The following is a 127,649-nucleotide window of genomic DNA, read 5'->3' on the forward strand; positions in this document are numbered from 1 at the left end:
CAGATCTCAGCCTCCTGAGTAGCTAGGATTACAGACATGTGTACCAGCACGCGGCTACACATTTCCCCTTCCTCCTGGAGTCTTCAAGCTAGCTAGCTAGAGGCAGGGCTACTGGTTCCACAAGTTGCAAGAAATCCTGAGCCATGTCACCTTTCAAAGCAGCAGACATGCAGCTGGGCATGGTAGCACCCGCCTGTCTCCTTAGCACCCAGGGACATCAAGGCAAGGGAACGCGAGTGCTTGGCTGGTTGGGGCTACAGAGAATTGCAGATCAGCCTAGGCTATGTAGCATGGGGAGACCTTGTCTCCAAACCACAAAATAAATTTTAAAATAATAATTGCCGGGCACGGGTGGCTCACGCCTGTAATCCCAGCTACTCAGGAGGCTGAGATCTGAGGATTGAAGCTCAAGGCCAGCCCCAGCAGGAAAGTCCTTGGAGACTCATCTCCAAGGAACCACCAGAAAACTGGAAGTGGTGCTGTGGCTCAAGTGGTAGGGCACTCACCTTGAGCTAAAGAGCTGAGGGACAGCGCCAGGTCCAGAGTTCAAGACCCACGACCGACAAAGAAAATAAATAAAAAATAACCAAGAAAAGTCAGTATTTCTCTGAAATAAAATGAGAGATACACCTTGGATTTGAAAATCTGATCCCCCCCCCCATTCTCTCTCTCTGTGGTAGTGGGACTTAAACTCAGTACTTCACAATCATAAACTCTACTACTTAAATTATGACCCCTAGCCCTTTTTTGTTTAGTCCCTCCCCCCCCCCCCCCCCCCCCAGGCATGGGACTTGAACTCTGGGCCTGGGCACTGTCCTCAGCTCTTCAGCTCAAGGCAAGTACTCTACCCCTTGAGCCACAGCGCCACTTCCAGTTTTCTGGTGGTTTATTGGATATAAGAGCCTCATGGACTTTCCTGCCCAGGGTGGCTTTGAACCGTGATCCTCAGATCTCAGCCTCCTGAGTAGCTAGGATTGCAGGCGTGAGCCACTGGTGCCGGGCTTCTGTTCTTGAACACGCAGAGCCTAGGGCTGCGTGCCACCTGCTGACCTGAGCCTGGCAGATCCCTGCCGCCGATAGCGCCCTATCCTGCTCATTACCACCCACTGCCCTGATTCCAGGCTGCGTCTAACCCTTAAGGCCATGGGTGCTCCCCAGATAAGGACTTGGGGCGACACCAAGGCGGCCCTGTGGGTCAGGCATTTCAGAGTCTCACTGTCTACAAGCACACAAGCCTGCGGGCCAATGCAAAGTAAATGCTGTCTCTCTCTGAGTCTGACTAGCCAGGCAATGCCCAGCACATTCTGCTGCTTTGCCTCCATCGATGATGGGAAACATCTCTTTATTTTTCCCACAGTCCTGGGGATTTGAACTCAGGGCTTCTCCTTTGCTAGGCAGACATTCTTTATCACTGGAGGAGCCATACCCCCAGTCCTGTAGGTATTTTTGGATAACAGGCTAGGTTTCTTTTTCACCTGGTCTAGTCTGATCCTCAATCCTATTTTATTTATTGTGGTTGTGGGGCCTAAACTCTGGGCCTGGGCTCTGTCCCTCAGCTCTTCAGCTCAAGGCGAGTGCTCTACCACGTGAGCCGCAGCACCACTTCTGGCTTTTTCTGCTTATGTGGTGCTGAGGAATGGAACCCAGGGCCTCATGCATGCAAGGCAAGCGCTCTACCACTGAGCCACCTTCACAGCCCCTGTTTTCATTTTTTTAAATGTGTGAAGCCAGGTTGGTTGCACACACCTGCAAGCATTTAGTAGCATGAGTGAGAGGCTGAGGTAGAAGAATTCAAGACCAGCCTGGGCAGCACAGCAAAACCCATTTCCAAAATAAAATAGAGGGTTAGAGGCATGATTCAAGTGGTAGCTCCTCAGCCAATCAGTGAAAACATCAGATCAAGAGTTCGAATCCCTGTCCCAGACCAAAAGGAAAAAAATAACCAAAATAGTATAAAGTTTTTTTTAAAAAAAGCAGGCGGGCACCAGTGGCTCACGCCTGTCATCCTAGCTTACTCAGGAAGCTGAGATCTGAGGATCATGGTTCAAAGCCAACCCGGGCAGGAAAGTCCCCATGAAACTCTTATCTTCCATGAACCACCAAAAAGCTGTAAGTGGAGCTATGATTCAGTGTTAGGGCACTAGCCTTGAGTGCAAAAGCTTAGCAACAGCACCCAGGCCCTGATTTCAAGCCCCATGACTGACCAAAAAAAAAAAAAAAAAAGTCTCAGACTTCCTTGCCCAGGCTGGCCTCGGACTACGATCCTCAGAACTCAGCCTCCCGAATGGCTAGAATTAGTGGCCTTGCCCCAGTAATGTTTTCACACCACGCTGACGGAGCTAACCAAAGTAATTGTCCACAGGTGGCTTCCATGAGCACCAGCCAGCTCTGCCCTGGGCCAGAGTACCAGGGGGGTGGGGGGGAGGGTGGGAAGGACACTGAGTAGGGTTGCTGGCACCCCGTTCCTAGCAAGGATGAAATCCAGATGTGTAAGACCCCTTTGCAACAAACAGGGTGGAGACCGGTCATATCCGGTGTGGAGAAGGCAGGCTGGGAGGAGGGGGGTGGCGGGGGTCACCCGAGACCCCTCTGGGAGGTCCTGGCGGTGGAAGACGGAGCAGCTGCTCAATCATGTGAGCGATGGAGGGGGCGGCATTGGGCTCAGCACGGAGGGGGGAGAAGGCCTGAGTCACCCCCTTTTCTCAAGGAAAACTGAGCCTTTAGAGGGGGGATGGTTGGGGGGGAGAAGGCCTTTGTGGGCAGGGAGAAAGAAAAACTCACAACAGGGCCAGTTTGGGGGTGCAGAAGTGGGGTGGGGGGGGTGGTTAGAGGAAGGAGGAAACATCAGCCTTTAGCTAAATGGAGGAAAACGGGGTGTGTGTGTGTGTGTGTGTGTGTGTGTGTGTGTGTGTGTGTGTGTGTGTGTGTGTGTGTGTGTGTGTGTGTGTGTGTAGGGGCGGTGGGGGTGATTACAGCCAAAAACCCCGCCCCTGTCCCTGGAAACAAGCCCGGGGCCACTTGACAGTTCCAAAAAAAAAAAAAGAAAAGGCTGGTTAGGCCAGTTTCTAGTGAGCCCTAGAAATAGTGGGGGGCTTCCAGGGTCTCCCAGCCATCATCTCACTTCCCGGATGCGTGGTCCCCGCTACAGGAGTGGCAGCTGCTCTCCCCCCCTCCAGGCGAAGGGACATCCGTCCTAGTTTTGGAAAACAGAGAAGAGCTTGTACGTGTCCTTGGGGACAGCTGCCCCGCCCAGATCTCCAAACAGAGGCCCCCTTGTTCCCCTCACCGGACAGGGCCCCGGGCACCCCATGCCCTCTGAAACCCATCTCAGGCTGGCTTGGCCCAGTCGACCGGCCTTACCAGAACCAAGCTGTGGGGACGGACGGACACACACACACACACACACACACACACACACACACACACCCAGGACGGACACACACACACACACACACACCCAGGACGAACACACACACACACACACACACACACACACCAGGACGGACACACACACACACACACACACACACACACACACACACACACCAGGACGGACACACACACACACACACACACACACACCAGGACGGACACACACACACACACACACACACACACACACACACACCCTTCCAAACAGCCTGATTGGCCTATTTTTCAATCCCAGGCACTGAACCATTTTCTTATTGGTCAGAGCGGTCCATCCTCAGCCTCTGATTGGTCCACTCTATGGTTAGTCTGGCCATGAGGGAGTTTATAGCTCTTAGAACTAAGAAGTTAAAGCGGTGTGGATGTTTCCCGGCTGGACCATCTCAACCCTAGCCTGACCACTGGGTCACCCCTCCCCTCCCCATCAGAGGCCTCCCCCAAGCTGCTGCTGCTGGGTGCCTGAGGCCTCCCTCCTGGAGTTGATAACTGAGAATCAAGGCTCTCCATTGCATGCCTGTTTCCCCAAGAAAGCAAGCAAGCCTGGGTACGTCCCACAGCCCCTCCCTCTGCGGCTCACATGGGGGCTGCAGAGAAAGATTTATGGCTATTTCCTGTATGCTGCCCTGTGCACCCTAGAGACTAAGCCAGAAAAGTCGATCTTCTTCCCTGGGGAAGATTGTGGAAGATTGTGGGTGCTGAGCTTCCTTCCTATTTTCTGCAGACCCAGGGAGCTAAGATGTCTGAAAGAAAAGGGCAGATCTCTGTTAGAGGAGAAACTGAGGCCTGCACTATCTCTTCATCACATCATACCCAACTAGAACATTACTTATGAAGGCAGGAGCTTGGACAGGTTGAAGTTTTCCCGGCAGGGCCCCTGTGGCTCAAGCCTGTCATCCTAGCTACTCAGGAGGCTGAGATCTGAGGATCGAGCTTCAAAGCCAGCCTGGGCAGAAAAGGCTATGAGACTCTTATCTCCAATCAACTACTCAGAAAAAGCGGGAAATGGCACTGTGGCTCAAGTGGTAGAGCACTAGCCTTGAGTACAAAGAGGCTCAAGAACCATGCCCAGGCCCTGAGTTCAAGCCCCAGGACTTGGGGTGGGGAGAGGGGGAGTTTTCCCAAGAGAAAACTGGGCCCTGGGCCCTAGAAGCTGGAGAAGGGCACAGATGCCTGGCTGTCTAAAAAATGCACGTACTGTGGGATCGCCTCCACCAGGGTGCTCTGAGCCCCTGTGCTCAGACACAGTGCCCCCCTCCCCAAGCTCCCAAGATTCCATTGCCCGTACTGAGAGAGGTAATGGCCAGGCTTCCAGTGGAACAAAGAGAAAGTGACAGGAGGAAGGGAAGAGAAATACACCCAGACTTGACTGTTTGTTGAAGAAGATTAGGAGAGACATCCTACATCCCTCACCTTCTCATTCTTTTGGTCCCTCCCCCCCCCACACACACACACACATTTTGCCATTCTCCATCAAGCAGTTGGGGGGGGAGAGGGATTTCTACTCAAGCAAGACATCCTTCTAAGCTGGGCACCAATGGCTCACGCTTATCATCCTAGCTACTCTGGAGGTTGGAGATCTGAGGATTGTGGTTCCAAGCCTGCCTGGTTAGGAAAGTCCACGAGACTCTTATCTCCAATGAACCACCAAGAAACAGGATGTGGCCCTGCGGCTCCAAGTGGTAGCAAAAAAGAGCTCAGGGACAGCACCCAGGCCCTGAGTTCAAGACCCACAACCATCACCACCACCACCACCAACAACAAAAAGCTTTCTATGGATTCTACTTCCTACAGTTCCTGTGCCTTAGTTCCTGGCACGGGGGCTCTGCCCACCCCTCCCACCTACCCCAGGGAGGTACCATTCTAATCTCACTAGTTTTCTATGGACCACTTAAATCCCACCCTCAAGGCTCTTGCTTGTGTTAACCCACCTATCCCCCTGAATATCTTTAGATGACTGTCTTTTTCACTTGTTAGGTTTCTATTTACTTGTTAACTTTTTCCCCTGACCTTTAGTCTCAGAAAAAAGTAGCAGCAGCCTTCAATTCCAAGGAGAATCTAAGCAAACCTTAGATTCTAATTAGACCTCAGATTCACAGTTGTTGGGCTGGTTTTTGTTGTTGTTGTTTGACAGTCCTGGGGCTTGAACTCAGGGCCTGGGCACTTCCCTGAGTTTCTTTTGCTCAAGGCCAGCACTCTACTATTGAGCCACTAGGCTACTTCTGTTTTGTGTGTGTGTGTGTGTAGGGGCGGGGGGGGGGGGGGGGGGGGGGGGGGTAAGGGGGGAGAAGCTGAGGAATCGAACCTAGGGCTTCATGCATGCTAAGCAAGCACTCTACCACTAAGCCACATCCCCAGCCCTGGGGTTTTTGTTTTGCCAGTCCTGGGGCTTGAACTCAGGGCCTGGGCACTGTCCCTGAGACTCTTTTGCTCAAGGTTAGCACTCTACCACTTGAGCCACAGCACCACTTGCATCTTTTTCTGAGTAGTTTCTTGGAGATAAGCGTCTCACAGACTTTCCTGCCCAGGCTGGCATCGAACTTTGATCCTCAGCTCTCAGTCTCCTAAGTAGCTAGGATGGCAGATGTGAACCACCAGTGCCGGGCTAGATGGGCAGTTTGAAAGGAAGATGATGTCGGCCTCACTTCCCACCCCAGGGGGAAAATGTTTTATTTTTCGCTGTTCCTTTTCTCCCTAGCTTCACCACGGAGAAGTTATAACTTCGCTGCCCCTCCGAGGATGCCTGGAGCCAAAAAAGATGAAACTCCGGAAACGTGGGGGGGGGGGAGAAGGAGAGAGAGAGAGGGAGGGAGGGAGGGAGGGGAGGGGACAGATGGACGAATGATTGAGTGAAAGAATGAATGAGGGAGGGAATGGATGAATGGAACTGGAAGGCCCAGGCCCCAAAGTACTACAGCCCCGCCCTCCCCCACCACAGAGAGGGTGGGAGACGCAGCCGTGGTCCCCTGGATGGCCTGTCCCCCCCCCCACATCCCACCAGGCCGAAGCCCAGCGTCTCCATGGAGACGGCGGCCCCGCCCCGCCCCGCCCCGCCCCTGCGCTCCCGGCCTCCTTATCTGGCCTAGGAATGCGCGGTATCCACTCTCCAAGGCCCGGGCGCGCGCGCGTGCGCTGGGGCGGCGCCTCCTCCCCCTCCCCGCGCCCCCCACCCCATCACCAAGCCACGGGGTGCGGGACGACCCCCCTCCCCCGGCCCTGACACCTCCCAAATGGGGGGGGGGGGGGGTGGACGACTCTTCCAGATCTCTCTTCAAGATCCCGCTTCTAGATTCCTGGGGAGATGGAGTAGGAGGATTGGGGGGGGGCCCCCAACCGTACCCATCCCTCCCCAACTGCGCCCCTCGGGGGAAAGGGCACCCGCGTGGGCTCAGCGAGTGTCACCCGGGGGCGTCTGACAAGGACAGTTGTCGGGGGGAGGCAGGGAGTGGAAAATCCCCGGCTGAGTCAGCCGCCCCCCCCCGCCCCGCGCGGGGCCTGAGGGTCCGGGGCTCCAGGCTGCCCACGCCACGCGCGTCTCCACCCACGGCCCCATCGCTCGGCCCGTGGGCAGAGAGGAGCCACGCAGTCCATCTCCCTCGCCTTCCAGGACCAAGCCACGCCCCCTCCCTCCACGAAGGGACCGGAGGCAGACAGACAGCTCGGGGAAACTGAGGCACAGGGCGATCAGCGACCGCCCTCCCTCCGCACCCCCTTGGAGGCCGGGCTATCACTCCGGCTCAGCCAGACACAGCCAGAAAGCGCGGGGTCCGGGGGGGGGGCACAGCCAGGCGGCACCCGCCCCCCACGATCCCCGCACACGCTCCCCCGAACCCTGGGCCCAGGGAGGCACCGGCCCCGGCCCGGCGACGCCGCCAGCCCGCAGCGCGCGGATTCCGCCTTCCCTTCGGCGCCAACTTCCTGCCCCGCGGGAAGGCGGGGAGCGCGGTCTGGGGGTTCGCGGGCCGCGTCCTCGGGGGGGGGCCGCGGCGCGTGCGCGCGGGGGGCGCCCGCGGAGGGGGTGCGGAGGGGGTGCGGGGCCCCCGGCCGGGGCCCCTGCGCGCCGCCCACCGCGCGGGGGAACCCGGGCCCCGCCCCGCCGCCGCTCCGAGCGCGCGCTCACCTGGCGGAGCCGGCCCCGGTCCCTGCCCGGCCGGAGCGGCCTCGGCGTCGGCGTCCCCGGGCGGCCGCGGCTGGGGCTGCTGGCCCGGGCTCCGCGGCGTCCCCTCCCGGGCTCGGGGACCCGGACGGGGAAGGGGGCGGGGAGAGCCGCGCCGGCCCCCTGCCCCGCCCTCTCCCCGCCCCTTTCCGGCGGCGGCGGCTGCAATGAATTCCAGATGTGGCCGCCGTGGGGAGGGAGGGGAGGAGGGAGGAGGGAGGGGAGGAGGGAGGGGGAGGAGGAGGTGAGGGTGAGGAGGAGAGGGAGGGAGGGAGGGGGAGGAAGGGGAGGAGGAGGAGTGGAGGGGGGAAGGAGGAGGGAGGGAGGGGGAGGAGGGAGGGGGAGGAGGGAGAGGGAGGGAGGGGGAGGAGGAGAGGGAGGGGAGGGGGGAGGAGGAGGAGGGAGGGGGAGGAGGAGAGGGAGGGAGAGGGGGGAGGAGGAGGAGGGAGGGGGAGGAGGGAGGGGAGGAGGAGGAGGGAGGGGGAGGAGGAGGAGGGAGTGGAAGGAGGAGGAGGGGGAGGAGGGAGGGGGAGGAGGAGGAGGGAGGGGGAGGAGGAGGAGGGAGGGAGAGGGGGGAGGAGGAGGAGGAGGGAGGGGGAGGAGGAGGGAGGGGGAGGAGGAGGGAGGGGGAGGGGGAAGAAATCCCGCCCGGGCCCCTTTGTCCGCCCCGCCCCGCCCCTCCCCGTGAGAACCGACCGGCGTGTGACGTCACACGCGCGCCCATGACGTCACTGCCCGTTCCCCCCCCCAAAAAAAAAAAAATACCCAAACAGCAGCCGTCTCCCAAAGCCCCTGGAAATGGAGGCCGGGTTCGCCCGTCGGCAAAAAGCACCTACTGTGTGTCGAGCCCGGGCCCGGTCTGCGCATGTCACCCAGAGCACGGACCCCCCCCACCCCCCCCCCACCCCCCCCCATCCCCCCACCCCCCCCCACCCCCCTTCAGATCTCAGGAGGCTGGCTTGTTTTTCCTTGAAAAACTCTTCAGGTGAGGCCACAGTCCATCCCGATTTCCCTGGGCCACGAGCCAGTGGGGGGGGGTATGGGGGCGGGCGGGGACGACGCCTCATTACCGCGCACCCCCCACCCCTGCTCACATCCAGCTTTGCCTGGGCTTTGGCGAGCGCCCGCCCGGATGCGGAGGGGCCTCACCCCCGCTGCGGGAGCCACGCCCCTCGACTGGCCACGCCCCTTTGATTGCCACGCCCCGCAAGCCAGCCCCGCCTCCAGCCCACCTCGGTAGGGCGCTTGCGGGTACCTGTCCCAGGCCAGCAATAAATTAATGGAGGCCCCTCCACACCCAGAGGAGAGACGAGGGCATGGCCAGGAGAGCGGCCCACATCTGTAAGCCGACATACCCAGGAGGCTGCGATCTGAAAAGCCAACCCAAGTAAAGAGGTCAGATTTTGTTGGTGGTGGCAGTGGTGGTCGTGGGGCCTGAACTCTGGGCCTGGGCGCTATCCCTCAGCTCTTTAGATCAAGGCGAGCGAGCGCTCTACGACTTGAGCCACAGCCCCACTTCCAGCTTTTTCTGCTTATGAGGTGCTGAGGAATGGATCCTAGGGCCTCAAGCATGCAAGGCAAGCACTCAACCCCAGAGCCACCTTCCCAGCCCCTCCTATCAGATTCTTATCTCCAATTAATCACCAAAATGCTGGAAGTGGAGCTGTGGTTCAAGTGGCAGATCTCTAGCCAAAAAAAAAAAAGTGAAGGAGAGTGCTCCAGCCCTGAGTTCAAGCCCCAGAACTGGTACCAAATAAACAAATAAATTTAGAATTGAGCCATTGACACCTATTAAAAATGAAAATGAAAAAAATAAAAATGTTTGCTAGACACCAAGCTTACCTACTCAGGAGGCTGAGATCTGAAGGATTGGGATTCAAAGACAGCCCAGACAGAAAAGCTTGTGAGATCCTGTCTCCAATGAGCCAGCCAGTCACCCAGCTGGGGGTGTGGCTTTAGTGGTAGAGGTGTGGCTCCCCAGGCAGGGGCGTGGCTCAACTGGCACTGTACTTGCCTAGCAAGCCAAAGTTGTATGTTCAAACCCCACTACTGCCAAATTGCAATCTTCTCTGCACAGCAAGATTGCCAAAATGCAATCTTCTCTGCACAGCAAGACCCTCTTGGGAAAATGAACAAATGACTGTAATAAAAAATGTGAGTTGGGCCAGCTGCTGATGGCTCACACCTGTACTCCTAGCTAGGGTTGAGACCTGAGGATCAAGATTCAAAGCCAACCTAGGCAGGAATGTCTGTGAGACTATTTCTATTTGTTGGTCATGGGGCTTGAACGCAGGGCCTGGGTGCTGTCCCTGAGCTCTTTTGCTCAAGCAAGACTAGCGCTCTACTACTTTGAGCCACAGCTCCACTCTGTTTTCAGGTTCACTGGAGATTAAGTCTCAGTAACTTTCCTGCCCAGGCTGGGGCTTCTAACCAGAATCCTTGCGTCTCAGCCTCCTGAGTAGCTAGGATGACAGGCCTGAGTCACCAGCTCCCAGCTGGGTGTGAGATTCTTATCTCCAATCGCCCACTGAAAAGCTGGAAGTGGAGCTGTGGCTCAAGAAGTAGAGCGCTACTAGCCTTGAGCAACCACGTTGAGGGAAAATGCACAGGCCTTGAATTCAAGCACATGCACACACACACAGAGTGAGGCACACACACATTGCTTACGTGCGTTTCTGGGTGTATTTATAAAGACATTTGCCTGCAGACTTGCTGGTTATGTCTCTTTTAGGCATCAGTCATAGTGAGCTCAGAGGGAGGAAGGGGGGGGACAGGGAAATTAGGTAAAATGAGGCCAGCTATTCCCCCCAGCCCCCTGGGGAAACCATTGGAAGGCTTCAGCTTGTGCTACTAATTCTAAACATTTACAGATCTGAGATAACAAGTTCCCAGACAACTAATTGCAAAAGGGTTTTCTTTTGTTTTTGTGTTTTTTTTTTCTTCTTGGCTTGTGTTTTGTTATTTTGTGGTGCTGGGGCTTGAACTCAGAGCTTGGTACTTGCCAGGCAGGCGCTCTACCCCTTCAGCTATCAGTTCCAGCCTGCAAATTGAACCTTGTAATAATTATTGTGCACAGGAAAAATTACTAAACTTTGTGAATGCTAAGGACCAACCTCAGGGCCTCACACGTGGGAGGCAATGAACTCCATTCCTGACTGCAAACATCACTAAGGAACACTTCAACTCCCGTCTAAAATACTGACCTTCTGCTGGGCGCCAGTGACTTACGCCTATAATCCTAGCTACTCTGGAGGCTGAGATCTGAGGATCAAGGTTTGAGGCCTGAAGGGAGGCAGGAAAGTTTCCAAGACTCTTATCTCCACAAATCTACCAAAAAAGCCGGTATTGCAGCCATAGCTTAAGTGCCAAAACACTAGCCTTAAGCCCAGAGTTCAAGCCCCAGGCCCAGGAAAAGAAAGAAAGAGAGAGAGAGGGAAGGGAGAAGGGAAGGGAAAGGAAGGAAGGAAGGAAGGAAAGAAGGGAGGGAGGAAGGGAGGGAGGGAGGAAGGAAGGAAGGAGGAAGGGAGGAAGGCAGGGAGGGAAAAAGGGAAAAAGGGAGAAAAAGTATATTGCTAGGTGTGGTAGCACATGCCTTTAATCCCAGTGACTCCAGAGATGAAAACAGATAAATGGTAGTGAGCTCTTACTGCTAAAGCAAATTTGTTAAGCCAAGAAGGGTTGAGTGAAGTCGTGGCTCAGTGAAGCCCTGGGTCCAGTCTGTAGTATCCTGGTGGGGCGTGGAGGCGGGGGGGGGGGGGCGGGGGGGGGGCGGGGGGGGGACAGGGATATAGGAAGCTGAGGGGGGGAAAAGAGGGCCCAAAGATGGAGTCAACTGAAGGGGCTTGGATGGGGGCACGTGAGGAAAGTCGGACGGGCTGGGAGGGTGGCTCAGTGGTAGAGCGCTTGCCTCGCATGCCTGAGGCCCTGGGTTCGATTCCTCAGCACCACATAAGCAGAAAAAATTAAAAAAAAGGAAAGTCAGAGAATGGCTGATCATTCTAGACTTGACTCCCCCCCCCCCTTTAACTAGATTTAAAGGTTGCCAACCAAATCTTGGGGTGGGGGTCCCCACTGAGCCCCTCACCAAATCCCCTTTGAAGGATGATAGGTTTCCCAGGCAACCTAAAGAAGCCAGGTGATTCAACTCACCGGGGGAAAAGATTAAAAAAAAAAAATCTGGGCCATGGCGCTGGGCGAATGGGGTATCGGAGCGGAAATCGCCCTGGAGGACCTTCGAGGGGGGAGGGGAGGAAATGCCCTCCCCCCCACGCAGGCCCCGGCTGGCTCAGCAGTTTGCCATGGGGGGGGATGGGGGGGGCGTGGCACACATGTCAAGGCCACAGACATATCCGGGTGTCTGCTGCAGTCTGGGGGGTATGGGAGGAAACGGCGGCTCCCACTTAAAAGGTGAGGTCCCTAGGGGGCCATTCTCCTAAGGAAACTTCTAGAAGGTCAGAGCCAGGTCAGCTGGACAGTACCTGAGCAATACCATCTCATAATCTAAGAGAGATGGGAGAGAGACAGACACAGAGAGACAGACAGAAACACAGAGACAGAGATAGAGAGACAGACAGAGAGAGCGAGAAAGCCCCAGGGCCTGGTCCCCAGCGCTGCGCAGGACAGGGAAAGCAGAAGAGGAAGGAAATAGGACTTTTATTTTTTTATTTTTTTGAGAACTCGAAGCTGGGAAATAAAGGGAAAGGAAGTACTTGGACCAGTTCAGAGAATTTTTACTAATTATAGGGCGCACCCACATCCTTGTGAACACTCACCCACACACACGTGTGTGTGTGTGTGCGTGTGTGTGCGTGTGTGTGTGCGTGTGTGTGTGCGCGCGTGTGTGTGTGCGCGCGTGTGTGTGTGTGTGTGTGTGTGTGTGTTGTATGTACCGGGTGTGGTTTAGTGAACCCTCCACTAGCTGAGGGATGGATATTGTCTTCATTGTCTTCAACCCATTTCAAAGATGAGGAAAACTGAGGGCTACAGCATGGATGTGCCTTGAGTGCGTCTCCCTAGGCCCCTTGATGTAAATTGTGGGGTGTAGGGGCTGGGGGCGGGGTTGGGAGGCTTGAAGTCAGGGCCTCTGAGTTCCTCTTGCTTGGTTTTTTTTTGCTCAAGGCTGGCACTCTACCACCTGAGCCACAGCTCCACTGCTGGTTTTTGGGTGGTTGGTTGGAGATAAGAGTCTCACAGACTTTCCTGCCAGGGCTGGTTTGGATATCACCCTTCAGTTCTCAGCCTTCTGAGCAGCTGGGATTACAGGTGTGAGCCATCGGCCCCCTGCTTCATTCATATTACATTTAGTCCTCTTTGTGAGGTATGAAGACAGTCGATTTTTCTTTCTATTTTCTTTTTGTTTCTTTCTTTTATTCTTTGTGCCAGTCTTGGGGCTAGAATCATGGTTCAAATGGCAGAGTTACTGCCTAACCAGCTCGAGGTCCTGAGTTCAAACCTCTTTTCACCAAAAAAGAAAGAAAAGAGGGGGGGGAGAAGAAAGGAGGGAAGGAAGGAAGGAAGGAAGGAAGGAAGGGAGCTACTTAGAAGACTGAGATCTGATGATCAAGGTTTGAAGCCAGTCCAGGCAGGAAAGTCTGAGAAACTCTTATCTCTAATAAACTACACAGAAAAAGCTGGACGTGGAGCTCTGGCTCAAGTAGTAGAGCACTAGCCTTGAGTACAAAGAAGCCCAGGACCTGAGTTCAAGCCCCAGGACTGGGGAAAGAAAGGAAGGAAAGAAGAGAGAAAAGGAAGGAAGGAAGGAAGGAAGGAAGGAAGGAAGGAAGGAAGGAAGGAAGGAAGGAAGGGGCGAGCGATCATCACGCTGAGAGCATAGCCCAGTAGAAGAGCGACTACTTGATATGCATGAAGTTTCATTCCCCAGTTCCCAGAAAAATAAAAGAGGAAGAGAAGCCAGAAGGGAAACAAGACACGTGTTCCTGTCTCTTGCTATGCAACAGGGTTGTGCCAGCAAGGAAGTCATTATCTGATGTAGTGGCTTGGGCTTGAACCAGATCCTGAGCTAAGTGACCGGCCTCAGGCCTTTTGTCACAGTCACGGGTAACAGACCAAAGACACAGGCGCAGAAGAAAGTGGGATTTGAACCACGCGCCTCCTCTTCCTTCAGCAGCCCTGGCCTTGCCCTCCTGTTCTTCCCATCTGCTCACTCCAGTCTCCTGATCTAGTCCTTGTCCCTGCCCCTCTGGAGGCTTGGAACCCAAGGGTAAGGATTAGCACCCAGGACCATGCAGATAAAAAGAAAAGGGCGGAGCTGGCAAGGTGGCTCAGTGGCAGAGCGCTTGCCTTGCATGCATGAGGCCCTGGGTTCGATTCCTCAGCACCACATAAGCAGAAAAGGCTGGAAGTAGCACTGTGGCTCAAGTGGTAGAGCACTTGCCTTGAGCTGATGAGCTGAGGGACAGCGCCCCGACCCAGAGTTCAGGCCCCATAACCGACAAAATAAAGAAAAGGAAAGGAAAGGAAAAGAAAGGAAAGGAAAGGGTGGAATGTTCTCAATTATCCACTGGAGCCAGGTGCTAATGGCTATGCCTATAATCCCAGCTACTTAGGAGGTTGATCTAAGGATCATAATTCAAAGCCAGTTGGGCATGAAAGTCTCTGAGACATTCTTTTGCTCAAGACTAGCACTCTACCGCTTGAGCCACAGTGCCACTTCTGGCTTTTTCTGAGTAGTTTCTCGGAGATAAGAGTATCACAGATTTTTCCTGCCTGGGCTGGATTTAAACCTTGATCCTCAGATCTCAGCCTCCTGAGTAGCTAGGATAACACACCAACACTCAGCTGAGACTCATCTCTATTGACCACGAAAGGGGGAAGGAAAGGGTTAAGTGGAGCTGTGGCTCAAATAGTAGAGTGAAAAAGCTCAGGGAAGCCGGGCGCTGGTGGCTCAGGCCTGTCATCCTAGCCACTCAGGAGGCTGAGATCTGAGGTTCTCGGTTCAAAGCCAGCCCAGACAAGAAAGACTGTGAGACTCTTATCTCCAATAAACCACTAGAAAACCAGAAGTGGCGTTGTAGCTCAAGTGGTAGAGCGCTCGCCTTGAGCTGAAGAGCTGAGGGACAGCGCCCAGGCCCAGAGTTCAGGCCCCACAACCGACAAAATAAATAAACAAATAAACAAATAGCAAGCTCAGGGAATAGTGACCAGGCCCTGAGTTCAAGCCCCCAAACCCAGGACCAGCATAAAAGAAGAAGAGGAGGAGGAAGAGGAGGAGGAGGAGGAGGAGGAGGAGGGCGAGGGGGAGGGGGAGAGGGAGGGGGGAGGAGGGGGAGAGGGAAGAGAAGGATGGGAAGGAGAGGAAAGAGGAGAGGGAGGAAGAGGTGAGGGGGAGAAAGGGAGGGAGGAGGAGGGGGAAGAGGGGGAAGAGGAGGAGGAGGAGAAGAAGAAGAAGAAGAGGAGGAGGAGGAGGAGGAGATAATTATAATAATGATGATGATAATAATATTATCCAGGTGAGACGGTCCCTCAGCTCTCTGCTGATCCCCTACCCCATAAATTGCTGACTCCCCCAAACGATCGCGGCAGCCTGTGCTCCTCTTGTTCCCTGGCCCCACCCTGGGCTCTGGGCCTTTGGCAGGAAGAGCCGCGTTAGAGGAGGTTTTCTTTTTCCCATCCTGGCTCAGTCCTGGGGGGAAGGGGCCCCAGCGCCGAGGAGCTGCAGAGAAGCCTTCCAGATGCTGACCTTGGCAGCTTGCGCAGCTGCAGCTGCCTGAGCTCAGCCAGGGGCCCACGCGGAGCTACGGGTAGAGGGAGCGGGAGGAGGCCCCTGCCACCTCTCCAACAGCTGCAGGCTTAGCCCCACACGCCTGGGAAGGGGAGACGGCTTCTCTAGCCCAGGCAGACTTGTGGGAATGGAGAGAGGGCCATGCGCTTTCCGGCAACCCCCCCCCCTTGCACAATAACGCTAACATGTGTACAATGTGCCAATTCCTGTCTTGAGTACGTGTGTGTATGTGACAGCTCTTCATGGATCAGCCGGGCGTGGTAGTGCCTGCCTGGAATCCTGACACTCGGGAAATGGAGGTGGGGGGATTGAGAACTCATAAGGCTAGCCGGAGGCCACAGCTCTGCTTCAAAACAAGACGCCGGGCGCTGGGGGCTCCACATTGGTCAACCTAGCTCCTCAGCAGGCTGAGATCTGAAGATTGAGGTTCGAAAGCAACCTGAGCAGACAAGCCCATGAGACTCTTATATCTAAAGAACCAGCAAAACAGCCAGAAGTGGAGCTGTGGCTCAAATGACCCAGGGCCAACCTTGAGCAAAATAAAATAGCCCAGGGACAGCGCCCAGGCCCTGAGTTCATGCCCTAGGATTGGCATACCCCCCCCAAAAAATAAATGAAAATAAACAGGGAAAAGTCAGAGCTTGGCAGCACACACCTGTAATCCCAACACTAGGGAGGCTGAGATAGGCGGATCATGAATTGGAAATTAATTGAGGCTACATAGCCAGTCCCCTGTGTCTCAAATAAACAAGTTAATAAATTATACATCTCTGCCTAGATGAGCCTATTCCAAAAGAGGCTGCCTGTCCTTTCCAAAACAGAAAACAAAGATTTCTAAGCTCAGTTCTGACCAGTATCTGATCACAGCAACCAAAACAAGAGCTAAATGTTGTCAACACTCTGGTCAGGGGTGCAGCCATTCTGTGAAGGCCAGAAGGTTTAGCTTCCACAACTTTTTTTTTTTTTGGTTGGTCGTGGGGATTGAACTCCAGGTCTGGACGCTGTCCCTCAGCTCTTCAGCTCAAGGCGAGCGCTCTACCACTTGAGCCACAGAGCCACTTCTGATTTTCTGGTGGTTCATTGGAGATAAGAGTCTCATGGGCTTTCCTGCCTGGGTTGGCTTTGAACTGCTATCCTCAGCTCTCAGATCTCAGTGTCCTAAGTAGCTAGGAAGACAGGCATGAGCCACCAGCACCCGGCTAACTTCTTCCTTCCTTCCTTCCTTCTTTGTTTGTTTGTTTCTTTCTTTCTTTCTGCGCCACTTCTGACTTTTTCTGTTTATGTGGTACTGAGGAATCAAACCCAGGGTTTCATGCATGCAAGGCAAGCACTCTACCACTAAGCCACCTTCCCAGTCCCTCAACAACAACCTCTTCTTCTTCTTCTTCTTCTTCTTCTTCTTCTTCTTCTTCTTCTTTCTTTCTTTCTTCTTCCTCCTCCTCCTCCTCTTCCTCCTCTTCCTCCTCCTCTTCCTCCTCCTCTTCTTGTTTATGTGGTACTGAGGAATTAAACCCAGGACTTCATACATACAAAGCAAACACTCTTCCAGTAAGCTACACTCCCAGATCCTTCCTCTTCCTCCTTTGACTTCACTGGGATTTGAACTCAGGGCTTTATACTTGCTAGGCAGAAGCTCTACCACCTGCGCCATACCTCCTACAGCCTTTTTTTTTTTTTTTGCCAGTTGTGGGGCCTGAACTCAGGGCCTGGACACTGTCCCTCAACTCTTGTGCTCAAGGCGAGCGCTCTACCACTTGAGCCACAAGTTACTTCCGGCTTTTTCTGCTTATGTGGTGCTGAGGAATCGAACCCAGGGTCTCATGCATGCAAGGCAAGCGCTCTACCACCGAGCCACCTTCCCAGCCCTCTCCTACCCTTTTTTCTGCCTTGTTTATTTTCAAGGCAGGAGTTCATTTGCTACCAGGAATGGCCTGGGTTGTGATGCTCCTACTGGTGCTTCCATACAGAGCTGGTATCACAGGCATGAACCACCACATCCAGCCACAGGTTGACATGGGGTTCCATAAATGTCCATGCCTGGGCTGGCCTCAAATTTCCATCCTCTGTTCTAAGCCTCCAAAGTAGATAGGATTATAGGAGTGAGCTACCTCACCTGGTTTTAACCACCTGTGGATTTAAATGTTACTGTCAAAATCAGGACCATGCACGCTAGGTATAATGGTGTACATCTGTTCATTCTAGCACTTAGCAGGCTGAGGCAGGAGAATCCCTATTCTTGGGTCAGACTTAGAAACTTATGTAATCTCTCAAAAATAATGACAATATCTTTATTGCAGGGGGGGCTGGTGGCTCACACTTGTCATCCTAGCTACTCAGGAGGCTGAGATCTGAGGATCACGGTTCAAAAGCCACCCTGGGGCAGGAAAGTCTGAGAGATTCTTATCTCCAATTAAAACCAAAGTGGTAGCCCACTATCCTTGAGCAAAAGAGCTCAGGGACAGCACAAAAAAATAAATAAATAAAAAATAGAATTTCTTTAATCACCAAAACCCAAAACAAAACCTTCACAGTCTTAACTTGGGGATAGAAAGACAAACTGTAGAAAATATATGTTCTTGGGCTGGGCGCCAGTAGCTCATGCCTGTAATCCTAGCTACTCAGGAAGCTGAGATCTGAGGATCACAGTTCAAAGCCAGCCTGGGCAGGAACATCCATGAGACTCTTATCTCCAATAAACCACCATCGAACCAGAAATGGCACTGTGGCTCTAGTGGGAGAGCACTAGCCTTGAGCTGAAGAGCTGAGGGTCAGCTTCCAGGCCTGGAGTTCAAGATCCATGACTGACAAAAAGAAAGGAAAGAAAGAAAGAAAGCTATGTCATGCAAGACCATGGAGCAGACAAAAGAGAGAGAGAGAGATTTGGGTACTGGTGGCTCATGCCTATAATCCTGGCTACTCAGGAGGCTGAGACCTACAAGACTGATGTTAATTCCATTTTATAAAGGTTGAAAGCCAGCCAAGACAAGACAGTCCATTTCTTGGGAATCTTCTCTCTTATCAGTGGAGGTGTGGCTCAAATGGTAGAACACCAGCCTTGATAGAAATAAAGCTGAGTTAGCCGAGCGCTGGTGGCTCACGCCTGTCATCCTAGCTACACAGGAGGCTGAGATCTGAGGATCGCAGTTCAAAGCCAACCCAGGCAGGAAAGCCCATGAGACTCTTATGTCCAATGAACCACCAGAAAACCAGACGTGGCGCTGTGACTCAAGCGATAGAGTGCTCGCCTTGAGCTGAAGAGCTGAGGGACAGCGCCAGGCCCAGAGTTCAAGCCCCACGACCAATGGGAGAAAAATAAGGAAAGAGAGAAAGAAAGAAAGAAAGAAGGAAAAGAAAGAGAGAAAGAAAGAGAAAGCAGAGTGAGAATATGCGGACCTGAGGTCAAGCCCCAGTACCTGCATCTTAGTGTAGGGTTGCTTACAAACGTGAGAAATGTAAGAATTAAGAGATTACTTAACAATTAGAAGATTGGGGTTGGGGATGTAGATCCAGTGGTAGGGTGTCTGCCTACCAAGGGCCAGGCCATCAGTATTGCCCCAAAACAAAAACCACAAACCAATCACAATAATAGTAATACTTACTTTGGCTGGGCATGGTGGTATATGACTATAATCTCAGTAGTTGGGCAAAAAGAAAGTGTGAGGCCAGCCTGGCACAAAGATAGACTCTTTGTCAAAAAAATCCATAAAATAAACAAATGAAACTGGGTGCTGGTGGCTCACGCCTGTCATCCTAGCTACTCAGGAGGCTGATATCTGAGGATCCCAGCTCAAAGCCAGCCCAGGGAGGAAAGTCCATGAGACTCTGATCTCCAATGAGCCACCAGAAACCCAGAAGTGCCACTATGACTCAAAGTAGTAGTTTGCTAGCCTTGAACAAAAAAAAAGCTCAGAGGTTCAGTACCCAGGCTCTGAGTTCAAGCCTCACAACTGTCCAAAAATAAATAAAAACAAACAAATGAATAAACACGAGGAAAAGTAAAACTTAGCGCACAAAGGCCAGGATGTAGCTTGTTGAGGCCCCGGGCTCCATTTCTAGCACTACAAAACACAGAATTAAAAGAATGGAAACGAAGCTGGATTGTGTTACAATGGCAACGAGAGACCCACTTTACTGGGAAGGAAACTGAGGCCCAGAGACCAGCTGTGACTCCCCCAGATGTTCCAGCCCCTCCGCTGACTGGAAACACCTGGCTGAAAAGCCTGAGTCTCTCCGCATCTCTGTTGTGGTTGCCCTGGAAACTGCAGCCAATGGTGATGCCCATGCAAATGAACCCAGGCAGACAATGGACATACAGTATGCAAATGAGCACTGGCCGCCAATGGGGCATTGCCCACGCGAATAAGCCCCCTGGGCAGTAAATGGACAGGCACATGCAAATGAGCCCAGGGGCTGCTCGTGGGTTACCTCAATGGGAAATTTCTCCTGGGGTTTGTCAGTTACCCACAAACGGAGCCAAAAACAAAGCCGCAGCAGGTGTGTGAACCGTTGGTGGGGGAGGGGAGCCTAGGCAATCTGATACATGGGGGGGGTAGTCTCCCCAATATGTATGAGTCCTGAGCTTTGAAAAAGGAGGCAGATTAGGGGTGAGTGGGGGGTGTACTTCCAGAGTTCAGTGTTGTACCCTCTAATTTGCTGTGAAATCCACAGGCGTGGAAGACCCTCTGGGATCTGTGAGGCTGATGTTGGTCCCACTTTAATGGGGACGGAGGTCAGGCCAATAATCTTTGACCCACTGGAAATGGAGGATTACATCGACCTTTGACCTCCACTCAAACTGGAGCCAAAATGGTCAAATTTTAAGCCTTGGTATGTAGGTGTCCACATCGCCATTTGTGTTCTATTAAAATCATTGCCCACTGGGCTGGGAAGGTGGCTCAGTGGTAGAGCGCTTGCCTTGCATGCATGAGGCTCTGGGTTCAAGTCCTCAGCACCACATAAGCAGAAAAATACAGAAGTAGCGCTGTGGCTCAAGTGGTAGAGCGCTAGTCTTCAGCTGAAGAGCTGAGGGACAGCGCCCAGGCCCAGAGTTCAGGCCCCACGACCAGCCAAAATAAATAAATAAATGAAATCATTTTTTTCTGGTGATGGTTGTTGGGCTTGAACTCAGGGCCTGGGCACTGTCCATGAGCTTGTTTTGCTCAAGGCTAGCACTCTACCAGTTTGAGCCACAGCTCCACTTCTGGTTTGTTTTCTCTTCTGTCCAGACTGACTTCAAACTGTGATCCTCAGATCTAAGTCTCCTGAGTAGCTAGGGTTACAGGAATGAGCCTTTGGCACCCAATGGGAGCTGGGATTTGTTTGTTTGTTGCCAGTCCTGGGGCTTGAACACAGGGCCTGGGCATTGTCCCTGAGCTTCTTTTGCTTAAGGCTAGCACTCTACCACTTGAGCCACAGCATCACTTCTGGCTTCTTCTGTGTATGTGGTGCTGAGGAATGGAACTCAGGGCTTCATGCATGCTAGGCAAGCACTCTACCACTGAGCCACCTTCCCAGCCCTTATTTATTTATTTTTAACCTAGCATTCACAAGTCCCTGGGTTCAATTCCCACCATCAGGGAAAACACACACACACACACACACACACACACACACACACACACACACACAAGTTGGCAATGTGGCTTAGTAGTAGAGCAGGCCTAGCCTGAGTAAGGCCCTGAGTTCAATACCTAGTACTCCAAAACAACAGATTCTGTTTTTGTTGTTTTCTTAGAATGTGAGGAAAGTTCTACAGATAATGCAACAAAGAAGGTAAATGAATGAGGAGAAGAAGGGAAAAGAGACATACAAGTATTGGGGGAATTGGAGCAGAGTGAACAGGGCAGAAGGAACACACGACCTGTGCAAAGGCCCTGAGGTTGAAACGTGAAAGGGAGGAGGTTGCTATCATTTTAGCCATGGGGGGGGGGGGGGGTGTTAGAGACAGAGGTGGGAAGTGGAGGAGAAGATCCTGCTGGAGTCTACTGGGTGTAAGAGAAATGAGACATGAGCTAAGTGAGGTATTTACAAACCCTTCAGGGGAAATCGACTCCAGCTGCAAGCACTGTGTGGGAGAGCCAGTGAATAGCCACTTACAGATTACAAGGCGGAATCTCTACTCACTGCTTTCCCAAGACATCCAGCCAATAAGTGGCAGCCCTTGGATTTGTCCCTGTGTGTGTGTGTAGGACTTTGGAGCCATTGGGGAAAAAAATCATTTCTGGGCACTGGTGGTTCATACCTGTAATCCTAGCTACTCAGGAGGCTAAGATGGGAGGATCACTGTTTGAGGCCAGCCCAGGCCTATGAGATTCTTTTTTTCTTTTCTCCTGCTAGTGCTGGGTTTTGAACTCAGGGCCTGAGTACTGTCTCTGAGCTTCTTTTGCTCAAGGCTAGAGCTCTACCACTTGAGCCACAGGTTCCACTTACAGCATTTTCTGAGTAGCTTATCACAGATAAGTCTCATGGAATTTCCTGCCAGGCTGGCTTCAAGCCACGATCCTCAGATCTCAGCCTTCTGGGTAGCTAGGCTGACAGGCATGAGCCCGGCCATTACACTCTCATCTCTAAGTAAATATCAAAAAGCCTGAAGTGGAGCTATGGCTCAAGTGGTAGAGCACCAGCTTGAAGGGAAAAAATAACTGCAGCCACAGGCCCTGAGTTCAAGCCCCAATACTGGCACAGTACAAAAACCATTGAAGTAGATGACTTTTGTGCTGGTCAGGACCTAGGATCCTGCAACCAGATGATGAAGGAAGGAACTTCACTCAAGAGCATTTGTTAAGCACCAGGGTGTTTCAGGCATGGGCACATGCCTCACACTGAGGCTGCAGCTGGAGACCAGGAAGGAGGAAATTTGGCAGGTTTTGGAGGAAGAGCCCTGGGCTAACAAGCCTGAAGCACTTGGTTCCATCCCCAGCATTGGATTTGGGGGGAAGAAGGGGGAGAGAAGGCTTCAGGGAACCAGTGCCGAGTATGGTAGTGCACACCTGTAATCCTGGTAGGTAGCAATCCCTGCTACTTGTGAGGCAGAAGGAGGACTGTGGACCAAGTCAGCTCCAGATAAAAGTACAGGAACCTATCTGAAACCACAACTAGTGCAAAAAGGACTGGAGAGCGTGGTTCAAGTGGGAGAGCACCTACCCAGCAAGTACCTAGGCAATGAGCTTAAGGCCCAGTACGACCGAAAACAAAAAAGAAAAGCAAAAGTAATGCTGGGTGCTGGTGGCTCACGCCTGTCATCCTAGCTTTTCAGGAGGCTGAGATCTGAGGATTGAAGTTCAAGGCCAACCCCAGCAAGGAAGTCCATGAGATGCTTATCTCCAATGAACCACTAGAAAACCAGAAGTGGTGGTGTGGCTCAAGTGGTAGAGCGCTTGCCTTGAGCTGAAGAGCTGAGGGACAGCGCCCAGACCCAGAGTTCAAGTCCCATGACAAAAAGAAAAAAAGAAAAACTGAAGTGGAGCTGTGGCTCAAGTTGGAGAACTCCAGCCTTGAGCAGAAAAGCTCAGGGATAGTGCCCAGGCCCTAAGTTCAAGTCCCAGGACCGACACACACAGAAAATAGAGTTGTTAAGCCGGGCGCTTGTGGCTCACGCCTGTAATCCTAGCTACTCAGGAGGCTGAGATCTGAGGATCACGATTCCAAGTGAGCACAGGCAGCAAAGTCGGTGAGATTTTTTATCTCCAATAACCCACTAGCAAACCAGGAATGGGGCTGTGGTTCAAAGTGGTAGAGCGCTAGCCTTGAGCACAAAAGCTCAGAGCCACGCCCAGGTGCTGGGTTCAAGCCCCATGATTGGCAAAAAAAAAAAAAAAAAAAAATAGCAAAGTGAAAGGATCACAAGAATATGAAAAATACTCAGCATTGTTCATCATCGGGGAGATGCAAATCAAAACCACATTAATGCAGCCTCTGGCTCAATTTAGCCTAGTTATAAGCCAAAAGTGAAAAAGCAATGAATGTACCAGGGAGATGTAGAGGAGGAAAGAGGAACTGGCGCATGCGGACATCACAAATGCATACGGCTATTATGGAAAACAGTATGGAAGTTCCTCAAAAAGCTAAGAATAGAACGACCATATGATTCAGCCATACCGCTCCTGGGCATGGGCATATAACCAAAGGAAATGAAACCAGTATATGAAAGACATATCTTAGCTAGTCGGATGTACCAGCATGTGCCTGTAATCCCAGCTACTTCAGAGGCTAGGATGGGAGGATCAAGCTTCCAGGTCAGTGTGTGAGGGATTTTTTTTTTTGGTTTTGCCAGGTGTGGGGCTTGAACTCAGAACCTGCACATTGCCCTTGAGCCACAGCACCACTTCCCATTTTCTGGTGGTTCATTGGAGATAAGATTCTCGCAGGGCTGGGAAGGTGGCTCAGTGGTAGAGCGCTTGCCTTGCATGCATGAGGCCCTGGGTTCGATTCCTTAGAACCACATAAGCAGAAAAAAGCTGGGAGTGGCACTGAGGCTCACTAGCCTTGAGCTGAAGAGCTGAGGGACAGCGCCCAGGCCCAGAGTTCAGGCCCCACAACCAACAACAACAACAAAAAAGAGAGTCTCCCGGACTTTCTTTCTCCAAGCTGGCTTTGAACTGTGATCCTCAGATCTCAGTGTCTTGAGTATCAAGGATAACAGGTGTGAGCCACCAGCGCTTAGCCATGTATTAGGGGGTTAGGAATTCAGCTCGGTGGAAGAGCGCTTGCCTGCCAAATGCAAGGCCCTGACTTCAGGCCTCAGCTCTGGGGAGAAAAAAAGAGTATTTATAGGACTGTATATAAAGGATAGAGCATGAAAAGGATTGGGAGTATAGCTCAAGTGTTCAGAGTTCAAATCCCAGTACCTCCAAAAAGATAAAGACTAAAAATACTGAAGCAATGTTCATATTAGCCAAGGTAGCAAGCCAGACTTCTAGCTACTGAGTAGGCTGAGACTGAGGATCATAGTTCAAAGTAAGCACAAGCAGAAAAGTCCCTATGAGACTCATCTCCAATTAACCACCAGAATATGTGAAGCTGGGCACTGGTGGCTCACACCTGTCAATCCTAGCTACTCAGGAGGCTGAGGTCTGAGGATTGCAGTTCAAAGCCAGCCTGGGCAGAGAAATCCATACGACTCTTATCTCCAATTAACCAGCAAAAAGTTGGAAATGGAGCTGTGACCCAAGTGGTAGAGCACCAGCCTTAAGCAAACAAAACAAAACAAAAAAACAGCTAAGGAGAGCACCCAGGGTCTGAGTTCAAGCGCCAATATTGGCACCAAAGCTGTGTGTTTACTGACTTTCCGTTCTGTGCTTTCATTGCATGGAAACACCATAACTTCCCTATTTCTTGCAGATAAAGACCCTGAGTCTAGCTTGGAGTCCATATGGTCTGCTGCCGAGCTGGGTCTGGACTTCGCTGGACTCAGGGTGGACGGCCCAGGCCAGCTGTGGGCTCGCGGCTCCCCCTAGCGCCGCAGCAGGGTATGTGAAGATTCCAGTTGGGTGACAGTCCCACTTCTGCTTAGTTCTTGGATAGAAAGGAAGGAGAGAAAACGAGATTAAAAGAGACAGGAAAGAGGGCTGGGAAGGTGGCTCAGTGGTAGAGTGCTTGGCTTACATGCATAAGGCCCTGGGTTCGATTCCTCAACACCACATAAGCAGAAAAAGCTGGAAGTGGCGCTGTGGCTCGAGTGGTAGAGTACAAGCCTTGAGCTGAAGAGCTGAGGGACAGCGCCCAGACCCAGAATTCAGGCCCCACGACTGGCAAAGAAGAAGAAGATAGGAAAGAGAAGAGAGAGGGGGGAGGAAGAGAGGGAAAGAAGACACGAAGACCAAGTGTCTGTGGCTCATGCCTGTCATCCTATACAAGGGGCTGTCAACTATACAAGGGGCTGAAATCTGAGGATCAGGGTTCAAAGTCAGCACAAGCAGGAAAATCCCCATGAGACATCTCCAGTGAACCACCAGAAAACCAGAAGTGGAGCTGTGCCTCAAGTGGTAGCATGCTAGCCTTGAGCAAAAAAAGCTCTGGGACAGCGCCCAGCCTGGAGTTCAAGCTGCATGACCGACAGGAGGAGGAGGAGGAGCTGGAGGAGGAGGAAAGGATGGATGGAGGGAGGAAAGGAAGGACAGGAGGGAAAAAAGAGAAAAGGAAGGAGAGACAAGACAATAAAAATGAAATTGGATTAAAACTTACGTAACTGCAACCCCGCTATCCATCACCTTTATAATAATACCATTTAAAACAAGCGGCTGGAAAGGTGGCTCAGTGGTAGAGTGCTCGCCTCGCATGCATGAGGCCCTGGGTTCCATTCCTCAGTAACACATACACAGAAAAAGCCAGAAGTGGTGCTGTGAATCCAGTGGTAGAGTGCTCGCCTTGAGCTGAAGAGGTGAAGGACAGTGCCCAGGCCCAGAGTTCAGGCCCCAGGACACACTCACTCACACACACACACACACACACACAGAGCAAAACAAAGGCTTGGTGCCGGTGGCTCACGCCTGTCATCCTAGCTGCTCAGGAGGCTGAGATCTGAGGATCGCGGTTCAAAGCTAGTCTGGGCAGAAAAGTCTGTGAGACCCTTATTTCCAATAAACCACCAAAATAGCCAAAAGTGGAGCTAGCTGGGGCTGGGGCTGGGGCTGGGGCCGGGGCTGGGGCTGGGGCTCGGATGGATGGTAGAGCGCCAGCCTTAGGCGGAAAAGTTCAATGACAGCGCCCAGGCCCTGGGTTAAAGCCCTGGGACTGACCAGGGCGGGATGCCTCAGCTAGGGGCGGCAACCAACTGAACACCTTAACGTTGATTGGCTGCGTTCCCGTAGGCCACACCCCCCCCAGAACCGCCCACCTATGGGTGTGCCATTATCCACCCTTCACACTCATTGGCTGATTGTAGCAAGCGTTTCAAGCAGAAAGCTCTCATTGGGTAGTTTCTTGCCCTCGCACCCGCCCAGTGGAGGCGGGGCTAGATGGAGCTAGGCCTGCCAGAGGGCGTGGCTTCGTGGAGGGAGGGCGTAGAAGGTCTCTGCCCTGAGGCCGTTGACTCCCACACACTGCGTTAGATCCGTACGCACACGGGAGCGGGGAGGCGCCGTCGCGCTCGTGACGTCACGGCGGCGCCGCGACCTCGGCTGGTGCGGGCCGCGGCGCGGCGATGCTGCGCTGGGTGCGGGCCGCGGCGCGGAGCTGCTGGCGGCCCTGGGGCTGCCGGGTGAGGCCGCGGGGATGCAGGGCCGAGGGGCAGCGTGAGGGGTGCCCCGGCGTCGGGTCTCACCTCCGTCGCCCCCGCTCGTTTGCAGGGCTTGAACTCCCCGGTGGAAGAGGCCGCGCGGCCGGCGGAGGCCCCCGAGCCGGGGTCGGGCGCAGGTGAGGCCGCCGGGGGGCCGCTCGAGATCCCGGGGCTGCGGCGGGGCGGGGGGGGGGGGGGGAGTCAGGCGAGGGGGAGAGGCTTTGACCTGTGACCTTTGACCCGGCGTCCGCTCCAGGTGTCCCGGATCCCGTTCTACGCAAATGCGAGCTCCGGGTTCCCGCGCACCAGCGACCCGTGCAGGCCTGGGTCGAGTCCCTGCGGGGCTATGAGCAGGAACGCGTGGGGTTGACCGACCTGCACCCCGATGTTTTCGCCACAGCGCCCAGGTGAGCCGAGGGCCGCCAGAGTGGGGGTGGGGGTGGGGGGCCGGCTCCTGCATTCAAGAATCTGCAGGACCTAGGATCGCAGTCTGTCGCTTTGAGACTCAGTGTCCCTACCTGGCAAAGGAGTCGGGGGTAATGGCTGTTCCTGCCACTGGATCGGGTGTGGTGGTTTGCCCCTGTAATCCCAGCGCTCAGGCTGAGGCAGGTGGATCCAGAATTTGAGACCAGCCTGGGCCTCCAAAGTGAGAAACAGCCGGGCGCCAGTGGCTCACGCCTGTCATCCTAGCTACTCAGGAGGCTGAGGTCTGGTGATTGCGGTTCAAAGCCAGCCTGGGTAGGAAAGTCTGTAAGACTCTGATCTCCAATAAACCACTAGAAAAGCGGAAGTGGTGCTGTGGCTCAAGTGTCTTAGAGTGCTTGCCTTGAGCCGAATTGCTGAGGGACAGCGCCCAGGCCCAGAGTTCAAGCCCCATGACCAAAAAAAAGAGAGAAAGAGAGAGAGAGGGAGAAACAGTCGCAAAAGACCAAACCAACCTAGCTAGGTGCTGAGGTGAGAAGGCTGTAATCGTAGCTTCTTGAGAAGTTGGGATTAGGAGGATCTTGAAGCTCAAGGCCAGCTCTGGCAAAAAAAAAAAAAAAAGGCTTGAGAAACCCCCATCTCAATAGAAAAAGCTAAGTATAGTGGGGCATGTCTGTCATCCCAATTATAGCAGGAAGTGTAAGTAGGAGAATGAAAGTCTAGATCAATCCAGTCAAAATTATGACCATCTGACAGTAAAAGGGGCTGAGGATAGGCACCTGTGGCTCAAGCCTGTAATCCTGGCTCCTCAGAAGGCTGAGATCAGAGGGCACAGTTTGAAAGCAGCCTGGATGGGAAAGTTGGTGAGATTCTTATCCTCAATTTACCACCAGAAAACCAGAAGTGGCGCTGTGGCTGAAAGTGGTAGAGCGCTAGCCAAGTTTAGAAAGGTTGTAGTAAGCATGAGCCACTGGCACCCAGCTCATCTTTGTAGTTTTCTCTCCCCACTTTGGAGGTCGGATCTCTTTACCTAGTCTCCAGCTCCTGAGCTCAAGTGATCCTCCCCCCTCAGCCTCTTCAGTGCGGGGACTACAGGCTTGTACCACCATGCCCTAATGCACTCCACCTTGGAGGGGCCCCGTGGGCTGCGGGTGGTGTGAGCTGGTGAAGATGGCAGACCCCCTAAGGCCCTGAGGTTGCAGGGGGAGATTTTTTTATTTTTTCATTTATTTATTTTTTTTATTGGGCTTGAACTCAAGGCCACAGCGCCACTTCCACTTTTCTGGTGGTTCACTGGAGATAAGAGTCCCACAGACTTTCCTGCCCAGGCTACTTGCTGGCTTTGAACCATGATCCTCAGATCTCAGCCTCCTGAGTAGCTAGGATGACAGGCGTGAGCTACCAGTGTCTGGCTTGTGGGCCGGTTTTAAGTGGGTGAACTTCTCATGCTTCCTGCTCATTCTCAGACTGGACATCCTGTATCAGGTTGCTGTGTGGCAGAGGAACTTCAAGAGAATTGTGAGTGTCTTGGGAGAAGCGGGTGGCAGGGAGTGCTCTGGGAGAACTGGGGGGCCACTGGGAGAGGTGGACGCATGTCACCACGCTGTCTCTGTGTGTGTACAGCTGCAGACGGATGTTTGAGTGTGCACCTCACAGCTCCCAGGAGTGGGCCCAGCTCGAAGATAAAGGGGAGAGCATGTGCAATAGTCCTGTGGCAGGGGGCAGCATGAAGCAGGCCCTGCCTGGCTTTCTAGTATAGGCACAGACCGATTTCTCCCTGTCCCTCCCCCATGGCAGCTACGCTGCTCCCACAAGCTGCTGCCTGGCTCACCCGCTTCTCCTGGGCCTGATTTTCCCACCCTGCCCTCCCCGGGTCTCAGCCTTGTGAAGCTGACCCCTCCTGGCTCTGCCACCACAGAGCTATGCAAAGACCAAGACGAGGGCGGAGGTGCGAGGCGGGGGCCGCAAGCCCTGGAAACAGAAAGGCAGCGGGCGAGCCCGGCACGGCAGCATCCGCTCCCCCATCTGGAGAGGAGGTGAGTGGCTAGTGCCTCGCTTTATCTCAAATTCCTAATCCTGTGGTCTCTGCTTCCCGAGTGCTGGGATTATAAGTGTGCACCACTGCACTGGGCTTTTCTATTGTTCAGGCCAGTCTTGAAGTCCTGGACCCAAGCAACTCTCCTAGCCCATCCTCCCAGGTGCCAGCGCCACCGGTTCCTCTACCATCTTTTTCGGGGGCCGCTGAGGCAGATTTCTGACCTTGCTGGTGCTCTTCTGTCCCCACAGGAGGCATCGCCCACGGCCCCCGGGGCCCCACGAGTTACTACTACATGCTGCCCATGAAGGTCCGGGCACTGGGCCTCAGGGTGGCCTTGACCGTGAAGCTGAGCCAGGTGGGTGAGGTGGTCAGGAGCCCCAGCACTGGGGGGAGGGGGGTGCGGCTCTGGACTGGGGTTCGTGTGACCCTTCCTTCCGCAGGATGACCTGCACGTGGTGGACTCACTGGAGCTGCCCACCTCGGACCCCCAGTACCTGACGGAGCTGGCCCGCTACCGCCGCTGGGGGGACTCCGTGCTCCTGGTGGACTTGTAAGGGGAGAGGTCCCCTGGGATTCAGGGTGGGGGTATTCACCCAAGCCTGGCCTCCATGCTCCCCGGGCCTCACCTCCTGGCCTCCTGTTGCAGGACTCATGAGGGGATGCCCCAGAACATCGTGGAGGCCACCTCCAAGCTCAAGACCTTCAACCTGGTCCCGGCTGTGGGTGAGCATGGCCGGTGCCCTGCCCCCTCCACACCCCGGGAGGCTGGAGTCTGACCCCAGGCTCCGCCCTCAGGAGGCCCACAAATGCTCCAAAAGCTGGGTGTGGTGGTACACGCCTGTACTTGCAGCTGCAGCTGCCCCTGCCTAGCAGGTGCTACAGAAATGCCTGGCCTCCTCCCTCTGCTGTCACCAGAGGGCAGCCCCAGGCCCTTGGCTTCCACCAGGGAGGGGTGGAGCAGAGCGGGCTGCCGATTTGCCCTGCCCCTTCTCTGCTCCTCTGGCTGACTGGCCACGCCCGCCATAACCACGCCCAACATTGTCCCCACCCATTCATTGCGAGGGCAGGTCTGCTTCCCCTGTGGGCGGGGCCGTCTGGCTTTGCCTTGCCCTGGCCACGCCCTCCCCTGCCTGGCGTGGTCCAGGTATGGGTGGAGGCCCCTGTCTGGCCACGCCCACCTTGACCCTGCCTCTCCATTGCCAGGGCAGGTGTGTGGGGCTGCAGATGAGGGAGTTCCCGTGTTGGCTGGGTTGGTGTTGGCTGGGCTGTGACCTGCTTGGCCTTGCCCTGGCCACGCCCCCATCCTAACCACACCCCTCCCCATTCAGGCCTGAATGTGTACAGCATGCTCAAGCACCAGACCCTGGTGCTCACGCTGCCCACCATCGCCTTCCTGGAGGACAAGCTGCTGTGGCAGGACTCTCGCTACACGCCGCTCTACCCCTTCCGCCTGCCCTACAGCGACTTCCCCTGACGCCGCCTGGCCGCCCTCCTGCCTTCCCCGGGCTGAACTGGGCCAGCCAGGGCCCTGGGCCTCCACGCTGGGCCGAGAGCCTCGAGAGCCAGCTGCTCTAGCTGGGCATTAAATCCGGGTTGGAGCCTGGCGCAGGTACACACACCTGTAATCCTAGCTATTCAGGAGGCAGAGATCTGAGCATCGCTGTTCAAAGCCAGCCAAGTCCGTGAGACTCCAATCACCAATTAGCCAACAAAAAGCTGAAAGTAGAGCTCTGGCTCAAGTGGTAGAGCACCAGCCTTGATGGAAAAAGCTGGAGGCCAAGGAACACAGGCTCCCGCAGCGTTGAATGACCCCATTGGGGCTCAGTCTCCTCGAGTGGGAACCGCTGAGCACACCTACTGCTGCCCGGGCTTGCAGTCTGCTCTGATGGCATCTCCAGGCTGTTTGTGGAAAGTGCCAGAGTGAACGTGCCCCAGCTGTCAGACCCAGGACCTGGGTCTCTGCACAGTCTCCATCTGGGCATTGTCACCACACGTGGCTCCGGGCCAGCCCTGGTCACCAGCTCCCCTAAGAACAGACCAGAAAAGCCACTCTCTCTGGTCTCCTGGGAAACAAGCAGATAAACATCTTCATACTAAACCAGTGTCCTGGTGCCTTCTTGTCTTTCAGTGTTAGGGATAGAACCCAGGGCTTTTGCACATGCTAAGCAAGTGCTCTACCACCGAGCCACACCCCGCCTCTCACATCCTCATTCTTTTTGGGGGGGGGGGGGGGGGCTTGAACTCTGGGCCTGGGCGCTGTCCCTCAGCTCTTCAGTTCAAGGCTAGCGCTCTACCACTTGAGCCACAGCGCCACTTCTGGTTTTCTGAGAGGTTTATTGGGTGTTCTATATAGTTTTTTTGGTTTTTTTTTGTTGGTCGTGGGGCTTGAACTCTGGGCCTGGGCGTTGTTCCTCAGCTCTTCAACTCAAGGCGAGCGCTCTACCACTTGAGCTACAGCGCCACTTCCAGAGGTTTATTGGAGTTAAGAGTCTCAAGAACTTTCTTACCCAGGCTGGCTTTGAACCACCATCCTCAGATCTCAGCCTCCTGAGTAGCTAGGATTATAGCCGTCAGCCGCTGGTGCCTGGCTTCAGATTCTAAATCTTGAGTCTACTGACATTTGCCTGCTGAGTAAAAAGAAGAAAAAATTGTATGTTGAAGTAGTTGTACAAATTAACTTCAATTCCACATGTCAGTTTTAACAGTTGTTATTGTTGGTCGTGGGCTTGAACTTGGCCTGGGCGCCGTCCCTGAGCTTTTTTTGCTCAAGGTTAGCGCTCTACCACCTTCAGCCACAGCTCCACTTTGGTTTTCTGGTGGTTCATTGGAGAGAAGAGTCTCACAGACTTTCCCACCCAGACTGGCTTCAAGCCACGATCCTCAGATCTCAGCCTCCTAAGTAGCTGGGATTACAGGTGTGAGCCAGGTGCTCGGCTTTCATTCAGTTTTTAAAACAGCCACATCAGACAGGATTTCTTTTTTTTTTTTTTGGGTCCAGTGGTGGGGCCTGAACTCTGGGCCTGGGCACTGTCCCTCAGCTCTTCAGCTCGAGGCTAGCGCTCTACCACTTGAGCCACAGCGCCACTTCCGGCTTTTTTCTTTTTGCTTATGTGGTGCTGAGGAATCGAACTCAGGGCCTCATGCATGCAAGGCAAGCGCTCTACCACTGAGCCACCTTCCCAGCCCCAGACAGGATTTCTTTGAAAACCAGCTAGGCCAGGCACAGTGGTATGCCAGCTTCATAGGAGGCTGAGGCCAGAGGATCCCATGAGTTTAGGATCTGCCAGACTACAGCACAAGAACTCACCTATTCAAATAAATTGAGAAGCCAGGTGCTGGTGGCTTACGCCTGTCATTCTAGCTACTCAGGAGGCTGAGATCTGAGGATCGCAGTTCAAAGCCAGCTGAGGCAGGAAAGTCCGTGAGACTGATCTCCAATGAACCACCAGAAAACCGAAGTGGTGCTGTGGCTCAAGCAGTAAAACCCTTGCCTTGAGCTGAAGAGCTGAGGGACAGCGCCCAGGCCCCGAGTTCAAGCCCCACAACTGACAATAAGTTGAGAAATGAAGCTGGCTTGGGGTGGCCATCATGGTGACCGCTGCCTGGCCCTGGGCCCTGGGGCTAGAGGCGTCCCTGGACTGTGGGCTTGCTTCCAGAACTCAGAGTTAACTCAAACAGCAAGGTCACGGGACTAGCCGCAGCTGGGTGGGGCCGGGAGGTCCAGGGAACGCTGCGTCTTCTGGGCCCCGGAGGCCCCACAACCTGGAGAAGTCACCGCTACATGCACAGACACATTGTCAAGCACATGAGAACTTTCAGGAAGCCTGAGTCCATGCCCACACAGACTTCCTAAGAATGTGTTGTATCTCATTTCTCCACACTGGAACTCTTTCCTCCTTAGCTCCGCCGGCCGCCCTGCCCAGATGCCCAGAGTATCAGAAGGAATGAATGGCATGTCCAGAAGGCGCTTTCTAATCTTGACATGGAACTGGGCACTGTGTGTCATGCCTGTAGTTCCAGCTACAGGGAGAAGGAAGCTGAGATAAAGGAGGATTATGTGAGCCCAGGAGTTCCAGTTTGAACATAGTGACCCTGTTTGAATAATTATTGGGCAGACCACAAGACCCTGGGTTCCCAGCCCCAGTGTCACAGAAGAAAGCAATTCTGGGATATATGTAGGGCTCTGATACAGCAGACGGGTGACAGGTTCCCTGTAATATGTAGAACCCGCAGGTGTAACAGGTGGCTCACACCTGTAATCATAGCTACTCAGGAGGCTGCGAGCTGAGAATCAGGGTTCGAAGCCACCTGGGCAGGAAAGCCCATGAGACTAGCTCCAATAAACTACTCCGAAAAAGCCAGAAGTGGTGTTGTGGTTCAAGTGGTAGAACAATAGTCTTGAGCAAAAGAAGCTCAGGACAGTGCCCCGGCCCTGAGTTCAAGCCCCAGAACCTACTAAAAAGTAAGACTAGTACCACCCACTGGGTTTAGATGACAGGCCTGGGTCTCCTCCAGTCGACAAGGCTACAGGTCTAAGTTGGGCATTGGCAAAGTTGGTTCTCGGAGGGGAAAAAAAATCACACTTCTCACCTCTGGCATTTTGCTGACAATCATTTTGTTGTTCTACCTTAGCACATTTGTAGCCTCCACCCCAGGCCTTGAACTCGGAGCCTGGGAGCTGGCCCTTAGCTCTTGACTTTCCTACCTAAGCTGGCTTTGAACTGTGATCCTTAGAGCTCAGCCCCCTGAGTAGCCAGGATTATAGGTGTGAGCCGCTGGCACCCAGCTCTCCAGCTCTTTTGTATGCTGGTCACTTTGAGAGGGTCATCCTCCTATTTTACACTTCCTGGGTAGCAGAGGTGATGTTGGTGCCACCACACCCAGCTACTGTTGAGATGGAATCTTGGATTTTTCTGCCCAGGGCTGATCTCAAACCTCGATCCTCCAGAGCTCAGCTGTCCAAGTAGCTAAGATGACAGATGTGAGCCAGCTTGTTTATTTTGAGCATGAGGCTCTGGGTTCCATCCCTAACACAACTGAAGAAAGCAAGCTGGGCTGGTTGGCTTACACTTGTAATCGCAGCCTCTCTTGAGGCTCGATTAAAAGCTGGAGGCTGGCGGGGTGGAAGCAGCCTTCGCCCTGGGCCTCGCTGTCCTAGTGGTCTTCTGTAACAGGCTCCCAGATGGACCAATCAGCAACAGCCCTGGCTTTCTCCAACAGCCTCACCCCTCCCCTCTTCCAGCCCCTTGCACCGTGGGGTCTACGGGAGATGAATGTGAAGACAAGTGGAATTGCAACAAATGAGATCCAAAATACCTCAGCAGGTGCTGAGTTCAGTACCGGGAATAATGAGGCTTATACTGGGTGCTGTGGCGCACATTTGTAATCCCTGCGCTGCGGAGACCAAGGCAAGAAGATGGAGAATTTGAGGCCAGGCCTGGGCTTCAACTCTTCCCCCCCCACACACACACAAAAAGAACAGCCAGGCTCAAATGACTCCTGCCTGTAATCCCTGCTACTCAGGAGGCTGAGATCTGAAGACCATGGGTCAAAGCCATCCTATGATAGTCATTTCCAAGAAACCACCAGAAAACCAGAAATGGCACTGTGGCTGAGAGTGGTGGAGTGTTAGCCTTTTTCATTGAGTAAAGGAGCTCAGGGGACAGTGCTCAGGCCTTGAGTTCAAATCCCAGGAAGGGCATAAAAAATGAGTGGAAAGCTGGGCGCTGGTGGCTCCCACCTGTCATCCTAGCTACTCAGGAGGCTGAGAGCTGAGGATCACGGTTCAAAGCCACCCTGCGGAGAAAAGTCTGTGAAACTCCCATCTCCAATAAACCACCAGAAAACAGGAAGTGATGCTGTGGCTCAAGTGGTCAAGCACTAGCCTTGCTGAAGAGCTGAGGGACAGCGCCCAGGCCCTGAGTTCAAGCCCCACAACTGACCAAAACTGAGTGGAAGAGCGTTCTAGGTATAGGGAGCTGTGAGGCGTCCCTGAGTGTGGGAGAAAAGAGCTGCTGATTGCCGGGGCCTGAAGTGAGCCCGGCCTGCGGAGGCCTGCGGCGGCCTGCGACTGCCTGGCACCAGGGAGGAAGCCTTGCCCTTCCTCCAGGCCGCAGCCCGGGGCTGGGCAGTGCGCCTGGGAGATGCTCCCCTGCTCAGTCTGCTCCTCATTACCATCCCCCCTCAGGAAGGGGCCTGCCAGGGGCTCAGATCTCCAACCAACACCCCCAACTTTTTTGGGGGGGGGTCAGGGCTTGAACTCCGGGCCTGGGTGTCGTCCCTCAGCTCTTCAGCTCAAGGCGAGCGCTCTACCACTTGAGCCACACCGCCACTTCCAGCTTTTTCTGTTTTCCTGTGGAACTGAGGAATCCAACCCAGGGCTTCATGCATGCTAGGCAAACACTCAACCACTGAGCCACCTTCCCAGACTCATGTCACATTGTGAAATCTCCCAGAATAACATAAAACGTCCATTCATTAGCCAGGTGCTTGGTGGCTCGGGGCTGGTGTGTCATCCCAGTGACTCAGGAGGCTGAGATCTGAGGATCATGATTTGAGGCCAATCTGGGCACCAAAGTGTTCTGGAGACTCTTTATCTCTAATGAGCCACTCAGGAACAGGACGTGGAGCCGTGGTAGAGCGCTGGCCTCCCGCGGAAGAGCTCAGGGGCCGCGCCCAGGCCGTGAGTTCAAGCCTCAGGACACACACTCACACACACACACACACACACACGCACTCACGCACACACACACACACACACTCACGCACACACACACACACACACTCACGCACACACACACACACACACACACTGGGTCCCCAGCTCAGCGCGCAGCTGCAGGTCCACGGCACGGCCGCGCGGGGGCGCCGGCGCGCCGCGCGGGAACCGGGAAAGGGGCGAAGAACCCGAGCTGGAGAGAACCTTCTGCCCCCTTTGGGGGGCCGGGGGCGGCCGGGGGGGGGGGTCAGGGCTTTCCGGACCCCGCGGGAGCGGGCAGGTCCCTCATTTCTCCCTGTGACTCTGCGCCAGGCCATTCCGGGGCAGGGATGCAGTTCCCCGCCCTCCCCGCCCCGGACCCCCCAAGACACGAAGATCCCCGTGGAAATTCCTTCGGAACAGCCTGGGCGGCGGGGCGGGCGGTGACCCCAGGAAGGCGCGCGCGCCCGGCCCTCCCTCCCCTCCCCTCCCTTCCCGTGCTGCGCCGCGACCTCCCTGCCCCTCCGCGGTCTCCATGGCGACCGCGCCGGCCGCGCACAACAGGAAGCCTCAGACCCGGCGCCCCGCGGCCCGCGGCCCCCATCCCCGACCATGAGCTCCAGGGCCCAGCCGCACGCCCCGCCCGAGCGCTGCCTCAGTTTCCCCACAGGTGGCATTCCCGGCGCCCTCTCTCCTTCCTCGGGGGCCCAGGACTCAGCGGTGCCTCAGTTTCCCCGGAGGACCGGGGGCAGCGGCAGCGGGGGTCCCACGCCACGCGGCCGCGGGACTTCCTCTTTTCCCTCCTCTCCCCCCCACTCTTGAGACGCCCCCCTCCCCGCGCCCAGAACCGAAAGCGGAAGCGGGGGGGCGCGGGGGGGAGGGCGGACGCCGCGTCACCGGGCGGGGGGGGGTGCAGGTGCCGGACCTGCTCGCCTCGCTTCTCTGGAAGTCTCCGAGTCGCCTGGGCGGGGAGGGAAGGGGCGCAGCGCCAAGCGATGGCGGGGGGGGGCTGCACCCCGAAAGACGAGCCCTGTGTGCGCGTGTGTGTGCAAGGGGTGGGGCGCGTGCAAGGGGTGGGGCGTGCCATCCAGACTGGGTTCAGATGTCTTCAAAGCGCCAGCCTCAGTTTACCCTCCCGCGCAATGGACGCGGGGGACAGTTGGGGTGCAGGGGGCGGTGACAATGTCCGGGGCCGGCGGGGGGAGGCCAGGGTGAGCCCTGGGGGGGTCCGGCCCCCTCCGCTCCCGGTGCACGCCCCCCGCCCCCCCCCCCCTTGCTTCAGTTGGGAAATTCCGGGGCTGCGCGGGGCTGCGCGGGGCGGGACCCCCCCCCCCCCCGGCTGACCGGGCCGCTCACCCCATCCGGAAATGCCGGAACCCACGTTCTGGGGGGGAAGGCGGGAGGTTTCCGGGAAAGCGGCGGGACCGCCCTTTGGCCCGTGGGGCCGCGGGCTATAAAGGCGGGCGCGCGCGGCCCCGCCGCGGTCCGCACCGAGCGCGCGGCGTCCCGGCTCCCGCGGCCATGGCGCCCGCCCGCCCCGGGCCGCTGCTCCTCGCCCTGATCGCGGCATTGCTTCCAGGTGAGCGGGCCGGGGGACGGGGCGGGCCGGGGAGCGGGCCTCCCCAGACCTGGGGTGCAACGGAAGATGACCCCCCCCACCCCTGACCCCTGACCCCCGACAGGCCCTTTGCGATTTGGGCAGCTCTCATGAGAAGAGGGTGTGGAAGGGGGGACTTAAAACCACCAATTGCATTAACAGCTAGCCCTGAGTTCAAGTCCTCCCTTGTGTGTGTGGGTGGTCTGGGTAGATTTGCACTCGTGTGTGTGTGTGTGTGTGTGTGTGTGCGCGCGCGCGCCACTCCTGGCGCATGAACTCAAGGACCCGGGCACTGACCCTGAGCTTTGAGCCACAGTGCCACTTCTTGCTTCCTCTGCTTCATTGGAAACCTTTCCTCCTCCGCTTCCCCCCTCCCCCCGCTGGCCTCACACCTCCAGCCTCCCATCTCAGCCTCCTCCGGAGGAGCTGGGATTACAGGCCTGAGCCACCGGTGCCCCCTGCTTAGAGCGCACGGCCTGAGCCACTATGCCGGGCAGGCAGTCCGTTTCTCAGCTGTTAGTTGAGGAACCTTAGAAAGCCAGACACCCCCCCCCCCACACACACACAGAGGCCCCACAGCCCCTGACCCCAGGAGTTTGCTCTGGCCCCCATGCTAAGCCACAGGGGGGGCGGGGAAGGGGGTCCCCAAGTACAGACACTCGGCCCCTTCCCTTGGGGAAGTCCAGGCAGGGGGAATTCCAGGAGTGGCTGACTTAATCACGGGCCAAAAGTTAAGACACGGGGCGTCCCAGGACACCCCAAACCTGCCCTCCCGACAAGAGCCCTGCTTCAGAGAAGGGGGGAGGCCGGTGGGGATGGGACTCAGACTTGTGCTCCCCCCTCCTCCCCTCCCCGCCATTCTTGGAAGTCTTCGCCTTGAAGCAGTTTTCTGAGAAAACTACACCTGTGTGGGACGTTATGCCCGGCCCCGGGAAGGAGCCTTTTACCAACTGCCAGAACCCAGCTCCTGTTTTACTCTGAAACTCTGGACTCCCTACTTTACCTGCTTCTTGGGTCTCCAGCTCTGCCCGGTGGTATTGGGCACCCCTTTTCAGCGATGAATCAAATCTGATCTCCTCGGTTGAGGTCTCTGCCTCCTTTCTGTCCTTCTGATCTTTCCAAACCGATCATCTCCAATTGGTTGGTGACCAGATTGCTGTAGCAGCTCTTAGCCAATGTCGGTTGGGTAGCTCATGCCTGTAATCTTGGCTTTTCAGACAGACTGAGATTGGAGGACTGAGGTTGGAAGCCAGTCTGGGCAGGAAAGTCTGAGAGGCTCTTTATCTCCAAATGAACCACCAAAAAACAACCCCCCCCTCCCCAAGAAAAAAACCCACAGAATTGGAGCTGGGGTTCTAGTTATAATAGATTGCTAGTCTTGAGCATAAAAGCTCAGGGACAGGGCTCGGGTCCTGAGTTCAAGTCCCAGGATTGGCACACAAAAAAAATCATGGGCCCAAGGAATCCTGTAGGAAATAAGAGCAAGAGCCAGATCCTGTTCCTCACGTGTGTTTTGTGAAAGAAGTTGCTTGAGAAATGCCTTCTAGCCACTTTTAGCAAAAACTGGGTTGCTCACAATTGTGTGTGTGTGTGTGTGTGCGTGCGTGTGTGCGTGTGTGTGTGTGTGTGTGTGTGTGTGCGTGTGTGTGTAGAAATCGAACTTTAGCTATTGGATCTCTGGGAGATTTGCAATCCTCCCCTGTTCCTTCTGTGATTGGAGACTCCCGGTTCTCCTTGGTGAACATCCAGTCTCCATGTCATCTGAGGACAAGGAATCTGGGGGGAGCGGCGGGGTGGGTTTAGACAGACTTCAGGCTATTTTTTGCTGCATTGCTGGGGATGGAACCCAGGGTTAGCACATGCCACACAGACGGTACCCCAGAGCTACTCCTAGCCCGAAGCCACAGCACTTTATCGCGGCTAGCACTGCCTACGTGACCCTTCTTGGCTTCATTTCCTCCTTTCCCCAGTTGTTCTCTGGACTCCCACTATCCGCCTCAGGACCTTTGCATGTGATGTTCTTTTGCTTGAAATCCACTTCCCCCTTCTCTGAAAGTCCAGCCCATTCCCATCACTCCGGTCTTTCTGCTCAAATCAGTCACTAAGCCATAAAGCCTGGCTTTCTCTGGCCCTGTCTTGTTTTTGCCAGAGCTCTTATTAACATCCGTTATTAATTATCTTGTTTGCTTTTGACTCTCGCTGTGGGTCTGGTTCACGGCCGCGTGCCAGCACCCAGTCGGGTCCTGTCATAGCAACCGATGTGTCTGTCCTGTTTTGCTTCCAGGCCCCGGAGGTGCGCAGCAATCCACTTCGGTACGCCCCGAGAATCCCGTCCTGGCCCGAGGCGGGTCCCTGGAGCTCAACTGCAGCGCTCCTTGTGCTGAGCCCAGCTACCTGGGCCTGGAGACACCTTTGCCCAAAATGAATCTGTCTTCTGGGGGCAACTGGAAGCTGTACAAACTGAGTGAAATCAACGAAACCAGCAATCCCATATGTTATGCTACGTGCCACGGTGTCCAGATGTCCTTCGAGGCCACCATCACCGTGTACAGTGAGTTTGCTGGACGGGGCGCACGAGGAAGAGGGAACTGGACTTAGAAAGCTGGGGTGGGAGGGAATGGGACCACGCCTCCAACCCAAGTCACGCCCCCACCACGGAGCCAATGAGCTGTGCCCCCCACCATGGGACCACGCCCTACCCCAAACGAAGCCACGCCCCTGATGCAGAGCCTCTGCCTCCCACAGTGGAACCAGTCTACAGCTAAGCCACGCCCCCATGACTGGGCCACACCTCCACAGCTAAGACACGCCCCATACTACACCTGAGCCACGCCCCCTAGGGCTGAGCCTGTCTCTCAGCCATTCCACTGGAGAGAGTCAGTGACATAGTGGTGGTTGGAGCATACAAAGAATAGTATACAACTGTATAAAAGAACAAGGACGTGTCTGTTGCCAGGAGGGACTGCGCTCCTAGGAGCAGCGGGGGATGGGTTGGGGGAAGCTGCATTGGTAAATACAGGAGCCAGAGAAGGAAAAGAAGGAAGAATGATAAATTCTACCTGCAGTCTCAGCTACTCAGGAAGCTGAGGCAGGAGGATGGTTTGACTTCATGAGTTCAAGACCAGCCTGGGCAACATAGCAAGAACCTATGTCAAAAGGAGGAGGGGGAGAAAGCCAGGTGCTGGGGGCTGGAAGGTGGCTCAGTGATAAAGTGCTTGCCTCGCATGCACGAGGCCCTGGGCTCGATTCCTCAGCACCACATAAACAGAAAAGGCCAGAAATAGCGCCATGGCCCAGGTGGTAGAGCGCTAGCCTTGAGCTGAAGAGCTGAGGGACAGTGCCCAGGCCCAGAGTTCAAGCCCCATGACCGACACACACACACAGACACACACACTCCAGCCTCTGGCCATGAGATGTACCAGGCTGTGGTGTGGCAGGATCCAAAAAGGGAGGAGCAGACAAATATTTGAAGAATGGAGTGAGTGCGGGATTTGGTGCAGGACTGAAGGTCAGGCAGGGTTAGGGAGTAGCTGAGAGCTCCCAGGCTCCCCCCAGTTCTCTGTCTTACTTCAGACAGGGAACTGGCCTCAGGGCTGCTGGGTCCCAATTTGTGGGGTCGAGGTTTAAAAGACCTCAAAATTCTATCTGCTATACCTTATAGAAAGTGGTTAGACCTCAGCGCTAGATCTCTGAGAGTTGTCTTGACTTTTATTTTATTTTTTTATTGCGAAAATACTGTACAGAGGGGTTACAATTCCATGGGCAAGATTTGTCTTGACTTTGTACGTGTGTGCCATTCTCATGGACTTTCCTGCCTGGGTTGATTTCAAATCAGTCTTCAAATCTCAGCCACCTGAGTAGCTAGGATTCCAGGCATGAGCCATGTCTGCCTCTAGTAGCCCTATTTTACAGCTCAGGAAACTGAGGCTCAGAAAGGCCAAGTCACACAAACACAGGCATACAAGTTAGGAATGCCATACAGTTTCTTTGGTTCTGCCACCCCCCTTGGCATTATTGGGTAACATTTTGGGGCTTGTGTGTATATGGTGCTGGGTATAGAACCCAGGGCCTTTACTCTTGCCAGGCAAGTGCCCCAAACTAACCCTCAAGTGTCTTTGTGTGTTTGCATGTGTGTGCATAGTTAGGATTACAGGTGTGAGCCATCATGCCCAGCCCTCCAGTTTCTTCTTTTAATCCATGCTTTGTGGAGTGAGCTGCTTAGATTTATTTTATTATTATTTTTTGGTCCGGTCGTGGGGCCTGAACTCTGGGCCTGGGCGCTGTCCCTCAGCTCTTCAGCTCAAGGCTAGCACTCTACCACTTGAACCACAGCGCCACTTCCGGCTTTTTTTCCCTGCTTCTGTGGTGCTGAGGAATCAAACCCAGGGCCTCTGGCATGCAAGGCAAGCGCTCTACCACTGAGCCACCTTCCCAGCCCCTGTTTAGATTTTTTATTTATTTTTTTATTTATTTATTTTGGTCATGGGGCTTGAACTCTGGGCCTGGGCACTGTCCCTTAGCTTTTCAGCTCAAGGCGAGCACTCTACCACTTGAGCCACAGTGCCACTTCTGGTTTTCTGGTGGTTTATTGGAGATCAGAGTTTCACGGACTGTTCTGCCTGGGCTGGCTTTGAACCGTGATCCTCAGATCTGAGCCTCCTGAGTAGCCAGGATGACAGGTGTGAGCCACCGAAGCCCGGCCCAGATTCTTTTCTCCTCATCAAACATTGTGTCAGTGAGTTAAGAATGTGTTTGTTTCCTGGATAAACACTTGCAGACACTCCATTTTCCCTTGAAGCTCTTGGCATTCCTGCGTGCTTAGGTGGTGTTGCACTGTTTGAAGAAGAAAGTTAAGTTCCCAGCCAGACAGGTGTGGCCTGTGTGTCTGCAGCTAGGAGGCTTGGCAAATGTAGGGGACTCACTCCCTCCGCCCCTGTCTCCCTTTCAGGGTTCCCAGAGACGGTGGAGCTGGCCCCCCTGCCCCCCTGGCATCCGGTGGACCAGAACCTCACCCTGAGCTGCCTGGTGGCGGGCGGGGAGCCCCGGGCCCAGCTCAGCGCGGTGCTGCTCCGCGGGGAGGAGGAGCTGAGCCGGCAGCCCGTGCTGGGGGAGCCGGCCGTGGTCACAGCCACGGTGCTGGCCCTCAGGAGCGATCACGGCGCCAATTTCTCCTGTGCCACGGAACTGGATCTGCGGCCACACGGGCTGGGATTGTTCCAGAACACCTCGGCCCCCAGGCAGCTGCGAACCTTCGGTGAGGCATTGGGAAAGGGTGGACTTCCTGGATTGAGGGTAGGGAACCTTAGCTTGGGGGTATTGAGAAGTCATGCTTGGCTTGTAGAAGTTTCTGGAAAGAATATTGCCTTTGGCCAGGGGATATGCTGCTGGTGGCTGCAGGCTCTCGTGGGAGAAGCTGACCCTCCTTAAAGGGTTTATGTAATCAGGGTGGCCCAGGTGTTAGATCTCCAGGTAGGAGAATCTTCCAGAAAGCGAGTGAGCAGGCTACAGCAAAGGCCTCTGATCGCGCCCACCGTTTCTCCGCAGTCCTGCCGATGAATCCCCCGCAACTTTCCATGCCGCCCGGGGTCCTGGAGGTGCCCGTGGCCCTGGAGGCTGGCACCCGGCAGCGCGTGGGCTGCTCGCTGGACGGACTGTTCCCGGCCTTGGAGGCCCAGATACACCTGGAGCTAGGGGGCGAGAGGCTGAACTCCACCACGGCCTACAGCAAGGACTCTGTGTCAGCCACGGCCACAGTGGAGGTGACAGCGGACCAGGAGGGACCCCAGAACCTGCTGTGTGCGGTCAGCCTGGGGAACCAGACTCGGCAGACCCAGAGGACAGTGACCGTCTACAGTAAGGAGGGGCGGGGCTTCGCCAGAGGCGTGGTCTAGAGTGGGGCGGGGCTACGCTGGAGGTTTAGTCGGGATTGAGTGATTTTTGGAGGCGTGGTCTGCAGTAGGCGGGGCTCTTCAGGAGGTCCAGTCTGACTGGATAGGCCTCCTTGGGGGCGTGGTCTGTTGCTTTGGGGGCGGGGTCTGACGCTAGAGGGAGCCTGGATTGGCAGAGCCTGCACACGAGTGGGCTTCCTATGGAGGCGTGGCCTGGAAGTGGTGGATTTCCGCGGGGCGTGGCCAGGCTCTAGGGCGTGGCTTCGTGGGTGTGGCTGTGGACAGGGCCAGATCTGTGGCGTGAGCGGGAAGGCTTTCAATAGGGAAGACGACCAAGGACCAGGGGAGGGGCTCACTGTGTGCCCCACCCACAGGCTTCCCCAGTCCCAACCTGACCCTGAGCCAGCCCGAGGTGTCGGAAGGGAACCTGGTGATGGTGTCCTGCGAAGCCCCAGCTGGAGCTCGAGTGACCCTGAGCAGCGCCCCAGCCGAGCCGCCGTCCTCCAAGGCCCAGTTCCAGATGAACGCCAGCGCCGAGGATCATGGGCGTCGCTTCTCTTGCTCTGCTGAACTGGAGGTGTCTGGGCAGGTGTTGTACAAGAACCGGACCGTGGAGCTCCGTGTCTTGTGTGAGTGGGGCGTCTGGAGACAATGAGCCAGCCCTGTGCTGGGGGGGGTCCTGGCCACACCCCTCCAGCCTAAGATGGGGAGGCGAGTCCTTCATCTGCTTTCTTCATCTGCCCTTCATCTTGCTTTCTTTTTTTTTTTCTTCTTTAGATGGCCCCCGACTAAACGAGAGAGACTGCTTGGGCAACTGGACTTGGGAAGAGGGGTCCTCTCAGACTCTGATCTGCCAAGCTTGGGGGAACCCAGCCCCGCATCTGAGCTGTAATCGGACAAACGATGGAGCTCCACTGCCCATCGGAGACTTGAGGCCGGTCAAGCAGAGGCACGCTGGCACTTACCTGTGCCGGGCAGTGAGCTCCCGAGGGGCGGTCACCCGCGAGGTGGTCCTGAAAGTGATCAGTGGTGAGTATCTCAGTGTGCACAGCTGGCAAGGGTGGGGCTGTGAGGCCGGCTCCCCAACACGCCCCCCTCAACTCTTCTCCTGCCTCCTCTGGACAGGCATGAACTTAGTAGCCATCATCCTGGTGACCATCGGACTGACCTTGGGCGCCGTGGCCATCGGTGCTTACCTTTACAACCGGCAGCGAAAGATCCGGAAGTACAAGCTACAAAAGGCTCGCGAAGCCGTGGCCCTGAAACTGAAGGCACAGGCCACGCCCCCCGGTGCCCCGTCCACCTCCGGGGACCCCCTGACTGGCTGCACTGCTGGTGAATTGAACTGAACGGCAGACGTGCGTGTCACTCCTCAGGGTGACAGAGGCCAGGGGCCGTGGCCTCCTGATGCTTGCAGCATTTTGGGGGGGGAGATCAAGACAGCCTCACCCCTTGGGCCCTCCCCGCCCCCAACACCCCAGGCCACACAAGCTGACCTGTAGTGTTGAGACTGAGCCAAAAGGAGAAGTCAGGATCAGACCTGGAAACCTGACCTGGGTGGACAGAAGGAGGCAGATGGCGATGGAGATCTTGTAAAAATGGCCACGTGGGCCCTACAGCCAGGAAGCCCTGTAATCATCTTCTACTGCCTGGCCTGAGGCCCCCGTGGCCCAAAGGGAGAAGTGACCCCAGATGGAATCTCAGATGTCCAGCCTTCCTTGGACCCATGCCGGCTCAGGCCCTGCTGTCAGTTGACTTGTCCCCAGCTCCCCACGATAATGTATTTATTATTTTGTGATGTTTCTTCTATTTATTGAGTACCTTCCATGGAAGCTAGAAAGATGTCCACAGGTAACGCAGATCTCTGTCTTTATGGGACACCCAGCCTATTGGAGTTGCGCCGGTGGCTCACGCCTGTCATCCTAGCTACCCAGGAGGCTGAGATCTGAGGATCCTGGTTCAAAGCCAGTCCAGGCAGGAAAGTACCCGAGACTCTTATCTCTAATTCACCACCAAAAAGCCAGACGTGGAGTTGTGGCTCAAATTAGTAGAGCACTAGCCTTGAACAAAAGAGCTCAGGCCCTGAGTTCAAGCCCCATCACTGACAAAAAGAAAAAAAAGAGATCATGTGGGGCTGGGATTCTCATTCCATTGACTGAGCTGCTTGGAGATGGGCTTTTTGTTTTTAATTTTCTTTCTTTCTTAAAAATTAAAACTCAGCCAGGCAGTGGTGGCTCACACCTGTCATCCTAGCAACTCAGGAGGCTGAGATCTGAGGATCCCGATTCAAAGCCAGCCCAGGCAGCAAAGTCCAAGAGCCTCTTATCTCCAGTAAACCACCAGAAAACCAGAAGTGGCGCTGTGACTCAGATGGTAGGGCGCTAGCCTTGAGCTGAAGAGCTGAGGGACAGTGTTCAGGCCGAGTTCAAGCCTCACTACCGACAAAAAATAAAATAAAAATCAAGCAGAGCCCTGTGGCTCAGGCCCCAGTTTTGGCATGCACACACACACACACACACACACCAGACACAAAAGCACTATATGGCCTCACCATGGACCATAGTTACGTGGTCCGTGGCCACTCCCAGAGCCTTTTCCTGTGCCCCCTTTCCAGCCCTGGTACTTCCAGCCATCTTCCTCACCCACGTCTCTGCTAGCATTCACAGTGCCTAAACACGGGTGCCCAGCGCTTGGCACCTCAAGTCTGGAGTCCCAGTCACATGATCTGCCTGAGCTTGCCCATTTTCATCTCAGTTGGACCATACTTGGGGAGAACTCTGCGATTCCACTTCCTGCATTGATCAACCCCCCCCCAGCAGTGTGTGGGGGGGTTTGCACACGCCCCTCTCCCAGCTTGGAGCACCCCTCCACACCCCACCCCAGCTCTGGAAACTTTTTCTTGGTGCCAATAAAGCTTTTTGATGGGCCTCAGCTTGGAGGCAGGTGTCACATCCGTTCCAGTTCTTTCTAAGCTGCTTGGTGGAGGCCCCTGAAGGCTCACTTCCTTCTGGAAGCAAAAGCCCCTGAGGCGGCCATCCCAGAGCTAGGACTTAAATAAATAAAAATAATAATAATAATCTTTGGGGAAAACCAAAGACTCTTGACCAGGAAACTGCAATACCATTTTGGGTGGAACACAGGCTCTGGATTGGAAGGGTGGTTGTGTGTGTGTGTGTGTGGGGGGGGGGGGGGGTTCCCTACCTCTTAGGGGCCTCTAGTTCCTCTCCAGGGCGGGTCTGCAAAGGTGGGGCTCCAGGCTTCTTTATCTCCAGCGCCAGCCTGGGCTCCCTCGGCTCTGGGCCCCTCTGGGGTAGGCTCGCGGCCATGAGGCCTACGTTTCTGTGGCTCCCTTTTCTGCTGGCGGCCGCCTACCCGGGAGAGGGGGGCAGCCAGCGGGATCCGCGGCACGCCCAGGGGTATGGAGTGAGCCCCTCCGCTGCCTCGGGGCCCTCGGTGCCATTCTGGGTGCGTTTAACCCCGAAGCTGGCGGAGGTGCCGCCCGGGGCCTCGGTGTGGCTGAACTGCAGCCACAGCTGCCCCCTGCCGGCGACGTCCAGCCTGCGCACCCGGCTGAAGCGGGGCCCGGCGCTCGAGGGTCCGGGCTGGGTCCGCTATCAGCTGCTGGAGGTGAGAGCCTGGAGCTCCAGCGCGGTCTGCCTCGTCACCTGCGCGGGACACACGCGCCAGGCCACGGCCAGGATCAACGCTTACAGTGAGGGCCCCAGGGTTCGAGGCCCGGGGAGGACTGAGGGGGAGGGGGAGGGAAAGGAGGTGGGAGGAGGGGCGCGCCCGCGGACCTCATGGAGGACCCCCCGCCTTCTGCCCTGCCTTAGAGCGGCCGCGCAGCGTGATCCTGGAGCCTCCGGTGCTCGAGGGCCGCCAGTACACCCTGCGCTGCCACGTGACGCACGTGTTCCCCGTGGGCTTCCTGGTGGTGAGCCTCCGGCGCGGCGGCCGGCTCATCTACTCCGAGAGCCTGGAGCGTTTCCAGGGTCCCGATCTGGCCAATGTCACCCTGACGCACGTGGTGCCCGCCAGGCCCCACGACTTCTGGCAACGCTGGACGTGCCACGCGCGCCTCAATCTCGATGGCTTGGTGATCCAGAGCAACTCCGCCCCGGTCACGCTGCTCTTCCTGGGTGAGGACCCCTCCCCGGCCCAGGGGGAGGCTTGGGGGGGGGGGAGGCAGGGAAGGGAGGGCTGTTACGGCGGGCATCTTCCTTCCTAATCCTCACCTCGCATCCTCAGCTCAGAGCCGCACGTCCACAGCCCTGGCCTCCACTTCCATCGTCGTCGTGGTGGGAATTTTTCTCGGTGTGGGAGTTGTCTCCTTGTGCAAGTGCCGGGCCATGCATCCGCGGGCAGAGACAGGGGTGTTCTAGGCCAGCTGAGCGGGAAAAACGTTGCTCTGCCATCAGTAAAACCTTGATGGGCCAGTGGTTTGGTCTCCTTTATTTATTGTGCTGGGTTTGAATGCAGGGCTTGGGTTCAGGCCCTGCGCTTTTTTCCACTCAAGGCTGATGCTCTACCACGTGAGCCACAGCTCCACTTCCAGCTTCTTGGTGAGTAAACTGGGAGGTCAGGCATCCGGGACTTTGTCTCCCCTCCTGGTCTCCAGCCAGGATCCTCAGATCGCAGTCTCCTGAGGGACCTAGAATGACAGATGTGAGCCACTGAAGCAGCCCCACACTTTGTCTTCTTTATTTTGGGCCCTGCTTTTTTCCCCCCGAATTCCTTGTTTCCCTCAAGATATCTAAGATTTCTGCATCAGGATCCACATGGGCTGGGCGCTGGTGGCCTATAATCCTAGTTACTCAGGAGGCTGAGAGCTGCGGATCGCGGTTCGAAGCCAGCCCGGGTAGCAAAGCTCGTGAGATTCTATCTCCAATTAGTGGCTCAAGTGGTAGAGTGCGAGGCTTGAGGGGGAAAAAAAGGGGGGGGGGACTCAGGGACAACACCCAGCCCCAGAGCTGAAGCCCCAGGACTGGCAAAAGAAACAAAGAAGCACGCGTGGGTCTCAGAGCCCCCTCTCCCCCGGTCTTTCTGCGTTTGCAGACCACGTAGTAAAAGTTCCTGCGCCCTCATCCCAGGGTGGAGCAGACGAGCCCAGCAATAGGTGTCGGGAAGGCGGGGCCACGGCATGTCTCTTCCTGATTGGCCCTGCCGCTCCTCTCAGCAGCTCTGATTGGATGCTAAGTTTCCTCTGCCCGCCCCGCCCACCCCTTCCACTTTACTCCCAGCGCGGTTATCAGCTGGAGCGGGGAGCAGGGGGGCGGGGGGGGGGGGACGAGGTCACTCCTGGGCGGGTGGGGGTTCGCATGAAATAACGAGAGAGAGGGCGAGAAAACCCAGAGGGAGGAGAGACTCGGAGAGTTGGTGCACGTGGGACGGCGATGTTTGGGGAGCGCCTCGGAGCCGGGACGGGCGTCCGGGGTGGGTGGGGAGCGAGGCGGGGCCGGACGCCGGGGCCAGCCGGACCCGCGCCGAGGACCGGGCCGAGCGGGCGGGTGGGGGCTGCATGGGGAGGGGGTGGTGGGGGTCCAGATCTCCCCTCAGTCCCCCCCCACCCCGGGAGGCGCCTTCCGGGGCTCACCCCGCCGAGGGGGCCGCGCTCGTGCCCGCTGCACGCTGGGTAAACGCAGACCCCGGAGCCCAGCCGACTGGCACTGTAGACGCCCGCGAACCGACGCGGCGCGCACGCACACGCGTGTCCCCGTGTCCCCGACTCGCTGCCATTTGGTCCCCGCCCCCCCCGCGCGCGATCGCGTGGCGGAGCGGGCGGGAATCCTCATCCTCCGGTGTGTGTGTGGGGGGAGGGTTGGGGGTCAAAGAAGGATCCGTGAAGAGGAGGCACCGCCCCCGTCCTCCGCTAGAACCGCCCTTCCCCCCGCGCTGCTCACGCTAGCCCCCCATCAATCCCCGCAAGGGGCGCGGTGGGCGGAGCTAAGGCTGGAGGGGCGGAGCTTCGGGTCCGGCGCGTGAACCGAGCCTCGGAACCCGGGGGTCGGTGGACGGGGGCGGGGTGGGGGGGTTGGGTAGGGCCACCCCGCATCTCCTTCCCTCCACGCCTCCCCCAGGGATGACTGCAGACGATCGGGGCCGACCTCCAACGTAGACCCCGGGGGTTCGCGCGCTCCCGCCGGCTGGATCTCACCGAGGCCTTGGAGCCCCGCACACGCTCGCCTCCCGCCCGCCCCCCATCCCTCCCTCCCCGCCGCCTCTGCCGCCGCCCCCTCCTTGGAAACCAAGTTACCAACGTTTAAACCAATCCCCGAGCGCAACTCGGCCTCCCCCACACTCCACCCGCCGCGCCGCGCCGCGCCGTCCGCCAGCCCGGCTCGTCGCTCGCGCTCCCTCGCCTCTGCGCTCCCCCCACGGCGGCGGCGATGCCAGGGCCTTCGCCAGGGCTGCGCCGAGCGCTACTCGGCCTCTGGGTTGCCTTGGGCCTGGGGATCCTCGGCCTCTCAGGTAAGGAGAGCCCGCCGCCGCCGGGGCCCGGGTGGACCGGGCGGGGGCGGAGTTGCCGGACCCGAGGGGCGGCCCCCGGCCCCTCCCGGCTCCGCCCTCTCCGTGCTCCCACGCTTCGGCCCCCACCTTGAGCCAGGTCTTTACCCCTGTCCCCCCCCACCCCCCACACACATACACAACACACCCCGAGAGCCAGCCTTCGGACTCCCTGCTCGCCCCAGATCGCTCCCCTCTAACCCGCTTCGACATGCAGGGCGCTCTCCAGCACCCCGGTCCCGCGCCCCGAGGGCCGCGAGGCTCCCCTGTCCCCGCCCCTCCCGCTCGGGGCTGCACCTCGGTGCGCCGACTGGCATTTCCCTTACTCGCGATCGGCAGAGAGACCCCATCTCAACTCTCAGGGTTCAGAACAGAAGCATGTTTGAAACGCTCCGCCTTGGAGGCTTGGCGGCTGGGTCCCGGGGCTCCGAGGCTGCTTTCCACGCTCTCTACCTAGGCTGGGGGGGGGGGTCCTCCTTCGTCCTTGACCCAAACCCATCTCCTTTGCTTTCACCCCGATCTCTCTCCCCCCCCGCTTCTCCTGGCGATGTGCCAGGATCTTAAGAATCCCTCTGCGTCCCATCCCCCCCACCGGGAATCGCCTATCTCCCAACGAGCCTCGAAGACCCCATCTTTCCTCTCCCCACTTCCCCTCCCTTATGTTTTTTTCCCCCCACCCCTTCCTTGGAGTCTTTTGGATCCGTCCTTTCTGGGAAGCCCCCCCCCCCATTTGGCTTGGTGTGTGTGTGTGTGTGTGGTGATGGCTAAGATCTTGGGGAGTTGGCTGAGCCCGCGTCCCCCCCCCCTCGCCCCGGGGCAGCAGCGGTCGCACAGGAGCCCTTCTGGGCGGACTTGCAGCCGCGCGTGGCGCTGGTGGAGCGCGGGGGTTCGCTGTGGCTGAACTGTAGCACCAACTGCCCGCGGCCGGAGCGCGGCGGCCTGGAGACCTCGCTGCGTCGGAACGGCACCCAGAGGGGGCTGCGCTGGCTGGCGCGGCAGCTCGTGGACATCCGCGAGCCGGAGAGCCAGCCCGTCTGCTTCTTCCGCTGCGCGCGCCGCACGCTCCAGGCGCGTGGGCTCATTCGCACTTTCCGTGAGTTTCCGGGTGGTCACGAGGCGACTCCACTACGCTTCCTCCCCTTCCAGGCCCCACCCTCGGGGCGGGGCGGGGCGAGGAGACGACGCGAGCTCCTCCCTCCCCGGAGGCTCCGCCCCCTCGGAGGCCCCAGGCCCCCCTCCCCAGCACCTTCCCACCCCACCTCGTCTCCCCAAATCCCAGCGTTTCCCTCCTCCCCCCCACCCCCGATTACAGAGCGACCCGATCGCGTGGAGCTGGTTCCGCTGCCTGCCTGGCAGCCCGTGGGGGAGAACTTCACCCTGAGCTGTAGGGTCCCCGGCGCCGGACCCCGGGGAAGCCTCACGCTGTCTCTGCTGCGGGGCACCCAGGAGCTGATCCGCCGTCGTTTCTCCGGAGAGCCGCCCCGAGCGCGGGGCGCGGTGCTCACCGCCACCGTCCTGGCGCGGAGGGAGGATCATGGCGCGAATTTCTCCTGCCGTGCCGAGCTGGATCTGCGGCCGCACGGCCTGGGATTGTTCGCAAACAGCTCAGCCCCTAGAGAGCTCCGAACTTTCGGTGGGTCGGTGGAGAGCCCTCCCGCGCGGGGCGGGCGGTGGGCGAGGCCGCTCGGCACGGCCTGTCCGTCTCGCGTCCCTGCGCAGCTCTGAAGCTCACCCTCTGCCCTCCCCGCTCCACCCTCCCCAGCTCTGCCGCTTGACCCCCCGCACCTCACCGCTCCCCGGCTCTTAGAAGTCGGCTCCGAGAGGCCTGTGAGCTGCAGCCTGGACGGGCTGTTTCCAGCCTCAGAGGCTGAGGTTTACCTCGCGCTGGGAGACCAGAGGCTCAGTCCTGATGTCACCCTCCAGGGCGACGCCCTGAGGGCCACCGCCACCGCCACCGCCGGCCACGAACACGAGGGCACTAGGCAGCTAGTGTGCAACGTGACTTTGGGGGGCGAGAGCCGCGAGACCTGGGAAAACGTGACTGTCTATAGTAAGAGCCATTGAGGCCGCTGGGGGGGTGGAGCTAGAGGAACGAAGGGGCGTGGCGAGGAGTGGGCGGAGCCCTGAGGCGGGGCCTCGGTTTGCCTGCAGCCAATGGGAAGGTTCTGGCGTGCAACAGGCGGGGCTTAACGGGTGGGCGGAGCCTATCCGCGCAGGCTCCCAGCCAATGCCCGCCCGCAGGCTTCCCAGCGCCCCGCCTGGCGTTGAGCGACCCTAACGCGCCCGAGGGGCATTTGGTCACCGTGACTTGCACTGGCGGGGCTCAGGCGCGGGTCACGCTGGAGGGAATTCCAGCGGCTGTCCCGGGACAGCCGGTCCAGCTGCAAATCAACGTCACCGAAGACGACGACAAACGTGACTTCTTCTGTGATGCCGCCCTCGAGGTGGACGGGGAGACGCTGAGCAAAAACGAGAGCGCCGAGCTTCGCGTCCTGTGTAAGTGGGTGCCAACCCCTCGCCCCGCCATCGCGGGCGACTCCGAGGACCTGCCCGGGGCGGGGGGAGCGGGGGCCGGGTCCTGACCCCGTCGTGGACGAGGGGATCGTTGCAAAAGAGCCACCTGTGCCCCATGTCCCCGCCCGCAGATGCTCCCCGGCTGGACGACTCCGGCTGTCCCAGGAGCTGGACGTGGCCCGAGGGCCCCGAGCAGACGCTGCGCTGCGAGGCCCGCGGGAACCCCGCGCCCTCCGTGCACTGCGCGCGCCCCGACGGCGGGGCGGTGCTGGCGCTGGGCCTGCCCGGGCCGGTCACCCGCGCGCTCGCCGGCACCTACCGCTGCACGGCGGCCAATGCGCAGGGCCAGGCGGTCAAGGACGTGACGCTGACCGTGGAGTGTGAGTAGGGACCCGGGGTGCACCTCCTCTGGTTCTCTGTGTCTTTAAAGAGTCAGAGTCTTTTGTGGGGCAGTAGTGTGTGTGTCTGTGTGTGTGCTGAGAACTCAGGGCGTGCGTGAATGCCGTCTCTGAGCTTTTTCATTCAAGCCTGGTGCTGTACCACTTGAGCCACTACTCCACTTCCGGCTTTTTGGTGGTTAAAATTGGAGATAAGAGTCTCATGGACTTTCCTGCTTTTGAACTTTGATCCTAGATCTCAGCCTCCTGAGTAGCTGGGATTACAGCCATGAGCCACTGGTGCCCAGCTAAGTATACGAGTTTGAATTTAATGCTTGGTAGGCCGGAAGTCTAACCTCTTTTTGGCTTTAGTTACGATGTCTCGCTCTTCGTCCATCCCCTGTCCTTACCCCGCCCCCCCCCTTTCTTGGTTTCTTGGGGATCTGGCTAACTTTTTATGCTGGCTGGCCTGGGACTTTAATCCTCTGAATCTCCACCTTTCAAGTAGTTGGGATTACAGAGGTGTACTACCATGCCCAGCCTTTGGGCAGCATTTTGGGGATGGGAAGAGGCTGCTGAGCAACAAGATTTGGGCAACATTTTGAGAAAGGATGAAGGGAAGGGGGAAGGGTGTCCATAGATTGGGGCGTGGTGGTGGGCGGAGTCTGCCAAAGCTGGGCTGAAGACTGGGAGGAGGGACCAATGGTCCATCTGAAGAAAAAGCGACTCCTCCCCCTTACTGCCCAACCATGGACTAGACCTTTCCTCTTGGCCTTGGGATGCAGCAAAAGATTACATAGCGACCAAAGATGGATCTCAGCCAGGCCAGGCGCAGGTGACTCACACCTTTTAAATCCTAGCTCCTCAGGAGTCTGAGATCTGAGGATCACAGTTCAAAGCCAGCCTAGACAGGAAAGTTCTGTATGACTCTTCTCTCCAATTAACTACCCACAAAAGTCAGAAATGGAGCTGAGACTGAAGTGGTACAGCACTAGCCTTGAGCACAAAGAGGCAGTGTGGGGGGAGGGGGGCAGTGCCCAGGCCCTGAGTTCAAGCCCCAAGACCAGCCTCCTCCCCTCTTCTCCCCCCTGCCAAAAATCAGTCTCTTAGAAACCCCAAAGATATATACGGCCCTCTTCTAGACGCACCGGCGCTGGACAGTGTGGGTTGCCCCGAACGTCTTACGTGGCTGGAAGGAACAGAAGCGTTGCTGAGCTGTGTGGCCCAGGGGGTCCCGCCGCCCCACGTGAGCTGCGTGCGCTCCGGGGAGGTGGCCAGGGTCGAGGGGCCCCTGCGGGTCGCCCGGGAGCACGCGGGCACGTACCGCTGCCAGGCCACCAACGCCAGAGGCGCAGCAGCCAAGAACGTGGTTGTCACCGTGGAGTGTGAGCATCGCGGTGCGGGGCCCGCGGGGACCCATCCCGGCCGCCCGGGGCTCCCTGCCGGTCCCCTGAGCCGGCCTCTGCCTTCCTTGGTCCCCAGATGGCCCTCGTTTTGAGGAGCTGAGCTGCCCCAGCAACTGGACCTGGGTGGAAGGATCTGGAAAGCTGTTTTCCTGTGAGGTGGACGGGAAGCCGGAGCCAAGCGTGGAGTGCGTGGGACCCGAGGGTGCCAGGGACGGGGTGGCGCTGCCGCTGGCCTCCTCCAACCCGGGTCCCCGGAACCCCGGGAGCCCCAGCGACCCGCCGCCCGGCGTCTACCTCTGCAACGCCACCAACCGGCACGGCTCGGCCATCAAAACCGTCGTCGTGAGCGCGGAGTGTGAGCGGGGCCCAGATGGGCGCGGGAGGCAGGGGGGGGACCCCCGCTTCCCCCCACCCCAACACCCAGGCCTCTCTCTGACGCCTCCTCCCTCCCGCCCTCCCACCCCGTGGCTTCACCGCAGCACCGCCTCAGATGGATGAGTCCAGCTGTCCAAGTCACCAGACGTGGCTGGAAGGGACGGAGGCGGCGGCGCTGGCCTGCGCCGCCCGGGGCCGCCCCGCCCCACGCGTGCGCTGCGCCAGGGACGGCGCGGCGCGGCCCGAGCGGCGGCGCGTGTCCCGCCAGGACGCGGGCACCTATCGCTGTGTGGCCACCAACGCCCACGGCACGGACTCCAGGACCGTCACCGTGGGCGTGGAATGTGAGTGAGCCCCCCCCCAGTGGAGTTGTGGCTCAAGTGGTAGAGCACCAGCCTTGAGTGAAAAAGTGCAGGGACCGAGCCCAGGCTCTGAGCTCCAGCTCCAAACCCGCCACAGAAGGGAAAGAAAAAGAAAAATGCTTAGCCCAGGCCGGGTGGCTCACGCCTGTCATCCTAGCTTCTCAGGAGGCTGAGGGCTGAGGATCCCAGTTCAAAGCCAGCCCGGGCAGGAGATTCCCTGAGGCTCTTATCTCCCATGAACCACAAGAAAACCTGAAGTGGTGCTGTGGCTCAAGGGGTAGAGCGCTCACCTTGAGCACAAAGAGCCTCGGGGACAGTGCCTAGGCCCTGAGTTCAAGCCCCAGGACTGGCACTAATCAATCCATCAATCAATAAGGGGCTGGGAAGGCAGCTCAGTGGTAGAGTGCCTGCCTTGCATGCCTGAGACCCTGGGTTCAATTCCTCAGCACCCCATAAGCAGAAAAAGCCGGAAGTGGCGCTGTGGCTCAAGTGGTAGAGCGCTAGCCTTGAGCTGAATTGCTGAGGGACAGCGCCCAGGCCCAGAGTTCAGGCCCCACGACCGACAGAAGAACAAACAAACCACCTTTTATCCGACGGCGGGGGAGGGGCTGCGATGGGAGACCCCAGTTCCGCCTCCCCATCACCGGAGGGTGGCCTTGGATTGCGTAGGACGGACCTGGGCACGTTTGATCACCCCACCCCCGCCGTTCGTCCCCCCGCAGACCGGCCGGTGGTGGCCGAGCTGGCCGCCTCTCCCCCGAGCGTGCGACCCGGCGGGAACTTCACCCTGACTTGCCGCGCCGAGGCCTGGCCTCCCGCCCAGATCAGCTGGCGCGCGCCCCCGGGGGCGCTCAACCTCGGCCTGTCGAGCAACAACAGCACCCTGAGCGTGGCCGGCGCCCTGGGCAGCCACGGCGGCGAGTACGAGTGCGCAGCCACCAACGCGCACGGGCGCCACGCGCGGCGCATCACGGTGCGCGTGGCCGGTAAGTGGGGGCGTGGCCAGGGAGAGGGGCGGGGCCTCCGCGGGGTGGAGCCTACGTGAGGGCGGGGCCTCCTGCACGCACTCAACGTTGAGACCCAGCCAGGCGCGCGGCCTGTCATCCTAGCTACTCCGGAGGCTGAGATCTGAGGATCACAGTTCAAAGCCAGCCCGAGCAGGAAGGCCCGAGAAACCCTTATTTCTAATTAAGCAGCAAAATGTCAAGCTGGAGGCATTGTCTCGAGTGGTAGGACACCAATGGAGCTGGCTACACACACACCACCAATAACAACACCTTATATTCCCATGGCAGGTGCACGAGGCCTGCCCTCGAGCTCGCGGCATGGGGTGGCTCAGAGTGGCGGGTGGGGGGGGAGCCCCGATCGGTGAGGGTGTCCCCCCCACTCCCCGTCCCCCAGGTCCCTGGCTGTGGATCGCTGTGGGGGGCGCGGCCGGGGGGCGCGGTGCTGCTGGCGGCGGGGGCCGGCCTGGCCTTCTACGTGCAGTCCACGGCCTGCAAGAAAGGCGAATACAACGTGCAGGAGGCCGAGAGCTCGGGCGAGGCCGTGTGTCTCAATGGCGCAGGCGCAGGTGCCGGGGGCGCAGGCGCGGACGGGGGCGCCGAGCAGGGGGGGCGCGGCCGAGTCCCCCGAGGGAGGGGAGGTCTTCTCCATCCAGCTGACGTCGGCCTGAGCCTGCACCCCTCTCCCCGCGGGCCGGGGGCCGCCCCCTCCCCAGACGCACACGATGGGGGGGGCTTATTTATTGTGGTATTTATTCAACTTCAGGGGCCTCACCACCCCATTTTCTACCCATCCCCCAATAAAGTTTTTATAAAGGATTGTCTGGAGGCCATCTCTGCTTCTCTCTGCCACGAGGTGGAATCCTGAGGTCAATTCAGAGTGAACAAAGAACAGCTGGGTGCCAGGGGCTAGGCCTGTGAGCCTAGCCACTCAGGAGGCTGAGATCTGAGGACGGAGGTTCGAAGCCAACCCAGGTAAGAAAGTCTGCCCTTTTATTTTTTCTTCTGTCTGTCGTAGGGCTGGCTGGAAGTCTGGGCCTGGGCGCTGTCCCTCAGCTCTTCAGATCAAAGTGAGCGCTCTACCATTAGAGCCACAGCACCACTTCCGGTTTTGAGTGGTTCATAGGAGATGAGTCTCACAGACTTTCTTCCCCAGGCTGGCTTTGAACCAGGATCCTCAGATCTCAGCCTCCGGAGTAGCTAGGATGACAGGTGTGAGCCACCAGTGCCCGGCTGTCCCTGAGCTCTTCTGCCCAAGGCTAGTGCTCTACCACTCAGCCACAGTACCACTTCTGGTTTTCTGGTGGTTCACTGGCCATGAGTCCCATGGACTTTCCTTCCTGGGCTGGCTTTGAGACTCTTATCTCCAATACAAAGCTGGAAGCAGAGGTGTGGCTCAAGTGGTAGAGCACCAGCCATGAGCAAAAAAACAAGCTAAAGGTCAGCACCTAGGCCCTGAGTTCAAGCTCCAGTACTTCCACAAACAACAACAACAAAAAAGGTTCCACTGTTTGTTTTGGAGGCCTATTATGCATGGGGCGTGTTGTGAGCCATCTGGGGGTCGTGTGACCTGCATCCTGTCCAGTTTGTGCCCCATTTCCTGCAATCAGTAGCCCCTTGGGGAGAGGTGGGGACTCTAGCCTTCCTCCTCCCTGCCCAGCACTGCCCTCTGACTCCGATTTCCTGGAGGTGGCAGCTAACGTGCTTCCCAGGTTACTGGCAGGGCACGGTCACCTCGCCAAGATAATGAGCAGCATCAGGATGGACAAACCCCCAGGCTCCTCCCTACCCCCCCCCCCCCAGACAGGAATGACTAAGCCACGTCCCTCCTGCCACGTCCAGTGGCTCACGCCTGTAATCCTACTTCATCAGGAGCTGAGATCTAAGGATGACAGTTTGAAGCCAGCCCAGGCTGGAAAGTCAGTGAGACCCTTTATCTCCAGCAAATCACCAAAAAGCCAGAAGAGGAGCTGTGGCTCAAAAGGTAGAGCACCTGCCTTGAGTTCAAAGACTCAAGGACAGTGCCCAGGCCTCCAAGCCTCAGGACCTGCAAGGAAAAAAAAAAAGGGCTTCCCCCTCGCCCACCCTCAAGGCCTGTGTCCACCCCAGTGCCTCAGTTTACCCCCAAGCCCAGTGTGGCTGGGCCCTTCATGATTAAAAGCAGACAAACAAGGGATGAGCAGCAGCCCCCAGGGGGCACATCTCCCTCACCCCCCACAGCAGAAGGAGAGAGCAGCTGGGCCCCGCCCCCTGCTCCCTGAAAAGCAGGAACACTGGTTCCTGCAGCAGGAAGTGGGCCCCGGGCAGCCCCGCCCCCCCTCGCTGGCTGCTATCCGAGGATGGCAAAATGGTGCTGGGTGCCAAGGACGAAGACACAAAAACAAATGATATGTCCCCCCCCCCCCCCCCCCACACACACACATCTTACTCCACCGCTACCGCCTCCCTCTAGGCTTCCGCAAGCCCAAACCCAGCCCACTCCAGGGCCTTTGCATTCACCTTTACACTGAGGAGTCCTCTCCTCAAAATCTCTGTACTCAGCTGGGCACTGGTGGCTCATTCCTGTCATCCCAGCTAGTGAGGAGGTTGAGATCTGAGGTTCAAAGCCAGCCCTGGCAGGAAAGTCAGCGAGGCTTCCTGAGCAGCTCTGATGACAGGCGTGAGCCCCGGTGCCCGGTGAGCGAAGGCCTTTCCTATGGAGGTGACACTGGGGCCATCTCCCCACATGGCAAGTGGTCTCAGAGCTTCCCCACAGGAGCACCCAGGAGTGACAGGAAGGTCACACGGCCCTGGGCCCCCCACAAAGGGAGAACATGGCTTCCTCTGACACACCTTACACCGTTTTTGGCAATCCTGGGACTTGAACTCCGGGCAATGTGATGGCCAAGCAGCTCCTCTACCACTTGAGCCATGCCTCCATTTCTGGCTTTTTGCTCACTGGAGATAAGAATCTCAAGTGTAGTCTGCCTAGGCTGCCTTCAAAACCTTGGCCTTCAGAGCTCAGCCTCCTGAGTGGCTGGGACTGCAGGTGGGCGGCACCGGGGGTGACGCAGGATCTCCCTAGGTAGCCCAGACCGAGCCTCCAAATTTCATCCTCCTGTCTGAGCCTCTGGAGGGCTGGGATGTTTGTCTTCTTCCTGACACCAGGGGACGTCCTTTGACACGTCCACTGAGCTGTCTGTGTGGGGCTGCACTGTGGTGGTTGTGTTAATGATGACAGTGAACCACCTCTGCTCTGGCATTTCCTTTATTTGGCGCCCAGCAGGGCTGGACTGAGAAGGGAGGAGCCTGGGGTCCTGCAGCCCCCCCGAGGCCTGGCTCTCCAACTTGGGAACTTGAGTGGGAAGTAGCTGAGAGCACGCGGGCTTCTGAGGAGGTCTGCCCTCTCTTCTCCTGGAGAAACTGAGGCAGGACCTACTCAGCTGGGGGAACAAACACTTAGGTTTCCTGCGTGGGGCCTGGATGGGATCCCACGGACACCCCACACCTGCCACACAGACGCTTGGCCTGGACACTTTTCCTGGGCACCAGCCAGCAACTGGAACAACGGGTACCATATTTCTTGTATCTGGGGGGTTGGGGGAGAAAAGAAACCACCGTTCAATGAGTGAGTGTGTGCGTGCGCTTGAACTCAGGGCGTGAGCTCAGGGCTTGAGCGCTGTCCCAGAGTTTTTTCTCTCAAGGCTGGCACTCTACCACTTGAGCCACAGCTCCCCTTCCAGCTTTTTGCTGGTCCACTGGAGATGAGGGTCTCAGGGGACTTTCCTGCCCAGGCCGGCTTTGAATCTTGATCCCAGTTCCCAGCCTCCTGGGTAGCTGGGATGACAGGCGTGAGCCACGGCGCCTGGCTGAAACCACCACTAGGGATGCCGCAAAGCCGCCTCCCAGAGACCGTTTTTGGCTGGTTTTTGCTCCCTCCCCTGGCCCTGGGTAAGCAGATTCCATGTGGGGTCCCCGCCCCCATGTCCGGCTGGGAGACCTGATTCCACAGGCGTTGCAGAGCGGGGGTCCCGTCCTCCGCATCTCTCCACAGCGGGGTCCTCTGGGTTCTGCACGAAGCACAGCGCCGGGGTTCTGCAGGATCAGGGGTCAGAGGTCAGAGTGAGCATTAAGAGGCTCAAGCGGGGTTAGGGTAATTTTTGGGGTGTCTCCTGTGAAGGGCTGGGTAGCTCTGGGCCAGCCTTGGGTGTTGTCACATTGAAAGTGGGGAGCGCCAGGAAGGGAGACAGATGGCAGAGCTGTGCAGGGAGGAAGCCGGGGGTGGGGTGACTCAGCCCGGGAGGGGGGCTGGAACGTGCTGTTTGGGCTAAATGAGGAAGCATCATGGAGAAGGGGGGAGGGAGAAAGACATGGAAGCTGGGAAAGTCGTCCCCCCCCACAATATTTATAGCTCTCACACTTTAGGACTCACCCAAGATCTCATTGCCACCATGGTTGGGCTCGGGGACCCTGGCTGGGTTGGGAAAGGGTTTCTGAGCGAGGCTGGTACCGGCCAGGCTGCAGGAGAGACAAAACCTTAGTATGGGGGGGAGGGGGACCCACATCTTACTCCCCTGAAAGTGAAGATAGTTATCCAGGCACTCCAGAAGAGTTATCCGAGGCCCGAGAAGTCTGGCTTTGTGCTCTGCTAGTCCAGTAGTATTGATACAAGCATGGTAGCACACACCTGTAATCCCAACCCTCAAAAAGAGGAAGAGGAGGAAAAACAATTTGAGGCTAACCTGGGCTACCTGGCAAGGCCTTGGCTTAGCCGAACAAACACAAGTATTATTTAAAGCTCAAATCTGTTTCACATCTCTGCAGTGTGACCCTGGCCCCGCCACCTCCCGCTCTGTGCTTTGGGTTCCTCCTGTGTAAAATGGGGTTCAGAGGCTTCACTGGGCCCCATGGCCTGTTAGGCCCCAGTGTAGGTTCCTCAAAAAACAAAGCATAGACCTTCCCTACAACCCAGCCGTACCACTCCTGGGCATCTACCCTGAACATCACAAGCCAGGATACCATGAAGACACTTGCACACCCATGTTCACTGCTGCACTATTCACAAGAGCCAAGTTGTGGGAACAACCCAGATGCCTTAGAACAGATGAGTGGACCCCAAAAAATGTGGTATGTGTATACACAATGGGATTTTACACAGACACTAGGAAGAATAACATGATGTCACCTGCAGGGAAAAGGAGGGACGTGGAAGAAATTGTGTTATGTGAGGTAATCCAAGCTCAGAGAGAAAAATGGTGCATGTTTTCTCTCATATGCAGAAGCTAGATCTAAAATACACCTCGACATGATAAAATATATAGAATTTTAGGCAATCACACACAGTGAGACCAAAGGAGGATATTCGTAGGAGAGAAACACAAAGGCGCAACGCCTATGGACACCTGATCATCCAAAATAATATTGAAGCGGGACGCCAGTGGCTCACGCCTGTCAGCTAGCTACTCAGGAGGCTGAGATCTGAGGATCAAGGCTGGAAGCCAGCCAGGCAGAAATGTTCCTGAGACTTTTATCTCTAATACACTACTCAGAAAAAGATGGAAGTAGTGGCATGGCTGGAGTGGTGGAGAGCCGTGAGCACAGAGCAGCTCAGGGGCAGCACCAAGCCCCGAGTTCAATCTGCACACCTGGCAAAACTAAAAAATAAAAGGAAATGAAAGCAAGAGGTTTGTTTTTGCCAGTCCTGGGGCTTGAACTCAGGGCCTGGGCACTGTCCCTGAGCTTCTCTGGCTCAAGGCTAGTGCTCTACCACTTGAGCCACAGCACCACTTCTGGCTTTTCCCGTTTATGGAGTACTGAGGAATTGAACCTGGGCTTCATGCATGCTAGGCAAGCACTCTACCTCTAAGCCACCTTCCCAGGCAAGGTTTTTTATTTTCTTTGTTGCTGTTTTTGTTTTGTTTTCTTTCTGTCTTGTTTGTTCATTTATCTGTGTTTAGGAGGGGGACAGAGAAATGGAGGGGACAAAGGGTGAACACATGCAGTAGTGCAGAACAAATGCAGTATTTGGTAAACACTATGTGGAAAATGAACAACTTGTTTGTGGGGACAGGAGGGAAAAACTGGGAGAGGGAGGGAAGAGGAGACTTTGGGCATCAGTGGCTACTTCTATAATCCTAGCTACTCAGGAGGCTGAGATCTGAGGATCACGGTTCAAAACTCTTCTCTCCAATTAACTACCAGAAAACCAGAAGTGGTGCTGTGGCTCAAAGTGACAGAGCTATCCTTGAGCAAAAAGGTGCTCAGGGACAGTGCCCAGGCCCCTGAGTTCAAGCCCTATGACTGACAAAAAATAAAATAAAAAATAAAGTCTATGAGAAGGCTGGGCACAGTGGAGCATGCCTATAATCTCAGCACTTAAGAAGCTAGGACAGGAGGAGGGAGAGTTCGTTTCAAGCCAGCCTGGCCTACACAGTGAACTCCTGTCTCCAAACATAAAGTCTAGGGGGCTGGGAAATATGACTTAGTGGTAGAGTACCTTGCTCTGCATGTACGAAGCCCAGGGTTCGATCCCTCAGTGCCCCATATACAGAAAAAAGCCAGAAAGGGCACTGTGGCTCAAGTGGTAGAGCGCTAACCTTGAGCCAAAGAAGCTCAGGGACAGCGCCCAGGCTCCGAGTTCAAGCCCCAGGACTGGCAAAAAAACAAAAACAAAAATACATGAAGTCTAGAGGGCTTTTTGGCAAACACTATGCCATTTGATCCTGTGTGTGTGCGTGCACGCGCATGCTAGAATTGGGGATTGAACTCAGGGCTTGATTCTCCTCCTGCTCTTGCTTGGAGTTTTTGCTCAAGGGTGGGCTCTATCACTTGAGCCGCAGCTCGGTTTCCGGCTTTTTTTGGGGTGGTTAATCGGAGATAAGACTCTGAAGGTCTTTCTTGCCCAGGCTGGCTTTGAACCTCAATCCTCAGATCTCAGCCTCCTAGGCAGCCTGGATTATAGCTGTGAGTCACCGGTGCCTGGCAGCCATTTTGTTTAGAAGACTTGAACCTTGCTGGATGTGAGTGTCTCTGGGAATCCTGAGCCCCGCTCCCCTCAGCTCTTCACTCAAGGCGAGCGCTCTATCACTTGAGCCACAGCACCACTTCCGGTTTTCAGATGGTTTATTGGAGATCAGAGTCTCACGGACTTTCCTGCCCGGGCTGGCTTTGAACCGCGATCCTCAGATCTCAGCCTCCTGAGTAGCTAGGATGACAGGCAGGAGCCACCTGCGCGCGGCTCCTGTGGTTATTAAGGGGTGACTGGGAAAGGGGGGCCGTTCTCGGCCTGGTCCTACCTGTAGGTAGGTGAGATCCGGAAGCTGCAGTCGGGGTTCATCTGGAACTTCAGAGTCACCCCTTTGAACTCGAGATCGCCTTTCTGGCTGCCCTGGCGAGGGTGCGGCTGCTTCCGGGGTCTTCTCCGCGATGGCGCCTGGGGGTGCTCAGGGAGGCGGCGCTTGGGGCTGGCTGCTCTCCGCATGTTCTTGGAGCCCTGGGCCATGGCCAGGGGCCCCAGGGACCCCAGGGCCATCGGCTCCCGGCAGGGGCCCGGGGCCTGGGCGCTGGCGATGGGGGGCCGAGCCAGCTCCTCTTCTGCCTTTCGGAGGAGGCGCAGGAGCGAGGCCTGGCAGGCAGGCCAGAGGGACCTGGGGTGGGGCGGGGGACAGGGGGCGTCGGGGTTATCGGTCGGGCCGGGGCTGCGCGCTGCGCGCGAGCGGGGGCAGCAGTCACCCACCTGCTGGCACCGGCCAGGCCCGGGCCCCCCGCCCCCCCCGGGCCCGCCGGGGCCCCGGCCATCTTCGGCCTGCCGGATGGTGCAGCTCTTCCTTCCGATCATTTCTAGGCGGCCGGCGGCGGCGGGATCGGAACCGGCGCCCGAGCCGCCGCCCCCCGGCGTGCACCCCGCCCTCGTGACCCCCGCGTGGGCCGCGCCGCCGCCATGGCAGCGCGTGGCGCCCCGCCCCGCCCCCGGGCGCCCCACGCGGGTCCGGCCCGGGCCGCCTCCCCCTCCCGTACCTGCATCGCAGGGGTCGCGGCTCGGGCGGCGCCGGGGGTCCCGGGGGCGACTCGGGGTCCAGACAGGGCGGCGCCAGCAGCTCCCTCAGCAGCGGCAGCAGCAGCAAGCGGGGGTCGGCCGCGGCCTCCATGGCCCCCGCCCGCCCCGCCCGCCCGGCCGCTCCCGAGGGCGCCGAGGGCGGCGATGGGCCGCAGCTGGCGCGGGGCGCCGCGGCGCGGGGCGATGGGCGCCACCTGGGCGGGGCGGGCCGCGGGGGGCACCGAGCTCAGCACCCCAGCACCCCAAGGACACTCACAAGCCGGGATCCGCGACAGTTTTTATTGCGGCTCAATTTGAGCCCAAGCTTGGCGCACGCCCCTGCTGGCAGAGGCTGGGGGGGGTCAGGGCGGGGGGGGGGGCCGGTGGCGGGGGGGGGGGCTGGGGCGGGGGGGCCGGGGGCGGGGGGGGGCTGGGGCGGGGGGTCAGGGCGGGGGGCGTCAGGGCGGGGGGGGGGCCGGGGCCGGGGGGCGTCAGGGCGGGGGGGGGGGCCGGGGGGCGTCAGGGCGGGGGGGGGGGGGCCGGGGCCGGGGGGGGGGGCTGGGCCGGGGGCCGGGGCGGGGGGGGGGGCCGGGGCGGGGGGGACCTGGGCGGGGGGTGGGCCGGAGCTGTGGGGGGGGGCCGGGGCTGTGGGGGTGGGCCGGAGCCGGGGGCCCGCTGGGGGGCCGGGCCGCGTCCCCTCCGCCCCCGTCCGAGCCCGGGCCGGGCCCCGCGCGGCCGCCCGCTCTCTCCCCGCAGGTCCCGTGGCGGGGCCGATCCGTGGCTCGCACCCCCCCCCCCCCCCCGCCACGTCAGTGGGGTTTGGGCACGTGGCCGTCCACGTAGAAGTTGCGGGTGATCCTGGGCAGCGTGAACTCCGCCCCGTCCAGCTCGCGGGTCAGCACGATCTGGCAGCCCAGGCGGGAGTTCTCCTGGAGCAGGGGCGCCATGTCCAGCATGTCGTCCTCCCTGGGGGGGGTCAGCGGTCAGCGCGGGGACCCGCGGCTGGGGGACCCCCCCCCCCCACCCTCCCGGCTCACCTCTCCTCGGGGGGAGGCAGAAGGTCCAGGTGGGCCGCGCTCACGTACACGTGGCAGGTGGAACACGCCAGGGAGGCTTCGCAGGCCCCTGGGGAGGAAGTAGAGGGGGGGGGGGGGTGAGGCCTCACTTCTGGGTTAGCAGCTGGCCCAAGCACCCCAAGGGTTTGGGGGAGTCCTGGGGGGAAGGAGGCCTAGTCCTGAGGCTTGAACTCATGGCCTGGGCCCTGTCCCCGAGCTTCTTTGCTCAAGGGGGATGCTCTACTGCTTGAGCCACAGCTCCACTTCCGGCTTTTTGGTGGCTCATTGGAGATAAAAAGTGTCTCACCCACTCAGCTGTGCCGGCTGGCTCTGAATTGCAATTGCAGTCTTGGATCTCCACCTCCTGAGAGGATAGGATTACAGGCAGGAGCCGCCAGCACACCACACAGCCCAAGGTCTTACAAAGACACGGCCTAGCGGACCCCAGGTGCCATCCACAGAGATCGTGGCCATTAATTTCTGTGTAGATAAGATAGGAAGAGGCTGGGAAGGTGGCTTGGTGGTAGAGCGCTTCCCCTGCATGCATGAAGCCCTGGGTTCGATTCCTCAGTACCACATACAAAAAAAAAGCTGGAAGAGTGGCGCTGTGGCTCAAGTGGTACAGTGCTAGCCTTGAGCAAGAGAAGTTCAGGGACAATGCCTAGGCCCTGAATTCAAGCCTAGAACTGGCCCTAAATAAATAAGATGGGAAAAAATGCAACAGGTCAACAGGCACCTGTGAGGCCTTACTAGGACCCTGTGCTGGACGCCGCGGCGGGCATCTCCCTGCTGATCCCAGGGGCACGGGAGCTGGTTGAGCACAGTGGCTCATGCCTGTAATTCTAGCTTCTCTGAAGGCTGAGAACTGAAAATCCAGATTCAAAACAAGATGGGGCATGAAAGTCTGTGAGACTCTCAACTCCAATGAACCACCAAAATATCAGAAATGGAGCTGTGGCTCAAGTGGTAGAGCACCACTGTTGAGTACAAAAAGCTAAGGGACAGCTGGGTGCCGGTGGCTCATCCCTGTAATCCTAGCTACTCAGGAGGCTGAGATCTGAGGATCATAGTTCAAAGCCAGCCCGAGCAGGAAAGTCCATGAGACTCTTATCTCCAATTAATCACCAGAAAACCGGAAGTGGTGCTGTGGCTCAAGTGGTAGAGCGCTAGCCTGGAGCTGAAGAGCTGAGGGACAGTGGCCAGACTCAGAGTTCAAGCCCCACCACCAAAAAAAAGCTAAGGGACAGGATCTAGACCCTGGTTTTGACCCCCAGTATATACAAACACACAGGCAGGGGCTGGGATGTAGCTCAGTGGCAAAGCGCTTGCCTAGCAAGTGCAACGTCCTGGGTTCGATCCCCAGTACCAAAAAAGAAAAGACAAAAAAAATACAGTTAAAAAAAAACCCAAACAACAAACACACAGGCAGAGCCGGGCGCTGGTGGCTCACGCCTGTAATCCTAGCTACTCAGGAGGCTGAGATCTGAGGATCGCAGTTCAAAGCCAGCCCGGGCAGAAGAGACTGTGAGACTCCTATCTCCAATAAACCACCAGAAAACCGGAAGTGGCGCTGTAGCTCAAGTGGTAGAGCGCTCGCCTTGAGCTGAGGGACAGCGCCCAGGCCCAGAGTTCAAGCCCCACGACCGACAAAAAAACAAAACAAAACACAGGCAGGCAAACACACACACACACACACTAAAGTTCAAATTCCTTTACTCAGGACTTGAGATCTACTTTTCCCTCTATCATTCCATTGATTCCTATTTTTTAAATTTATTTTTGTTGGTGGGGCTTGAACTCTGGGCCTGGGCACTGTCCCTCAGCTCTCAGTTCAAGGCGAATGCTCTACCACTTGAGCTACAATGCCACTTCGGGTTTTCTAGTGGTTTATGGAGAAGAGTTTCACAATGTTTCCTGTCCGGGTTGGCTTTGAACTGCGATCCTCAAATCTCAGCCTCTTGAGCCGCTAGGATGACAGGCATGAGCCACCGGCGCCTAGTTTTTTTCGTTTTTTTTTTTTAAAGACAGGGCTTTCCCAGGCGCAGGTGGCTCATGCCTGCAATCCTAGATACTCAGGAGGCTGAGATCTGAGGATCGTTGTTCAAAGCCAGCCTGGGCACAAAAGGTGAGACTTTTTTTTTTTTTTGTAGGTCGTGGGGGCTTGAACTCTGGGCCTGGGCGCTGTCACTCAGCTCTTCAGCTCAAGGCGAGCGCTCTACCACTTGAGCTACAGCGCCACTTCCGGTTTTCTGGTGGTTTATTGGAGATAGGAGTCTCACAGTGTCTCCTGCCCGGGCTGGCTTTGAACCGCGATCCTCAGATCTCAGCCTCCTGAGTAGCTAGGATTACAGGTGTGAGCCACCAGCGCCCGGCTAAAGGTGAGACTCTTTTTTTTTTTTCTTATGTGGTGCTGAGGAATCGAACCCAGGGCCTCAGGCATGCAAGGCAAGCCTACCACTGAGCCACCTTCCCAGCCCAAGGTGAGACTCTTAAACCACTCGGAAAACTGGAAGTGGTGCTGTGGTGCAAGTGGTAGCGTACTCGCCTTGAGCTGAAGAGCTGAGGGACAGAGCCCAGGCCCAGAGTTCAAGCCCCACCACCAACAAAAAAACAAAAAAAAGAAAGAAAAAGAAAGACAGGCCTTTGAAGGACAAGGCTGTACTGGAAGTCGAGATCTTCCCTGGGGCTGGGAATGTGGCTCAGCGGTAGAATACTTGCCTAGCATGCATGAAGTACCTCACTACCACATACACAGAAAAAGCTGGAAGTAGCGCTATGGCTCAAGTGGTAGAGTGCTAGCCTTGAGCAAAAGCAGCTCAGGGACAGCACCCAGACCCTGAGTTCAAGCCCCAGGACTCACAAAAAACAACAACACGGGCTGGGAAGGTGGCTCAGTGGTAGAGCGCTTGCCTGGCATGCATGAAGCGCTGGGTTCGATTCCTCAGCACCACATAAGCAGAAAAAAGCCAGAAGTGGTGCTGTGGCTTACGTGGTAGCATGCTGGCCTTGAGCTGAAGAGCTGAGGGACAGAGCCCAGGCCCAGAGTTCAGTCCCATGACTGACCAAAAAACAAACAAAACAACAACAAAGATCTTCCCCTCTCAGCTTCCTAACAGCTGGGATTACAGACATACACTACTATGACTGGCTCCACAACTACCTCCCTGATCTACCACCCAGGGCCCTGCTCCTGCTGTCCCTAAAGACTGGAATGCTCTTTTTCTCCACTGACTCAACTTGACTGTCCCCAGACTCCCTCTCATTCTGCTTCTTTTCTCTTCTCCCTCTTAATTTAGGGCATCATTCACTGCCATAAATAAACCTCGTTTATTCCTTTTTTCGTGTGCCGGTACCAGATTAGCCACAGGTGAATCACTGTGCCTGGCTTATAACTCTCTCTCTCTCTCTTTTGGTCTTCGACCAGGACTTGAACCTGATCCTTTTTTGTTGTTGTTGTTGGTCGTGGGGCTTGAACTCTTGAACTCAGGGTCTGTACACTGTTCCCTGAGCTCTTTTTGCTTAAGGCTAGTGCTCTACCACTTTGAGCCACGGCACCATTTCTGGTTTCCTGGTGGTTCATTGGAGATGAGTCTCACAGACTTTCCTGCCTGAGCTGGCTTTGAACTGCAATCCTCAGATCTCAGCCTCATGAGGAGCGAGGATGACAGGTGTGAGCCACTTGTGCCTGGCTTACCTGATGCTTTAGCTCACTGGCTAGCACTCATCAATTGAGCCATGCTTCCAACCCCATAAATAGTTATCTTTACCTCTAGGCCGACCTGCCTTCCTCTCTGCAACAGGTGCCAGGTACAAAGTATTACAAATAATTTCACTCCCAGCCACTCAATGGAGAACAAAGAAATCACCTGGTTGGGGCTGGGAAGGTGGCTCAGTGGTAGAGCGCTGGCCTTGCATGCCTGAGGCCCTGGGTTCGATTCCTCAGCACCACATACAGAGAGAAAACTGGAAATGATGCTGTGGCTCAGGTGGTAGAGTGCTAGCCTTGAGCAAAAGCAGCTTAGGGACAGTGCCCAGGCCCTGAGTTCAAGCCAGAACCGGCCAAAACCAAAACCAAAAAAACAAAAAACCAAAGCCACCTGGTTTAAAAACAGCTGGAGAGCCTAGGCGCTGGCAGCTCACGCCTGTAATCTTAGCGACTCAGGAGTTTGTGATCTGAGGGTCATAGTTCAAAGCCATCCCGGGCAGGAAAGTCCATGAGATTCATCTCCAATTAACCACCGAAAAGTTGGAAGTGGAGCTTGGCTCGAACTGTTACAGAGTGCTAGCTTTAAGCAGGAAAGTTCAGGGAAAGCACCCAAAGCCTTAAGTTCAAACCCTTCAGATCAATAAAATATCTGGGGAAGTCAGGTGCCCGTGGCTCACGCCTGTCATCCTGGCTACTCAAGAGGCTGAGATCTGAGGATCAGCGTTCAAAGCCAGCTGGGGCAGGAAAAGTCCATGAGGCTTTTGTCTCCAATGAACCACCAGAAAACCGGAAGTGGCGCTGTGGCTCAAGTGGTAGAGCACTTGCCTTGAGCTGAAGAGCTGAGGGACAGCGCCCAGGCCCAGAGTTCAAGCCCCACGACTGACAGAAAAAAGAAAAAAAAATACTCTATATATTAGGCGACGGTGGATCACACTTGTAATCTTAACTACTCAGGAGGCTGAGATGTGAGGATCTCGGTTCAAAGCCAGCCGGGGCAGGAAAGTCCATGAGACTCTTATCTCCAATAAACTACTCAGAAAAAGCCAGAAGTGGTTCAGTGGCTCAAGGAGTAGAGCACAGCCACAGAGAGGCTCAGGGGCAGCAGCCAGCCCTGAGTTCAAGCCCCAGGACAGGCAAAAAAGAAGAAAACAAAACAAAAACCGTAAAGACAAAAACAAAAAAATCTCTGTGTATTTCCTGGTAGATCTCTGCCTTCCCCATTGAATATGGCATCATCATATTTACGTTTTTGTTTTTTTTGGGGGGGATCCGGTCGTGGGGTCTGAACTCTAGGCCTGGACACTGTCCCTCAGCAACTCAGCTCAAGGCGAGCGCTCTACCACTTGAGCCACAGCGCTACTTCCGGCTTTCTCTGCTTATGTGGTGCTGAGGAATGGAACCCAGGGCCTCAGGCATGCGAGGCAAGCGCTCTACCACTGAGCCACCTTCCCACCCCCATCATCATGTTTACTAGGGAGACTTTTTTCATTTTCATTTTTATTTTGTTACTGGTCCTGGAGCCTGAACTGGGGCCTGAGCGCCGGCCCAGCTTCCCATGTTCAAGGCCAGCGCTCTACCACTTAAGCTACAGCACCCCTTCCAGTGTTCTGGTGGTTCATTAGAGAAGAGTCTCACGGACTTTCCTGCCTGGGCTGGCTTTGAACTCTGATCCTCAGATCTTGGCCTCCTGAATTAGTAGAATTATAGGCCTTTTTTAGAGGTTTTTTTTGTTTGTTTTTGCCAGTCATGGGGCTTGAACTCAAGACCTGGGCACTGCCCCTGAACTTCTTTTGCTCAAGGTTAGCACTCTACCACTTGAGCCACAGCATCACTTCTGTTTTTCTTCTGTTTATGTGGTGCTAAGGAATCGAACCCAGGGCCTCATGCATGCCAGGCGAGCACTCTACCACTGAGCCACCTTCCCAGCCCCCCTTTTTAGATTTTCACTGGTAATTTTTTAGCGGTTATTTAGAGATGGGAGTCTCTCTCTCTCTCTCTTTTTTGCCGTAGCTGGCTTCAAACTGTGATTCTCTGGATTTCAGCCTCTGATGAGCAGAGATTACAGGCATGAGCCACCAGAGCCCAGGGATTATTGTCCCTCCAGAAGTCATGTCTAGCTTATATAGTGCCACCTAATGCCTAGTAGGTTTTCAGTATCCACAAAGGCGCAACATGGATGAGTGGCTACAATGAGCTAGATTTCAATCTAGGTTTCCTTGATTTTGGACCAGGTCTATTTTTTTTTTGGTCAGTCATGGGGCTTGAACTCTGGCTTAGGCGCTGTCCCTCAGCTCTTCAGCTCAAGGTGAGCGCTCAACCACTTGAGCCACAGCATTACTTTCAGTTTTCTGGTGGTTCACTGGAGATAAGAGTCTCATGGACTTTCTTGCCCAGGCTGGCTTTGAACCGTGATCCTCAGATCTCAGCCTCTGAGTAGCTAGGATTACAGGCGGGACCAGGTCTACTGATGCTGGGGCTTGATTTTCCACCACTAAATTGGAGTTCAGCTCTATTTAGAGTTGTTAATGAAGATTCAGTCAGGGGGCTCAAGTGGTAGAGCCTTGAGCAAGAGAAGCTCAGGGACAGTGTCCAGGCCCTGAGTTCAAGCCCCAGGAACGGCACCAGTCAGTTCATACATTAGCTGCTGTTGGTCTTTCTGCTGGTCGTGGGGCCTGAACTCTGGGCCTGGGCGCTGTCCCTCAGCTCTTCAGCTCAAGGCTAGTAGTGCTCTAGCACTTGAGTCACAGCGCCACTTCTGGCCTTTTCTGTTTATGTGATGCTGAGGAATCGAACCCAGGGCCTCATGCTTGCAAGTCAAGCACTCTACCACTGAGCCACCTTCCCAGTCCGTCTTTCTTTCTTTTAACAATACCAATCTCCAATCCTGTTATCACAAGAGGCAGCTAATTAAGTGGGAATTGAATCTCCCAGCTCCCTGTGGGACACAGGACAAGAAAGGGAACAAAACACTGACAAGTGCTATGAGGACAATAAAACAGACTAGGTCAAGTGCTGTGTGACTCATGCCTGTAATCCCAGCTACTTGGCTGTTGGAGATCTGGAGAATCACAGTTCCAGGCCAGCCCAGACGAAAAGTTAGCAAGACCTCTGCCTCAATGGAACTGGGTATGGTGGTTCATACCTGTGATTCCAGCTTCATAGGAGGATCATGTTAGGAGGCTAGCCCCATACAAAAAGCAATACCCTATTTGAGATATAGCATGACTCAAATGGTAGCATTCTTGCCTTCAACGTCTTAAAACTTTTTCTTTTTTTTTTTTCCCCCTGGTCGTGGGGCCTGAACTCTGGGCCTGGGCGCTGTCCCTCAGCTCTTCAGCTCAAGGCTAGCGCTCTCTACCATTTGAGCCACAGTGCCATTTCCGGCTTTTTTTCTTTTTGCTTATGTGGTGCTGAGGAATCGAACTCAGGGCCTAATGCTTGCAAGGCAAGCGCTCTACCACTGAGCCAACTTCCCAGCCCAACGTCTTAAAACTTAAAAGTAATGCCAAGCTGGGGTGCCGCTGGCTCACGCCCTGTCATCCTAGCTACTCAGGAGGCTGAGATCTGAGGATCTGGGTTCAAAGCCAGCCTGGGTAGGAAAGTCCGTGAGACTCCTATCTCCAATAAACCACTAGAAAACCGGAAGTACCACTGTGGCTCACTCGGTAGAGCGCTTGCCTTGAGCTGAAGAGCACAGGACAGTGCCCAAGCCCAGAGTTCAAGTCCTACGACCTGACCAAAAAAAAAAAGAAAAAGTAATGCCAAAACAGGAAACAAATGCCAAAATACTGATATGACCGAGTTAACTGGCTAAGGAAGATGACCTGTTAGGAAGGTGACATTTACTGAGAAGATATACCTGAGGCAGAGAACAGGAAATACAAAGGTCCTGAGGTGGGCGTTTGGCTGCTAAATACATGAAGAAAGTTACTGTGGCTCAGTACTCAAGAGTCTGGTAAATTGCAGGCAAGCCTGGGCCACAGAGCAGGGCAGGACTCAGTCTCAAAACAACCAGAAGAAGGGCAGTGTCATCTGGGCTCTTGTTAGTGGCTTACAACAATACCTATAATCCCAGCTACTCAGGAGGCTGAGATCTGAGGATCACAGTTCAAAGCCAGCTTGGGCAGTAAAAGTCTCTGAGACTCTCATCTCTGAATAAATAAGCCATTCAGAAAAGGCCAGAAGTGGAGCAGTGGTTCAGGTAGTAGCGTGCTAGCCTTGAGCCAAAGAAGCTGAGGGGCAGAACCCAGGGCCTGCGTTCAAGTCCCAGGACTGGCAAGAAAAAAAAAAAAAAAGAATGGCAGTGTGTTCAGGCCCTGAAGGCTCAGGCCTGAATCCTCGCCACGCAGGAAGCTGAGATTAAGGGTAGCACTCCAAAGCCCGCCCAAGCAGGTAAGTCTGTGTCTCTATCTCCAACTAACCATGGAAACAACAACAAAAAAAAAGCAGGGAGTGGAACAATCACGTGATCGAGCTCAGGGCAGCGCCCAGCCCCTGAAGACCCCGAGTTCAAGCTCCAGCGCGCGCAGCGCACACGCACACACACACACACACACACACACACACACACACACTCACACTCTCTCTCCCTCTCTCTCTCCCTCTCTCTCTCCCCGCGGCTTTGCGCGGGCGCGGGCCCTACCTTCCAGGTCCACCCCGTGGCGCTGGGCCAGGGTGAAGAACGTCGTCCCCGACTCTGCCGCTCACGGGGATCCGCTGTCCGGCGCGGGTCTATGAACACCACGTTCACCCTGCGGGGCGGGTCGGGGGGGGGGGGCCGGGGCTTGGGGGTGCGGGCCTCGCGGCTGGGGCGGGGGGGGGGGGGGGGTCGGGGTGCGGACGCGGGCTAGGGGCGCGGGGGGGGGGGCTCGGGGCGCGGGCTCGGGGTGCAGACGCGGGGGGGACTCGGGGCGCGGGGTCGGGTGCGGGGGGGGTGCGGACGCGGGGGTCGGGGGCGCGGGGTCGGGGTGCGGGGGGGGTGCGGACGCGGGGCGCGGGGGCGTCGGGGGGCGCGGACGCGGGGTCGGGGCGCGGGGGGAGTCGGGGCGCGGGGTCGGGGCGCGGGGGGACTCGGGGCGCGGGGTCGGGGTGCGGGGGGGGTGCGGACGCGGGGTCGGGGCGCGGGGTCGGGTGCGGGGGGGGGGGTGCGGACGCGGGGTCGGGGCGCGGGGGGGGGAGGTCGGGGCGCGGGGGGGAGTCGGGGCGCGGGGGGGGAGTCGGGGCGCGGGGGGGAGTCGGGGCGCGGGGTCGGGGCGCGGACGCGGGCTCGGGGCGCGGGCTCGGGTGCGGGGGGGGGTGCGGACGCGGGGTCGGGGGCGCGGGGGGACTCGGGGCGCGGGCTCGGGGTCGGGGCGCGGGGGGGGGTCGGGGCGCGGGGGGGGGTCGGGGGCGCGGGCTCGGGGCGCAGGGGGGAGTCGGGGCGCGGACGCGGGGTCGGGGCGCGGACGCGGGGTCGGGGCGCGGGGGGGGGTCGGGGCGCGGGCTCGGGGCGCGGGGGGGGGGGTCGGGGCGCGGGCTCGGGGCGCGGACGCGGGGTCGGGGCGCGGACGCGGGGTCGGGGCGCGGGGGGTGTCGGGGCGCGGGCTCGGGGCGCGGGGGGGGGGGTCGGGGCGCGGGGGTCGGGGGCGCGGGGGGGGAGTCGGGGCGCGGCTCGGGGCGCAGGGGGGAGTCGGGGCGCGGACGCGGGGTCGGGCGCGCGGGGGGGGTCGGGGCGCGGGCTCGGGGCGCGGGGGGGGTCGGGGCGCGGGGTCGGGGCGCGGGGGGGAGTCGGGGGCGCGGGGTCGGGGCGCGGACGCGGGGTCGGGGCGCGGGGTCGGGGCGCGGGGTCGGGGCGCGGACGTGGGCTCGGGGCGCGGCCCCCCCCCCCCCCCCCGCACTCACACGTCCCCCGGCCGCTCGGGGGCCTCCGGCCGCCTCTCCCGCGGATGCAGAGCCTGGAAGACACGCGCGGGCGTCAGCGGCCCCGGCGGCGCCCGGGCGCGGCCCCCGGCACCCACGTACCCGCGCTCCCCAGCTTCCGGGTCGCCTCCGGGGCCGCCGTTCCCCCGGACCAACTCCACCAGGAGCCTCGGGCCGCCCGGAGCAAGAACCCGGCATTCACGCCGCCTCGGGCCATGGAGGCGGCCCATGACAGGCGTCACGTGACCTGGGCACTGAGCATGCGCGGCGCCGACCGCCCGTAATACCTGGAAGCGCCGCGCGCGCCGCGTCCCGGTCGCCAGCAGCTGGGGGAGCGGGGTGTGTCCCCGGCGCGAACACGTGTGTGGGGGCCATCCTGGACCCCCCACCCCGGCGTCCGTGTGTCCCCCAAGAAACCAGCCAGCCGTGATCTCTTTAAAACCGTTTACTTACAAACTTTAATTCAGCAAAGGTCTCTGTGTGGAAAGAACGGGGAAGGCACCCCCTGGCGTGGACGTGCGCCCCAGAGTCCGGGGGAAGCGGGGGGCCCGGCTGGACAGGGCGCCCCCCCCCCCCCGCGTGGACACGTCCTGCCGGTGGGCGGGGCAGGACGGTGCGTCCTGCGGCACCTAGGGTGGTGGCGGCTCTGTTTACAGAGCGAGGCTGGCATCTGCTCAGAGGCCGTGGCCGGCGGGGGGGGGGGGGGGGGGGGGGGGGGGGGGGAGGGGGGCGGGGGCGCCTCTCTGTGCCTAGGCTTGGGTGGGAGGGGGGAGACTGCCAAGACCAAGGCTTTGTTTGGCCTTCGGGCCCCGTGGAGGGGAGGATCTGGCGAGAGGGGGGCCCAATCTTCAGGCCAGAGATGTTTTGGTCCTGAGTCAAAGCTTTGCGGGGGGAGTGGGGAGGGGGAGAGGTTGGCGTCTGAGAAGCTCTGGCTGGCGAAGCCTGGGGCCCAACTTTAAGGCATCAGGAGGTGAGGGGGGAATCGCAGCGGGGGGGGGGGTACTGGCCAGAGTGGGCTTGTGGGGGCCGGACACCGCCATGCCCACAGCACACACGCGGGAGAAGAGAGTGGGGCCGCCGACCCGCAGTGTGCGCTGCAGGCCCGGCAGGAATCAGAGCGGGGGAGGGGCATCTCGATGGTTAAAAAACGAAAGAGGAATCATAAAAAATTATAAAAGAAAACCGAAGTCCATTGTCAAAAGTTAAAAAAGGCCAGACAGTCTCTGATCCTCGCGGGAGGTCAGGGGCCTCCAAGGCACTGGAAAGGCCAAAACACAGGAGTGATGAGGCGAGGGGGGGGGGGGACCCCTGAGAGCCGGCACGGGAGGAAGGGCCCAGGGAGGAGCGAGCAGGCGGTGCCGCCTCTCTCTTAAGGCTGCAGGTTTTCTGCGCATGGGAGCAGGCCCGGACATGGGGGGGGGGGGGGCTCCCAAAGCCCTCTTATTTCCTTGGGCTCCAGTTCCTTGGTCAGCGAAGTCTTTCCCGAGATTTCTCTTAGTACTGAAAGAAAATTGGGGGGGGAAGGAAGGGGGGAGGGACATCCCACAAAACCCAGGAACCCCCCCCCCCCCAAAGCGCTGTGCTGCGGGGGAGGCCCCTTAGAAAATCCGCTTCCGCGCTTCCGCTTCAGGTAGGAGTCTGCGTAGTGGCCGCCCAGGCCCTGCGAGTGCTGGCCCACGTAGCTGCCCTCGGGGCTGGGCTCGGGCGAGGGCAGCAGGTGGGCAAAGCTACGCTTCTGGCCGCCCAGCGGGGTCTGGAGACAAAGAAGAGAAGAAGGGCTGCATCAGGGAGGGGGGCGGGGAGGCAGGGGGCTCCCCAGCCCCGTGTGTCCCCCCACTCCCTGCCAATACCTTCAACAGGGGGCTATGGCCATTGGGCCCAAGGCCCAGGAGCCCCTCACTGGAGCCCAGCGGGGAGGATCCAACAGCCTGCAGAAAGGGGACGGGGTGGGGGTGGGGGGGTGGGGTCACTCTTGGGACAGGAGGTTCTCCAGTGGGCAGATTCCACTTCCCAGAGCCTCAGTTTCCCATCTGGGGGCTGATGGGGAAGCCGGAAGTGTGGCATTCTGCACACAGCGGGCAGGTTTGATCCCTGACACCCCAGCCACCCCAGCATCCTGGCTAGCCTGGGGACCCGCCTCCTGCAGGAACGTGTCCTTCCTCACCTTGCTGAGGTGGCTCTGTTTGAGGCCGGCCTGCAGGCCACTGGTGAAGTAGGATGTCGGGGAGCCCGAGTAGAAGTGTGAAAGAGGGGCCCGCCTCCTCCGCCACTCCGATCTCCATAGCCACTGGGTGGGGGGATATCTGCAGAGAGGGGTGGACTGACTGAGGCCACTGGACGGGCCCAAACAAGGCTGAGTGACACCCTACAGAGAGCTGGCAATGCAAGCTCTCCCCTCATCTTCAAATGAACTTGGGCTGGACTTGGGATGGTGGGGCCCCCATGGGCCAGTGACCAACACCTGGGGGGGGGTCCCCCTGACCTTCAACAGCCTGGGGACAGCCACTGAGCCCCTAGGGAGCGAGCAACCAAGGAAACCACCCGCCACGCTGCAGAATGGCAAGAAAGGAAAAAATGTCCGCAGCCAGGCCTGGTAGCTCACGTCTATAGTCCCAGCTACTCAGAGGCTGAGGCACAAGGACCCCCAACAACATCTCAGAAAAAATTTTTAAAAAAAAAGGCTACACAATGATAGAGCAAGGAGTCCGCACAGCCACAGGGCTGAAACGCACAGGCAGCTCCTACCTTGTGCCGGCTGGGTCTGTGAGCCCCCAGGGCTGGCTCCCGAGCATGGGGGAAGAGCCCGCGAGGTCCCACGTCCTGCAGGAAAGGCACCGGAGCAGAAGAGATGAGGTTCTGTGCCAGCCTCACCCTGTCTCAATTTCACAGCCTGGCTGGCCCCATAGAACCATGTCCTGCCCCCCCCCCCCCCCCCCCCCCCCCCCCCGGCAAATTTGGTCCTGGAGTGGCCATAGAATCACAGATGCGGCCACCCATCCCAAGAGCCACTGTGGAGAACAGGAATGGCCATGCGTGAACATTGACAAGACTGGCGTGCGTGCGTGTCTTCTCTCTCCTTCCTCCTTTCCTTCCTTTTGGGGGGCACTGGTACTAGAGGTTCAAAGCCAGGTCCTGGCGGCACTGTCCCTTAGCTTTTTTTGCTCAAGGCTGGCAGTCTACCACCTGAGTCACACCTCCTTCTTGGGGCATTTTGCTGATGAGTTGGGCACAAGAGTCTCACAGCCGGGCGCCGGTGGCCGGTGGCTCCCGTGTCATCCTAGCTACTCATGCTGAGATCTGGGGACCAGATCTCAAAGCCAGCGCGGGCAGGAAAGTCCATGAAACTCTTATCTCCAATAACACCATCAGAAAACCAGAAGGGGCGCTGTGGCTCAAGCGGTAGAGGGCCAGGCTTGAGCTGAAGAGCTCAGGGACAGCGCTCAGGCCCAGAGTTCAAGGCCCACAACCGACCAAAAATAAACAAAAGAGCTGGCCAGCCCCAGGTCCGCCGCAGGTACTCACCGAAGGGTAGTCGAAGCCAAAGCTGTCAGGCAGCCCTGGTTCAGGGGGTAACTGGGAGCTGGAGAGGGGGCTGAGCAGGCGGGACTTGGGTGGAAAAGCTTTGCTGCCGCCCCCTCCCCCCGCGCTCCGGGGAGGGGGTGTGGGGGCCTCGGGTGGGCGGCGGACTCGGTTGCCACCTCCCCAGCCCCGGCCCTCACTCCCTGCCAGGTTGCTGGCAGGAAGCAAGCTGTGGAGGTTCAGGTAAGGGTTCAGGGGGATCCGATAGTCCTTGGGGGGCTCCCCCAGCAGCGACACCTGGGAAGAAAGGAGCAGATTTACAAAGGTCCCAGGCAGAGGGGGTGGGGGGAGGGGTGGAAGGCGCTTTACCCCGGTGGGCGCAGGCAGGGCCCCGCTGTCCTTCTGCAGGCCTCTGACTCCTTGGCCACGGAGCCCCACAGGGGCAGGAGGTGGGGTGAGCTGGGCGGACGGGGGACCCAGACCCATGGTGTCCCGGTCGCCCACAGAGGGGCCCAGCAGCGGTGGCAGCAGGGGGGGTGGTTTTCCCCGTCCGGGCAGCAGCTCTGAGGGCAGATTTCCCCCTATGGACAAAGGGGGGGGATCATGAGCCAGTGACCTCGGCCAAGGCCACGCCGTGGGCTTCTGCCAGTGTTGGGGGGGGTGGGCGAGAAGTGGGTGTTACCTGCAGACAGCTCCCCAAGGAGAGGACTGGCAGTCTGGGTGCCCGGCTGGAGGGTGCCCAGGGGTGAGTCTCCCAGAATGCCCGGCTTCTAGAATAGAGCACAGTCAGCTGGAGACAGGCCGGTGTAACCTGGACAGCAGATGGGCTTGGCCGCCCCATGCCAGCTTGGGGGGGTGGAAGGGGAGTGAGGCAAACCCACAGTGGCACCCATCCACGCCCCACGGCCTCTGCATGGGCAAGCGGACGGGTGTGCAGGGGAGGGGCCTGAGCAGCCCCACGGGAACGCGCAGGCCGCGGGGGCGGGGCGTGGCCGCGGGGGCGGGGCGTGGCCGCGGGGGCGGGGCGTGGCCGCGGGGGGCGGGGCGTGGCCGCCGCGGGGCGTGGCCGCCGCGGGGCGTGGCCTCACCTTCTGAGCCTGGCTCTGGGTCTGGGTCTGCAGGGCGAGCTGCAGCAGCGCCGTGGACAGGGCGGGCCCGCTGAGCAGAGGCATGGCTGGGGGGGCTCCCAGGAGGCCTGCGGGGATATGGGGAGCTGGGTGCTGGCCCGCCCTTCACCCAGGCCTGCTGATGGCAGGACACAGACCCTCGGAGGCCTTGTGGCCGTGCTGGCAGGGCCCAGAAAGGGGAGGCGAACCGTCCCCTCGCCCCCATTCCACACCCCACCCCAGGCCGCGCAGCCTCGACTTACCCTGCTTGCCGCCGGCGCCACCGTGGAGTAGGGGGTTGAGCAGCAGCTGGAGGGAGGCGGATGGGCCCAGGTTGCTGAGCAGCTGGAGGATGTTGGGCTCCGGCAGCAGCCCCTTGCCCCGATTGAGGGCCTGGGGAGGGGAAGGGATGGTGGCTTAGAGGGCTGGCAGCCACGCTGGCATCTTGAGGGCGCCCCCAGGCCCATCTCCACTCACCGTGGCCTGGGCAGCGATGAGAGCGGCCAGCATGCTGCGGCCTGGGGGGCCGGGGGCACAGAAGGACACGCGCAGGTGACTGCCCCCCAGGGCCAGGCCGTCAGCCCGCTGCTGGGCCTCCTCCGCCATCTCGGCCGTCTCGTACTCCAGCACGGCGAAGCCCTTCAGCTGTCCATCCTGGCCGCACGCGAGCTGCAGGGAGCGTGGTCATGAGCCAAGGGTGGACCACAGGGGCCAAGATGGGACTCTAGGTGGTGACAGTGACCCCTCCTGGGAGGGGCAGCGGGGTGCCATTCTTGGTCTCCAGCCCTGCTTCTGCCTCTGATCAGCAGCTAATCCTAGTGACCGGCCTCCCTCAAACCCACGTTTCAGAGAACTGAGATGTGCGCATGCCCAGGGCCCCAGGGCACGCAGGAAAGCCGAGCCAGGCACTGGCAGCTCCACTGGGCCTTCTGCTGCCAGGAAGTGGGCAGGAGTCTGGAGTCTCAGCATAGAACCACCAAAGCCAGACAAGAGCCATCTCTCCACACGCCCCACGACAGTCACCAGCCCTTCGTCAGGCCCCCGGGGTCAGAGGTATTACAAAAGAAAAATGGGCCAGAGGCTGGACTGGCCTAATGATGCACACATTGTGTGCATAAAATGCGCTGTGCTGCTAGGTGCTGGTGTCTCCCTTGTCGTCCTAGCTACTCAGGAGGCTGAGATCTGAGGATTGCGGTTCGAAGCCAGCTCGGGCAAGAAAGTCTGTAAGACACTGATCTGCAATAAACAACCAGAAAACCGGAAGTGGTGCTGTAGCTCAAGTGGTAGAGTGCTCGCCTTGAGCTGAAGAGCTGAGAGACAGTGCCCAGGTCAAAAATTCGAGCCCCATGACCGACAAAAAAAAGCCTGTATACTTCAAGTCCCCCAGGGATTGTTTCATAACAAGGTACAAAGTGCAGGGCCACAGACACTGGGCATGGTGGCCTAAGCCCGTCATCCCAGCACTCAGGAGGCAGAGGAGGAAGACCATGAGTTCAAGGACAGCCTGGCTACATAGCCAGACCTTGTCTGGGAAACAAATCCAAAAAGTTACAAATGATCCACTTCAGGTCAGGCTGTACCAAGTGGACCCACCATGAACCTGGGGAGCCCACTTCTTGGTTTTCATTGCACTTGAGGTGCTCAAAGTGTGGGTGGGGCCGGGCGCCGGTGGCTCACGCCTGTCATCCTAGCTACTCAGGAGGCTGAGATCTGAGGATCGTGGTTCGAAGCCAGCCCAGGCAGGAAAGTCTGGGAGACTCTTTATCTCCAATGAGTCATCAGAAAACTGGAAGTGCGCTGTGGCTCACGTGGTAGAGCACTGGCCTTGAGCTGAAGAGCTGAGGGACAGCGCCCAGGGCCGAGTTCAGGCCCCACAACCAGCAACAACCACCACAGCAGCAGCAAAGTGTGGGTGGGGCACCCTTTCCTGTCCCAAGTGACTCTCGGGTGACGACAGGATGATTTAGGTGTGAAGATAAGGTCCCACTGTGCCGCCCAAGTTCATCTCAAACTCAAGTTCGAGTGATCCTCTCATCTCAGTCTCTAGGTGGTATGGGACTACAAGATACTGTACCCAGGACTAATGCAGTTCCCACACAGGCTGAGGACCAGCCTGTCTTTAAGATGGAATAGCGCACAGCCACAAAGGAGTAAGAAAGAGCTTGTGTTGGAACACAGAGCCACACTGGAGACAAAAAGTAGGAAGCCATTCAGGGCCAGTGGTGCACCCCTGTAATCCAAACTACTCGAGAGGCTGAGATCAGAGGATCATGGTTTGAAGCCAATCTGGGCAATAAAGTCTGTGAGACTCTTATCTTCAATAAAAACTACTCTGAAAAAGCTGGAAGTGGTGCTGGGGCTCAAGTGGTAGAGCGCTAGCCTTGAGCACAAAGCAGCCCAGGGACAGCACCCAGGCCAAGTTCAAGTGTGGGGGGGGGGCAAGCAGGGGGAGACGGTTGGCAGGGAAGCCAAGCCAAACGAGGTATGGCAATATTGGAGTTATGAGGTTCAAGGGGTACAGTGCCTAACTAGCAAGCAAGAGGCCTTGTGTTCAAAACCCCAGTACTGCCCGTAAATGGGAGTCGGATGTACATGTACCCCATTTAGACAGCTACTTCAACCTGAATATTTCTGCCCTGAAATGCTGGTGAGCAGCTCATCAGATTTCAGGGTCATTCTCAAAGTTTAAGACTTTAGCATTCTCTAACCCCTAAATCCAAAAGGAGAAATCAGAACCACTGTTTAGTATCCTGTCAGCCTGAGTTTGAAGCCAGACACTAGTAGCTCACACCTGTAATCCCAGCTATTTAAGAGGCTGAAAAGGGTAGGATCAAGGCCTGGAGATTCGACTTCCTTGGGGGGGAGATACAGACAAGGTGGCAATCGCCTGTGATCCCAGGGATTACAAGAAGTCTCAAAGCAGAAAGGTGGCAGCTAAGACCCATGCCCAGGAAAGAGTCTAGATCCTATCTCAAGAAGAACTAGTCACCGGGGCTGGGAAGGTGGCTCAGTGGTAGAGCGCTTGCCTTGCATGCATGAGGCCTTGGGTTCAATTCCTTAGCACCATATAAGCAGAAAAAGCTGAAGTGGCGCTGTGGCTCAAGTGGTAGAGCACTAGCCTTGAGCTGAAGAGCTGAGGGACAGCGCCCAGGCCCAGAATTGAGGCCCATGATCAAAAAACAAAACAAACAAAAAAACTAGCAACCATGTGCTGGTGGCTCCACCCCGGCATCCTAGCTACTCAGGAGGCTGAGATCTGAGGACTCGCGGTTCAAAGCCAGCCCACGCAGGAAAGTCCATAAGACTCAGCTTCAATGAACCACCAGAAAACTGGAAATGGTACCGTGGCTCATATTTAGTAGAGTGCTAGCCTTAAGCTCTAAGAGCTGAGGGACAGAGCCCAGGCCTTGAGTTCAAGCCCCATGATCAACAACACCAAAAACAACCACCCACACCCATACCCAAATTCTAACAAAAACAGGACTAGAGGCATGGCTCAGAGGGAGAGCACCAACCTAGCACAAGGCCCTGAATTCAATACCACCAAAAGAAAAATTGGAGCCAAGTGCCAGTGGCTCACCCCTATAATCTTAGCTACTCAGAATTCTGAGAGCTGAGGATCGGGGTTTGAAGCCATCCTGGGCAGAAAACCAAGAGACTCATCTCTAATTAACCACTCAAAAGCCGGAAGTGGTGCTGTGGTTCAAGTGGTCAGAGCACTAAGCCTTGAGCACAAAGAGTCTGAGACCGTGTTCAAGTTCAAGCCCCATGACCAACAAAAAGGAGAGAGACTGGGCAATGGGTTCAGTGTCACCCGCCTACTTAAGAGGCACAGGCTGGCTCAGGACCAAGTTTCAGATCAGCCTGGGCAACATAAACATAAATGGGCAGGTGGCTCAGCGGTAGAGCGCTCGCCTAGCACGCACGAAGCCCTCGGGTTCGATTCTTTAGTACCAGATGCACAGAAAAAGCCAGAAGTGGCGCTATGGCTCAAGGGATAGAGTGCTATCCTTGAGCAGAAGCAGCTCAGGGACAGTGAGTGCCTAGGCCCCGAGTTCAAGCCCCAGGACTGACAATAAGTAAATAAATACATACACACATAGGTTTCACGTTTCAGGGCATCTCTTAGATCATTGTGGGATCAGGGATGAGCAGGGTCACCCAGAGAAAGTTCTGGGGGTGGGGGTGGGGTCATCAGGGAAGGACACTGAAATTTGTTTTTTTGAGTTTTTTTTTTGGTGGGTCCTGGGGCTTGAGCTCAGGGCCTGGGTGCTGTCCCTTAGCTCTTTTGCTCAAGGCTAGAGCTCTTAGCACTTTGAGCCACAGTTCCACTTCTGGTTTTCTAGCGGTTCACTGGCAATTTCCTACCCAGGCTGGCTTTGAACCATGATCCTCAGATCTCAGCCTCCTGAGTAGCTAGGATGACAGGCGGGAGCCACCAGGCTCACCAGGCCCAGCTGACACACTGAGTTTTGAGCTGCCTGGCTGGCCCATTCACAATCAGAAGCAGCTTTGGGTTAACACCCCTGGTCTTAGGATATGTTTTATTTTCTGCTGTTTTTTTTTTTTCCTGGTGTTGGGCCTGGCTGCCTGTTCTACCACTGGAGCCACACCCAGCCTGTGAAACGCTCTGTATTTATTTTCCAGCAGTATTTTGTGCCCCCTACCCCTGAACTAGCCAAGTTTCTAAGCAACTTTGTAATACAGTAACAGTTAATGGAAGCCAACTGGCCTGCGAACCAGTCAGGTGACCTTCCAGTTTCCCTGGGCTCCTCCTGACTGGAGAAAAGAAACAACTCCAAGATGGCCAGCTCCCTGCTTGGCATCTGCCTGGCCGACCTGCCCTAGGCCTGGCTCCTAACACAGAAACTGAGGCCAGCACCCGGACCCAGTTGATGGGGTTGTTATAAGTGCCGAGACGCACCAAGGGGCTGCTGGGCTACCACTCCAGCACCTTCAGAGTACCCTGGCCACACATGCTGGTTTCATCCTTTGTTTTTTAATGCTGTTGGGAAGGACCCCAGGGCCTTTGCACATGCCAGCCCAGTTTACACAGCACTTGGCTTTCGCCCCTAGTCAAGGGTAGGGCCAAAGCCTGGATATAGAATCCTTCTATTCTTATGAACAGATACACTAGGGGCCAAAGGGTGACCAGGGTCACGTGACTCCTAACTAGAGGGGGGCGGGGCTGAGGCTCCAACCTGACAGCTATTTGTAGGGGTGTGGGGGGGGGAGGGAGGTGTCACCTCAAATCAGGTGGTCCCAGGTGTTTCATAAATGTCTGATGAGCAGCTGGGGTGTAGCTCAGTGGTAGAGCACTTGTTTAGCACACACAAGGCCCTAAATTCCATCTCCAACACCAACTAGATCTAAAATGAGTAAGGTAAGTAAATAAAATAGACAGACAGCAGGTGGCTCATAGCCGTAATCCTAGCTACTCAGGAGCTGAGGAGGATCAGTTTGAAGCCAGCTTGGGCAGTAAGAGACCTTGAGACCCTACCACAAAATGAACAGTAGGGCTGGAGATGTGGCTCAAGCAGAGCAACTAAGGCCAAGTGGTATCAGCAAAAAATAAGGGAATCACAAACAACAGAGCGCTAGCGGATATATCATGGAGGAATGTACTACTCACAGAGCGCTGAGCTGGGCATGGCGACATACGCCTGTAGTACAATCGAGCTAAGGCAGGAGGCTCACACTTTGACCAGGAGGAGAGACCAATGTGGGGAACACAATGAGACCTTGTCTCAAAAAAAAAAAAGTGAGCAGCAAAGCATTACTATGCTTATTTCATGATGATGAGGGCCATGTGTGGGGGCGCGTGCCTGTAGTCCAAGCATGAGGGATTGGAAGGAAGCATGGGAGGATTCTGAATCCAAAGGCATTCTCCTCCATGCCCAGCCTCCGGCAGGGAGCCCCCGGCATTGGAGAAACAGGCAACCCGAGGGAGTGATAGAGCCTGGGGTCCCAGGCTGCACCCCAGCCCGGGGCGCCTCCAGCACCCAAGAGCCCACTTAAAAGTCAGGGGGCACTGCTTCATTTTGTGTGTGTTGGTATTGGGGCTTGAACTCAGGGCCTGGGTGCCGTCCCTGAGCTTTTTTATTTTTTGCTCAAGGCTGGTGCTCTACCACTTGAGCCACAGCTCTACTTCCAACTCTTTGATGGAGCTTTGGAGATAAAGAGTCTCATGAAGCTTCCTTCCTGGGCTGGCCTCGGACCTCGATCCTCCGAATCTCAGCCCTCCTGTGTAGCTAGGATTACAGGCGTGAGCCACAAGGCCCGGCAGCAGCACCGCTTCATTTTCTAGGGGGCCCGATGGGAGGAGGCTGGTGACCGCCGAGGCCCGGCTCCGGGTCCCCGACGGGCCGGGGCTCACCTGGCAGAAGGTGGGTGTGTGCACGGCGGACAGCGCCCGGCGCAGGGCGTCCACGTCGCTGAAGCCCGGCGGCAGGCGCTCGACACAGAGGCAGCGGGAGTGGAGCAGGGCGGGCGTGAGCTGGCCCGCGTCCGTCCAGTGCACGTAGAGCGTGCGCGGGCCCAGCGGCTTGCCCAGCAGGTCCGACTTGGCGCGCGCGGCCGAGTCCTTCTTCATGTACTCGGCGAAGCCGTAGCCCTTGGAGTGGCCGGTGCGCTCGCTGTACACCAGGAAGCAGCGCTCCAGGCTGCCGAAGGGCCGCACCAGCTCCTCGAACTGCGCCTGCGTCAGGCTGGGGGGCAGGTTGGCCACGCACAGCAGGGCGTCGGTGGGCTGCAGCTGCACCGACAGCTCCCGCTCCCGCAGGTGGCTCTGGTGGAAGGTGCCGATGGCCGCCTCGGCCTGCTCGCCGTTCAGCAGGGTCACGAAGGCTGCGGGGCGGGGGCGGGGAGCGGGTCAGCGATGCCGGGCCTGCTGGGGGGGGCCTGACCCGCCCTCCATCTGGTGAGATCACGGGTGCAGAGCCGCCCTCTCCGGCCCCGGGGGACCCCCAGTCACCTGCCACTGGCGATCCGCACAGCTCGGGGCAAGCCGGTGGGGCCTAGGGGCTCCCCCTTCTTGCCGACCCCCCTGCACCTGCTCCCTGCCTCTCCCAGGAGAGAGGCTAAGAAGGCTGTCCAGAGCCACGCGAGGTGGCGCACACCCATAATCCCAACCTCAAAACAGGAGGATCTTGAGTTCTAGGACATTCCAGGCAGCTAGTGATATAATATACACACATATGCACGCATGCATGTGTTTATGTATACATATGTACATATACACATACGTACATCATGTGCTATATGGATGGATGTACATGTCATATTCACAGCACTCGGGAAATGGAGGCCGGACGATCTTAAGTTTGAACACAGCCTGAACTACAGTATGAGATCCTAGCTCAAAAAAAAAAAAAGGTAAAATAAGCTGGGAAGCCAGTGGCTCACGCCTGTCATCCTAGCTACTCAGGAGGCTGAGATCTGTTGGAAGATCAGGGTTCAAAGCCAGCCAGGCCAGGAAAGTTCATGGGACCAATCACATACTAAAGAGCAGGAAGTGGAGCTGTGACTCAAGTGGTAGAGGGCTAACTTGAGCCAACAAAATAAATAAATAAGTAAATAAATAAATAGAAAGTTCAGGGATAGCACCCAAGCCCTGAGTTCAAGCCCCAGGACTGTCACAAACAAATAAAGAGCTAAATCTAGGTTGCGATAACTGCACCATCCTCTCCATTCCTCCAAACCAGCCTTGTGACCTACGTTACCTCCTCTGCCAGCCCCACAGCTGCCTCTAGAAACAGAGCGACGAGACTCCAACCCAGGCCTCTAGCTGCCTTCCCCAGGTAAGGAAAACTGGGCCCCACAAACCCCTGTTCAATCCTGCCCGCTCTCCTGATCCGGCCTTCTACCTCGTATCTTCACGAAGCCTGTCCTAGCTGCTCCAGATCAGGATCCCTGCTCTCTCCACCCACTGTGCCTTTTCTGTTGCTTTTAAAGGTCCCAAGATGCTTTTTTTATTCCTTTTCTTTCTCTAAGACAAGGATCTCCCTATAATAGCCCAGGCTGGCCTTGAACTCACAATCCTTCTGCCTCACGCTCTGGAGCGCTGGGATGCAGGGGTGCGCCATCATACCTGGCCCATTTCACCTTCACATTTGCAACTATTTGAGTAGCCTCCTCCTCTCCAGCCCGGGCTGTTTGGTGGCAAGCCACGTCCCTGGTCCCCGACACATAGTAAATGCTCAGTAAGGATTTGTTGAAAGGTGGCACGAACAGAAAACATCATTCAACATCTGGAGCCCTGATGCATGTGGCACAGGCCCCCACAGTCACAGATTAGCCAAAGTGGGCTCAACGGACTGGGAAGAAAGGAGGTGTGGCTGCACTGAACATGGACAGATTTTTGTCATGATCTTTAGACTCTGCATGCAGTATTTACGTGGTATTAGCTACGCTAAGTCATCTAGAGGTGCTGAAGTCTTGGGAGACTCTGTTGAGTCCCCTAGGAGCCTGGAGCCCCAGAACGGGCCTGTGGACAGCTCACCTGGGAGCCAGCAAGCACATGATTGGCTGATTCTTTGGCTAGTCATTATGCAGCCACAGCATTGGCCCTCCTCCTTGCTACCTGACACAGCCTGAGTGGAGACAGACCAGGATCCCAACATGAAGGCTCTCTGTACCTCCAAGATCTCAATCACTAACCTCACCCTACAGACTGTCAGGGAAGGCTATAGAAGATCTTTAACACCTGGCACAATGGCTAACAGTGGCCGAGGCTGACAAGACCTTCCCAATTTCCTGGAGCTAGGTAGGAGGCAGGCCTATAAGCCAGCAATGACAGCCAAGGTGGACGGTGTCATGATGGCAGGCAGAAGAGACAGCCTGGAACCTTCCACGACACAGCTTTATAAAACAGTGCTAGGAGGGGTGGGAGAATGGTTTTGAGGGAAAAGGATTAGGGACAAAATAAGGCGTGCAAGGGAATTAGAACAGGCTAGGGGCAGGCGTCTGCAAGAGGCAGGAAGATACCCTCGAGGCTGAGATCTGAGAACAGCAGTTCAAAGCCAGCCTGGGCAGGAAAGTCTCTGAGTCTTTTTTATTATCTCCAATGAACCCACCAAAAAGCTAGGAGTGGAGCTGCAGTAGAGAACCAGCCTTGAGTGAGAAAGCGAAGGGATAGTGCCCAGACTCTTTTGGATTGATGTTTAGGAGACAAGATATGACCCTCCCACCTCCAGCCCAGACCCGCCCCACAGCCCCACCAACCTGTCCCTTTGTATTTGTCCACAAAACAGTACTTGAGCTCATAGTCGCTGAGTAGGTCGTGTACTTCCTGCAGAAACAGAAACCAGAGACAGAGTTACCGAGGGATGAAGGAACAGCTGGGCGCTTCTTCCAGGCAGCCCAACTACTAAGGCAGATGGATGACCAAGCCTGCCTCGAGATGCGGAACCTGAGCTTTCAACGAGGCCATTTCACCTGCTCGAGGCCATCACTGGCAAAGCAAGATTCAAGAGCCTGGCTGAAAGCCAGGGCACTGGCGGCCCCTATGCCTGTAACCCTAGCTACTTTGGAGGCTGAGATCTGAGGATCACCATTTCACACCAGCCTGGGCAGAAAAGCCCAGGAGATTCTTATTTCTAATCACCAGAAAGCCAGGCCGGAGAGGGGGGTTCAAGGGGTAGGGTGCAAGCAGTGAGCAAGCAAGCCCAACAAGAGCCTGAGACCCTGAGTTTGAGCCTTAGTATTAGAGGGGGGAAAAAAGTCTGAGCCGGGTGCCAGTGGCGTACACCTATAATCCTAGCGACTCAGGAGGCTGAGATCTGAGGATTGAGGTTCAAAGTCAGTGGGCAGGAAAGTCCCTGAGACTCTTCTCTCTTATCTCCAATGAACCACCCAAAAACCGGCAGTGGCACTGTGGCTCAAGTGGTAGAGCATGTGCCTTGAGCTGAAGAGCTCAGGGCCCAGGCCCAGAGTTCAAGCCCCATGACCTACCAAAAAAAAAAAAAGTCTGTCCACATGCTGCTCAGAAAGCAGATCTTTAAAAGGGAAGTTGTTGAACCTGTCTGACTTATTAGCAAGGCTGTTTCCTACAACTCTACAGCTAAATATTAACAAACCCATATCATGGGCAAAGAAACTGAGGCTTGGGGAGGTGAATAAATATGCCTCACGCTGGGCAGTGGGTCACAGCAGCAGAAATACTATCCAGTGGCATCGAATTGGAGAGGGTGCATATATTTATGACTGTGCCTCCCAATTCCCTCTTGTTGGCAGGGCCGCCTTCCGGGCAGCTGCGTTCTGTGGACACTAGATGGGAGACCAGCCCCAGACCTTGTGGACTTGTGGCGCCTGGTCCCAGATTTGTCCCCCGGTCCCAGATTTGTCCCCTCACCCTCTAAGGGCTCCTTCAACTGTGTGTCCCATCGTGTGGGCAAAGTGGGCCAGGGGCGGGGGGAGGGGGGGGGGAGACAGGGAGAAGGAATCTATCCATTGCTAGAGATGCCATTTCCTGGGTCCAAAGAGCAGGAGGAAGGGCTGTCCTGGGTAGGCGTAGTGGGGGGAGGGCATGCAGCAGGAAGATCGGCCAAGGTGAACTCCGCGCGACGCACAGAGCCTTTGCCTCTAAGATCTGAGATAGGGTGGCAGGAAACCTCTTCCCAAATGAATCCTGGGCTTCCTGGAGGAAGGGTGCTACAACTTCCGGCTCTGCATCTTAAAGAGGTATATGAATCGAGGCAGGGTTATGTCCTAACAAGCTTCTGGATGGAAGGTCTCACCACCCAGGTTGTGTGTGTGTGTGTGTGTGTGTGTGTGTGTGTGTGTGTGCGTGTAACACAATCCAAAGGATCGGGGAAGGAAGGTGGAAGAGGGGGGGGAAACTGATGTCCTAACAAACTTCTGGATGGAAGGTCTCACCACCCATGGGGTGTGTGTGTGTGTGTGTGTACCCAGGTTGTGTGTGTGTGTGTGTCTGTCTGTCTGTCTGTGTGACACAATCCAAAGGATCGGGGAAGGAGGGTGGAAGGGGGGGGGGACTGCCCACACCTCCCAATCCAGCAATCCCTTCACACGGTCCTCCCAGGCCAAAGCTCAGTGATCGGGGCTCCCCGCGGCCTGTGGTCGCCCCTAGCAACGGCTCCCCGCACCCCGCAGCCGGTGTCTTCCTCCCTCTCCCCCCGCGGCCCACCGCGCTCCGGTCTCCCCCGATTCCCCGGGATCCCGGCCGGGACCCCCCCCCCCGCAGCGGAGGCCCGCACCGGCGTCGCCGGACGCCCCCGCGCGCAGGCGCACGTCGGTGTTCCCCGCCGCGCTCCCGCGCCGCCCCCCACCGGCCGTACCTGGTTGGTCACGTCCCCCGGGAGGCCTCGGATCAGTATCTTACGGCGGTTACGGAACTGGCGCTCGGTATGTTCCAGGCGTTTCTGGATCTCTTCCGGATCTAGAGGCGGCAGCTCTTCCTCGGGTGCCCGGCGTTCCGCAGTTTCAGTAGCTTCTACTTCGGGCCCAGGCTCCGGACTCAGCGGGGGCCGGTGAGTAACGGACACGTCGGCCGCCATCTTGGGAAACCCGGCGCCTTCTGGGACCAGCGAGTCAAGGCGGAGCGGCATAGAGCGGCAATGAAGGCGCGCCCTCCGATTGGCTAACCAAAGCCCCGCCTTCCCCTCGTCCCCCTCAGCCTATTGGCTAAGGCTCAGCCAGCCTCTCAGAGCCTGAGCTACGTCAGTAGCGCCAGAAGCTCCTCCCCCTTCCGCCTCGGCCAGGCCATTCAGGAGTTGCATGATGTGGTGGGAACAGCTTGGCGGCGTGAATAGCAGACTCAGGGGACTGAACACGGAAGTTGAAAGGATTTTATTGGTGGGGAACTGGAGCCAAAGTCCCTGCCCCGTCCTTGGCCCCGGATCCCGGCGTCCCGCCGCTCAAGGCACCTCCTCCGCCTCTGTCTCTTGAGGTGTCATCGTCGTGAGGGGTACGAAGGCGCTTTGCCTCGCCACGGGGTAGCTGCCTCTCCGTGATTTCGATCCGAAGACAAACATTAAGGCCACCGCGACAGTCAGCACCCCTAGGACTGCTAGCACCCCTAAGACGATGCTTACCCTGGCGGGATTGCGTTCTGCACAGAAAAGCTCGGAATTATATATATATTTATATATATTTTTTTTTCTTTTTTTTAATGGGCTTCTCTGGATCCCCAAGCCCTGGGTTTGTCCCTCTCCTCACCCTCCTCCGCGCCCCTCCCCTTTTGACCTACCACGAACGTCAATCTCCACGGGCAAGGTGGCGGAGCCCATTGGACTCGTTGCCTGGCAACAGTAAACACCGCTATAATTTAGCCCGACGACGAATGGAATCCCGACGTGCACCACATTCCCAGAATCCTCCTGCAAACACTGCAGCCTAGGGGCCGGATTGCCTCCGGCCTGGCACCGCAAGACCTGGGTAGTCTTCTCTTTCCACACCAAGTGTTGGGGACATTTATCCCGGTCGATCTTGGGACCATCTGTGGAACCACCATGTGATCAGACAAGAGAAACTCCACACCGGGATGGTTAGGGTGAGGGATTAAAACAGATGTGAGTATATCAGGAGCCTAAGGCTCACGTCTGTAATCCTATTCAGGAAGCTGTCATTTGAGGATCCCAGGTTTAAAGCCAGTCTGGGTGGACAAATCCCATGAGACACTTATTTCCAAGTAACCACCAAAAAGCCAGAAGTGGAGCTGTGACTCAAGTGGTAGAACACTAACCTTATGCAAAAAAAGGGGGGGGGGCAGGGCCTGAGGTCAGGACCTAATACTAGTATTAAATAAATAAATAGCCTAATGCCATAATGACTTTCACTTGTAATCCTAGCTACTCTGGAGGCTGTTATCTGAGGATTATGGTTTGAAGTCAGCCCTGACAGGGAAGTCTATGAGGAGCTTATCTTCATTTAATCAATAACAACAAAAGACCAGGAGCTGTGGCTCTAGTGACCCCAAAGCCAGCCTAGAGTGGAAAGGCTAAGTGACAGCGCCCAGGCCCAGAGCTCAAGAACCAACACCGGCAATGAACAGTCTGAAGTGACCAACTCACACAGGACAGACAGCCGGACAGTCGTGTTCTTATGCAGAAGGAGCCCGTCCACCTCAAGGGTGCCTCTGCAGAAGAAGTGGCGTCCGTCATCGCGCTCAGTGGCCTGCAGCTGAAGCTGGGCTGGCTGCCCCAGGAGGGGGATTGGAGCCCCATCCAGCATGACCTGGGTTCGGGGTCCGGCCGTGCAAGTTACGTTCACTGTGGACCTCTCAGCAACCATGGCCTCACTCAGGTTCACAACGGGCCCCAGAAAGCCTGAAGACCAGAGGACAAAGCTGGGGAACTTCTGGTCTGCGATTGCCGCTTCCCCCACTGGGAGGGGCTCTCCAGGCCACGCCTTCTTTGTGGCCTGGTCTAAGGTGGATGTCAGGCCCATGCTGCAACCGGAGGCCCTCCGGACAGGCCCCGCCCTCCCAAGTCCCCGCCCCTTGCCCCGGAGGCCCCGCCCTCCAAAGTCTCCACCCTCACCCATGAGGCCCCGCCCTCTCAAGGCTCCGCCCCTTGCCCTGGAGGCCCCACCCCAAGACTCCGCCTCTCACTCATGAGGCCCCGCCCTCCAAAGTCTCCACCCTCACCCATGAGGCCCTGCCCTCCCAAGTCCCCGCCCCTTGCCCCGGAGGCCCTGCCCCCCGAGGCCCCGCCCCTCCGCAGTTTGGGTCTGGGGACCCAGCTTACTGTAAACAGTCAAGTTCTTCCGGGCCTGGCGACTTTGGTCCCCGAGGGTCACGTTGCAGCTGATGTCCGCGGAACCCTCGTGGTGGGCGTGAGCTGTGGCCGTGGCTGTGAGCGTGTCCCCGCGGCTCGTGGCTGTGGGGTGCAGCCTCTGGCCCCCCAGCATCATGTGGACCTGGGCCTCAGGCGCCGGGAAGAGCCCATCCGCAATGCACCGCACCTGCGTGGACGACCCCACCTCCAGGATCGGCGGGGCCTCGAGGCGCAGGGGCCTCCGGGGCAGGGCTGGGGGGCACAGGGGCATGATTGAAGGCTGCAGGGGTTCCCCACACACAGTCAGGGTCCCCTTCTCTGCAGATGTCTTTCAGTCTAGCTCACGCCCCCCCCCCCAGCCCTGCTCCCCGGCTCCCAGACCCTTCCAAGGGCAAGCTTTCCCCCGAAGACCCCAGCTCATCACCCAGCCTCTGCCGCCCTCCCTCACCGAAGGTTCGCAGCTGCCTGGGGGCCGAGGTGTTCTGGAACAATCCCAGCCCGTGTGGCCGCAGATCCAGTTCCGTGGCACAGGAGAAATTGGCGCCGTGATCGCTCCTGCGGGCCAGCACCGTGGCTGTGACCACGGCCGGCTCCCCCAGCACGGGCTGCCGGCTCAGCTCCTCCTCCCCGCGGAGCAGCACCGCGCTGAGCTGGGCCCGGGGCTCCCCGCCCGCCACCAGGCAGCTCAGGGTGAGGTTCCGGCCCACCGGATGCCAGGGGGGCAGCGGGGCCAGCTCCACCGTCTCTGGGAACCCTGGCGGAAGAGCGCTGAATGGCACTGGGCAGTCCCCCCTGCAATCCTCCCACCCCACAGACTGAAGGGGAAACAGGATTTTCCTGCTCTGATCTGTGATCTGGGAGCCCCCCCCCATACTCCCTCCCCAACCCAGGGCCTTGTCCTTGCCCCAGTCTGCTAATGAGCCTCGCCCCAGCCTGTGAGCTTGGAGTGAACACAATGCACCAGCAGAAGTGTTTGCCTGTCATTAACAGCAGGATTATTTCCTGTGTTGTCAGGCACCCTGCCAGTGTTGGAGCTCAGAAAACCACGCCTAGGGGGCTGGGAAGGTGGCTCAGTGGTAGTATGCTTGCCTAGCATTCATGAAGCCCTCGGTTTGGTTCCTCAGTACCACATACACAGAAAAAGCCGGAAGTGGTGCTTGGGCTCAAATGGTAGAGCGCTAGTTTTGAGCACAGAGAGGTTCAGGGACAGAGTCCAGACCCTGAGTTCAAGCCCCAGGACTGGCCAAAAAGAAAAGAAAACCTACGCCTAAGCTGGGTGCCTGGGGTTCTGGCCTGTAATCCTAGCTACTCAGGGGCTGAGATCTGGGTTTCCCTGTTTGAAGCCAGTGGAAGACTCATCTCTAATTAACGAGCCAGGAGCCTGGCACCTATGACTCACATCTGTCATCCTAGCTACTCAGGAGGCTGCGATCTGAGGATCGAGGTTCAAAGCCATCCCAGGCAGGAAAGTCCGTGAGACTCTGATCTCCAATGAACCACCAGAAAACCAGAAGTGGCGCTGTGGCTCAAGTGGTAGATCACTCTCCTTGAGCTGAAGAGTTCAGGGACAGCGCCCAGGCCCAGAGTTCAAGCTCCACAACTGACAAAAAAAAAAAAAAAGCCTCTTGCCAGGGCTGGCTTTGAACCATGATCCTCAGATCTCAGCCTCTTATCTCGCTAGGATTACAGGCGTGAGCCACCAGAACCTGGCGGAGCTCTTTTGTTAAAGGCAAGCCACAGCACCACTTCCAGTTTTCTGGTGGTTTAGTGGAGATAAGAGTCTCATGGACTTTCCTGCTTGGGCTGGCTTTGAAGCATGATCCTCAAATCTCAGCCTCTTGAGTAGCTCGGCTGACAGGTGTGAACCACCAGCACCCAGCTAGTCCATCATTTGACTGAGATGAATGTCTGTGTGTCTTTGTCTGTCTGTGTCTGTCACATACACATAGGCCCATGTCTAAGTTCTGAGGCAGAGCGCAGACCCATCCCCCCTACCCCCAATCCATCCACTCACGGAACACCATGATTTCAGATGTGGCTATTATCTGGGAGCCATTACAGTATCCGGAGCAAAAGACTTGGCTGTTGACAGTGATGTTGCTGAGCTGGAAGGCCGCCCACCGCACACCATGGCCCACAGGGACCTTCTCAAGCAACGTCTCCAGCGAGAGGAGCTCAGGCTGGGGACAGTCCATGCTGCAGTTCACTACGAGGGTCCCTCCAGCCAGAAGCACAGGGTCTCGGGGCTCCACCCGCAGAAGGGAGCCCCGCGCTAGGTCTCCTTGAGGAACAGGAGGGGATTCAGTTTGGGTACCCAAAATCCACCCTGCATAGATTCTCCCCCTCAAGCAAGAACACTCACAACCATCCAGTAGAGGAAGACAAAGGATTGATAAGAGAGGCCAAGGGCTGGGCACAGTGGCTCTCGCCTGTAATCCCAGCTACTCAGAAGGCAGAGATTAGGATGATTATGTTTCAAACCCAATCAGGGCCAAAAATTAGTGGACACCCCCCCCAATCTCAATAAGTTGGGCATAGGAGGGCATGTCTCTCATCCTCCTGAGACAGCTGTAGGTAAGTGGATTGTTGTCTGAGAAAACTGGGGTGGTGGGGGGGGGTGGAGGACCCTCTAAAACTAAAACAGGCTAGACACATGGGCTCACATAGTAGAGCATCTGCCTGCAAGGATGAGGGCTGGAATTCAGTCCTCAGAACTATCAAAGTAACAAAAAGGGGGCAGGTATCGCCCAGCACTGGTAGCTCACTCCTGTAGTCCCAGCTATTCAGCGGGCTGAGATATGAGGATTACAGTTCCAAGCCATCCTAGCTTGGTGAGAACAAAAAAAGAAATCTCAGGGACAACGCCCAGGCCCAGAGTTCAATTCCCCACAACTGATCAAAAAAAAGACTCAACTTTGGAGCTAGAACTTTCTCCTGGGGAGACCAGCTTGAGTGAGCAGGAAATAATCGGGGTGGCAGATTGTGCCCATACTCCCCTTTATTCCTCAGTCCCCTTCGACCCCCCCCAACCCTGAGCCCAGCCCCGTGTGGCGGCTCACCCAGGGCCAGCGGACAGTAGGCCAACAGCTGGAAGATGAGCAGGGCGCGGCCGAGTGGCAGCCGGGCGGGCGCCATGGTGGGCAGGCTGGGCAGGCTGAGCGAGGAAGGGACCCGGGGAAGGGGTGCTGGGAGGGGCCGAGGGAGGGCGGCGGAAGCCAGGGCGGTTAGGGTTGGAGCAATCAGGGCTGCACCTTTCACCAGGCCTGGCATCTCGAAGTGGTGAGGTTCCGGATCTGGGGTGATGTAAGTTGGGGATCCCTCAGAGAGACACACAGTTGGGAGTTGGGGGGACATCTTCCGCAGGCCTCAGATGTACCTCAAATTTGTTGTTGTTCCCTCAAGTTCACAGAATTGGCAGTTGCTCTTGTTCTCAGTACCCAGAAACTGTGGGTTTGGGGCTGGGGAGGGAAGGTTAAGGGGGGGGGAAAGGTGAGAAAACTTCCGGCTGAACTTGTGACTTCTGTCTGTAGAGAGGAAGTTAAGGGGGTCAGGGAATCTAAGTGAGATTTTGTTTCTTCTTCAAAGTGAGGTTTCTTCTCTTTTCCCTTTCTGTTTCTCATAAGGCATCTAGCCTTGCTTCCCAGGCTGGCTTCAAGCGATCCTCCTCCCTCAACTCCACCCCCTTCCCCCAGTAGCTGGGATTACAGGTGTGTGCTACTATACACGGCTGAAGGCGGGACTGCAAGGCAGCACTGCAAAGGGGGCAACAATGCGATCAGTGCCAGACGAGCTTCAGAAGGTCTGTACGAGATGATGGCATTCAGGGAGGGGGCAAGGAAAGACTTGCGGATCCCAGGTGCTGGTGGTGTGTATCTCCTGAGATCTGAAGATCATGGCTCCAAGCCAGCCCAGGCAGGAAAAAAATCTGTGAGACTATCTCCAGTTAAGCACCAAAAAAGTAGGAAACGGATCTGTGGCTTGTGTGCTAGAGCACTAGCCTGGGACAGTGCCCAGGCCTTGAGTGTGAGCCCCAGGAGAGCAACAACAACAAAAAAGAATTTGGGGGCTGGGAATGCGGCTCAGTGGTACAGTTACTTGCCTAGCACGCATGAAGCGGGGTTCGATTCCTCAGTACCACAGACACAGAAAAAGTCAGACGTGCTGCTGTGGCTCAAGTGGTAGAGCACTAGCCTTGTTGGCTTAGTGTTTGGTTTTGTTCTTTGAGACAGAATTTTGGTCTGTAGCCCAGACTGGCTCAGACTCTTAATCCTGGAATTACAGGTTTGTATCACTACACCTGGATCAAGAGGATTGTGTGTGTGTGTGTTAAACTCCCGCGAGGCAACAGTGCTGTCAGCTACATGCACAGCTCTTTCAGACAGTGTGTTACCCCTAACTGAGATGGAGCCCAAGACGGCTGGGATTACTAGCGTGATGCACTGCTCACGGCCACATAGTCTTCAGAAGCGCTTTTTGAAGAAGGTAATGATGGCATTGCCGTGCACAGATGCGTGTGACTCAAGCAGCGACGGTGACAAACAACCATGGTCACAAAATGGAATGTTTATTACCACCATTTCGGAGCCACTCCCAGCATTCCTCCACATCGGTCCTGCGAGGTAGCAAACACGTCCGTTCCCACAGGCGCAAAAGTGAGGCCCAGAGAGGCCGGGCCAGCGTTACCTTAGGCCGCCCAGCACACACCGGTCCAGCCTGGCCGCGTCCTACCCAGCAGGAAGGTGGCTTCGCACATACTTTGGGCATTTAACAAGTCATTACTGATCACCTTCTGTGTACCGGGAACTGATCAAGTTGGTGATTTAGCCTTTCTTGTGCGCGCGCGCTTGTGTTGGGTGCTGAGGATGGAATCCTGGGCATCTTGTAGGCTAAACTTAATGCTGTGCCACTGAGCTATACCCCAGCCTAGCTAGTGGCTTAGGGGTGAGCAGAAGTTTAAAAGTTAGCTGGGTGCTGGTGGCTCATGTCTGTCATTCTAGCTACTCAGGAGGCTGACATCTGAGGATCGCGGTTCGAGGCCAGCCCAAACAGGGAAGTCTGTGAGACTCTTATCTCCAATGAACCACCAAAAAGCCAGATGTGGAGCAGGGGCTCAAATGGTAGAGTGCTAGCTTTGAGAAAAACAAAACAAAACAAAAAAAAACTCAGGGACAGCCCCCAAGCCATGAGTTCAAGCCCCAGGACTGGCACACAGAAAAACAAGTTTGCAGAAGTGGAGGTGTCTAGACTGTAGGTCCGGGAGGCTGCTCTGGGCGCTGACCTGTCCCCGCGCTTCAGCACACACTGAACACCGAAGGGGCCTGGGCCTGGTACTTGTCATGAGCCATCTTGAGGATGGGAATGAGGTTCTGGAAGGTCGGGCGGAAGGAGGCCTCCAGCTCCCAGCAGTTCTTCATGAGGAGATAGACCTAGGGCGGGAGAATAGGGCGATGGGGTGCTGCTCGCCTGTGGGGGGCGGTGGGGTGGAGGGGCCCCAGCTCACCTCACTGGGGCATTTGTCGGGCCGCGGCAGCCTCTCTCCTCGTTCCAGTAACTCGGTGAGTCTCAGCACTGTCATCTGGCCCTGGGTGAGGCCGATGAGCTCGATGAATTTCTACGGCATAGAGAGACGACGCGGCCAGGGTGAGAAGCCTGGGTAGAGGCTGGGGGCTTGGCACTCCACTGTGGGGGTTCAAATCCCACCTTGGCTGCAGGACTGCGGCTCTGCCCAGAAGCCATTTTTCCTGTTTTTGCTTTTGTTTTTTTTTTTTTGGAGGCAGTCCTGGGGCTTGAACTCATGGCCCTGACACTGTTCTGAGCGTTTTTTTTTTTCTCCCTCAAGGCTAGTGTTCTACCACTTGAGCCACAGCTCAAGTGGTGGTAGAAATGAATTGTGGTGATAGGAATCTCACAGACTTACCTTGCCAGGCTGGCTTTGAACCGCGATCCTCAGATCTCAGCCTCCTGAGTAGCTAAGATGACAGGCTTGAGCCACTAGCGCCTGGCTATGTTTCCTTTTGGTGTTGGAGATGGAACCCAGGGTCTGTTGCATACTCTCCAAGCCCTCTACCATTTAAGGCTCCCTCCCTCCAGTGGTCTCTCCCTCCCTTTATCCCTCCTTCTCCCTAACTTTGCCTAGGCTGGCTTCCAACTCATGATCCTTAGGGCATCAGGGATCCTAGCTATGAACTATCAAACCCAAATGGATAAACTTAAAAAAATTTAAGCCACACAGTGGCTCATGACTGTCATCCCAGTTCCTCAGGAGGTTGAGATCTGAGGATCGTGATTTGAAGGGAGCCCAGGCAGGCAAGTCTCTGTGAGACTCGTATCTCCAATGAACCACTAAAACTCCAGAAGTGACGCTGTGGCTCAAAGTGGTTCAGCACTAGCTCAGGCCCTCAGGTCAAGTCCCATGCCCAACAACAACAACAAAATTAAGATGTGGGTCTTGCTATGTTGCCCAGGCTGGTCCAGAACTCTTAGGATTCAGTGCTGCTCCTGGTTCAATCTCCAGTAGCTGGGGCTATGAAGACTGTGTTCTGAATATTAGAACCTTCTCCTAGCTGCCCCACCCACATCAGGCCTGGCCATTCACAGTGGCTCATGGCTATTCAGTGATTGGTTACCAAATGCACCTAGGGCCAATCAGAGAAAGTCATGGAAATTATACCAGAAAAAGAAGAGGGGGGTCGCTGTGGCCACAGAAAAGGCTCATCTTGTTTGTCATGTTACCATGACAAACCATTATGGAATAAGCCCTCAAGTCTGGCTGGGATGTATCTCAGTGGCAAAGTGGTCGTCTAGCAAGTGCAATGTCCTGGGTTCGATTCCCCAGTAAAATAAAGGAAAAGCCAAAAAATCCAAACAAAAGAAGATCTCAAGTTTGGAGCTTGCTGGGGCTTCATAGTGAGACCCTGTCAAAACGAACTAACAGCCAGGCACCGGTGGCTCACGCCTGTCATCCTAGCTACTCAGGAGGCTGAGATCTGAGGATGGCCGTTCAAAGCCAGCCTGAGCAGGAATGTCCATGAGACACTTTTTTTTTTTTTTTTTTTGGTCGGTTGTGGGGCTTGAACTCTGGGCCCGGGCGCTGTCCCTCAGCTTTTCAACTCAAGACTAACACTCTACCACTTGAGCTACAGCACCGCTTCCTGTTTTCTGGTGGTTCATTGGAGATAAGAGTTTCATGGACTTTCCTGCCCAGGCTGGCTTTGAACTGGGATCCTCAGATCTCAGCCTCCTGAGTAGCTAGGATGACAGACATGAGCCACCGGCACCCGGCCCCACCCACACTTTGAACACCTCAAATGCTATGCCAGGCTCCGTGAGACTCTTCTCTCCAATAAACCACCAGAAAACCGGAAGTGGTGCTGTGGCTCAAGTGGTAGAGCACTCGCCTTGAGCTGAAGAGCTGAGGGACAGCGCCCAGGCCCAGAGTTCAAGCCCCACAACCGACGCCCCCCCCCAAAAAAAAAAAGCCTGAACTATAAGCGGCCCATGTTAAATATCAGAATTGTAAGGCACTTGCTAGGATAGAGAGGGGGGTTTTGTTTTCTTGGTATTAGGGATTGAACCCACCTGCTAGGTAAGCACTCTACCACTTGAGCTACACCCCAACTCTTGTTGCTTTTTTCTTTTTTTTTGTCCAGACTGGCCTCAAGCTCTTGATCTTACTGCCTCAACCTCCCAAGGATGTGGTTTGACTGCCCACCTGCCCACCTTCCCACCTGCCCATTCGCGTGGGGTGGGGGGCTGGTGCTCACCGAAGGAGGGCTCTGGCTGGAGTCACAGTGTGTCAGCAGCTCGTAGAGTGTCACCCCAAACGACCAGACGTCAGATGCATAGTAGAACTTGCATTCCTTCAGGCACTCTGGGGCGTACCTGGGCGAGGAGGGGGGCCTCTCAGGGCTGAGGCTGTACTGAGTGGGGGAGTCCAGCTCTCATGGGGTGGGGGGGCGGGGAGGACGCCGTCCCTGGGGAAGATCTACTTGGGCCAAGCCCAGCTGGCTCCGCCCCCCTCAAGTCCCTAGGTCACACCCAGCTCCCCTAGTATCAGGCCCTTCTGCAGGCTGCTGCGCTACTGCTATTCCAAATGGCATCTCCCTCACACTGCGACACCCCCCCTCCCTTGGTCACCAGAACACGGGGCTGTCCCCATCCTCGCGCACGCGGTAGTACTCGTGGCCTTCAGGCACGGCCTTGGCTAGGCCAAAGTCCCCGATCTTGACCAGCCTGTCGTTGTCCAGCAGCACGTTGCGCGCGGCTAGATCTCGGTGGATGTAGTGCTGGGTGTGCAGGTAGGCCATGCCCTAGGGGCGGGGCGGGGCGAGTCAGGGGTCGTTGGGGCTTGGGGGTGGGGGTAGCAGTGGGTGGCAGGGCCTGAATTGATGGCCAGGGCAACAAGGGGACAGGTTGAGTCTGTAGGGGACCCGGTCAGGTTGGGAGGGCAGGATGGCAGGTGGAGCTAGAGGGTACAGGCGGATGCAGGGCTGGGCGTGGCCAGGATGGAGGGCGTGGTCTGATTAGTGGGTGTGGCCAGACAAGTGGAACCAAGCTGGTGAGGGGTAGGACCTGTGTTAGGCATTGCAGAAGAGGGTTGGGGGAGGGCAGGGGCAGGTCAGTCCAAGGACAAGATGATCAGGCCTAACGAGCAGGTTCAGACTGGACAGGGCTGGTCCAGGGCAGGAAGACAGCAGAGGTAACAGGTTCTGGAAGCAAGAGTTCAGCCTGGCCCACCTTGCAGATCTGCTGGGCGAAGAGTAGCAGCTGAGCCAGCCCGACGCTGTGCCGGGGCAGGTAGTCCCGGAGGCTACCCAGAGGTACGTACTCCATGACCAGCTGCACCGACTTCTCGCCTGGCATGGAGGAGGCGAGGCCATGGTAGAGAAGGCGAAGTCACTACCCACCCACATGTGCCCAAGGCCCAGCGTGTGAGGGGAGGGGAAAGGTCCTGGGGCTTGAACTCAGGGGTTGAGGCATTGTCCCTGAGCTTTTCTGCCCAAGGCCAGTTGCTCTACCACTTGAGCCACAACTCCACTTCCAGGTTTTCCCTACTTAGTTGGAGATAAGAGTCTCAGGTGCTGGTGGCTCATGCCTGAAATCCTAGCTACTCACTCAGGAGGCTGAGATGTGAGGATGGTGGTTGTAAGCCAGCCCAGGCAAGTCCCTGTGAGACTCTCTAACCATTCAAAAACGGGAAGTGGCACTGGGGTTCAAAGTGCTACCACGCTAGCCTGGAGCACAAAAACTCAGGGATAGCACCCGGGCCCTGAATGCAAGCCCTACAACCGAAACAAAACAAAACAACAAACGTCTCACGGACTTTCCTGCCCAGGCTGGCTTCCAACTGCGCATCTCAGATCTCAGGCCCCTGGGTAGCTAGGATTGACAGGTGTGAGCAGCCAGCGCCCCCACTGGACTTCAATCCACTCAAGGGAAGAGCAGCCTGCCTGGCCACGCCCCCTGGTGCGTCCTGACATTCTAGTTGGCCGGGGACGCCCCGCCCACCCGCGCCCGGCCAATCGCCACCTGGCCCCGCCCACCTGGGTCCTCGCAGCAGCCCTTGTACTTGACGATGTGCTCGTGGTAGAGCGTGCGCAGGATGTCGATCTCCCGCCGCCAGCCCGAGCGGAGCTGGGGCCCGCAACCCGCCTTGAGGGCCTTCACGGCCACCATCTCCCCGGTGCCATCGTTGGTGGGGTCGTAGCAGTACAGGCTGACCTTGCCGAAGTGCCCCTGTGTCCGCAGGAGAGAGGGTCCGCCCTCAGCCTCCAGTTGCCAGGCCAGGCCTCTGGAATGATCCATTTTGGAAGTCCTGGGCCCCGCCCAGCCCTGATGGAGGACCTCCGGGCTGCATGCACCCGGGCCTCCCCTGCGGGCTTTGCATCCACAGGTGAGACACCTTTGCATCACCCCCAGACCCCCCCCATCCCCGGCCCCCCCTTACCTCGCCCAGATCCCGAATCTTTTTCAAATATCGCTTGTGGAACACCGTGGGGTCCGAGGCCGGGGAGTCGGGGTTCATGGTAGAGATATCCACTAGATCTGTTAGAGCCACAGTGGGGTGTGTGTGTGTGTGTGTGTGTGAGAGAGAGAGAGAGAGAGAGAGAGAGAGAGAGAGAGAGGGAGAGAGAGAGGGACCTCCAGCCATTTGCCAGCCCAACCCACTCTGGGGATCACAAGGTGAGCCGCCGCTCCTGGGCATCATTCCTGCCCCCTCCTCTCCCCCAGCTTCCTGTATGTGCCTCTGTATGGAGACCTCAGGGACCCCACCCCTGTCCATCCCCACTCCCCAGGGGCCCAGCGCGGCCCTAAGGCTCACTGTGGGGCTGCAGCCGAGTGAGGTCGCGCAGAATGGTGCGGAAGGACGGCCGCTGGGCAGGTTCATAGGTCAGGCACTGGCTGGTGAGTGTGGCCAGCTCAGGGCACGAGGGCTCGGGTAGCTGGTGTTGCTTCTGGTAGAAACGCTCTTTCTACATACCAGGGGGTGGGGGGGGCGGTGAGCACCCCATCTATGACACCCTTCTCCAAGAGCCCAGCCAAATTCTGGGAGCATAAGGCCCCCAGCTAAGTGCCTGACTCTTTTCATTCCCAAGTGTTACAGGAAGGGGAGGCTCCCAGAGAGCGGCAGAGACAAGTTCCAGGTTCCCTGTGGGTCCTTAGTGCCCTGGCTTCCACCCACCCTTGAAGCCTGTGGTGATTTGTAATACTGCTTCCTCAATGCTTGGCCTCAGGACCTTTGCACAGGCTGGGCCATATAGTTATCCTTTCTAGCCATGCAAGCGAGCTAATTCTGTACTTTTTTTTTTTTTTTTTTTGGTACTTAAAACTGAACTCAGTGTGAGGCAGGTACTCTACCACTTGAACCACACCACCAACCCTTTTGGCTTATAATTTTTTGGATAGGGTCCTGAGATTTGTTGTTGATGTAGGCAGTGAGCCAGGGCTTGAACTCAGAGCCTGGTGGTGCCCCTGAGCTCTTTCATTTAAGACTAGTACTCTACCACTTTGAACCCTAGTGCCACATCCGGTTTTCTAATTGGAGATACAAGACTCACAGACTTCCTGCCTGGGTTGGTTTCAAACTGTGATCCTCAGATCAAAGCCTTCTGAGTAGCTAGGATTAGAGGCATGAGTCCCAAGTGCCAAGTCTTGAGATTTGTTTTTACTCCTACTTCTGCCTCCTAATTACCTGGATTACAGGAATAAACTCCCACACTTGTCCACTAACTCATCGGTAGAGTGCTTGCCTCACACCCTGGGTAGAGTGCTCGCGTTGAGCTGAAGAGCTGAGGGACAGTACCCAGGCCCAGAGTTCAAGCCCCTCAACCGACAAAAAAAAAAACTTCAAGGAAGGTAAGCGTTATGCAGACTCTAAGATGAGTCTGCCTCTGCCCTGCTCACAATTGAAGCCTACTGCTTGCTTGGCTGTGTGCCTTGGCCACTATTGATTTCCTTAAAAGGTAAGGCCAAGCCGGGCGCTGGTGGCGCACGCCTGTCATCCTAGCTACTCAGCAACCTGAGACCTGAGGACTGAGGTTCAAAGCCACCTGGGGCAGTAAAGTCCGTGAGACTTTTTTTTTTTTTTGGTCAGTCATGATGGGGCTTGAACTTTGGGCCTGGGCGCTGTCTTTGTGTTCTTCAGCTCAAGGCGAGCGCTCTACCACTTGAGCCACAGTGCCACTTCCGGTTTTCTAGAGGTTTATTGGAGATCAGAGTTTCACGGACTTTCCTGCCCAGGCTGGCTTTGAACTGCGATCCTCAGATCTCAGCCTCCTGAGTAGTTAGGATTACAGGCGTGAGCCACCAGCGCCCGGCTTTCCGTGAGACTCCTATCTCCAACAAACCACCAGGAAACCGGAAGTGGCGCTGTAGTTCAAGTGGTAGAGCGCTCGCCTTGAGCTGAAGAGCTGAGGGACAGCGCCCGGGCCCAGAGTTCAAGCCCCACGACCGACAAAAAACAAAAGCAAAAGCACAGCGATGAACCCCAGGAGCTGGAGGCCCAGGGATGTCGTAGATGTACCTCAGAGGGGCCGCGGCCCTGGAGGGGGGCTTCCCCATCAAAGCAGATCTCAAGCAGGGTGGCGCCAAAGCCCCACTTGTCCGCCGCGGTGCTCAGGCTGTTGGCTCCGCCGGTCAGGCACTCGGGAGCCGTCCAGGGTATGCGCTCAACGCGCTCTGCGGACAAGGTCAGAGGTCATGGAGGGTGGAAAGAGGAGGGACACCCCGTCCCTGGTGCCCTGCCCCGTAGGGGTACTCACCCTCTCTGGAGAGCGCCCCCAGGCCCACGCCGGGGTCACTCAACTTGATGAATGGGCTGGTGTCCTCTGCCAGCCCCGGCCTGGCTAGTAAGATGTTTCGGCCACACACATTACCGTGAACCAGGCTCTTGTCTTCCTGGGGGTGGGGGAGACAGGAACGGAAAGGGGTGACCACAGACTGTGTACACCCCAAACTCTATTGGCATTTATGTGCAAAGGGCACCATGGTCATTATGGGATGCCCATACTCTGGCATTGTAACCAGGCAACAGCACGAGGGGGCCGAGTTGGTGGCCAAGGCTCTTTCCAAGGACCAAAGGCCAGAAGACCCCATTGCTAATCTCATACCTGTGCCAGGCACCCTCCTGCCCCAGGGCCTCTGCATTACCTGTGCCCTCCCCTGATACATTCTCCCACCCCCATCTTCCCTACTCCTTCCCTCACCTCCATAATGAGTGAGACCTTCCCCAGCCCACCTCTTTATTCATTTATTTTTGAGACCTGGCACTCTGTAGCCTAAGGCTGACCTAGAATTTCACCTGTCTAAGCCTCTGGAGTGCTGGGATTATAGATGTGTGCTAGCATGCCTATCTTATTTTGAGATAGGGTTTTCCTATGTTGTTTTATTTGGAGGGGGGATTGGCTGGCCTCCATCTGTGATCCTCTTATCTCTGCCTCCCAAGTAGCTGGAATTATATCAATGAGCCACCATACCCAATGTACACTGTATCATTTTATAGAAGGAACTTGAACATTCAAGAACCCTGGAACCCATAAGGAACTATGAATGATGAATTGTCCTTGTCTCTTCCCAACAAAAACCCCAGGTCCCAAGCCGGGTGCCGGTGGCTCACATCTGTAATCCCAGCTACTCAGGAGGCTGAGATCTGAGGATCATGGCTCAAAGCCAGTTGGGGCAGGAAAGTCAGTGAGACTCTTATCTCCAATAAACCACTTGAAAACTGAAAGTGGCGCTGTGGCTCAAGCGGTAGAGCACTCGCCTTGAGCTGAAGAGCCCAGGGATAGAGCCCAAGTCCAGAGTTCAAGCCCCATGACTGACAAAAAAAAAAAAAATCCCAGGTCCAAGTTTAGGGTGTGGCTCAAGGGGTAGAGAGCCGGCCTGGAGCAGAACACAAGGCCCTAAGTTTAAGCCCTATTACCAGCACAGAAAAGAAAGAGAAGGGCTGGGAAGGTGGCTCAGTGGTAAAGCGCTTGCCTTGCATGCCTGAGGCCCTGGGTTTGATTCCTCACCACCACATAAGCAAAAAGAGAAAAGCTGGAAGTGGCGCTGTGACTCAAGTGGTAGACTGCTAGCCTTGAGCTGAAGAGCTGGGGGACAGCGCCCAGGCCCAGAGTTCAGGCCCCACGACCAGACCCAAAAAAAAAAAAAAAAAAAGAAAGAGAAGCTAGGTGCCAGTGATCCTAGCTAATTAGGAAGCTGAGATCTGAGGATCATAGTTCAAAGGCAGCCGGGGCAGGAACATCTGTGAGACTCCAATGAAGCACCAAATGTTGGAAGTGGCGCTGTAGCTCAAGTGGTAGAGTGCTAGGCTTGAGCAGAAAAGCTCAGGGACAGCGCCCAGGCCCAGAGTTCAAGTCCCAGGACACACAAAATAATAATAATAAAAGGCAGTCAAGGCCGGATACCTGCTTGTGGAGGAGGGCTGTGTGTGTCCTCTCCCCAGGCAATGCCCAGGCTCCCCAGCCCCTCTGGCTGACAACAGTGCCACCTGCAGGCCACATACCAGGTAGCTGAGGGCACTGGCCAGCTGCTGGGTCACCGCCACCTTCCAGGCCATGGGCACGTGGCCCCGCTCTCTCCGCAGCCACACATCCAGGGGCCCGTGTTCCACGTACTCTGTCACCATGATGTCTGCGAAGATCCGGCTGCTCCAGGACCCTCCCCTCCCCACGTCTCCCATCTGCCCCCCTTCTCCAGGGGCCGGGGCAGAATGTCGGGGTTGGGGAAGGTGTGCGTGGTGGGGGGGTGGGGAGTGGTTTGGGAGAGACTCACAAGAGAAATGGGGGATGGAGTGGAAAGATGACTACACACTTGGGTCCCATTATGGCAAGACTGGGATCCCACTAGTTTTTTTTTTTTTGGGGGGGTCGGTTGTGGGGCTTGAACTCTGGTCCTGGGTGCTGTCTCTCAGCCAGACTTTTCTGCCCCAGGTGGTTTTGAACTGCGATCCTCAGATCTCAGCCTCCTGAGTAGCTAAGATGACAGGCGTGAGCCACGGGAGCCTGGCTTGGGATCTATTTAAGACTCCTGGAGGACCCCATGGGGAGGGGTAATGGATAGCACCAGCTCTAAGCAGGCTGCATGGCAGAGCTAGAGGTGTGGGAGGATTGGGGGGTGGGTCACAACAAGCCTGGGGGACTGCATGGGCCACTGTGCCCCTACGGTTGGAAGGTTGACGGGGACTGGGGTGCAGAAGGCAAAGTGGAAGATGGAGATGGGGGTGTAGCTAGCCATCAGGGGGTAGATGGAAAGTTGGGGTACAGATGAGGGCAGGCAAAGTGTAATCTGGGGTTAGGATGTAGGAAGAGAGTTGGCATACAGTCAGGGGTGGGTGATGGAGGGAAGGTCAAGGTTAGCTCAGAGTCAGGATTCAGGCCATGTTTGGGTAATCAGAGGGGGGGGGGTGGCTCAGAGAACATGCAAAGCCTGGAGTGGGGGTACAGCCAGGGAAATGGGTGTGTCTGCAAAGGGCTGTGGGTGTGGATGGGGTCCCAACTCACTCTCGGAGCCACGCACACACACGCCATGCACGAAGGCCAGGTGTACATGGGAGACCTGGCTCATGAGGCTGGCAGTCTCGTAGAAGGCCTGAGGGAACGGGGCAGGTCGTGGGGCTGCAAAGCTCCCCCCTTCCCCCTCCCCCGCTTGTCCCGTTCCCCTCCCCACGACAGCCAGCTCAGGGCTGGTGGCCCACTCTCACCAGGGCGATGTCATGGTGACTGGGGTCCAGGACTTTAAGCACCACGCGTAGCTCCTGCCCACGGCCTCCACATGGCTCCAGAGAGATCCCACTGTCCACTTTGTCCTCCTCCTCCTCCTCCTCCGGGACCCCCACACGTAGGAGGCCCTCGTACACGTTCGTTCTTGTACCCTGGCCCAGGTGGGAGAGCTGTAGGAAGCCGCACAGGATAGGACCTTAGGCCCAGCTGGCACCATCGGGCAGCAGCCAGGGGCCCGCCCACCGCAGGCCCCGCCCACCGCAGGCCCCGCCCACGAACACGGCCAGTGATTTGAAATCCTGAGACCCAGCCCTTAGACCAAGCCCCGCCCACCAGAGCCCTGTAGCCACGCCCACCGAGGTGCTTTTAGTGGACTTGGTGGCCACGCCCACTTGGGGGAGTGTTGCATCCCATTGGATCCGGTATCCCAGCCTCCTCTGGCTAACCCCACCCTGCGACGCTGGCCGCCCCGCCCACCATGGCCACACCCACCTGGGTGATCTCCTCCTGATGCACCCGGTGGAAGCTGAGCTGGCTGAGATTAGGCGGCTGGCTGTTGGGCCGCGACCCCCGCATGATGAGGAGGTTGGAGATTTCTAGGGGCAGAAGCGAAATCACAAGATAGGGGCTGGCTGGGGAGGGGGGAAAGAGATGCCAGGCCCAGACTCTGGTCCCCACCCTCCGCATCTACCTCCAGGTCGGGGCAGGCAGCAGCGGCGCAGGGGGAAGCAGTCCTCGCCAGCCCGCAGGGCACAGCCCTGCAAAGCCACCCGCAGCTCCCTGATGCTGGCAAAGGAGCGGCCCCAACCCTCCAGCACAAAGGCCCCGGCCTCTTGCAGGATGGGGAACTTCCGGAGGCGCAAGCCCCGCACCCCGGGTGCCTGCGGTGGGAGGAAGGGACAGTGAGCAGAGATCTGAGCAGACAGTGTGGCCCAGCCAGGCTCCCGTCAGTCACCCCTCGCCAGCCCAGGCCCACCGAGTCACGCTGGGCCACTGTGAGGATGAGGCGGTACAGATGGTTAGTGCTCCAATGAATGAGGTACAGCCCGTCTTCCGGCCGCAGCTTCGCTTGCACAAACGGATCCCTGAAGGGGAAACAAGAGGGCTTAATGAAGCGAGGGGCCAGGAGCTCACACCTATAATCCCTGCTATTCAGGAGGCTGAGATCTGAAGATCAAGGTTCAAAGCCAGCCAGGGTAGGAGTCTGAGACTTATCCCCAAAGAACCACCAAAAAGTCAGAGCAGAGCTGTGGCTCAAGTGGTAGGGCTCTGGCCTTGAGTGGAAAAAGACAAGCAAGAGCATGAGTCCCTAAGTTCAAACCTCAGTATTGGCACACGTACACACAAAAATAACCAGAGCAAGCTGGGTGCCGGTGGCTCATGCCTGTCATCCTAGCTACTCAGGAGGCTGAGATCTGAGGATCACAGCTCAAAGCCAGCCAGGGCAGGAAAGTCCTTGGAGACTCTTATCTCCAATGAACCACCTGAACACTGGAAGTGGCGCTGTGGCTCAAGTGGTAGAGCACTCGCCTTGAACTGAAGAGCTGAGAGACAGCGCAGAGACCCAGAGTTCAAACCCCTCAACCAACAGAAAAAGAAAAATAATCAGGGCAAAACAAGGCTGGAAGTGTGGCTCAACCACTGTGCCAGCCTAGCACGCTTCAGGCTCTGAGTTCAATCTTCAATATCACCCCCCAAAAAAAGCACAACAAAAGTACAAATGGACAGTAAAAGCTGCTGGACACGTAGGTGGTGCCAATCACAAACATAAGAGACAAACACAAGCAGTTAAACATCCAAGGAAACGGGCTGACAGCTCCAGAGTGACACTTTCACCATGACGTGCTACCACACCTAGCCCGGGTACCCACACCACCCAAGCCCTCGTCTACACACGTGCCCCATATGCACACGTGCATGTGTGGGTGTGCACAAATGCGTATAAAATACAGCATGCATGCATGAGTGTACCACATTTGTGCATGTACAGGACACATACATGTTGCACACATGTCCATGTCTGTGAGCGCACTGAGTGCCATAGACACATTGCACACTTAGGCATACACGCCCACACCCGGGCACATGTGCCCCTGGGACAGGTGGGTGTTTGCCCCTGCACACTCACAGACACATGTGCACAATTCCTGGAAACACGTATGCATGCTGATGAAGGCAAACCCTGTGCACTACCGACCACACACACACTCACACACACACTCACATTAGAGCTGACACCCCTATGTGGACAGTGCATATGCACTCAACAGTGAACAGGTTCCCAGATACGCCCCACCCTCCCAGTGTGCTGACCACGCCCCTCCTGCTGGTGCCCCGCCCCATTTGCTGACGTGCCTCCTGTTCCTGCCCCGCCCCAGCGTGCCGGCCACGCCCCCTCCCTGCCCCAGCGTGCCGGCCCCGCCCCGGCCCCGCCCCCTCACAGCAGGGGTCCGTGGATGCCATCCTGGATGCTCATCACCAGCCGGGGCGGCGCCACCTCGTGGCACAGGTAGTGGCTGGAGTCGGCCGTCAGGCGGAAGTAGCCGTCCACCAGCGCCACGAAAGACAAGGCGCTGGCCCGAGAAAGCAGGCTGAACTCCTGTGGGCCAGGGGGACGTCAGGTGGGCAGTGGGGGTGGGAGCTGCCCCGCTGCCCTCCCCCGGGCTGCGGCCCGGGCCGCACCAGGCACTGGTTGTCCTGCCGGCGGATGCTGACGCGGCTGTCTGTCAGCACCACGTGGGAGATGTCTTGGAAATCACAGAAGTAGGTCCAGGGCGACTCCCAGGGCCTGCCCACCACCTGCTGTCCTGCCGGGTGGGCCTTGCCTTTCTTCCGGGACGGGCGGGCCTGGGGGTTCCTGCTGCCGCCATTGCCGCCCTGGGGATCCTGGGAACCCAGCCCCTGGGGTAGAGACATAGCGAACAAGGCCTGTTTACTTAACTCAGGGCTTTGCGCTCTTGAGATTCTACCACTTGACTCACAATTCCACTTCTGGCTTTTTGGTGGTTCATTGGAGATCAGAGTCTCACAGACTTTCATGCCCTGGCTGGCTTCAAATCAGATCCCTTAGAGCTCAGCCTCCTGAGTAGGTAGAAGCTCAGGAGAGAGCTACTGGAGCTAAAAGTTTGGTTTTGGTGGTACTGGGGTTTGAACTCAAGTCCTAATGCTTGTAAGGAAGGTCCTCTACCACTTGAGCCTCATCCCAAGCAGCCTATGAAGCTCAGGTAATCCTCTGTCTTAGGCTTTAGATTAGCTGGAATGGGAGGTTAACAGGCCAGCCCATGCCCCACACATACATCATGCCTGATTATACCCCCAGGGGCAAGACAGGAGCTGGGGAACCTGCCACCTATGGCCACAAGTAATACAAACTATCCAGGGCAGAAGCCAGAATCTCTGGCAGAGCAGAAGAGAGACCCAATTCATCCACTGCCCACCCTCCCTGCCACGTTCCAGCCTGGGCAAAAAAAGTCTGTGAGCCTCTTATTTCCAATTAACCACCAAGTGGTTCTGCAGCCCAAGTGGCAGAGCACCAAGCCTTGAGCAAAAAAGCTCAGGGAGAGTGCCCAGGCTCCGAGTTCAAGCCCCAGGATGAGCACAAAAAAAAAAAAGTTCCCCAGGGCTGGGGTACAGATCAGTGGCTGATCGCCTGCTCGGCATGTGTGAGGCCCTGGGTTCTGTCCCCTGCACTGGGCCCCCTGGAGCTTCACGGCCCAGATATCAACTTGTAGAACAGAACACTAAAAAAAGTAGCTCCCAAAGCTGGGCGCTGGTGGCTGCCGCCTGTAATTCTAGCTACTCAGGAGGCTGAGATCTGAGGATCATGTAGTTCAAAGCCGTGTCCTGCGCAGGACAATCTGTAGAAACTCAAAATTTGAAATTTCTAACGAGCCAGCAAAAAGCCGGAAGTGGGGCTGTGACTCCAGTGGTAGAGCACCAGCCCTGAGTACAAATGCTCAGCAACAGCGCCCTGGCCCTGAGTTCAAGCCAAGGACCAAGACACACAGACACACAGGAGTTCCCAAGCACAGAAGGCCCTGGGCAGCCTCACCGGGGATGAATGGAGACACCCCCTTCCCGCCCCCGGCCCCCGAGGGCAGAAGCGTGGCCCGGCTCACCTCGGCCTGCACCGGCCGCCACTGGATGCCCCCCGTGCCGGTCACCTGCACCTCGTGCGTGGGGGGCCCGGGGGGGAGGGCTGAGTCGGGGCCGGGGTCCTCGGGGCCCGGCCGGGCGTCCTGGGTGTAGCAGGGCGGCCCCGGGGCCTGGGCCTGCAGCTGCAGCTGGCGGGCGGGCAGGCGCTCGGCGCCGAAGCGCGGCGCCAGGCGCTCCAGCGTGGCCAGGTACTTGACCATGACGGCGTGCGCCGACAGCTGGCGCGGCTGGAAGGCGCGCACGAAGCGGCGGAACACACTGCGCAGGCGCAGGCGCGTCAGCGCGTTGTGCTGGCGGATCTGCTGGCGGAAGGAGCGCGGGATGCAGTCCTTGAAGCTGGGGTGGGGAGAGGGGGGGCGGGGTGGGGGTGTCAGGGGACTGGGTGACACCCTGGGTGACATCACCTAGGCAAAGTGGCTGTCACCTGTCTAGAAAACAGGCACACACAATGGTCCAACCCATGGTACAGGCTCCATGATGCCTGTAATCCCAGCAACTCCACAGGGCTAAGGGTCCAGGTTCGAAGCCAGCCCCGGAGCAGGTAAGTCTCTAGCTGGAACTGAAGGTGTGGCTCAGGGTTGGGAGTGCGTGGAGCCTCGGGCGGCAATCCAGAGCTCAAGGCCCTGAGTTCCAAGCCCCATTTGGAGTTCTTCCATTTTTTTACTTTTTATTTCCTGCCAGTCCTGGGGCTGGAACTCTGGGCCTGGGTGCTGTCCCTGAGCTTCTCTGGCTCAAGGCCAGCGCTCTGCCACTTAAGTCACAGTGCCGCTGCCAGAGTTTTCTGTGTATGTGGTGCTGAGGAATCGAACCCAGGGCCTCATGCATGCGAGGCAAGCGCTCTACCACTGAGCCACCTTCCCAGCCCCATTCTTTCATTTTCAGATGATCACTAAAAGGCACAGCTCTGGTCACAAAATCCTTCCCTGTCCTCCCTACTCTGTCCTCTTCCCCCTGTCATCCCTGCACCTGCCACCGGTATGGCAGATAGCTTGCTTTCTTCTCTCCTTTTCTTTTCCTTCCTTCCTTCCCTCCTGCCTGCCTGCCCTCCTTCCCTCCCTCCCTCCCTCTCTCCCTTCTTCCTTTCTTCTCCCATTCTCTATTTCCTTTCTTCTTTCAACACTGTGGTTCATCCCAGCCACCTGATGTGAAAGGCATTTCCACCCATCAACTCAGTGTCCCCAGACACCTGATCTCCTTGGCTACGTCCTCCAGAGGGACACCACGGCAGAGAGAGAGATGGCAGAGGTGCAGGAAGGCCATGCCAAGGCTTTCGTTTTTAAAGTGGTGTATCTCTTCCTCACTAGTCAGCTCCCATAGGCAGACGACATCATTCACAAACTCATGCTTGCCCTGAGAGTGGGGAGAAGAGGGAGAACAGTTTTACTCTCTATAGCTAGAGAAATTTACTTGCTTGGCTCTAAGCATTTTGTAGAGGAAGAAGTCATCATTTTTAGGAAAGGCTAAATACAATCTTATCAGTTCAATCCTGTGCCTGTAACAGACATCACTAATTAATCCTGGGCCACTAACAGACATCACTAATCAATCCCAGTACTCAATCCACACTGGTTTGTTTTTTTGTTGTTGTTGTTGTTAGTTGTGGGGCCTGAACTCTGGTCCCGGGAGCTGTCCTTCAGCACTTCAGCTCAAGGCTAGCACTGTACCATTTGAGCCACAGCACCACTTCCAGCTTTTTCTGCGTATGTGGTGCTGAGAAATCTAACCCAAGGCCTCGTGCAAGGCAAGAACTCTACCACTGAACCACCTTCCCAGCCCCATTGTTGTTGTTTTTGTCGGTCATGTGGCTTGAACTCTGGGCCTGGGCGCTGTCCCTCAGTTCTTCAGCTCAAAGCTAGTGTTCTACCACTTGACCCACAGCGCCACTTTCAGTTTTCTGGTGGTTTACTGGAGATAAGAGTCTCAGGGAGAATGGGAGGGGCGGGGCGGGGGGGGAAGAGTCTCAGGGACTTTCCTGCTGGGCTGGCTTTGAACTGTGATCCTCAGATCGCAGCCTCTTGAGTAGCTGTTTTTTTTTTTCTTATTTTTTTTTGGATCCGGTCATTGCGCCTGAACTCTGGGTCTGGGCGCTGTCCCTCAGCTCTTCAGCTCAAGACTAATGCTCTACCACTTGAGCCACAACACCACTTCCGGCTTTTTTCTTTTTGCTTATGTGGTGCTGAGGAATTGAACCCAGGGCCTCAGGCATGCAAGGCAAGTGCTCTACCACTGAGCCACCTTCCCAGCCCCGATGAGCCTGACTTTGAAAGACACCACATCCCCAGCTCCAGCCCAAGGTCTTTTACTCTTCCGGCAACTGAAGGAAACCAGCTGGCATGAGCTGAGACGGATTCGCTATAATGAATCAGAGAGGGAGCTGACGACGCTTTACAGTCTGCGCATACCTGCTCAAAGAGGTACTCAAATGAGGCTGAGTCCAAGAGCTGCACCCCCTGCTCTGCCCGTTCTGAGGGTGCTTCAACCCCTGGGAATCCGCAGCGGTATACAGCAGGCTCCTGAGAGTTCAGGCCATGCCAGTTGCGGAAATAAAACCTGCAAGAAGGGAAGGAATATAACTGGCCCAGGCCTGGACACGCAGGGACAAGCCTTCCCTCAGGCTTTACCCACCTCATTCGGAATAACAGCGTCATATTTGTGTCTCTGGACATGTCCAGGGTGTGGTTTGGGGGCAGCCAGACTCCGGCCTGGGCATCGAAGAGGGCAAAGAGATTGAAACAGGGCGGAGTGATGCCTGGGACAGGAAAGCAATGAGATCAGCTGAGATTTGCCTGTAACTCTAACGCCAAAGAAATATCCCACTATGCCCTGCTGTCAAAGGACTCCTTTGATGTGCTCTGTTTCAGACACATCTCATCCAAGGTCCCCAAGTATGTCCCCCCCCGCCAAATATACATTCTATAAGACTCATTCTTCAAGTCAGCCTGTGCATTAAAGGACTGGCCCTGAGGAGGGTGCTATTAGGAGGTTGTGGAACAAGGCAAGGCCTGGCGGGAGGTCTTTAGGTTATTGGCAGTTGAATGTCCCAGAGATTAGACTCTGCTGATTTCTCTGCTTCTTAGCTCTGATGAGGGCAATTTGGCTCTGACACAAGCTGCTTCCCTTACATTTGTCTCAACCACATGCCCAAAGCAACCAATACTGGGCCACGTCCTACAAAATTGTGAGTCACAGTGAACTTCTCTTTGATTCACTCAGGCATTGGTGTGTGTGTATGTGTGTGTGTGTGTGTGTGTGTGTGTGTGCTGGTCCTGGGGCTGGATCTCAGGGCTTGGGTGCTGTCACTGAGCTTTTTGGCTCAAGGCTAGTTCTCTACCACTTGAGCCACAGCTCCTCCACTTCCACATTTTTTTTTCCCCCAGTGGTTCATTGGAGATAAGAGTCTCCTGGACTCTCCTGCCTGGACTGGCTTTGAACCACAATCCTCAGATCTCAGCTAGGATGACAGGTATGAGCCACTGACGCCTGGCGAGGCATTGGTTTTCTGTGAGAGAAAACAGTCACACAATGTCTGAGTTCCCCACTTCCTGCTGAGAAGGTCTGAGCCCTCAGCCTGAACAGCTCTAGCCGGCATCTGTTATCATGCCCTGGATTCTGTTCCTGCTTCTCCTTCCTAGTTCTGAGAATGGACACCAGTCACCCCGAAGCTCCCCTGCTTCCTCAAACCCATAGAGCTCAAACCCATAGAGTGGGCACAGTCCCCTCAGCTGGGTGGTTGGAGGAACTATCCAGGGCCCTTTGTGGTTCCTTGTACCCCTCTGACAGCAGAACCAACTTTCTGACAGCAGAACACCCCTTTCTTAGCATGAACATCAAGAAAGACATCTGTGGGGTGGTGAGGGGGGAAAAGATGGCCAGAGGAGTGAATCACTGCTGGGATATTCATCTCCAGAAGGGTCTCTGGGAGATTACATGGGTCTAGAAGGTGGGGCCCCTAGAACGGTATTTGTGGCTTTATAAGAAGTAGAAGAGGGGCTGGGAAGGTGGCTCAGTGGTAGAGCGCTTGCCTTGCATGCATGAGGCCCTGGGTTCGATTCCTCAGCACCACATAAGCAAACAGAAAAAAGCTGGAAGTGGCGCTGTGGCTCACGTGGTAGAGCACTAGCCTACAGTGAAAAAGCTCAGGGACAGTGCCCGGGCCCTGAGTTCAAGCCCAAGAGTGACCAAAAGAAAAAAAGGAAGTACCAGTTGGTCAGGCCTTCAATCCTAGCTACTCAAAAGACTGTGATCTAGAGGACTGTGGTTAAAGGCCAGCCTGGGCAAAAAAAAATTCAGTGAAATAGCATCTCAACCGGTTGCCTAGCTAGGTTTGGTGGTATGAAGCTGTCATCCTAGCTACAATAAAACACTGAAATTAAGCCAGGTGCTAGTGGCCTGTAATCCTAAACTACTCAGGAGGCTGAGATCTGAAGATCGAGGTTCAAAGCCAGCCTGGGCAGGAAAGTCTGTGAGACACTTATCTCCAACGAACCACCAGAAAACCAGAAGTGGCGCTGTGGCTCAAGTGGTAGAGCGCTTGCCTTGAGCTGAAGGGCTGAGGGACAGCGCCCAGGTCCAGAGTTCAAGACCCATGACCAACCGAAAAAAAAAAAAAAAAAGAATCCTTCCTCCATCCTACCAGGCAAGGTAACATCTAGCCTGGCGGGAGACTGTTTCTCTCTCTCTCTCCCATCATTTCCCAGAATCCATTTTGTGTCAGACTCTGTTTCCTGGACCACAGCCAAAGAGCATAGGTGAGTAAGCACTCGGTCTAGACACGTCCTTCTCTGCTCAGAACCCTCTACGCCTCCCTCCTTTTTTTTTTTTTTTTGTCGGTCGTGGGGCTTGAACTCTGGGCCTGGGCGCTGTCCCTCAGCTCTTCAGCTCAAGGCTAGCGCTCTACCACTTGAGCCACAGCGCCACTTCCGGTTTTTCTGGTGGTTTATTGGAGATAGGAGTCTCACAGTCTCTCTTGCCCGGGCTGGCTTTGAACCGCGATCCTCAGATCTCAGCCTCCTGAGTAGTACGCCTCCCTCCTTACTCTGAATAAAATCCCAAATCCTCCCACAGGTTCACAAGGCCCTGTGCAATCTCCCTTGTCGCCACCTCCCTTCTCCCCTTCAATCACCCCATTCCAGCCCCACAGGTTTCCTTCTGTCCCTGGCAAGTTCCAACCCCAGGGCCTTTGCACATATTGTGTGCTCTGCCTGGTACCATCTCCCCCTGCCCTATTTGAAGGGTTTTTGTTCAAACAACACCTCCTCGAATAAACCTTCTCAGCGCTCCAAATAAACACCCTCTCAATATCACTTATTACGTTTCCTGTCATCTTCCCTCCTGTGAACTGGAGCTGATGAACAGGCCCAGTGGTGCACACCTGTAATCCCAGCGACTGAGAGGCAGAGACAGGAATAGGGGGTGTGAGGTCCGCCCAGGCAAAATTAGCAAGACCCCAATCCTGCCTGTAATCCTAGTTACTTAAAATGCTGAGATGTGGTGATCACAGTTCAAAGCCAGCCTAGGTAGAAAGTCCATGAGATTCTCATCTCCAATGAACCACCAAAAAGCTGGTCGTGGAGCTGTGGCTCAAGTGGTAAAATGCCAGCTTTGAGTGGAAAATAAAAAGGAAAAAACTGACTGGGGCCTGGTCTTGTGCCCCGCCTCCAGCCCACCCGTGACTCACCAATTTTGTGTGCAATCTGAACACAGATCTCCTCTGCAGTCAGCAGGGAATCGTTGAAGGTGACCCAGGGCTCCCCACCTGCGGGGCCGACCCAGTGCAGTAGCACCTTCACACTTCCCACGGCGGCCATGGGCTGTGCGTCCACCGCTGTGGGCTCGCTGGACTGGGCTGGAAATCGCTTCTGAAGGGACATGCTCCTCACGGCAGACACCTCGGGAGGGACAGACAGTGTCAGCCACGAGGTCAACCTCGCTAGATAGCCCTACTAGCTGCATCCATCTGGGCAGAGGCCTGAGGGGCAAATTTGGGGCTCCCTGGATCTGAGGAACCTTAAGTACCCATTTCTCCTCCCTGGCAATAATGTCCATGCTTAATTGGAGAATGGGCTGTCAATCAACACATTTGGGGTGGGCAGGGCCCTACCTATACCACCTGTCAGCCATACTAACATCACCCCCCCTCCCTGATGTTTTAGGGTGTGAGCCACTAGCACCCAGCTCCTCTTTTTTCTTTCTTTTTGCAGGTCCCCAGCCTTGAATTCAGGACCTGGGCACTATCGCTAAGCTTTTGTGCTCAAGGCTAGCGCTCTACCATTGGAGCCATTTCTGGCTTTTCTGATGGCTCATTCAAGATAAGAGCCTGACAAACTTTCTTGCCCTGGCTAGGTTTGAACTGGGATCCTCAGCTCTCAGCCTCCTGAGTAGCTAGGATTACAGGTCTGAGCCACCAGTGTCCAAGTATTTTTTTTTTTGCTGGTCATGGGGCCTGAACTCTGGGCCTGGACGCTGCCCCTCAGCTCTTCAGCTCAAGGCAAGCGCTCTACCACTGGAGCCACAGCGCCACTTCTGGCTTTTTCTGCTTATGTGGTGCTGAGGAATAGAACCCAAGGCCTCATGCATGCAAGGCAAGCGCTCTACCACTGAGCCAGCTTCCCAGCCCCTATTTTTTTGTTTTTTGAGAATATCTGGGTTCAAGATCCTTCTGCCTCAGCTGCCTGAGCAGCTGGGACTACAGGTGGACACTAGTAAGCACAGTGTGAAGGTTCTCTTCTGTGGTGTGAAGGTTCTCTTCTCTTCTGTGGATAAATTTGCACCAATATAAGAATCCACTTCGGGGCTAGAGGTTTGACTCAGAAATAACATTAAAGGGCTGGGAAGGTGGCTCAGTGGTAGAGTGCTCGCCTTGCATGCATGAGGCCCTAGGTTCAATTCCTCAGCACCACATAAGCAGAAAAAGCCAGAAGTGGCACTGTGGCTCAAGTGGTAGAGCGCTAGCCTTGAGCTGAGATCTGAGGGACAGCGCCCAGGCCCAGAGTTCAGGCTCCACAACCAACAAAAGGAAAAAAAAAAAAGAGATAATATTAAAATTAAGATAAATAAAAAGAAGCAGAGCGCCAGTGGCTCATACCCGTAATCCTAGCTACACAGGAGGGTGAGATCTGAGGATCCAAGTTGGAAACCAGCCCAAGCAGGAGAGCCCATGAGACTCCTTAACTCTGGGCCTGGGCACTGTCCCTCGGCTCTTCAGCTCAAGGCGAGCGCTCTACCACTTGAGCCACAGCGTCACTTCCGGCTTTTTTCTTTTTGCTTATGTGGTGCTGAGGAATCGAACCCAGAGCCTCATGCATGCAAGGCAAGCGCTCTACCACTGAGCCACCTTCCCAGCCCCCATGAGACTCTTATCACCAATTAAGCAACTAAAAGCTAGAAATGGAACCGTGGCTCAGAAATGATACTCAGGCCCTGAATTCAAGTCCCAGGATAAGCACCAAAAAAAAAAAAAAAAAATCCACTCTAGCTCTATACGGTGGTGGGCAATATGAAAAGAGTCTGTCCTTCCTCCCTCCCTCCCAAAAACCAACCTTTCTGAAATAATCAGGCTGTGTTCAAACACTGCTGACATGGGGATCGTGCTGTAGTTTCCTGTGTCAGCTCAGGCAATTCACTCAGCTACTCTGGTCCTGGTTGCCCGTGGGGAGGAGAGAAGGGGCGGGGAGAGGGTGGTGGTGTGGAAAAACAGCCCGCTGTCAACATGGTTCTGCGTGTTACATCTTCAGCACGGTCCTTGAATCGAGTAGGAAACAAACAAGCAAATGCGATCTACATCAGAATAAAATCACCATCAGAATGGACCGTAGCGTGGAAGAGGGAGGGCCCGAGGAAAAGTAGGAGTTCATTGATTCAACCAAGGTTTGGGTTTCAGTATCGGGATCGGTTTTCTTTCCCGTCATGATTTCAATCCCCTATACCTCCAGGCCCTGCGGACTTTCCTGTCCAGCGAGGTTCCCCCAAATCCAGAGTCAGGACTCCAGAGATGGGGGGGGGGGGGGTTGTTACTGGTTTATGGCAAGGAGCTGGGAAGAGGGGAATGTTGGCCTGCGGCTTCTCTCTGGAAAATAAGACGCGATCGATCGGGGTGCCTGCCGCCGAGGACCGTGGGGAAGACTGGAGGGCCGCGGGCTGAGCTGCCTGGGTTCACAGCCGGCGCTGAACAGAGGCGGGGCGGCTCCCGCCGGGGATGGGCGTGCTGGCTCCCTTCCTCGGCCCCGGAGAGCTCCAGCCAGGGTGGAACCTGCACCCCCCAATAAACCAACCCCTCCAAACCCGGCGGCTCCGGGCGGTAACTGCGGGGTGCACCGGCTGGACGTCCGGACCCGGGGCTCCCGTCCCGCACCTCCGGTCCGAGCGCTCGCCAGACCCGCCAGGCGCATGCGCCCTGCAGGCTCCCAGGCGCGCCCCCTGGGAGCCCCTCTCCCTCCCCCGCCCCCCGCCCTCCCCGATCCAGACTCACCCTGGGTGGAAGGGGCTCAGGCTGGAGCCCGGGACCCGCCCCACCGCCGCGGGGAGCCGCTGCCGCCGGGCCGCGCGGACGCCCCTTCCCATTGGCTCCCAGATACGCGCATGCCCGCGGGAGGCCCGCCGCGTGTACCCATTGGTGGTGTCTCCAGGTGAGCTTCGCGCTGATTGGTTGTGGCGTCGCTCGACTCGAAGGCGATTGGTCGGCCCGGAACCCGGAAGCAAAACTGAGCTCATGATTGGCTGCCAGTGTGCCCGCGGCGATGTGGAAAAGGATGACCGCTGGGGCGGGCGGAAGCGCGTGGTCTCTGGGCAGTGTGTGTGGATCCCGCGGGTCGATCGTGACCCCGGGGCACGACCTGGAGCGTTCACTGTCAAGTCCTTGGTGGGTTTGGCCCTTCTGACCCTTGCTTTGGCTGTCAGATCCGGGCTGCCTTTGCGAAAGTGAGCTTGAAGCTGGGCACCAGTGCTCACTCCTGTAATCTGGGGGCTGGGAAGGTGGCTCAGGTAGAGCGCTTGCCTTGCGTGCATGAGGCCCTGGGTTCCATTCCTCAGCACCACATACGCAGAAAAGGGCGGAAGTGGCGCTGTGGCACAAGTGGTAGAGCGCTAGCCTTGAGCTGAAGGGCTGAGGGGCAGCGCCCAGGCCCCACAAGCGGACCCCACCCCCACCCCCCCCACCCCCCAAAAAAATCAAGAGGCAGATCTGAGGCTCCAGTTCAAAACCTGGAGCTGTGGCTCAAGTGGTAGAGCAGCCGGGCATGGTGGCTCACGCCTGTAATCCTAACTACTCAGGAGGCTGAGGTCTGAGGATCCGATTCAAAACCAGCCTGGAGCTGTGGCTCAAGTGGTGGAGCATCAGCCTTGAGCCAAATGGCTAAAGGTCCCTGATTTTTATTATTATTTTTATTTTTATTGTGAAAATACTATACAGAGGGGTTACAATTACATGGGCAAGATAATGAGTACATTTCTTATCAAGCATTGTAGCCTCCTCCTTTGTTTCCTCCCCCTTCCCAATTCTCCTCCCTCCCCCTACCAAAGTTGTAAAGTTCGTTTTCGACATAACGACTTGTACATCTCATTGTTGCAATGCGTCCACCTGTATCCCTATTTAAACGATTTGTTTTTTCCCTTCCCCTCCACAAATTATACCGACATCAAATACAGTGAAAGCAGGAGTTATACCGTGGGGGAGAAGGCCTCCTGATTTTTAAACCCCAGTCCCAGCACGAAATTAATGTTATTGAATTAATTCTCTTTTATTGTTCATAATAAGTCCCTCCAGAACCTTGTCCTTTCTAAGACCTCACATTGATCATCTGAGTTTCCAGATCTCTAACAAAACCTGGACAACAGGGGCTGAGATGTCATAGAAAAACTTCATAAGATCTGCTTCTGAACTCAAGCAGCTCTGTGTGTGTGTCTGTCCGCATGCGTAACAGTGCTAGAACTTGAACAGCTCTCAGCATTTTTGGCTAGCCCCCCACCACTTGAACCACAGCTTCAATTCTGGCTTTTTGGTGGGTTAATTGGAAATAAAGAGTCCCAAGGACTTTACTGCCCCCAGCAGGCTTTTAACCTGGATTCTCAGATCTCAGCCTCTTGAGTAGCTTGGACTATTAAGCATGAGCCACTGGGATCCAACCATAATGATGCAGTTTCTAGATGGTCTCTGGCCAGAGGCTGCCTGGCTTCCTAGCTATAGCACTTCCCTAGGACACTGGGGAAACTGAGGTAGAAGGAATGCTCGATCCTGGAAATTCCTATCCAGCCTTAACATAGAGAGACTCTCTTTCAAATAAGCGATAACTGTTAGTATTATGCTTACCTTTAGTCCTCAGCTCCACCTAGACCTGGGCCCCTTCCCATTCCTGGAGTTCCCTCCATACAGCGGGCGCCTCCCTCTCTCCACCCAGACCCACCTGAACTCCCATCTACCTCACTTCCTCTCCCTCAGACCCTCCTGCTACCTGCATGGTGACCGAGGCCATGTGCTCCCTCTTGGGGGAAATATGGCTCCTTTAATAAACCTTATAATAATCTTTCTCCTGTGCCTGCCTGCCTCTGCATGGTCCCCTGGGATGGATGTGTGGAATTCTCTTACAATAACAAAATCAGAGCGCTGAGGGCTCAGGCCTGTAATCCTAGCTACTCAAGAGGCAGACCTGAGGATCGCAGTGCAAAGCCAGCCTGGAGTTGTAGCTCAAGTGGTAGAGCACCTGCTGAACAAGCAGGAGGCCCTGGGTTTGATCCCCAATTTCAAATGGGGCTGGGAAGGTGGCTCAGTGGTAGAGTGTTTGCCTGGCATGCATGAGGCCCTGGGTTCGATTCCTCAGCACAATATAAAGATGGAAGTAGGTACTGTGGCTCAAATAGTAGAGTGCTAGCCTTGAGCTGAAGAGCTGAGGGACAGTGCCCAGGCCCAGAGTTCAAACCCCATGGCTGATCAAAAGAAAAAAAAAAAAAGATTTCAAATGATAAGCCACAAAGCTCCCAAGTCGAGAAATAATATAGGCACAAGTAGCTCACATCTGTCATCCTAGCTACTCAGGAGGCTGAGATCTGAGGATCACAATTGAAAGCCAGTCCAGGCAGAAAAGTTCATGAGACTCATCTCCAATGAGCCACCAGAAAACTGGAAGTGGCACTATGGCTCAGGTGGTAGAGTACTAGCTTTGAGCAAAAGAGCTCAGCGACAGTGCCCAGGCTCTGTGTTCAAGCCCCAAAATGGACCAAAAAACCCCCAAAACAAAACACCTGCAGTGTTTCAGATCTGCTTCTTGTTTTCACTCAGCTTTTTCTCAGCGACTACTTCCTTGCTGCATTTTCTCCCAAGCACGATCTCAATTCTGTGTGTGTGTGTGTGTGTGTGTGAATGTGCACGTGTGTGCAGGTACACACACAGCATTTTAGTTGTCTCCCGGACTTTTCTGCCCGTGCTGTTGTCCAACTGCAACCCTGAGAATTTTAGCTTCCTGAGTAGCTAGGATTACAGACATGAGTCACCAGTGTGAGGCTGGAAGTTTCTTCGAGCAACTGTCCCGTTCTGGAATGTTAGCCCTGTGAGAGAGGAAGGAAGGGGGGAAGGGGCCTGCTTGTCTGCTCAGGACCTGGAATTGGGCCTGGCAGCCGCTACTGAAGCCAAGCCTAGAGCTGTGAGGCTAGGCCATTGTCTTTTGTGCAGCGGAAGGACCGGCCATGGCCTTCCGGTGGGGGCTTCCTTTTCTACTAAGGGTCCCCACCAGGGCTTAGAGGCAGGAAACAGAAGGTGCCAGAATCAACAGGCAGCTCGCTCCAAGGTTTGGATGGTGAACTATAGAGGGAGGGGTGTGTGGAAGGGGGGAGGGGGGGAAAACTCGATTCATCTACCCAGGACCTGCTGTTAACGTTTGGCACCATAAGTCATTACAATAATGGAGGTAATAAACCCAGCAATAATAATAAACACTAGCTCACCCTTAGGCAGAGGGGGACAAGGGCTGGATGTTTATTATTGCAAAGTTTATTTTTTTCCCCTTCCTTTTTTTTTTGTTGGTCATGGGGCTTGAACTCTGGGCCTGGGCGCTGTCCATCAGCTCTTCAGTTTAAGGCGAGTGCTCTACCGGTTGAGCCACAGCGCCACTTATGGTTTTCTAGTGGTTTATCGGAGATAAGAGTTTAATGGACTTTCCTGCCCAGGCTGGCTTTGAACCCTGATCCTCAAATCTCAGCCTCCTGAGGCTTGAGTCACTGGCGCCTGGCTCTTTCTTTCCTTTCTTCCTCTCTCTCTCTCAAATATTTTTATTTTTTGGCAGTCCTGGGGCTTGAACTCAGGGCCTGGACACTGTTCTTGATCGTTGTTTTTTTTGTTTTGTTTTGCTCAAGGCTAGCAATCTACCATTTAAACCATGGCTCTACTTCTTGCTTTTTGGGGGTCGTTTATTAGTAGGTAAGTCTCAATTTTCTGCCCAAGCTGGCTTTGAACCCTGACCCCAGATCTCAATCTCCTGAGTAGGTTGGATGACAGGCTTGAGCCACTGGCGTCCGGCTCCTCTGATCTCCTTTCTTTCTTTTTCTTCCTTCCCTCCTTCCCTCCTCCTCCTCCCTCTTCTTCTTCCTCCCCAGTGACTGGCCCGCAGCTTCACTTCTGCTAAGCAAAGGGGTCTCCCTTCCAGCTCTACCCCCCAGTCCTGCCTTCATTCTTTCCAAGCAGGGCTGAACCCCCAACACCCCTTCCTCTTCACCTTGGAGAAGAGATCAGGGGGCTGGTAAGGTCTTGGTTCTTCCAGAACTTGCCTGTTTTAGACTTGACCAGGGCCTAGCAGGGAGGCACCAGGCCCCATAAATTTACTAGAGCTTTCAGGGGGGGTTCCCCAGCTTGGGGACTTTCCATTCAACAATGGGGACTGTCCTGGTCTAAGCAGGAAGGTTAGCTACATTTCAGGGCTGGGGTTTCCCCTAAGCTAGCCGGCAGCTCCCGCTGGACCTGGGGAAAGCCGAGAGCTGGCAAGCTCAAAGCCCCGCGTGCTTTTCTCTGCGAGAGCTCAGCCCATCGCTGGCCCTTCCTGGAGACCATGAGGGGAGTTGTGAGTTTCCTGGGAATCTTTTCACGATTCCGTGCCACGCTAGACACACGTGGGAACGCAGAGTCCCTGGGAAATTTCACACGGGCAACCACAGCAAGGTACATAGACAAAGGCTGGCACTGAATCAAACCTCAATTCTGCCACTGCGTGACTAGGCCGCAACTCAACCTCACTCAGCGCCAAGGCGAGCGGCTCTACCACTTGAGCCACGGCACCGCTTCTGGTTTTCTGGTGGTTTATTGGAGACGAGTCTCGCGGACTTTCCTGCTGGGCTGGCTTTGAACCTCAATCCTCAGATCTCAGCCCCCCGAATAGCTAGGATTACAGGTGTGAGCCACTGACGCCCGGCTTTTTGTTGACTCTGTAAAAATGGAACTATTTCTAGCTGTGGTAGGGCTTGCCTATAATCCCAGAACCTGGGGAGGGGAAACAGGAGGAGCTTGTGTTTGAAGGCTATGGAGTGAGACTCTCATAACAAAACAAAGCTAGGGGCCAGTGGTTTATTCCCGTACTCCTAGCGACTCTGGGGACAGGTTAGGGAAAGTCATGGTTGCACACCAACTGACATCTGATGGACCCCATCTCAATTCATAAGCTGGTATCGTGGTATACACCTGCCATTCCAGCTATGTGTGAAGCATAAACACTCCTGTGGCACAGAATAGCTTGGGCAAAAAAGAAAATACTCCGAAAATAAGAGAAAATAGCGGGGGATGATCAGGTGGGGGGACGTGGGGGAAATATGGGAAGGGGAAACAAAGAGGAGGCAACAATGCTTGATAAGAAATGTACTCATTATCTTGTCCATGTAATTGTAACTCCTCTGTACGTTATTCTCACAATTAAAAAAAAGAGAGAAAATAGGCTGGAGGTTTGGCTCTATTCAGAGAAGAGTGAAGTCCAGAATGAGGGGCTATTCATTTAAACATCCCTTGCCTAGGAGCCAGTGGCTCATGCCCATAATCCTAGCTACTCAGGAGGCTCCTGAGCTGTCCCTGAACTCTTCAGCTCAAGGCGAGAGCTCTGCCACTTAAGCCACAGCGCCACGTCTGGCCTTTTCTGTTTATGTGGTAGTGAAGAATCGAACCCAGAGGCTCATGCATGCAAGGCAAACACTCTACACTGAGCCACCTTCCCAGCCCCAGCTGGAGACTCTTATCTTCATTAAACTAAAAAAAAAAAAAAGGCTCAAGTGGTAGTGTTAACCTCAGGCACAAATGTTCAGGGACAGTAGCCACGCCCCGGTCAAGCCCCAAGTCTGGGACACATTTTAAAAAAAAAGTCTTGGCTAGTTTTCTTTTTGCTGTTTATTTTGTGTGTGCATTTAACTAGCAAAAAAAAAATTAAAAATTAAATCTGGACATGAAGCTAAGGCTCAAACAGTAGAGTGCTAACCTTGGGCAAAAAAAAGCTCTAGCAACAGTGCTTAGGCCACAAGTTCAAGCCCCAGGACCAGCACATACACCCAAGTACGCTGAAATGCCACTCGGAGTGCAGCTCGCCACTGCCACCTGGTGGTACTCTGTGGGAACAGCAGCATTCTGGCAGCTCTTTCAAATACTGCTCTGGCAAAGGTTTCCTGAGGGCCTGCTGTGGCCAGTTCCATGGCCATCACAGGGCATGGCACCTCTGGAACATGCGGGAAGCTGATGCACTGATCGGCAAAAAGAAAAAAGAAAGAAAGAAAAAGCTAGACATGGAGCTGTGGCTCAAGTGGTAGAGCACTAGCCTTGAGCAAAAAGCTAGGTCAGTGCCCAGGATGAGTTTTAAGTCCCAGGACTGGTGCAAAAACAAAAAAGTAAAAAAAAATCAAAAACAAAACTGAACACCAACAAGCCAGACACTGGTCGCTCACGCCTGTCATCCTAGCTACTTAAGAGGCTGAGATCTGAGGATCATGGTTGAAATACAGACCGGGCAGTAAAAGTCTGTGAATCTCTTGTCTCCAATTAACTACTGAGAAAAAGCTGGAAGTAGGCCTATGGCTTAAGTGGTAGAGTGCTAGCCTTGGGCACAAAGAGGCTCAGGGGCAGTGGCCAGGCCCGGAGTTCAAACTCACGGACTAGCAACACAAACACAAAAACAACAACAAAGTGGCTCAGCTGACTACAGACATTGACACAAATTCTGAAGAACTGGGGCAGGCCAGCCCAGGGGCAGAACCCATGTATACACAGAATGCATGAGGTCCTGGGTTCACCCTCCAGCAAAGGAACGCAAAAGAAAGGAAAGAAAATGAAAAAATGAAGAGGGAAAATTAAAAAAAGAAAGAAAGAAAGAAAGAAAAAGCTGAGAATAGCAGTCCCCTTCTGTAATCTCAGCTATATGAGAAGAATAGATAAGAGGGTCTTGATCCAGGCTGGCTAGGGTAAAAACGAGAGATCCTAGATCCTAGGTGAAGATCACTATTGCCAAAAAGGGCCGTAGGCATGGCTCAGCCGAGTGGCCTGCTTTAAGCAAGGCCCAGGCCCTGAAA

General features: G+C 56.5%; 10 protein-coding genes across 11 annotated transcripts in view; 4 read left to right on the forward strand and 6 right to left on the reverse strand.

Annotated features, from left to right (window-relative positions):
- S1pr2 (sphingosine-1-phosphate receptor 2) overlaps nucleotides 1-7,627 on the reverse strand; it is a 10,990-nt gene extending 3,363 nt beyond the window's left edge. Inside the window, exon 1 of the mRNA XM_042693804.1 lies at nucleotides 7,547-7,627. The gene's annotated coding sequence lies outside the window, so the exon portion shown is untranslated. The remainder of the gene's footprint in view (nucleotides 1-7,546) is intronic.
- An 18,807-nt stretch (nucleotides 7,628-26,434) lies between these two features.
- Mrpl4 (mitochondrial ribosomal protein L4) lies at nucleotides 26,435-30,687 on the forward strand. The gene is made up of 9 exons (XM_042693675.1): nucleotides 26,435-26,520; nucleotides 26,609-26,675; nucleotides 26,795-26,945; nucleotides 28,428-28,479; nucleotides 28,880-28,997; nucleotides 29,248-29,354; nucleotides 29,440-29,549; nucleotides 29,646-29,722; nucleotides 30,328-30,687. The coding sequence occupies exons 1-9, from the start codon at nucleotides 26,464-26,466 to the stop codon at nucleotides 30,471-30,473; spliced, it is 885 nt and encodes a 294-aa protein (XP_042549609.1). The 5' UTR covers nucleotides 26,435-26,463; the 3' UTR covers nucleotides 30,474-30,687.
- Nucleotides 30,688-37,198: 6,511 nt separating this feature from the next.
- On the forward strand, nucleotides 37,199-44,979 carry Icam1 (intercellular adhesion molecule 1). The gene is made up of 7 exons (XM_042693674.1): nucleotides 37,199-37,275; nucleotides 39,578-39,844; nucleotides 42,242-42,547; nucleotides 42,838-43,146; nucleotides 43,556-43,810; nucleotides 43,959-44,210; nucleotides 44,307-44,979. Exons 1-7 carry the CDS (start codon nucleotides 37,218-37,220, stop codon nucleotides 44,528-44,530), a joined length of 1,671 nt encoding a protein of 556 aa, XP_042549608.1. The 5' UTR covers nucleotides 37,199-37,217; the 3' UTR covers nucleotides 44,531-44,979.
- A 754-nt stretch (nucleotides 44,980-45,733) lies between these two features.
- Nucleotides 45,734-47,620, forward strand: Icam4 (intercellular adhesion molecule 4 (Landsteiner-Wiener blood group)). The gene is given in 5 exon segments (XM_042693641.1): nucleotides 45,734-45,800; nucleotides 46,511-46,599; nucleotides 46,602-46,893; nucleotides 47,015-47,320; nucleotides 47,430-47,620. Coding segments are annotated over 5 exon segments (888 nt in total). The 3' UTR covers nucleotides 47,564-47,620.
- Nucleotides 47,621-49,567: 1,947 nt separating this feature from the next.
- Nucleotides 49,568-56,493, forward strand: Icam5 (intercellular adhesion molecule 5). The gene is given in 13 exon segments (XM_042693673.1): nucleotides 49,568-49,649; nucleotides 50,509-50,778; nucleotides 50,998-51,318; nucleotides 51,448-51,735; nucleotides 51,927-52,181; nucleotides 52,331-52,579; nucleotides 53,719-53,961; nucleotides 54,059-54,337; nucleotides 54,462-54,701; nucleotides 55,442-55,705; nucleotides 56,121-56,155; nucleotides 56,157-56,326; nucleotides 56,328-56,493. Coding segments are annotated over 13 exon segments (2,763 nt in total). The 3' UTR covers nucleotides 56,395-56,493.
- A 2,437-nt stretch (nucleotides 56,494-58,930) lies between these two features.
- On the reverse strand, nucleotides 58,931-63,849 carry Zglp1 (zinc finger GATA like protein 1). Its single transcript, XM_042693642.1, has 6 exons — nucleotides 63,719-63,849; nucleotides 62,998-63,348; nucleotides 60,135-60,220; nucleotides 59,703-59,797; nucleotides 59,211-59,291; nucleotides 58,931-59,125 (listed from the first exon to the last, which is right to left on the reverse strand). Exons 1-6 carry the CDS (start codon nucleotides 63,847-63,849, stop codon nucleotides 58,931-58,933), a joined length of 939 nt encoding a protein of 312 aa, XP_042549576.1.
- Nucleotides 63,850-64,530: 681 nt separating this feature from the next.
- On the reverse strand, nucleotides 64,531-74,637 carry Fdx2 (ferredoxin 2). Its single transcript, XM_042693782.1, is given in 7 exon segments — nucleotides 64,531-64,703; nucleotides 64,775-64,862; nucleotides 73,141-73,171; nucleotides 73,173-73,226; nucleotides 73,228-73,248; nucleotides 74,378-74,431; nucleotides 74,499-74,637. Coding segments are annotated over 7 exon segments (501 nt in total). The 5' UTR covers nucleotides 74,595-74,637; the 3' UTR covers nucleotides 64,531-64,546.
- A 497-nt stretch (nucleotides 74,638-75,134) lies between these two features.
- On the reverse strand, nucleotides 75,135-90,720 carry Raver1 (ribonucleoprotein, PTB binding 1). Its single transcript, XM_042693913.1, is given in 14 exon segments — nucleotides 75,135-76,149; nucleotides 76,247-76,324; nucleotides 76,561-76,649; nucleotides 76,652-76,699; nucleotides 77,129-77,216; nucleotides 77,919-78,212; nucleotides 78,285-78,496; nucleotides 78,598-78,685; nucleotides 79,004-79,110; nucleotides 79,285-79,414; nucleotides 79,499-79,690; nucleotides 85,398-85,867; nucleotides 88,244-88,310; nucleotides 90,319-90,720. Coding segments are annotated over 14 exon segments (2,517 nt in total). The 5' UTR covers nucleotides 90,589-90,720; the 3' UTR covers nucleotides 75,135-75,765.
- On the reverse strand, nucleotides 79,078-120,680 carry Tyk2 (tyrosine kinase 2). 2 transcript variants are annotated; one of them, XM_042693911.1, is made up of 26 exons: nucleotides 120,601-120,680; nucleotides 119,672-119,873; nucleotides 117,811-118,021; nucleotides 114,759-114,882; nucleotides 114,536-114,683; nucleotides 113,320-113,483; nucleotides 112,097-112,469; nucleotides 110,661-110,879; nucleotides 110,420-110,577; nucleotides 108,955-109,063; nucleotides 108,670-108,859; nucleotides 108,471-108,574; nucleotides 107,960-108,148; nucleotides 107,760-107,847; nucleotides 106,763-106,890; nucleotides 105,018-105,153; nucleotides 104,780-104,934; nucleotides 103,079-103,229; nucleotides 102,704-102,801; nucleotides 102,300-102,492; nucleotides 101,494-101,612; nucleotides 100,894-101,066; nucleotides 100,521-100,638; nucleotides 98,258-98,368; nucleotides 98,024-98,183; nucleotides 79,078-79,103 (listed from the first exon to the last, which is right to left on the reverse strand). In XM_042693911.1, the coding sequence occupies exons 3-25, from the start codon at nucleotides 118,001-118,003 to the stop codon at nucleotides 98,049-98,051; spliced, it is 3,576 nt and encodes a 1,191-aa protein (XP_042549845.1). In that variant the 5' UTR covers nucleotides 118,004-118,021; nucleotides 119,672-119,873; nucleotides 120,601-120,680; the 3' UTR covers nucleotides 79,078-79,103; nucleotides 98,024-98,048. The 2 variants fall into 2 exon arrangements, with proteins under 2 accessions (XP_042549845.1, XP_042549844.1); XM_042693910.1 differs by lacking the exon at nucleotides 79,078-79,103 and having other exon boundaries at nucleotides 97,893-98,183.
- Icam3 (intercellular adhesion molecule 3) lies at nucleotides 90,815-96,171 on the reverse strand. Its single transcript, XM_042693912.1, has 7 exons — nucleotides 95,817-96,171; nucleotides 94,772-95,038; nucleotides 93,206-93,511; nucleotides 92,728-93,009; nucleotides 92,053-92,307; nucleotides 91,230-91,478; nucleotides 90,815-91,091 (listed from the first exon to the last, which is right to left on the reverse strand). Exons 1-7 carry the CDS (start codon nucleotides 96,109-96,111, stop codon nucleotides 90,898-90,900), a joined length of 1,848 nt encoding a protein of 615 aa, XP_042549846.1. The 5' UTR covers nucleotides 96,112-96,171; the 3' UTR covers nucleotides 90,815-90,897.
- Nucleotides 120,681-127,649: the final 6,969 nt, after the last annotated feature.

Source organism: Dipodomys spectabilis, unplaced genomic scaffold (genome assembly GCF_019054845.1).
Source record: "Dipodomys spectabilis isolate Male_0828 unplaced genomic scaffold, ASM1905484v1 ptg000173l, whole genome shotgun sequence".
Classification (NCBI taxonomy): Eukaryota; Metazoa; Chordata; class Mammalia; order Rodentia; family Heteromyidae; genus Dipodomys; species Dipodomys spectabilis.

Coding starts and splice junctions, on each gene's coding strand:
- Icam3 (XM_042693912.1), bottom strand. CDS start 96,111: ATGTCCCCCCAACTCCCAACTGTGTGTCTCTCTGAGGGATCCCCAACT. Junction 95,039..95,816: donor CTACTGTCCGCTGGCCCTGG/GTGAGCCGCCAC, acceptor CTGTTCCTCAAG/GAGACCTAGCGCGGGGCTCC. Junction 93,010..93,205: donor CAGGCAGCTGCGAACCTTCG/GTGAGGGAGGGC, acceptor TGTGCCCCCCAG/CCCTGCCCCGGAGGCCCCTG.
- Zglp1 (XM_042693642.1), bottom strand. CDS start 63,849: ATGGAGGCCGCGGCCGACCCCCGCTTGCTGCTGCTGCCGCTGCTGAGG. Junction 59,798..60,134: donor TGGTGGCAATGAGATCTTGG/GTGAGTCCTAAA, acceptor CTGATCCTGCAG/AACCCCGGCGCTGTGCTTCG. Junction 59,292..59,702: donor TGCAACGCCTGTGGAATCAG/GTCTCCCAGCCG, acceptor CCAACCCCCCAG/ATACAAGAAATATGGTACCC.
- Icam1 (XM_042693674.1), top strand. CDS start 37,218: ATGGCGCCCGCCCGCCCCGGGCCGCTGCTCCTCGCCCTGATCGCGGCA. Junction 42,548..42,837: donor CAGGCAGCTGCGAACCTTCG/GTGAGGCATTGG, acceptor GTTTCTCCGCAG/TCCTGCCGATGAATCCCCCG. Junction 44,211..44,306: donor GGTCCTGAAAGTGATCAGTG/GTGAGTATCTCA, acceptor TCCTCTGGACAG/GCATGAACTTAGTAGCCATC.
- Tyk2 (XM_042693911.1), bottom strand. CDS start 118,003: ATGTCCCTTCAGAAGCGATTTCCAGCCCAGTCCAGCGAGCCCACAGCG. Junction 108,575..108,669: donor CTGCCTGCCCCGACCTGGAG/GTAGATGCGGAG, acceptor TTCTGCCCCTAG/AAATCTCCAACCTCCTCATC. Junction 100,639..100,893: donor GGGGACAGCCCCGTGTTCTG/GTGACCAAGGGA, acceptor CTCCTCGCCCAG/GTACGCCCCAGAGTGCCTGA.
- Mrpl4 (XM_042693675.1), top strand. CDS start 26,464: ATGCTGCGCTGGGTGCGGGCCGCGGCGCGGAGCTGCTGGCGGCCCTGG. Junction 26,521..26,608: donor GGCGGCCCTGGGGCTGCCGG/GTGAGGCCGCGG, acceptor GCTCGTTTGCAG/GGCTTGAACTCCCCGGTGGA. Junction 28,480..28,879: donor AGAGGAACTTCAAGAGAATT/GTGAGTGTCTTG, acceptor CTGCCACCACAG/AGCTATGCAAAGACCAAGAC.